The sequence below is a fragment of the Melospiza melodia genome, chromosome Z (genome assembly GCF_035770615.1).
Source record: "Melospiza melodia melodia isolate bMelMel2 chromosome Z, bMelMel2.pri, whole genome shotgun sequence".
NCBI classification, from domain to species: Eukaryota; Metazoa; Chordata; class Aves; order Passeriformes; family Passerellidae; genus Melospiza; species Melospiza melodia.
This window is the reverse complement of record NC_086226.1, coordinates 43,063,700-43,188,763: the sequence shown is the minus strand read 5'-3', so window position 1 is coordinate 43,188,763 and position 125,064 is coordinate 43,063,700. Positions and strand designations below refer to the sequence as shown.

At 37.1% G+C, this 125,064-nt stretch overlaps 2 protein-coding genes across 7 annotated transcripts; both read left to right on the top strand.

Annotated features, from left to right (window-relative positions):
* Window positions 1-13,494: 13,494 nt before the first annotated feature.
* FCHO2 (FCH and mu domain containing endocytic adaptor 2) lies at window positions 13,495-99,807 on the top strand. Of its 6 annotated transcripts, none has more exons than XM_063180066.1 (28): window positions 13,495-13,593; window positions 22,333-22,424; window positions 28,016-28,090; window positions 29,299-29,440; window positions 29,526-29,678; window positions 35,365-35,469; window positions 37,408-37,506; window positions 38,527-38,623; window positions 55,072-55,116; window positions 57,295-57,367; window positions 60,334-60,358; window positions 67,736-67,793; window positions 70,277-70,452; window positions 71,030-71,041; window positions 71,447-71,471; window positions 72,142-72,184; window positions 73,109-73,203; window positions 76,465-76,974; window positions 77,583-77,686; window positions 80,505-80,634; window positions 82,176-82,235; window positions 85,953-86,064; window positions 86,646-86,801; window positions 87,716-87,848; window positions 90,689-90,888; window positions 92,917-92,981; window positions 95,355-95,519; window positions 95,747-99,807. In XM_063180066.1, exons 1-28 carry the CDS (start codon window positions 13,567-13,569, stop codon window positions 95,767-95,769), a joined length of 3,000 nt encoding a protein of 999 aa, XP_063036136.1. In that variant the 5' UTR covers window positions 13,495-13,566; the 3' UTR covers window positions 95,770-99,807. The 6 variants fall into 6 exon arrangements, with proteins under 6 accessions (XP_063036136.1, XP_063036135.1, XP_063036137.1 ...); XM_063180065.1 differs by having other exon boundaries at window positions 71,027-71,041; XM_063180067.1 differs by lacking the exon at window positions 71,030-71,041.
* Window positions 99,808-112,484: 12,677 nt separating this feature from the next.
* On the top strand, window positions 112,485-124,215 carry TMEM171 (transmembrane protein 171). The gene is made up of 4 exons (XM_063179630.1): window positions 112,485-112,580; window positions 114,351-115,044; window positions 116,100-116,241; window positions 122,832-124,215. The coding sequence occupies exons 2-4, from the start codon at window positions 114,660-114,662 to the stop codon at window positions 123,058-123,060; spliced, it is 756 nt and encodes a 251-aa protein (XP_063035700.1). The 5' UTR covers window positions 112,485-112,580; window positions 114,351-114,659; the 3' UTR covers window positions 123,061-124,215.
* The last annotated feature ends 849 nt before the right edge of the window (window positions 124,216-125,064 follow it).

Genomic DNA, 125,064 nt, shown 5'->3' with positions numbered 1-125,064 from the left:
TTTTTTTGTTTGTTGGGGGGGGGTGTTTTTCTTTTTTCTTTGTTTTTCTTTTTTTAATTTTTGTTTTTTGTTTTCTTTTATTTTCTTTTGTTGGTTAGTTGTTTTTTTGCGGGTTTTTTGTGTATTTTTGGGGGGTCGTGGAGGAGGTTGTGGTTTTTTTTCTTTGGTTTGGTTTGGGATTTTGGGGTGGTTTTTTTGTTATTTTTGGTTTGGTTTGATTTTGATTTTGTTCGGTTTGAGGTTTTTTTGGTTGGGGCTTTTTTAAGAACTTGCTCTTCTTTGCATGGTTCTGTTCTTTGACTGTTGAATGATTTAGCTATTGCACTGAAGTTTGAGCTGTGTGAGTGTGAACTTTAAAATGCTGTTTAAAGAGTTTAGACTTTTTTTCTTTTTCAGTGCATGATCACATGCATGTTTTGTGTCCTGTCCCCATCCACCCCACCTGGTTTTTTTTGGCTTTGCAAATTTTAGTGGATTATGCCTGAAGCATAGTTTGGACATGTATTGTATGAAATATATTTGATAATGCCAGGATATAGTATTCATTCAATTTGATCAAAATTGCATGTGATGACTTGCTTTCAAGTTACATTACTTTGATAGCAAACCAAAAATACCTTCTGAACTAATAATTCTGATAAAAATTAGTAAAATTGAATTTAAAAAATTTAATTTGAAAGGGAACATCCCTGCCCAACATCTAGCAAGCTGGGATGTTATTTTAGACCCAAACTTGCTTTAATTTTAAGTGTGTTTGAACATTAAGGAAGAGTTTCAGAGAAATGACATTAAAAAGTTTTTAGAATAGAAAACCTACCCAAATTATATAGTAGCATAACAACTAAAATCTTGGTTTAACTAAACTTCTTAAATTTCAGAAAGCCCCTTTAACCAAATAAAACCACTCCACCTCACCTTGGATTAGCTTAGGATGCCACTTTTGTACATATTTGTTTTAATACATACTTGTACAGATGTGAACTAATCTGTTATGACAACAAGGAAAATAATTTAAAAGGGCAGGAATAACTAGTACAGGAATAAACAAAATAGTGTTTTGTATCAATAAGTTCTCTCATGGTATATTTTAAAGCAAGTAAACCATATTCCTAATGCATAATATAGTGCAGAGATTTGCAGAATCCTTTTAAGGTGTAATGTGAGGTAAGAGAAGTTCTGAAACAGCATTAATATTTAAAATTGAATTATTGCATCATGGGATATATTAAAAGCATATTAATTCTTGTGGTGTAGTCTTGACAGTTCTTGAATGTTGACTGGATGTTCTGGTAGAATTGTGAGTTTGTCTTTGTTACATTCCAGTGTTTCTGCCTCTTGGCATGCTAAAAGCACGGCTTACTTTATTTGCTCCTTACACACTGAAAAAGTGCTGTTAGTGTGCTAAACTACAGAAATAGCCGCTGCTATGTAATGGTGTAGATTTTTCTACTTGAATAATTTTGTTGTAGGAACCTCAGGAGGTCAGTGTTTACTGTTTTTATATATGCCTTTTTCCTGTTTTGAGTTTCCCTTTTTGAAGGATTCTGAGAGTGAAAAAAAGCTGCTGATCAACCTAAGTTGGTAACAGAAAGTGTATTTAAAATCCTTATAAATGCATCTTTTTGACAGTTCAAAATTGCTGTTAAATTAGTCTTAAGTGAAGTTCAATATTAAATTTTTTTCATAACACAGTCAGGAAACCACTCATTTCATTTTGGAAAACAGACTAGTTCATTATTTTAACCAGCGCAAGCAAAAGTAATCAGTTTTGTATTTTTTTCCAAAGTTTGATTATTTTCTTAATCAGTGAGTATGTATATATTTAAATTGTAAGAAACTAATTCTTATGCTTTAGTTCGTTGCTTCTTGAAGCTTGTACTCAGAAAATCACTTTTAGAAGAATAGGTTAAAATTTGTAATCATTATAATTTTTAAAAGTTATGAAGTAGCATAAATTTTGTGACTAATAATATTGATACACACTGTGATTTTTTTTTAGGACTTTCATGTTAGCATCAGTCTTAATTACTTATACTGCATATATTGTATAATAGTAAAATGTATATTTTAAAACTTCAAGTGGCTTTCCTCAAGCAAAACTCAATGCTACTTAGAAATATTCAAATACTAGCTTTATCTCAGGTGAATACTCTTGTACCCTTTTTGTTCAGAACACATGCTTATAAAAATGTGTTGTAATTTTGTCAGTTTATGTATTTCATTTAGGCAGCTCCTCTTGTCTTAAACTTACTCTAAATTAACCTTCTACTGTGGGACAATAATGACTTTTGCTTCACCTATATTATTCATATTGAATGTATTAACAGATAAGATGTAAAAAAAACGTTCTTCCCTTAAGGAGAATGCATCCATATTCTAACAACTGAATTATTTCTTTAAAAAATGCTTTAAATGCGACATTAAATTGGAAACCTTTTGCGTCAGATATTTTCAAGGAAAGAAGTTGTAACTTAACACTAACTACTTCCATACTATATCTTTCATAAGGGTGACAGAAAGCTTTTATATAGGGTCTAAAGTGTGACTTTTTATCTTAGATGAAGGTTAAACTCTACAGTGAAATGGCAAAACATCCTGCAGTTAATCTCAGATAGATTCTGATGTAGTTTGCACACATATTTGTTAAAATATTACGTAACCTCACCTTAAATAAATAAAGCTTGTTCAGTAGCTATGTATTTCACTCACCTATGCATTCTCCAGGATGATTTGTATCCATCAGTCTTCTATGTATTCTCCAGTAGAAACTACATTTTATCTGCCACTGATGCTTGCTCTTTGCACTTAATGGTTGGAGCAAACCAGTTTTAAATGGGGAACTGAGGCAAGTACTCTTCTTACTTGCCTTGTATATTCTGCTAAAATAGTGATATTCACTCGCATGAATGTACGTAAATGAGGGAAGTTTGAGATGACTCTATAGGATGAATCCCTGTGTGGTGTTACAGTATGTTTTAAGTAAGCCAAATCCACATCTCAAAGAATTCAGCACTTACAGTATAGTATCATTTTTCTATAAACTTGTTATGTTGTGCTACTTTCACTTCAGGTATCTACTTCCTTATTTCAAGTGAGCAACAAAATTAACCAGGTTTGGGTGTTTTTTGTGAGGACAGCAATGAGAATAAAACAATTGGTATAAGGAGGTTTATTTGGCTGTTGAAATCTGCAGTGTAGTATCTTTTTTCGTGGAAAGAGATAGTTAGGTTGTACATTGTCTGACTTAGTGATACTAGAGACTTCTAAAATTTTTAATTGGATGAATTACACAAAATAGTTTAAATGAAGGGAGACCAGATCTTTCTGCTGACAACTTAGGTTGTATAAGTTTTGCTTGAAAGCTTTAAATCTTATGTTTCTGTATCTGCCACAATGTCGGAATGTTTCCTTCAAACATATCCTCCTGCAACCTCTCAAACTGTACTAAATTGAGTGATATTTCTTGAAGTCTGCCTAGTGCTAACAGAACTTCATTTTAAATAGAATATGGTTTTAATTTTTGATAAGCTGCTGAATTTTAAAAGAGTTTTTGGGGCCACCAAATATTTTGGATCATGCAGAGAATATATATTGTACTGTAGTAATTTTGTATTTACATTTGTATGATGTGACATAATAGATGTGAATGTTAATCACTGCTTGACTATGTTAATAAAGTTGTTGAAATATAGACGTTGCATTCCAATTTTTGATGAATGATTGAAATTTATTGTTCAATTTATGTTTTTCCTGACCCAGTAGTACACTCTTCTAATTCACATGTGTAGATTCTCGTATCTCTGAATTAAGGATTTTTGTTTTATCTGAAGGAGAATGGTCTTTGGATAATTTAATGTTAACTTAGTTTAGATACTTCACGCTGCTTGAGGGTAGATCAATTTTTAAAAAGGAGGTTTAGGCGGATTGAAATTATAACCTGTTGGTTGATAACTATAACTGCTTTACTACTGAGAAATGTACATTAACTATGTTTCTTGAAACAGTTGATAATTGCTAAGTCTAACCAAATGGGAAAGGGGAGAAAAGTTTTGTGCTTATTTCCTGGGCTATCAATAATGTGAATAATTAAACAATGAGTAAACTAGAAATAAATTAAAATTATGCAAGACCTTGAACCAAAATTTGCAGTGGTCTTAGTCTAATTTTATCTAGCTTGCATGGGATCATGGTAATACAAACTATTTAAAGAGCTGTCCTTACAGAACTTCAGGAAGTTCTATAGATTAGAAGTCTCTAAAATACAAAACAACGGTTTCTTTCAATCCACACATGTAGCGTTGAACATTTTATGATGTTGAACATTTTATGATTTTATGAACTTCCAATATTTAACACTTGATCAATAGCATGTAGACAACTTAGACCATGACATGTGTCTAGCACAGATTATTTATCTATTCATAATTTTATTGAACTTAGTCATTACACTATATAAGCAACTGACTAATACAGCAATAAAGTGCATACATATAAATACTATAATTAAATTTATTACTAATATAACTAATTACTTGTACACTTGGCTGAAACTGTTTAAATGAAGGACTTTCATTTCCTGAAACAAGAGAAGGCCATGGAATAGCAGTGTAGAGACCAAGTTGCTTAGCAGAAATACCCGTTCCCGGTGGCTGAACATATCAGTGGCTGTGTAGGAGGGGAGTGGAAAACTTTAGCTTACTTTCAAACAGGAATTCCCACTCACCTTATGTTCAACGTACTGCTGTCAGTAGTTTGTTCAAGACTTCTACTATCAGCTCAACACCTGATTTTAAGCCTCTAATTTTGAGTGTGAGGTTAATTACTACCTGTGTTTAAAAACAATAAGAGGATGAAGTATGTTTTGAGTACAGGAAATTAGTGTTACAAAGCTTGTGGAAAGGTTCAAGAGATTGAACATAAGTTTATGTCATGGTATTTATTTAAAAAAAAAAGGCATTTAAAGTTGTATTCGAGTGAAGAGGCATTTCAATAGGCGTAGGGTGTGTAGAAAATAATTTATGTCTGTTGGGTGTTCACAGACTAGTTGTTGGTAACTTTTGTTTTCCCAGAATGATTCACAATGAAACAGACTGAATGATAAAGGACTGATCTCTCACAGGCATTTACCTTTGTTCTGCATAAAATGAGCAGTATAGACTATTAAAACCTCTCAGAAGACATCCAAATGTTAATCTGAATAATGACAGACTTAAAATTAAGTAGTTTCTTATAATCCATTCAATTCAAGCAAAGCAGATCTAATTATACTGCACATGTATTAATAAATAGATGTATAGGTGAAGCCATAAAAGGAATTGTTTCTGAGTCACAGTTTTTCGGAGGTTTTTTTGGTGACACAAACTCTTTGTCTACCAGACTTCATTTTGAATTGTAAAAATTAAAATGGAGGTATTTATAGATATATATTTATCTTTTTATATATATATAGGTGTCTTCAGGTATAAATACTACTTTTCAAATATTCATTTATAATTTTGAAATATATGGAAATATGTATTTCCATACTTCAAATTATATTAAAAATAGGAAAAATGTTATACTATATATATATACATTTTATATATGACAGTTTGACCTATTTTTTCCTTTTCTTCATGCCTCTTGGCAAAGTGAATGGTCATCAATTTCCTGTATTAAATATACAGGGGAATTCAAAATCTTCCTGTGTTTAAAGCATACTGGTTAATTTGGATGCATAACTACTGCAGTGTTACTGTAACTTATGCCAATAGTTTTAAAATTTCCATTATTTCTCTCTGCATTCTCTTTGTTTAATAGAAATACTAGATAGAATTTTATTTCTTTGATAAATTACACAAAGGGAAGTGAGATTTATTTACCTGTCCTTTTACCCTGGAATTATTGTTAAGTAATGTCTTACAGGTTAGTGTATATTTAATTTACAGTTTTCTCAAGCTATCTTTTAGTTTTACATTTATGTTGACTTACTGAGAAGTTTCTGTGACTTACAGGTATAAAAACTGAAGGGTTCTGTAGTTTGAAAACTCAAGACAGTGAAGGATACCATTCTAAGAAGGATTTTGCATATGAACTAAACCAAAAAATAGTGGAAAACTGTTTTACAACTAATGTATTTTTCTTCCTAGAAACACATCTTTCAGTGTCTTCTTTTAATAAAATCATATCTCAAATGGAGGTTTTGAGTCATTTTACATGGTAGGGTTTTTTCCTCCTTAATGTAATGATGGTCATTGTCTTGCATATATGTTTTTCATTCTGAAATGTACATGCTCAAATAAACATTTTGGAATCATATGTGTAAATATATGCACTTTTTCCTTGTAGCTGTGGAAAATCACATTACCACAGGACAAATTAAAAATTAAAGTGTTCATTTTTAAAAATTCTTTGCATATCTTAGCATAAGGCAGTAAGACAGTTGCATCACTTTCTCTAGTAGTACTCTGCCACAGGAGTATGTAGGCAATTTTAACTTTGTTTATCTCCATCTTCCTTATCCTTGAACACAAAACCCATTTTCATCATTGGGCCAAAACCAGATGGAAGCCAGCTGGAACCGTAGACCATGCTCTGAATTGTGTTGCTAGCATTCACTCAGTCAGGTAAATTTCTCATTCCATGAAAAAAGGCAGTGTTTAACACAGACAATTGCCTGATGTAATAACTCAGAGTTTAGTTATTCTGATTAAGACCCATATGCATCTTGACTACTTTTGTACCTTTAAAACAAACAAGCACAAAAAACCCACAGAAAAAATAAAAACAAATATAAAACCAACAAAAAATAAACCTCCACTGTCTTCTGTGTGAGCAGATAGGAGGCCTAAATTGTTACTACACATCTTCAGAAGGAGTTAGGTTTGAAGAGTTTTATTGAAGTGACAAGGACACTGAAGTTCACATTTTTTTTCTGTTTGCTAAAGCTGGTGGCTGCCAGTAGGTAGGCATCAGTGTGTCATGGATGTTAAGACTCAAAGGTAAGAATCATTTTCACATACCATTACTTTTGCCCAAATGCAAGTCATTCACTGACCATCCTGTCAATACTGACATTCTGATTTTTAATGTTAAGTCTTAGTTAAGGATTTGTATAGCCAAATCATTTCACTTTTTTCACAATATTTCATTGGCTACTTCCCACCTAGGCAGCTAAAATACCCGTCCAGACCAATATCTTTCATTTTTTCATTTACATGAATCCCAGTCAGTTGCTCTTCTGTTAGTATAGTAATACTTTTAAACTGTCTTTGGCTTATTAAGAACACAAGTACCATCTTTTCTTATATATGTTGTCCTAAGAGCACTTTCTAGAGATACCACATAATCTTATTAGCTTGGCTTCACACCCTTCCACCAATTACCTTTTCTGTTGTATATTATAACAAGAGTGGAGAAGATCTTTGTGATCAGAGCACCACAACAGTTGGTGGTGTACTGTGGAGCACTTTGGTGCTAAGTAATTACAGTCAGAGCTTGCTCTTCTAAACACTTCACTTTTCATTGAATTTCAGTGTATCAAATACATCAGTCCTCTTTTTCTCATTTAGGTTATTATTACTAGTTGACTGCAAATAATCTGCTGCTCCAAGTTAATTGATTCACATATTGGGAGGTAAGTAAGCATGTATATAATATTAAAAATATTAAGGTGTCAAGAATATGAGTTCAACTAACCACTGAATGTACTCCTTAGGTTACAGCTGCATAATAATTATCCTGTTAATTCCCCATCTTACATAGACTATAGATTTAAAACTTCAGTTACAGCTGCATAATAATTATCCTGTTAATTCCCTATCTTACATAGAATATAGATTTAAAATTTCACTGTGGTGTTACTGTAGTAATGCACCTCCTGAATATGTTAGTCTCAGAATATTTCATGCAGGACTGAAATGGGACAAGAATTCAAAATGGAATCTTCAAATACTTAGCTGTTCTGGTTTGTTGTTGCTAATGTTTACTAACACTTTCTGAGCCTTCCGTTTGATTGATGGTTGATTTAATGAGACATGCTTTTGGCAGAAGAGTTATAAAGGCAGACCATTAACACCAAGTGACTTATTGTGAAATAATGCTGTTGGCTTCATATCTTAAGTAATTTGAATTAATGAATGGGATAAGATCAAGCTTGGTGTCCAGATCAATAGAAGCATGCAGTTAACTATACAGTTAGAGTCAGATGATGCAGCCTAATGGAATACATAATTCCAGGGATGTAGGAAACTGTGTCATTAAAAGTTGCTGCAAATCTTCAACAGAACATGTATATTATTCCTTACTTTGAAATAATTTTGATGAAATATTGCACCAGGTTTAAAGAAATTCAGTTGATCTCTTACTGTAATAACATGTCTATGACTCTGTTGACAATTACTTTTGTTCGTCTAATACTTAGAAATAACATTAGAAACGCCCATCCTACCAAAAGGTGTGATGTGTGTTCTCTCCCAGCAGCATTCTCTCATCAGACTACATTTTCAGTTTATGCATGTATTTCAGAAAAGGACTTAGCCTGTATTAAGATTATGTGGGAGAATTCCCTTTGAATAAATTATTTCAAGTTAGCTGTATTTGCTGATAACTTTATAATCTCTTTTTCCAGATTTTTTTTCCTAAGTTTTACCAGCGCTAACATTTTGCCTATGGGATTTTGTTACACTTTCTGTACGAAAAGGCTGCAGTAAATATCTGGTAATGAAGGTGATGTGTAGGTCATAAGCAAGTGAATTATTAACTGAAACAACTCTTTAAAAGGACTTTGCTAACAATTCACTCTGTCTTCACTTCATCTTTTGTTCTCCACCACAGTGGTAAACAACTCTGGCTTTTTATATCCCCTTGTGCTGCTTGCAGTCTTCCAAATACAACTATAGACTTTTGAGAAGTTCTTTTAGCAGAGGCAATAAAGAAAGAAAATGTGTTTTCCAGGGTGTATTCTCAATGTAGTGTATGAAATAGGTATATGATCTATAAAATACCTCCATCTGCTTCTTCAGATCCTCTTTAAAGTAGTGTTAGAGTATACATTTTATTTGAATCTGTTTCTTAACTTTTCTAATTTATAAGGGTCTTTAAATGTCAACTAGCTCAGTGGCTACTCATTATGGCAATAAGTTACATAATAATCAGTTTTATTTTTGGCAATTGTTTGGATTTTTTTTTTAAGTCTTAAAATTAGTACATGCAATTCATGTATTAAGAATTTTACTGGTAATTGAATACGGTTATTTTACCTAGAGTTTATAATTTATTTTCAGATGGCTTAGACATAAAACAAATTAACTTAGTTGCTATAAATAAAACCAAAATACAATCTTTATTTCTGTTGAAAGTAAGTTAATATTAACACTTATAAAACTAGAAGCTGGAAATATGGGAGAATAGGTATGTGGAGATGCAGGTAACAAGCTGCACGATCAGGGATACTCTTTCTGGAAGAGGAACTGAGCTAAACGCCTCCTTTAACATGTATTCAATCTATATTAATGCCGAACGCTGTACTTTTTAAAAAATCCTAGCATTATTTTCTGCCATGGGTAACCCGGAATGTTACTGTATTCTAGATCTATCTGTGCCCAAATTTTGTTACTGTCTCTTTAAGACTCTGCAGCCGGAAATGGAATTGGGGAGGTGTGAGCATTTTTTAAATCGGTTTTTGCAGGCAGCTCAGCCTCTTTGACTGCCTGATTTTTGCCTTGCTGGGTTTTTCATTTTGCTGAGGCAGAGCTCTCTCTCTGGCTGCTTTTTTGGCCCTTGGCTTCTTGCTGTATAGCTGAGGCTGTGTGGACAGAGGCTTTTCAGGTTTGGGTTCTCTTTGGGATTTAGTTTTTTCTCATCTCAGAGAAGCTGCAGTTAGTGGTCTTGGTCTGCCTCGGGGCAAATTCTACCAGCAGCACGTAGCTGAGGAGAGAAGACCACAAGCCACCCTAGCCCAGCTGTCATTTCTTGCCTGCCCTACCATCTCCTGCAAGAGAAAAGTGAAGTCCTTACATGAGTTCTAGTCCCGTGATCCGAGAATGCCAGTAGGAGCTCCAGCTATCAGGGAGATACGCAGAGCAGTGAGCAGAGGGAGGACTGGCACTCTTTCCCTTTGTCCATGAGACGTGCTCGGCTGGGGGGGAGCCACCTTGGTGGGGAGGTACTCTGTGAGATGTAGCAATATTGTATCTAGCAATTGTTTACTGTTATTCCTTGCCTGTTGCTGTTCTGATTGTTAGTAAATTATAATTTTTTCGCTTACTTCTAGTTGTATTCGTTCCTCGTAGGTGGAAAAGAGTTGGTTAAGCCTATAAGGGGAAGCAACTCATTCCAGAGTGTTTCTTCTAAAATTCTGTAAAACCAAGACATAAAATATAACTAGTAAACTAGTCTAGCTAAGATGTGTCTTTAGTTCTTCGTACCCTTCCAGGGAGGTTTGTTGTGATGGTTCTTTAACCTTACGCTCATGTAGATGATGAGAAGAACTGCTTTTTTAAACTATTAAAAAATCAGCAATCCAGAAAACTATTTTGATCTTCCATGAGCCCTGTTGAAAATATGCAAGGAATTCTTGTTTTATTATACAGGACTCACTGTGTATTTATGGCTTTCAAAATAATGTCCCTTTCTCTCTGCCTCCATTACAGAAGGAGAACAAAAGAATGACTGTACTGGGACAAAAAGTCTTACCTAACCTAGTGTCCAGTCCTTGGCAGCCAATACCTAGGGAAGAGATAAGATTAGAGAACTGTAAATGACACTATTGCAAAGACACTATTTTCAAAGACTTCACTAACTGCAGATCAGAGACTTCCAGAAAAAAGGACATTGTCTCCACATTTAGTAGTCCATTATGGATTTCTCTGTGTAGAAAAATCTCGAAATGTAGTCTCAATCCTGATCATGGTACAGATCAAAGTGTTTTTCTGTATAACTGTACCTATGTTGGAGTGTGCCTTTACATTAAGATTGTGCATTTCACTCAAATTTATGTGGAAAGCGGTTGAAAACCTGAGGATGGGTTTGATATTTCTGTCATGGATTCAGATTGCTGAAGAACTGCAACAGTTGCTTCATATCTACTATAGCAGCACATAAGGGAGAACTATATAGCTTTGAAAATATGGAAGACAGGAACTTTTTTGTGAAACGTAGAAGTGAACCTGAGACTGCTTCTGTCATAGCTTAGTATCTGCCCCTGTGAAAGGTGTATGTCTATCTGCTATGGAATGAAAAGCTTCAGCTCTACTCATGTGGCATTTATCTGGTCTGTCCTGGTGTACATCCTTAAGATTGCAATACACACTGCAGAATGTACTGTAATCATGGCCCTGGTTTTTCTGTGGATTTTTTTTTTTTTAACAGATCATAATGCAGACTGCTTACTTATATTAAGTAAAAAGAGAACTAAAGAAGTGTTCTTCAAATGTAGTCCTATGGTGTCACAAGACAGAGCAATGCAGTGTCCCCAGGCAGGTGCAAAAGAGAACTCATTTATTGCAAAACCCGGGTATTTTTAAGCAGTTAGCCTTTTATCAGTTACATACTTTTAAAATACAACAAACATCATCCAACCAAACCACCATACACAACAATGTGAACGCACAATGGTTATACAACTTGTTTTTCTATCTCTTTATTCAGTTGAGTTGCTCCCAGTGGTCTTTTCTACTTAGCCAAAGTAACAGGAGTGAGCCATGATTTCATAAGGCTTCCTTCTGTAAAGTTTTACCTATCTGCATCACTACAGCATGTTATTAATGTTTAAAATGAAAGTACACATGCTCCTCTTATCAAAAGAATGAGATCCAGATCTAAGAGTCTTGGGACTTTTAAAGAAATTTGTCCTGTGAAAGATACAGGAGTTTTCTCTTTATTGACAACTTACCAACTTGGCATACACTGGAACTTTGGGAGAACATTGCTAGAAACAAAGGAACTTCTAAACTCACCATGGAGCTACAAAATGGATGGAATAAAGGTACAGCCATTTACCAATAATTGTAATACCATTTCAGAATGATACTGCTCATCCTCCATGAAAATATCTGTAGTAAAGCTAGATTAAATTCTGCAGCTTTGTAAACTTCTGAACAACATTTTTCCTAACCATTTTCTTTCATGGAAGTCTTTAATCAGCATAAGTTTTATACAAGTTGGTGAATTCATCAGGTTCTGAGGGATAACTTGGAAGTTCTGCTCTATGCCTTACCCAATAACACACAGAACAAAGTGCAAAACCCGTTAGTGTCAATGTGAAAGAAGGCAAGGTTTTTCACACCAGAACTAACAGAGTTTCCATAAGGGAGGGGAGCTCCTTGAACACTCATCTGACAATATCACCATCTTACCTTTTCTGGTTTGGATAAAACTTTGTGCTGACAAAACCACAGGTCAGGTTGGGATAGAGCACTTACCACATGTTTGCATTGGGAAATGAGCTGCAGCCCCTCACATTGCTGCTTAGACCTGGCCCTCTAGTTTTAGTTGATAATGAAAACATAACTGCTGTCTTGGGCAAGGAATTACCCTATTAAGGTAGAACAGGAACTCTGGAGAGTTCGACAAAGAGTTCAGTGGTGCTGACACTGCAACAGAGATTATCCATCTATCTATCTAATCTAATCTATCTATCTATCTATCTGTCTGTCTATCCATATATATGTATATACACACACGGAAAACGAGCCAGGTACAGATTGGCCACAGGTGGCACTTGAGTGGCCCTGTGTTCTGGACCAATAATTGGCATCACCCCTGCTGGCTAATACTCCGTATTGAGTCAAGGAATGGCCTACAGATTGAACCATCACTGAAGAAGGTGAAGACCTGAATTAATCAGTTTCTCCAGACACTTTGGCTTTAGGTAAGACACATCTTTGTTAGGAGTATGCCACTGGAACTGTAAAATCCTGTGGGACAATGCTGTTAGGAGGGCAGACTATGGTTTATCAGCAAAATTCCCTGCGGGACTAGTCATCATCAAGGACCTTGCTTTCAAGGACCTTACTCTACTTGGCTGGAATAAGACTTGGTTGTGAAGCCACTTCACAGAATCACAGAATATTCTGAGTTGTAAGGGACAGAAGGATCGTCGAGTCCAACTCTTAGGCCTGTAAAGGACATCCTCAAGAATCGCATTGCGTCCTCGTGACACGCGTTGTTCAAACGCTTCTTTGGTCAGGCTTGGTGCTGTGAGGGATTCCCTGGGGAGCCTCTACCAGTGCCCGGACCCGCAGGGTGAGGACCCTTCTAGCAGCAGGCCTCTCGTCGCCGCGGTGCGCGGTGCCGCTCCGCGCGGCCGTTCCCGCCCCTCACGGGGCGAGCCCGAGCTTGCCGCGCGCGCCTCCCGCCGCCCCTGCTAGAGGGCGCCCTCCGCCCCCAGCGCTGCCGGGCCTGCGCAGCAGCGGCGTCGGCCGAGCGCAGGCGCGGGGCCGGGCGGGGCGAGAGCGGCGGCGGTGGCGGCGGCTGCTCCGTCACGGGAAGGGCGGAACGCGGCGGCGGCGCCCGTTTCCTCCGTCGCGTCTCGGCGGCTGCGGCGGACGCGGCTGGGCTCGCCGGTGGCCGGGCGGCGGAGGAAGGATGGCGTACTTCGTGGAGAGCTTCTGGGTAGGGCAGCGCCGCGGGGTCGGTGACGCCGCGCCGCGGGCGGAACGGGCAGGGCGCGGCGCAGGGCAGCCGCAGTCCCCGCTGCGAGAGCAGCCTCGGCTCTTACGCCACCCCCGGGACTGAGCCGGGGCCTTGCGGCCGGGGTTTCGTGCCCGCTGCGCCCGCCTCGGCGGGGCTGGGCCGCGGTGAGCGGAGTACCTGCAACCTGCGGCATGGCAAGGGGACCTCCGGCCCTGCCCGCGCCGCCGTGCTCGGGCTCCGCTGCGGAGAGACGGCGGGAAGAGGGATGGGATGGTATGGGACAGGATAGGATGGGGTGGGTATTGCCATGAGGCGCTGGGCCGAGGGATCCGCGGACGCCAGTCTGTGCGCAGGGGTCCGACGCTCGCAGTCAGCACGGTGCCGGGGCTGATTTGGGCTGCCGTGAGTCGTGGTGCTGTGCGAGGAACAGCACGGGCAGAGGGAAAACCGCGCCTCGCGCTCCGCGCTTTTGTACCGGTAGCTCGTCTCTATGTGCCCGTGAGGAGGTACAGACGAGCAGCGGCCGGCTTAGGGAAACAACAGGCTTTCCAGCCTCCTTTGGACGTGCGATCTTATAAGTCATCTCTGCGCAGTTATCTGCTTTTTGAAGTGGGTAAATAAATATGGATAAAAAAATTAAATGGATTGAGTTTCGTGTGACATGCAACTAGTTTTCATTGTGACCTTTGCTGGTTTGAAACATTAAAATAAGTGTTCCCATAGTCACCAGACTGTTTACAAAGTTGCTTCTTATTTAATTTTTTTTGTGCCTCTCTACCAAGATGTAGCAGAAACGTAAAAATTGTTTTTGTTTGAGCCTGAAGTGAAAATATCTTTAGATGCATGCGTTTCTAGTTGTAAGCAACAGTTATGCTTAAAGTTCAGGAAAAAACTAATTTCACAATTACACTGTTCCGGAATATAGGGCATAGCTCAAGTTTATGTTTTATTTGCAGTCTTATGTTTAGTTTTGACTCCTTTGCTTTCAACATACTATTAAAATTTAATGACCAGAGATACTAGATTTGCTCTCTTGGCATACAAATCTGCTTAATTTGAAGTCTCAGTGTGGGAGATCAGTATTAAACTAACGTGGAAGAATTTTATCTTTCATTAAAATAAGATTAAAATTAATATAAAAAGATGCATTTTGGTTAGAAAAGCTTCTATCTTCTCCTAACATTAAAGCAAAACAGAAGTTGTTTATTCAGCTATCACAACTGAAATTGAGTTTAAGCTTCATTATACTTCATTATGTACTGTATTAAGCTTCATTATGTACTGTAGTATGTTCATTTAACTGTCTGATCAGTTGCTTTGTTTTGTTAGTAAGTTAAATTGGTGAAGGCAGTGGTCCATTCCCGTATGTTCTGTTTCCACGTTTGTGTCTTCACAAACGCTTCCAGCAAGTATGAGGTGGAAGATATCTACCTCAGGTTCTCATTTCTCTCTTTCTGCTTTAAAGAGTCTCTACCTATAGCTTTGTCAGCAAAACCCCTAGTGTGGTTTGCCAATGAGTGCCAAGACATGGGTGATTTCTTCTGTTAGTACAGGTTTTTCACATATGTCAGAAATTACACAAGGTAGGACAAGAAGTTTGTTTGTGTTTGTCTTGCCGTGATTATAAAGACATTAGACAGGGTCTTAACTTGCAAAATTTAACCAAGAAATTTTTGTGATACCATACACAGAGTTTTATTTTGTATAGAAGTAAAATTAAAAGGCGTAGGGAATGTTCTGTGTTTCCTGCTGTGGATGAATATTTTCCAAGATTAACTGTGATGATGGATTTGTAAAATCTGAAAGTATTGAATTTTTGTATATCCTCAGAACTAGGCATAAATTATAGGTTTATGCATTTTTAATCATTAGTCGTCTTCATTTGCACTAACATTTCAGAATAGGTTATTGTTCAGAATTGCTACTGCTTTGGAAGACTTGGGAAGCAATCCATGTAGGCTCTCAATTGTGGTGGTAAAGTTAAGATGGGAATTAGAAGATACATGAAAATGCACTGAATGCATAATGGCTAAAAATAATGAATAGAAACTTGTAAGGAGAAAGGAAGGTGATAGTATGTAAAACTTCATGAGGATTGTCTTGTCATTTCTTCCTTACCCTTCTAGGTAACTCCAGACAAAATATTTTTGGAAATATGGAATAGGATTGATATGCTTTTTAAAGCACTGATTTAAAAATGTATCCAAAACATAATTAATATTCAATTATTTTACATAGATGCTGTCATAAATTTGAAATTGTGCATTGGAAACGAAAGTCTGGATCTTAAGCTGTATGATGCTCTCCCTTGATTTCGTAATTTGCTGTAATAGGAAAAGAGATCAGAAACTGAAGGGACTTTATTGAAAAGGGGAGTGACATCTGTATGAGTGTATCAATTTCTTACACATATTTAAGCTGCTGTCTTCCTAAATGTGCTCATGTAAGCAAAACAAATCTTACCTTCTTTGTTGTAAGTCTTGAAAATTATCCTGAGGCTTTCCTCTTGCACTGCTTTTGAAAGTGTTTAAATAATTGCACACTTTGGTTTTGTTGTTCTGAGAGGATGTAAGAAAATTGGATGAGCCTGCTGTGTCTTCAATGTTCTGTAAGAGGTCAATGAGAGATAAATAAGACTGTTTTCAGGATGTGGAAACCTGGAGTGCAGACTCCTCTACTGTCACTTTAAAAATTTACTATTGCCTCAAAAATGTAAGGGTCTGCTAATGCATTCTAGAGCTATTTTCCAAGCCAGGAGGATATTTTTGAGTATCAAAAGTTATGAACAAGTAGTACAGGCTGTAAGTGGCTTGGATTCTTATGACTTGAGTTTTATGCATTCAAGTCACGTGTCCAAGTATTCCGAACTCCTAATTAGTATTGTCATAAAACACCGCATGCTTACTGCTGTGTATGTGCTACATCACAACAATGTCGTAATTTAAAGGCAACACTATCACAAACCATTTCTGTTAAACATAGCTACATTTTGTCCCTTCGAGTACACTGTTACTGGTATAGGAGTATAGAAAGTGTTGTTTATCATTGATTTACAGTTTTCTTAACAGTGCAGGTGATTCTTATGACAGTTTAAAGACAAGTCAAGAAAAATAAGCACCTTCCAAACCTGTCAGTGATTGTTTATGAATTGTTTAAAATTAACCAAATTAATTAAACTATTGGAAGTTCTGTGAATAGCTGAAGCTGGTTTCTGTGTAACTCTGTACTTGATAACTTTGGAAGTTCTGGCATATAAAAACGTATGTATAAATTTGCTTTGACAATTTTTAAAATTTCTTTAATTGATCGCTTTACTGGTAGCTATTGAGAATGGCTGTGTTGAAGATTTGGGTTTGTTTTTCCCAAATACTTTTTGTGGAGCATAAAGGTTGGCAGTATCCCGGTTTAATAATTATAGCTTTGTGAAGAAGCTTGCTCTATTAAGGGTAAGAATGCATTGTCTTACAAACTTGTGAGTATATGAGTGGCACAAAGACTTGCCATGTTGACATCTGGAGATACATTCATATGTCTTTGCAGCACTACTCTTCTGCTGGGCATACAGCTGGATGCTCTTTTTCAGGAGAGCTGTTGTGCAATATTTACTTAGTATCCTCTCTGTATGTGTGCATGTAGCGAGAGTTGGCTGCCTTCCATCTGTTAGTTAAAAAATATTTAAATATTTTTAGTTACCTATATGTGGTGGGAAATCTCTGTCCTTTCTCATATGCATAGAGCTTCTCTGGAGTTGATCTTTATTTGATAGGTTGAAACAGGAAGGTGGAAATTGAAGTTGACAGTCTTCTCAAAACTTTCAGAACAGAAGAAGATGCATTGCCTGTGTAAGCAGATAATGACTGCTTTTCTTTCACATTTCAGTGCTCTCAGTTTTCTACAGTTCTTTCAGACACTCACAAATTGAAACTTACAGATATGTAACTTTCAAAAATGTAAGACCATAATATTAATCACATGGGTATTTTTAGGTATTCAGGGCCCATTAAATTAAATAATTTTCTAGGTAGAAAGCTTGGAAGATATGTTGTTTATTTGAAACTGCAGCAAGGATTAACACTTTAAAGAACAGGACAACAGTGTTTGTCAGAGCATCTAAAATAAGTTTGCCTAGTCCTGAATTTAGTATCTGACCAGTCAGAGAAAGCTTAATGTAACCAGTTATTTGGACTGGGTAAATTGAAAATGGTGTAACAGAGTACAACTTCTTTACACTAAGAGATATTACTATTGAATGGTTTTAATCCAAAGGAGACAGAGCTTGCACTGAAACAATTTGATTTGAAATACAGAAAATAAATGCTGCTTCAGATTGCCTAGAAATTTCTGGGTATTTTACTGAATGTGCATTTTAAATTCAGAATTATTTTTATTGCAACAAACAAACTTATTCTTAAAAACGTGAAGTATTTTAAGTAGTTCAGTCACGCAGAGTTCCTGTAATGTGTTTCCTGTTATGCAGAAGTCAACGAAATACTGATTTCTGACTACACATTTGCTGACAGGGCTACTTTCATTTCCATGAGGAAATCTTTGCAACTAGTTCTTGATGAAGGGAAATGGAAGGACTGATTGCTCTTGCTTTCCGTGACTTAAATTTGTTTTGAGTATGAAGTTGGTCACTAATGCTTCGTTGTAGGCTTATTTAAGTGTTTACTCGTATTTAAAGTCTTGCTTTCTCTAGTGACTTGCTCTCAGGGGACATCTATGCTGTAGATATGGAAGTGGTTTCTTACACTAGTATAGAATAGGAAGTCTCACAACAAGCACCATCTTCTGAAGAGAGTTTTGTTAGCTCTGAGTAAGAAGGAGAAAACTGCTAATGAATTTCAGAGTAATCAAATGGTGCCTATATGGAGAGAGGACCCATTACATTTTCCACTCTTATACACAGTTTTACATTTGTTTTTTTATTGATTAATGACAGGTTCACCCTCAACAGATCATGATTTACCTAAAAAATTACATTCGGAATGGTCTTTTAAACTGATCTGGAAGTCGGTTACCCAGAGCTTGATGTTATACATGACGACAGAAGGTTGTCTTTCTCCACTATGCAACTTGTGGAAGAAGAATCTGCATCTGACTTAACTGTCTGTTATACTAGTGAATGGTATTTGCTTATTAATGGGAGTGGAAGGTTTCATCAGTTCCCTCTGCTATGTGCTGCATTAGTTTATTTTTAAGTAGGCCAGTAATGGTCTTCCAGTGATCACAACTATTACTGCTGCTACTAGAAAGGAGCAAGTAATAACACCCACTGAAGAAAAAGTGTCTAAGACACAAAATTTCCATGTACAGAATTCTATACAGTATGTATGGGAAGGAGAAATGTTGAGAAAATACAGCCAAAACACACACAGTGTTGCTGGTGTATGTGCATGTAGGAGGATAAATACTTAGCTTTTCGAAATTAAGCAAGTTCTCCTTTCCCCACCACATACATCTGTCTCATTATGCTAAATACAGAGCCTTAACTGATTGCCGCTCTTTATGAATATAACTATCAAATGGAGAAGTTGTGGAAGGGCTGTATGGCTTTCTGCATTGACCCAGTGTACTTAATTTGGTTTGGCTACATACATGTCTCCAAACACGAGCAGAATCGTCATCAGGTTAGTCTTTGGAACTGTTGGTCATGTGAAGAGTTTTGAAGACTGGATGTTTGTGCTTTTAGATAGAGCCTGATACAGGTAATATACCTTGTACTTCACATTATATTTACAAGTGAAGACATGTCTTTTAGGTGTGCCAGACTTAAATCGAATAGGCCCTCAAATCTGTGAGCCTGCTTTTGACTTACTGCTTTGTTTAAACTTTAATGTCTTTTGCACATAGGTTCTTAACCTCCGATAACCGTTGATAGTGTATAAGAGATGAGGCTTTCAGGGGACTCAGTTGAGAAAAGTATCTGTTCTGTTTCTCTGTTGTGCTTTCTACTGTTCATTGTGAAGTCAGGAAAAATAATAGTACTTATTAGAAAACGTAATTTAAGTGGAAAAATTATTTCCTTTGCAGTAACCTTCAGTTACAGTTAGAGAACAAGATAATGATGGCAGTTGGTTGTTCAGGCTCATTTCATTATCTAAAGATTTGTGTGGTTACATTTCTGACGGTTTATCAGGAAGGCTGCAGCCAGAGGCTGGGTCATGGCTGTGCTATCCTTCCCGCATTTCTAAATTGGCAGGAAATTTAAGGAACTCCAGTGTAGAAAAGGCCCATTTAAAAGCTTCTATTATGAAAAGTTTATAAGCGGCCTATATTCAGCACATTTTGGTAACATGTTGGTTTAGCTGGAAAAAACACCTTAAAGCAAAGAACATTTCACAAAGGAGAATTTTACTAGTTTTTCAGGAAGAAATGCCTAACGTTTATCTGTAAATGTTTATCTATAAATTAGGGTACAGTAACAACTTTGGAGAAGTTAAATAAGAATTATATTCTGTATTCTAATTGAAAATACCAGTGTAGTCTTAATTATAATGCAGTGGCATTCCAGGTTTATATTAAGTAACTACCTAAAGTTAATAAGTTAGTGCACCAGTATTCAGAGTTATTGGGCTTTAAACTACAAAGAAAAATGTTTAAATAGGGGTGAAAGGGGAAAGAAACTATTTAGACTGGTATTTGAGTAGGACAGCATTTGAATAAAGTTGAATTTTCTACTAATTGGTGTTCTTATCTTTCTTTTACTTTTCAAGTTTGTAAAAACCTTGCTCTGTGGAGAGTCCTTTTAGAGTTTGCTATATTTTCATGTGTTCTGTTTAGTTTTGTTTGTACTTTTTATAGACTGTAATTGCACTTGTACCAAACTAATCTGAATTTTGGTGCAGCTTTTCAGGTTACAGTTTACTGCAGCCATGGAAACTATGTTTTTTTTAAGGTGTTTTTTTTCCTTTGGTTTTGCTTTTCCCAATGCTTGAAAGAAGTAAAGCAAATAATCCTGACCAGTAATCTGTATCAAATTGCCTTCAGTTCTCTCTTATTTGTAAATTTATGTGTCTCCCTAGGGTGTCCTTTAAGGCAACTTGAAACTTAGTGGAAGTGGTCTTAATACCATGGCTACTGTGAAGTTTTTCCATCCACCATGACTACTTCTCCTTACTAAGATGGCAGATCCCTGAATGCCTTCTCCTCCTAGCCCCCCCCTCCTCTGCTGAGCAATACAGCTTGTTTGTTTCCTTGCAGTGATCTGGATCAGTGGTTCTTGGTTTTATTTGCCAGCTTTATTTTTCAGCTGCATAATTTCCCTGATAAGGTTTGCACTATGGCTGCATAAACAAATTTTTGCAGAACTGAACAGGCAGAAATGTGTGGAAGAGTATAAGACCAAATTCTCAGGCTTTTCTCACTGACATTATAGACCTGCCTTTGTTAAAAATTCAGGATTTTAAGAATGATGTGGGACTATTTGAATGCATCCAAAAGGAGACTACAAGGTTGGTGAGAGTGCTGGAAGACATGTCCTGTGAGGAGCCACTAAGGACCTTGGGCTTTTCTAGTTTGGAGAAAAGGGGACTGAGGTGTGATTGAGGTATAATTGCTCTCTATAGCTTTCTGAGCATGGGAAATTGGCAGCGTGATGCCCATCTCCTCTCCCTGGGAGGTAAGGATAGGACATGTAGAAATGGTTGAAAACTGTATGGAGGAAGATTCAGATTGGACACTAGGAGGAATTTCTTCATTCTGGGAGGATGGTCAAACACTGGAATGGGGTAACTAGATATGGTGATCAGTGGCCTGAGCCTGTCAGTATTTAAGGGAAATTTGGACAATGCCATCAAGACCATGATTAAACTTCTGGTCATTCCTGAAATGCTCAATCAGTTGGGCTAAATGATTGCTGTAGAGCCTTTCCAGCTGAAATAGTCTATTCCATTCTATGCTATACATCCTGCTCTTTCCCTTCCACTCTGAACATGCATGCAGTTTTCCTGAGGGCCCACTTTGCACCTTATAGCGAAGCATCATTATGGATCTGAAGCTTTTGTGAGAGAGAAGGGGAACAGATTGGTCTGACAGGAAAACTTTAATGGTAGCGGTGCTACGATGCTGTGCCTTGCCTTTCTTTCATTTCTGTTGTTGCTTTTTGCTGTAGGGAGGAAGTTCATCATAGTGCCAGAGGTCATAAGATGGCTGAATTTATTAGTCAGTGCTTAGAGCAGTGTCTTACTTTTAATAGTGAGGTGTGCCTCACTCACTGGAAAATATCTTAAAACTTAAGACTAGATAGAGAAGCTACGAGTGAGAAGGAAAATATTCAATTATTTTTTAACCAGTGTTACGAAAAGCAGGAGAAGAGAAATGAAGTGTGAAGGATTGGGGAAGTAGGATATCAAGTAATCCTAACTGAATTGTAGTTCATGTAAAATAGTGAAAGTGATAAGAGGATAAATGGAGAGTATGGTATTTAGGATGTGTTTAATTTGATGGGAAGTGAAACAATACAAGACCCCTAGAAATCTACAACAGAAATGTCTTTGATTATAACCTAGAAATATATAGATAGAATGGTAGTAGTAGCAGCTGAGGTGATCTTAGTTTAGTTTACATATATGGGATTCATGGAAAATAACAGCAATTGCTAAAAAGCTGAAGCATAAGAAACAACTTCTGATGAAGTGATTAAAATGAAAAGCAGTTATGAAAATGCATAGGTTCAGCATGTTGTGTTTCAGAGTTTTATTTTCTGTTTATCTTTAGGGAGAAAGGAACAATGGCTTTGATGTCCTCTATCACAATATGAAACATGGACATTTGTCAACAAAGGACTTAGCAGATTTTATTAGAGAAAGGTAAGTATTCATCCTATATTTTAAATATAGTAATTGTAGGTTTTATTGTTTGTCATTGTGTTTAACAGTAGTGTGCAAAATATGTAAACAAAATTCAATTATCAAAACTCAGTTATTTTAATATACCTCTCACATTCTACAGGAATATCTATACTTATTTCATTAGTTTAGAACTGAATAGGAATGCTTAAGCATCAGTTAATAATAAGCTTCTAATTTTTCAGGTTTCATTTTAAAGATGAGAATAACAATCCAGAAGTGTCATATTAGGTGTCTGGCAGTTTATTTAAATTAATCCAAATTTTTCATTTGGAAGAAAAAGGAAGAAAAATGATAAGTTAAAGTTGCAAAAATTATTAGGCTTACAAAGTTGTTACTATAGATTTGGAATTAGGTTATTAGCAACTTCTGGTATAAACTTTAAAAAATTATACTTTCAGAAGCTGAGACAGCTTTGTTAAAGAAAGAGGGTAATACATAGGGACAAGAAAATAATATGCAGAAAATAACACAAGTTCTTCTATATTGGATGAAAGAAGCAGGACTGAAATCTGAAAATATGACAGCTTTCAAAACAGGTGATCTAGTGCTGCATTTAGTTCTTTGTGAAAGAAGATTGCTGCATTGAACATAAGGATTTCCCTTCTGAACAAAATCACTTATATGCCTACTTTGGAATTTTGCCTTTCCTTAGTTACTGACACTAGATAACACATGGAAAATAGTTGCAAGGAATTGAATGAGGACGTGTTTCACTGCTGGCTTCTTGCAGTAGAAGCTATCAAACTGGAATTCTTCAAAATTTAAGTTTTGGCTTCAAATAGATCTCAGTTTAAAAAGTACTTTCAAATTTCCACAAAATATAACCACCACAGATACTCCATTGCACTAACATTAGTGTCATTTCAAAGTGAGTTGGAGAAAATGACAAAAAAAAACATTTCACTAAGTAGAAACGGGTGAGGTCCAGAGTCCAAAGGTGATGTCTCCTTTTGTAAAGACTGCACAACCAAGGAATCTTCTGTTTTTCAAGTCCCCAGTATCAGAGAATGAATTATGAGGCCACAAAGGGTTCTAGTGAAAACCTGAGTTCGAATAAGCAGAAGGATATCACACTGTTCACATTCAGTATAAATGCTTAATGCTTCACAAACTTGCACTTTTAATATTTGCTTTTTATCGTCTGAGTTCTTGAATCTTTCCTTTGATAGCTTCTTTAATTTTGTAATCATTCAGTTTTTATACCATCACATCATGGACCTAAGCTGTACCTTACCTGGAGACATTTAAGTTTATTGGTTTTACAACCTTTGTGTTTAGATTTACCCCCATATTTAGATGAGAAACCGTCTCACTCTCTCTGCTTCTTGTCTCCTGTATGTTGTATTTTTTGGGCATGCTCCATTTTATTCATATTGGTGCTAAGGTGAAAGTAAACGGGTAAAACGAGTAAAAACAGGTAAAAAATAACTTGTTACTGTATCTGACTTGGTTTCTTCGCTTTATAATACTGACATAAGTAAAATTTGACAGTTCTTCCAGCACAAAATCCCTAGTAAAAAGAATATGGCATTCTGGTTTTTTTCTATCTGTATAAAGCTTCTGCAAATTAAATTTTTAATTTCAATATTTTTGAAATTAAATAATTATTTTAAAATAACTTTTAAGTTTTGAGCCTTTGCAGTCAGTAAAGAAAATCTTTGAACCTTTTTCCGCATGTTAAAATGTTTCAGCTCAGGTTTCTGCCAATTATTTCTAGTGTGTTAAATAACATTTAAAGATTAATGACCCTGTATGAATACATGAGGATCCCCATGGGTACTTCATCCTCAGTGAGAGTTCAAGAAATGCTTTTTTGTGTGCATGGATCAGTATGTGCCAAAGAGAAATGCAGTCATCTTACAGCATCTTTTGTAAGATCTATGAAAAAAATTCAGTTCTCATTAACTCACTAAGATAGAATCTGAGTGCTATGTTGCAATTTACTTGACAGAGCTGCACTATTTTTCCTTAAGGGTAAGTTACCTATGTCAATGATGCAGATCAGCTGCACTAAATTCAGTCCTTTCTAGTGACTTGTTTCCATTGGGATATTAAACCTGCCTTGTGTATTCTTCAGCCCTGTTTTTCTGCTGCCTCTTGATAAGCCAGGCTGCAATTAACAAAAAGCAGTTGAGGAACAAATTGATACTTCTTTTCCATAAGGGATGCATGATCAATCACAGCCTAAGCTAGCAGTAGTTTGTGACGTATAGTTTAGATTCAAAGAAATAGAGAGACTTCAAATATTTGGTATCCTTTAATAAAAATATTTGAGAGTCCAAATGTGTGCAGTGAAGCCCTTTGCTGTTGTTATGAAGCTACTGTGGGATGTCATTCAATTTCCTGGGAAATAAAAATGGCTCAGTAGAACACATTTTTTCACATGGGCCAAATTCTTGGTCTCAAAAAGAAATTGGATTAGACAGTACTTGAGCAGTATTTTACAATGGTTCAGTTCTCTTGTCCATGATCTCTTTTGCATATTCGTTAATTGCAAAGAAGTTAAGAGATGATGCACACAGTTATCTGTTCTCCTCCTTCTGTAGATTATAGTCTGAATACTGTTTTACTGAATACAGTACTGTCTTCTGCTGGGAATATGTTAAGTGGATGGGCAACATGTATTAGGAGCCATCGAGATCTAGTGTTTTTATGCTTTGGCTTTTGTGTACCTGATTTCTGAGCTCTTCCCTATGAAAACTAAATTTACATGGATTTGAATTTCGAATCTGTTTTTCCATCCTTTTTACACAATTGGCTGTTTTCTGTCTTTTTTTTTCAGAAGTGGATACATAAGAGGGTGAAAACTGTTGAATAGGCAGAGACGGATCTGAGTTGGTGGTAATACTTTTAACAAATTGGAGTACTTACCCTTTCTAGGTAGAGCAGTCATCTAGTAAGCTGGGTTTGTTGGAGTCTCCAGACTAGTCAGAAAATATACTTTTTATGAAGTGATTTTGCATGGAAAGAAGAGATGGGTCACTATGTTTGGATGTACAGACTGCTTAGGGCACAAAAACGTGTGTGAAGCCCATCTCTGTTACTTGTGCTGTTCAAAACGGTGTTTTAGTTGTGTGTAGCCTAATTGGGGAAGAGTATTGTTTCCTTTTCTCCAGCCTTAGAAATGGTAATGAAAAAATGTGTAAGATATGGAATAACTTTTAAAATTATTGTAATCTTAACCGTTTCTTTAAAAAATATTTCAAAATTTCTGTTAAGAACATTCTGAGATTGTGAACTTATTTTGCTGAGAAAAACAAGCATTTGAAACATATTAATTTGTAATAATATTTCTATGCTGTATGTGCCATTCCTGCCTGATGTCCTAGAAGGACCAGTAGTTTTGTTCCTTGTCTGTGTTCGGTGACACAGTATTGTTACTGGTCATGTATTAAAAGAACCAAAAGCCAGTTGGATCTGTGGTTTAGAAGTTTGTCATCTGAAGGAGTGAGTTTTCTGCCAGGCAGTTTGCTTAATGTTGGTAAATCATGAATGCGACAGGTTATCTATCTGCTGAAAGGTTAGACACCCGTTCTGAAAATCATCAAGTCATAGAATGGTTTGGATTAGAAAGGATGTTCAACATGATCAAGTTCCAACCTCCCCTGTTGTGATCAGGGACATCTTTCACTAGACCAGATTGTCCAATGCCCCTTCAACCTGGCCTTGACTAAAGGCCATGCTTCACTTATAAAGCATGTAGAAATTTTTGTTTGTTAAAGAAGTCAAAATAAGAAGGTTGAGCTGCCTGCATAGTTGGTTTTTTTTTTTCTTTATATTTGTGGAAGATTTTGTAGGTGAACTGTCATGTGTTTGCATGCATTTAAAGTCTAAACTTTTTATATCTAAGAAATCACGCTGCTTTTCTAGGAGAGATGTAGGTACAGAAATGTATTGTTTTTTCTCCAGGAATCTTTCTAATGTTTTTCTGCAATAATTGCCTGTAAGCATCATAGAAAAAATCTTCTAGATCAGATGAAACTAACAATGCAGATGTTTCCATTTAACTTTTAAATGTCTGGCAGATCCCAGGCAAAGACACACATTCAAATGGGTGAAAATTAATTTACTAAGAAAATCATAGTCTGTTACCTGTACAACAGAGTGCTCTGCGAAGTCAGTTGATAGGACAAATGTACTAATTAGTCATCTTTCAGTTCTTAGTCTTTTTTACTGATGTGTGTTTAATACTCTGTAGTGAACTTCAGTTTTGTGGAGATAGTTCAGGGAAGTATGCTGTAAATTGGTTCAAAAAAGAGGCTTATGGATTTTGGTCAAAATTCTTGTGTTTAAACAGAAAAAATAAGTCACTGAGTTATAAAATCTGGAAAACTTGGGTAGACTATACAGATGATCAGTCAAAATATATTGTTCATCATGGCAATTAAAAAAAAAATCATTGTCTATGCTTGGTGCATGTGTGCTTGCTGTTATGGAGTGTGCAAGATTTCCAAGCCTTGGAAAGTTAACTTTTTCTTATCATCTAAAATATGATCATATGTGGAACAAGGATAAAGTGAATTGGCTTTCTTTTATGGTGAATAACTTTGCAGTAGATAATATTCAAAATTAAATTTATCTGTTGCATGTTGCAGTTTAATCACCTTCTCCAGATAGATTTCCAACTAACAAACTGGATAGTTATTTTGGAAGTTCAGTAAGTTTTAACACATGCTCCTCTCTTTCAGGTGAATACCCCTACTTTTGTTTTCATATTTTCACAAGACAATTCTTTTTGCTTGTAAACTGTTGTTGTGCAGGAGAAAAGAAAGCTTCTGTCTCAGGTTATAGTCATGGTATCACTTGAGAGAGGGATGAATTTTTCATCTGCCTTTTTTTCTTCTCTTGTGTTCTGTGTAAACGTATTACACAGCTCAAAGAAATTGCTCCAAGTTTTTCAAGAAAAAACAATTACAGTATTTACTCATATCTAGGATGCTTCCTAATCTAAGTTGACACTATATAGTAAATATTGTTTAAGGTGAAAAATTAAAATACTCTGTATTTTTAATAAAAGGAGGGTGAGGAAGATTAGTAGGGAAGGACTTGCAGGGAGTCACTGCTGTAATAGATGATTCCGTGCCAATTGCCCTGCCGAGGCTCTGAGGAGGGAATCTGTGCCAACCCTTGGATTTCGCCTCTCTAAAAGACAAGGGAAATTGTGTGTTCAAGTAAAAGAAAATATTAGAACACTTTGTGTAGTTTCTAAACTCAGATAATACTGTGTGAAGAACCTAAAGGAAAGAACAGCCTACCCCCAACAATAAGACTAAACAAGACCTCGTTTTATGTGATTGTTCTGTAGATATTTTTGGTTTCTGCATTTGACTTGTTCTTCTCCCTATAATGTTTTGTCACAGGGTTCTTAGATTATTTTTTAAAATATACTAATGTATATTTTAAAATGTATGTACAGCTTTTGAGAGATCATGTAAATGGAATAATTTTTAGCTCATGTAAAAAGTCTTCTGTATTTAACCTTTAGAACACGTATTCAGTCTTCTTACCTTCAAATTTTTCATTGTACTTTTGATGGCTTTTTTTGGCAGGGCAACAATAGAGGAGACATATTCAAGGTCGATGACAAAACTAGCCAAATCAGCAAGCAATTACACACAACTTGGGTAAGTAAGTGTACATAAGAGAGAAATAAGTCACTGTATACATGGTAAGAATCAAGTCTGATTCTGAATATTTTATTGATGATGTTGAAGGTTAGTGTAACTTTACCTTTAAAAATGGTTGTTAGGTCTTTAGTAGCCATGCAAAAATTCCTGCAGACAAAGACAGCACAGTTCTTTGAACTGAAGAAAAAAACCAAAGCCTAAATACAGATAAACTGTCTTCTGTGTTTAAAGCAGGGTTCTTTTCAGACATAGTTACTTCTATTATGTCCTCTCAAGCCTATGGAAATTATTTTGAAGAGAGAACATATGGCCTGCAAATATGGCAGTGAATTTATTTATTTCTTTTATTTCTGGTTTTTGGGGTGTTACCTGTTCTCAGAGATGTTCAGAATGAAATTTTTCCATAGATTTATTCCACAGTTAAATGGAAGTTTTATACTCCTGGTATGTTTTTAAAAACTAGAATGATTAATGGATACTTTTCCATTAGATAGATTAGGCCAATGAAAACTCAGACTTCTGAGAAAAACTAGATTTTTTTTTATAGTAATGTAATCTAGAAATGTGGGGAGCTTTCATCAGTGAATAATTTGGTAATAGTTGTTTTTGCTCTTTAAATTAACAGGCAGATACAGAACCTTTGAACATAAGAGCTTTAAAGCCTATGGTTAGTATTGATTTTTAGCAGCACTAACCAGAATAGCAAGGCAGAAGTATGTCTTTGGAACGCTTGGAGAAAGTCTGTTCAGCACAGAAATCTGAATCTGAGAAATGATCCCACCTCTTTGTTCATATTCGTTAATCAGTAAATCCTTTTAGGTGGCAGACCATCCAATATTTTTTCTCCGTCTTGTGGCTGCAATGATATGAGACAACTAGAGATGTCACTAGCCAGGGAATTCTTGATTTGTTCACACTGATCAAGTATACACATAATAGTATTTACTACATGTTAAATTATTTTAAGCTGTTCTTGCACTGTCTTGATGCTTGGCATTGTTGTGTGCTCATCATAGTGTTAAATGAAATTTGTGGTGTTTTACTTATTATAGCCAATACAAGTAAAACACTGGAAGTTTTGTTTATTCAATTTTAGGAGGAGAAGTGAACTGTAAACTTACTGATTATTCTGTAGCACTAATAAAAAAAATTGCCAACTGAAAGAAAAAAACCAAAACAGATTAACATTATTTTCCTCAATCCAGGACATTTGCACCAGTTTGGGATGTTTTCAAAATCTCAACAGAAAAACTAGCAAGTTGTCATTTGGATCTTGTGCGGAGATTGCAAGAGCTAATAAAAGAAGTTCACAAGTATGGAGATGAACAGATCAAAGCTTACAAAAAGGTTATTAATTCTTTTTCTTATGTATGCCAAATGACTTGTAAACATTAAAATGGTTTGGTTTTGACAACCATATGATATTTGGCAGACTAAAGAAGATGTTTCAGGAACTTTGGAAGCAGTGCAAAATATTCAAAGTATCACTCAGGCCTTGCAGAAATCAAAAGAAAACTACAATGCAAAGTGTGTGGAACAAGAACGCTTGAAAAAGGAAGGAGCAACACAGAGAGAAATTGAAAAGGTAGCTGTCACATCTTTCTTTAATTGTGCTATGTTATAATCACTGCTTTTAATGAAGGAGTGGGACCACCATTGGGCTAAGAAACAACTTATTGCTCAGATAAACATCAGTCTCAGATGTCATGAGGTTTTAAAGGAGCAAGCTGTTTGCCAAAGCTCAAAGTAGTCACAAGTTCTTTGTTACAAGACAATATATAACTTTCTAAACCAATGGACAGTCGCCACAAGGTTTATTTTGCTTTTCTAACCTGTCACCTTTACTCACTTCTACTGCACTGCAGATAGTTTTACCCAGGGGAGTATTATGACACATATACACATATACTTCCATTATAACTTTTAAACTCTTAACTTACTCTATTACATTACTCTCCTTCAGACCCTTCACCATCTTACCCAATGCAGTTTCTTACTTAAGGTCTATTCTTACAACTATAGAGACATAGGTTCATGACTTTTCTACTTAATGTCTATGTACTTTATTTTTACATTAATCCAAGCTCCTTCCAAGGCTGCTGATCAAACTCCCCTGTATCTGTGGAAGTTTCTATCTTTCCATTTCCCACAGTGCTACTAACTGTCATACATGTTCACCTTGTATTAGTAAGTGGAATGTTCAGAAAGGATTAAACATAGTTGAAAGTTGTGACTACTTGGCAATATGCATGATATTGTGAATATCTAGATATGTATTGTTTACACTTACTTCCTTGTCTGTTCTTACTATACTGTAGTTCTAATTTTTCACTTTATAAATACCTGCATCAAATGATAGTTTTGTGTAGTGTCTTTAACAGAAACTGTGCCAAATTGTTTTAAAATCTATTGCATTTTTGAATATATTTTCTTATGTAAATGCTCAATGCCCTTGAGTAACAGAACTCAGGAATAATTGTGTTATCCCTGCAAAGAGATAAAGTAGCTGCGTACATGAGTATTTGAAGTCTGTTCAGTAAAGAAAATGTTATCAGCGCTTTCACTGCTGTTTTAAAAGGTTCCAATCCCATGGACCAGAGACTGAAGGGATCTTCACGATGAGTCAATACAATTAGTATCTTGAGGTGTATTTAGTACTGTCCTTGGGTTATAATGGGGGATTGATCCATTCACAGAATCACTCAATGTCTAGGGTTGACAGGGACCTCTGAAAGTCATCCTCTCTATTCCTCATGCTCAGGCAGGGCCATCTAAAGCCAGTTACTCATGACCTTGTCTAGACAGCTTTCTAGTGTCTTCAAGGATGGAGATCCCATGGTGTCTCTGGGCAACCTGTGCCAGGGCTCAATCACCTTCACAGGAAAAAGGTGTTCCCTGCTGTTTTCAGAGGGAGGAAACCTTTTGTGTTTTCAGTGGTGCTCAGTGATGAAACCATTGTCTCTAGTTTGATCACTGAGCACCACTGAAAAAAGCCTGACTTTGTCTTCTATGTAGTCTCCCTTCAGGCATTTGTATCTCTTGGTAAGATTTGCCCTCAGGCTTCCCTGCCTCAGGCTGAACAGTTCGAGCAGTCTCAGCTTTTTCTTATGGGTCAGATGCTTCAGTCCCTTCATCATCTTCATGCCGCTTCACCAGACTCTCTTCAGTATGTCTGTCTCACTTACAATGAAAATTCCGGAACTAGACACTACTCCAGGGGGGGCCTCCCCAGTGCTGAGTAGAAGAGAAAGATGCCCTTCCTTGACCTGCTGAGAAAATAGTAACTTTTTCCTATTTTCAGGAGTCTAACTAGTAGAGGAAAGAAGTCACCTTTCCTTGCCTCTAGTTACAACTTCTCGTATTAAATCACAAATTCTCTGCCTATTGCTGTTTCAATTAACTGGTCTGCGTGGGACTTTGTTCTTGATAGAATGGTGTTTTTAGTCCTGCTATCTTGATGGAGAAGATAGCATTGGTTCTTATCTTTTCACTGATGACAAAAGTTATTTTGTTGACTGTTTCAGTTGTTTTATCTTGGTATAAATCTAGCTTGTTTCCCCCAGCTTCTGTCTCAAATGGGAGTTCATGCTGGATTCTAGACATGAATCAGATGTGTGTTGGCAGATGTTTTCCTGCTAGTCTGTTCAAAGTATAATTTTTCTAAATTCTTATAAATAGGGTTTCAGTAGGAAAGGTTGACTTGAGGGAAGGCTTTTTAAGATGTAGCATTATCCTTCATTTGGAAACAAAAAAATATTCAACGTGACAGATGTCTGCATGAGAAGGGGGAAAGAGGAAGCACTTTAGGAGGAGGGTAATTTTTTTACTGTTTTATGCATCTTCCTTAGATACAATTATGTCATTGAATAGTACTTGAATGCAAGTACTTAAAATATGTTTCTAGTGGGAGTAGGTAACTGACATTGTCACATTCTCTTCTGTCATGCCTCTATTCAAATTTACACTTGCAGTTTTGTAAACAGAGTGACCAAAAATGTGTTAATTATTAGACAAGCTGGCAGCCCATGGCTTGGACGGGAGCACTCTTTGCTGGGTTCAGAACTGGCTGCACGGCTGGGCCCAGAGAGTGGTGGTGAATGGTGCTGCATCCAGCTGGCAACCAGTCCAGTGGTGTCCCTCAGGGGTCTGTGCTGGGCCAGTTCTGTTTAATATTTTTATTGATGACATGGATGAGGGTTTAGAGTCTTTCATTAGCAAATTTGCAGATGACCCTAAGCTGAGAGCGTGTATCAATCTGTTAGAGGGACGGAGGGCTTTGCAGAGGGACTTGGAACAGTTGCATGGATGGGCAGAATCTAATGGGATGAGATTTAGTAAGTCCAAGTGCTGAGTCCTGCACTTTGGCCACAGTAACCCCCTGCAACGTTAGAGACTAGGGGCGGTGTGGCTGGACAGTGTTCAGGTGGAAAAGGACCTGGGGGTGCTGGTTGACAGTCGGCTGAACATGAGCCAGCAGTGTGCCCTGGGGGCCAAGAAGGCCAAAGGCATCCTGGCCTGTGTCAGGAACAGTGTGGCCAGCAGGAGCAGGGAGGTCATTCTCCCCTGTACTCAGCACTGGTGAGGCCACACCTCGAGTGCTGTGTCCAGCTCTGGGCCCTCAGTTTGGGAAGGACCTTGAGACGCTTGAGCGCATCCAGAGGAGGCAGCGAGGCTGGAGAGGGGCTGGGAACACAAACCCTGTGAGGAACGGCTGAGGGAGCTGGGGGTGTTTAGCCTGGAGAAAAGGAGACTCAGAGGTCTCTTCAGAGGTCTCTTATCACCCTCTTCAATTTCCTGAAGGGCGGCTGTGGTGAGCTGGGGGTCGGTCTCTTTCTCCGGGCAACAGCAGACAGAACAAGAGGACACAGTCTCAAGCTGCACCAAGGGAGATACAGGCTAGAATTAAGGAGAAAGTTTTTCACAGAAAGAGTGGTCAAATACTGGAATCATCTACCCAGGGAGGTGGTAGAGTCACCATCCCTCGATGTGTTTAAAAAAAAGACTGGATGTGGCACTTGGTGCCATGAGCTAGTTGAGGTGTTAGAACATGGGTTGGACTCGATGATCTTAAAGGTCTCTTCCAGCCTAGAAATTCTGTGACTCTGTAATTTATTCTTCCTTTCGTAGAAAATAGATGTATTACTTTCAGTGCAACATGATAACTATTTGCGTGCAAAATCACAGATTCACTGCTTTCTCAGAAAACAAGGGATCTGCACCAGTATACTAAGAGTTTATCACAAAGTGAAATATTTGGAGAGATACTTTGTTGAAGAATCTAAGGGAGTATCTGAGACCTTGCAAGTCTCATTGCAGCTGGAAGTTAATACTGACTTGCATAATAATTTCCTGTTTTTCTCTGACATGTAAACTTCTCTATTTTTAGTGACTTAACAAAAAATCAGTTGACTGATCCTTATTCTTTCACATACTGTAAATCTGGTCACATACTGTAAGTACAGTTCTAGCAATTGCTGTACCTGAGAATAGTCATATCCTATTTTCAGAAGAGATTACTAGTTAATCATACAGTGTCCATGTGTTTTGTCATTTTTTCTGTCCTTCTGAGTACTTAGTTTTTTAATTGCTCTTCAACATGTAATACTGGCATTCTGCTCAACATTAAACATGATGGGAAATGGAGAATGTTCTTGTTTTGCCAAACTCCATTCCACACAGAGTTCAATTAAAAATACTTTACCAAATAAAACCTCCCATTTTTACATCTTTTAGCTTGACATTACTTTCCTTTTTAGTGATTAAATTTGGAATCAACTTCAAAGCAGTCATACTTTTAAAAGCAAGATTTCAGGGAGCATGTTGTATTTTCAGCATAGTAAATGGCAGTTGAGAAATATGATAGCACTCTGTGCTTCTCAGTGATTTTCCTCTGTAAATGTTTATGAGTGAGAATCATGAAGTAAAATTCAGGATAATAAACTGATAGGTTTGATACAACTTTTCTGAATAATCCATATTTTTATTATTTTAAGTATTTTCACATTCTGTTATGCTGAGTTTAGAAGAGTTTGTTACTAAGGTATGATTAGGCTTTCTTTGTAACTGGACAACTACTTTTGATTTCTATTCCTTTGAAGTGCTAATGGTATACTGTTACTCATGATTATCAATTATTTTTCTCTTGGAAATTGCAGAATCTCTTTCTCTTGCCAGCGGGCATCTTTCTATTAACTCATTTGAAATTATAGATAGCAATCAGCTTTACAAATCATTGTGAATAAAAAATAGTTTCTGTTAGGCAGATGAAACTGATTTGCAAGGGGGAGGGGGGCTATAACCAGAACAAATAGAAAATATACAATTCTCTTTACTGATCTTATTAACAATTCAGGAATACTTTTGTGTTACAAATTTCTGAGAGATAGTAAGCATGTTGAATAAAGAAGCTTGGAAGGAAAATGGTGCTCAAGATGATTTTCATTGACATTTAATTTGGAAATGTATTATCAATGGTTTGAAAGACTTCATCTCATGCATCATGCTGTAAACTTTGAAAATAACTTCTTCTCTACCACAATCAGTCACTTCATTTAGTTTTGTTCTCCATGTAATACTGAGATTTTCCTGTATTTTGTTTTATGTTCTACTTAACTCCCAGAAAGTTCATTTTGGTTTATTAGCAACAAATAATGAAAAGTATAAATCTCCAAAGTACTATTAATAATAATACTGACCTGCCTAAATATGATCTTCACTATACTCTGCACTAGCTTCACTTTCAAATATCTGTTAATTCATTGATGTAACTCCCATATACTTCTGAGTTTCTTTCTTCATTTCTAAGAGAACCTCAGCATCATGGGGTTTTGCCATTGATCCTTTCAGAATTGCACTTGTAACTGTTTGCTCTATATTCTAACCCTTCTTTTTTTCTTATTTTGCTGTTGCAAATATAACTTTGTTGTTCCCATTTGACAAGAGCTAATGAGTTGTCTTCAGCAATAAAAATTTGATATCAAAGTTAGTATTGTTATAAATATTTTAATAAAATTTTCATTGCTTATAAGGGCAAGTGATTTAGTTGACTTAATTTGTTACACTTGTATGTGATTTATATATAGTAAACTCCCCAGTTGCTCTTATCTGAGATGTTTGGTGTTGAAATTTTGTTATGACGCGTCTCTGTTTTGGTGCCTGGTGCCTCTGTTTCATGCCCCTGATAATTTTTAGAGATCATCCTGGGCTGTCTTTTAATATTAACTTTAAAAACCTGTATATGACATTTGTCTCATTTTTGTATTGATCTATAGGCAGCAGTTAAATCTAAAAAAGCAACAGATACCTATAAACTGTATGTGGAGAAGTATGCTGCATTTAAATCTGATTTTGAACTGAAAATGACAGAAACAGCACAGGTAAGTGTTGAATTAACTTTTGAAGTTGGTTAATGTATTCTATTTAATTTCTAGAGCAATCTGAAATTAAAGATTTAAAAAACTAGTCCCTTTGGAAATTTATTTGCTTGAACAGCAGACACTGACTATGTATGTTGTGATAGCACTGTCCTTCCATGACACTGTGCTGGCACTCTAGAAGGTGTTTTGAAGAAATTTTTGGCAGAAAGCAAAATGAACTTCTGCAAGTATTGTATGTGCATTGTGTTTATGTGGAAAAACGTCTGAATTGCTGGGTACCCTGGACTCATTGACAGGAATTTTAATATTGGGATCCATTGTGGATTTTCATTATTATTCCACTGAAACACTAAAGTTAGAGTTTGTTAAAATGCCTACCCAGGATTTACCTGAGGTTATGAAAAGCCATTACAGCTGTTCAAGTTTCTGGGTTTTTTTAAAAGACTATATTCTAGAAGATTTCAGGTGCTTTGTATCAATGCATATGCCATTTCTTGCTACATTTTAAACCACATTTGCCTAAGTGTCCTTAGCTCCTTAACTATAGCTCTCCTTTTACTTAAAATTGAAAGTAATTTTCACCTAATGTTATTATGGACACTTGTAAACTTTCCACATTTGTCCATATTGGAAATAAAATTGTCATTCTGCCAATTAAAGATATATGCCTGGAATTCCCTTTAAGTATAATGGTGTAGCTGCGTTCACAGTTTGGTTGCACAATGGCTACTTTAAAGATGATGTGATAGGAAAAATTACACCCATGAATATATGGAAGCCCACTTCTGTGTGAAGCACATCCTGTATCGTCTTAATTCAGCATACATTTCATTTGAAAAGATGCTGATTAATTCTCAAAACTAAATCAGTGAGAAGTGTGAGTATTTTAATTTCTTTCAGTGCAAAATCTTTCTTTCAGTTGGTTTAGGTTAAATCTGTCTTACAATGTCCAGTAAAAGTAAAATCATAGAGTAGGCTACAGAGGATGTCTGTGTCTTCTGTAATTAAGATGAAGGCTGCTGAAGAAAAAGAAAATAATTTTAATCTCCCTAAGTGATGACTACAGAGGTACATAAGTATGGCAGAAGATTGAGGGTCTAAGAAGCTAGAGATATGTGTCTTGTATGCAGGGAGTCATAGTTTGTGAATCAGAGTAGCAGCATGTTGAAGATGGGGATCTTCACAGAACCCTGTGCTAATTGGAGACAGGATTAAGTGGTGCACCGAAGTTTGGACACACTTGAAAGGGTAGTTACAGAAATAGGCAGAGAACTAGGGAAGAGCAGAAGTAAACAAAGATTTCAAGACTGTTATGGTTGACTGTTGGAGAGGATGAGAACATTTTTAGTTCTGATTTTTGGCCCGGAAGAGGCCATTGAAAACTTTGGAAGTGATTTTAAAATGGCTGTCAGCTGACAGCCTGGGTAAAAAGGAACAAACTGTAAAAATTATGCATGATGAGTTTAAAGATCAAACAAATCATATTTAAAGAACATAGATTTAACTAGAGAAAGAGTGTGTATGTTTACAGTTGTTCTAAAAAGGAAGTGCAAAATAGATCCAGACGTAAGATTTCTTGGTTTAGGTGAAAAAACAAGACTCTTCAGTTATGGAGAAAAGAGGAAACTTGAACACCTTCTAAACATCTTTTGGTAGAAATAGATCAGATTTTTTTGAAGGGCTAGATGAAAGTTCACACAGTAAGTAAAAATGTTCAGTAATAATTCTGAAATGATCGCTTGCTTTCTAAAGTGCATTATTTCATAACTGAATTCTGCACCTTACTTTCCTAAATGTGACTATTAGGTTTAAGATGTGGAGGAAAAAAAGGGCTTATTTGTTATTTTTTTCATTTTAGTGTATTTAATTATTGAAATTTAAGATTTATTGTTTCAGGAAATATTTTCATTATTATTAATTGCTTATATTTGTTTGCAGAAATTTCAAGACATCGAAGAAATGCACCTTCTTCGAATGAAAGAGATTATACAGTCATTGTCAAATACCATAAAAGAAATTCATTTACAAATAGGAGAGGTATTTTTATACTATATTTGGATCATGCTTTGTTTTTCCTTAATTGTTAAATGGAATATTTCTTATTTTGTGAAATTCAACATAAGGTCAAATTTCCATGGCTTCCTGTTGCATTTTTAAGTTCAGGACCACAAAGTTTACCAAATAAGACTGGATAAATTTTGTCATCAAGAAAAAAAATATTAGAACAATTTGAAGAATTTAAAAGTTGAAGAATTTTTAGTTTATTTCTAAATTCTGCTTCCTGGATATTAATTTAGCATTCATTTCACACAGATTGAGGATACTGCTTTTTAAATTAGAACCAGAGATTATATCAGTCTGGGAAGTTTCCAAGTATGTTATACTCTTGGATTTTATGAGCAAAAGATACTTAGTAACAGAAGCTTTTATAATATCTTTTGTTTTGATGGAAGTTGAATTAATTAATAATCTTTATAAGCAGTCCTTTTTTATTTTTTTGAAGTGTCACTTTATTTGCTTACACTTTAGTATTGAGGTTCTCTGCTAATAAATGATCATCACAAGGGTGATGCTGTTTATTTCTAAAGTATATACACATCCTTCCTTGTTGAAAAAACCTATTAACAGCATGTTGTTAGAGCAAAACAACGTGTTGCTAGACCAGAAGTATTACAAGAGTAAGGCTTTTTACTCAAGCAGGTGGGAGTTGTGATAATACATTAATAACAGTTCACGCCCTAAACTGGTGCTGGCTGAAAAAACTGCCTGTCTTCCCGACATTATAGTGGGATATGTTGCCAACAAATGTAGAAAAATATATATACACAAGTTTTTTAACATGGAAGAAATAGAAGTAAAAGCTAGATCTGTCATTTCATTTTTTGTGTATAGTGTACCCACACTTGCTAATACTACAGAAAGGAGTAGTTTTTCCTAGATAAATTATCTTTTGATTTTTCTAAGTCCTAATTTTTCTAACGTGTTTTAGGGGAAGAATTATGAATTTTAACTACTACAAAAGCTACTTCTTAAAGTTAATAACTTTTTTTTTTGAAGGTGCATGAAGAGTTTATTAATAACATGACAAATACAACAGTTGAGAGTTTAATACAGAAATTTGCTGAGTCAAAAGGAACTGGCAAGGAAAGACCTGGTAAGAAATTAAAACTCACAGAATAGGAAATGTTAGCTTTAAAACTGGAAATTTCCTTTCCTAATGAAATGTCAAACCTGTATTTGTTAATATGCTGTATTTTTAACATATGTTCAAATTCTTAGTATTCATTATTAACTTTGATATGAAATGGTTTGTGGAAATTGGTAATGCAGAATTCATTATGTGCATGTAGTATTTGTGTTCATGATGCTTGGTAGTTTATTGGTCTGTGCAACTAAACTGTGCAGTTTCCTGGAACATCAGGGAAATTTGTCAAGAAGCTGTAGTTCCTTATACAAACTATGTGTTTCTTGTACAAACTGTGAAATCTGCATAAATTGTATTTCAGGACTTTGTTGAATATAAATGTATTAAGAGCAGATGTCTATAAAGCTGCTTATTCAACTCTTGGAACGGTTGCATAAATTTGTTCAGCTTACCAAATTATCATTTTAATAGATACACAATATCTATTTTTTTATAAAATGTATTTTAATATACAATAATGTGTATTGCTTCTTTAGTAAGAAGCAAATTGAATAGTACTTTCTGAAGCTACTGTTGATTGGGTGTGGTAAGACTTTCCTGGACCTGCATAAAAAGTTGTTCTCACAGTACTGCCTATATAGTGTCACTTTAATATTGGCATGAATATACAGTCACTAGATGTGTAAACAAGGAATTAGTAGTACTGTTTCCTTCAGTGCTGAGAGTCCTCACAAGCATCTCTGTCTTCTAATAGAGGCGCACAAAGATGTTTTTTTTCCTAGAGCAAGAATGTACATACCAGAGTAGGTAATGAAAATTTATAATGAATTGTGAAATATTATTAGGTGTCTTGCAATGTGTGTGGGAGGTGTTTAAAACATAACAGTGTTTCATATTCTTTCTGTGATCCTGTAATGCTGATATCCAAGTGGGCTGAGGTAAGATTACATATGGAATGATTTTTGGAAGTTTCCTGTGTATGTATCAATTTCTCAGTAAAGCTTAAAAAAGAAAATGTGTGAACTTTAGGGTATCAAGTTCAGTTGGTCTGAAACAGGACAAAGACATGTTACAATTTGGTGTTCAGACCTCTTGGATTAGCTGTTGCCAAGATGTCATGGGAGGGATCTCCATCTTGCATTTAAGGTTCTGACTGCCTGGGTTACAAAGACCCTTGCTAATTTGTCCTAGAACATTGCACACTTCAAGTCATGCTATCCAGCATGGGTTTTGCCAGACAACATTGTAATTTTTAGAGAAATAACACTTCACCATTTAATTTAATGGAAAAATTGCACACATTTATTCTTGCTGCTTTACAGTTCTTCAGATCCCATCTGTGCTCTCTGAGGACGAATAAAAACTTCTCCAAATATATTCTAAGAATGTTAAGCCAAGTATTTTAAGAAACAATAGCACATTTAGTATGTAAATATATGCACCTTCAATTTTCTATTAAATTATTTTATTGATACAAGCTTTGTCAAGCAGTCATAGTGCAGGGAGAAAGCATAGTCAAATTCAGCAGCAAAAAATATAAATTCACAAGAAGTTTTGGAGTGTTCAAGAGTAACAGAACAGGCTTCTAATGATGTTAATTATGCTTATTGCTTCTCATATATTTGTTTTATAAACTTAGAATCATAAAACTTTTATAATTCCAAAGATTTGGAAGGCAAAGTGAGGTGTCAGTCTTCTGAGAATGAAAAGGACACAACCACTCTTAAGGACTACTTTTTCTTGATTATACTCCCACTTTTTTGCATCTGAGAACAGTTCACAGTGAAAAGATAATTCATGGAACAAATGCTGAAAAGTCTGTGGGATGTATTTATTAATTAGGTTGAAGAAGGAGATGGCTCCTCAGAAAAACTAAATATTCAATGTAAAAAGTGATACTGACTTGGCTTACAAAACAAATGCAGAAAAACTGCATTTGTTGTTTGTCACTGTTGGTTTTAACTGTCACTGTAGGTTGTAACTTAAATATGTTTAAAAGCAATATTTTCAAATTCCCCAGGACTATGTAAGCATTTTTTCATCATTTTCATATTATTTGTGGATTATTATGATAAGTGAGATGGTGGATACTTTCAGATAAAATAAACTAAAAAGGCCGTGCATAACAAAGGTTTTTAGTTTATTTCAGTATATTCTAGCTGTTTGTAGTTATTCACAGCAGAGTTCACTTGCTTTTATTTATATCTGTAAAAATAAGAATGAATCAGAAGTGAAGAACTGATGAGAATTACAAACCATTTACAGTAAAGTTAACTGCATATCTGAAATGTATCTGTACAGTGATGTCCGTTTTACCAGATTGTATGGGCTCCCTCTGGTGGCTAATTTCTGTCACCTGGAGTCAGAATGTAGATGGATATGTAGAATTCAAGTCTGTCTTGTCCAAATAACAGGTTTTCTTTCAAACAGTAATGCTTTGTGAGAGTTTAATTCACTCAGGAACTTCTTTACAATGGCTCTTTTTGCACTGCTACTTAAATAACTTATCTAGTCAGCTTTTTAACCTGCTTCTCACTGAATTTGCTTTAATTTTTTCTTTATCAATTCAGTTTAGAATTAGAGTTTTTAGTAATACAGCATTTGGAGAAGTAATAATTTTTGTTTTCTGATTTCCATTCAGTGAAAAAAAACCAAAAGACCAAACCACTTAGATCCAGTTGTGAATCTTTAGTTCTAACTGAAAAGAAGGTTAGTGTAAAACATCAAAAAACAAAGCTGTCAGGACCAGTAAGACTTTAGATGAGAATTTAATGTGTTCCCTGAACTGCCTCTAACACCCCGAGGAGCCAGGATGAGGTCAAAGAATGGGCCCATGTGAACCTCATGAGGTTTAACATGACCAAGTGCAAGGTGCTGCCCGTGGGTCAGAGCAGGCCTGGTACCAGCACAGGCTGGGCATGAACAGATCCCAGCAGCCCTGCCCAGAAGGAATTGGGGGTGCTGGTGGCTGAGAGGCTGGACATGCCCCAGCCACGGGCACTGCCAGCCCAGAGAGCCACACGTGTCCTGGGCTGCATCCAGAGCAGGGTGGGCAGCAGGGCAGGGAGGGGATTCTGCCCCTCTGCTCTGCTCTGCTCTGCTGAGACCCCACCTGCAGGGCTGCATCAGCTCTGGGCTCCCAGCACAGCAAGGACAGGGAGATGTTGGGGTGGTCAGAAGAGAGAATGATACAGAGTAGAGATCCATTCTGAATGGACAAGACACCAAGTTTATTAAAACACCTCTCGTATGAGGACAGGCTGAGGGAGTTGAGGCTGTACCGCCTGGAGAACAGTACACTCCAGCAATAATAGCTGATTGTGGCCTTCCAGTACTTAAAATAGGCTTATGGGAAAGATGGGGATAAGAAATTAGAGCCTGTAGTGGTATGGCAAGGAGTAATATTTTTAAACTAAAAGAGAGTCAATTCAGACTAGATATAATTAAGGTGTTTTTTATCATGAAGGTGGTAAAACACTGGAACAGGTTGCTCAAAGTAGTAATTTTTCCATCCATGGAACCATTCATCTTCATGTTTGACAGGACTCTGAGCAGCCTGATCTTGTCAAAGATGTCTCTGCTTATTGCAGGGGGGATTGGAAAAGATGACCTGTAAAGATCCCTTCCAACCCAAAATATTCTAGGATTCTATGATGTTCCTGGTGTTAGGTTTAATACCAGATTTGATACCATGAGTTGGAAGATACTTTAGTCACTCATATGGTTCTGCAGTGTTCATCAAAACTTATCTGTGACTGTGGTCACAGGGATTTTCAGGTGAAAGGAGAGACAAGAATGTTGACTCTATGGTCAGAAGGCTTGATTTATTATTTTATGATATATATATTACATTATAGCTATACTAAAAAGAAAAGGAAGGGAAAAAGTTTCTTGAGAAGCTAGCTAAGCTAAGAATAGAAAAGAAAAGAATGAAAACAAAAGGCAGCTCTCTTGGACTCTGTCTGAGATAGCTCTGTCTTGATTGGCCATTAATTATAAACATCTAAGAAGGACCAATCACAGGTGGACCTGTTGCATTCCACAGCAGCAGATAATACTTGTTTACATTCTGTCTCTGAGGCTTCTTAGCTTCTCAGAAGGAAAAATCCTAAAGAAAGGATTTTTAGTGAAAAGTTGTCTGTGGCACTTAACCACTTGTGATTGATTGGTTTCCTGCTTGTTGTAGTCTGTTGCTTCATATTCCTTGGAAATCTAATTTATTGTATGGCAGAAGATATCTGCTTTTCTTCCAAAATATATTTAAAGCAATAATAGAAGTGTTACCAGAGTAATCTTCTTTCAGATTAATGAGATACCAATGAGCTCTAGCTCTAGATACCTAATCTATTAATCTGTTAAAAAATTGGTTTGTTCTAATGTGCAGTGTTGGTGCGCAAGACATAGAAGCTGCTAAGAAGTTTAAGCTCATATTCTTTTTAGATTTTATATCTGAAATTTTCCGATTAATATCAAATGTCTTTTCAGAGGTTAGTGAATGCCTATATATCTGTAGTTGATAATGAGTAATTTTAAATTTTAGTTACTGAATTACCATGTCCACTTCTCGTCTATGGGGAACTAGATCTGTGTGTTTGTTCTTGTATTAGTTTTTGCCCACTACATGGTTCACTTAGAAGGTTTCATCCAGCCCAGCCTTGAATACTTTCAGAGATGAGGGATCCACAGCCTCTCTGGGCAACCACTACCTGTACCCTCACCGTAAAGAATTTCAGCACCCTCACAGTGAAGATTTTCATTCTAGTATTTAATCTAAACCTGTCCTTCTGCATGTTAAGGTCATTCCCTCCTTCCTATCACTACATGCCTTTGTGAAAAGGCCCTTTCCACATTTCGTGTAGGCCCACTGTAAGTACTGGAAGGTACTCTAAAGATACAATTGACTTTTTGGGTTGTGAGTGCCTCTGGCTGGGTCACAGTAGGCTGCTTGTCCACAAAAACCACCACATCTTTTTTTCACAAGGCTGCTCTCAACCCATTCTCTGCCCAGCGTGTATTGGTGCTTGGGATTGCTCTGACCCAGAATCCTGCTGTTGGCCTTTTTGAATTTCCAGAGGTTTGCTCACGCCCACGTTTTGGGCCTGTTCTAGGTCTCTCTGGATGGCATTCCTTCTCTTTAGTGGGTCCACCATGCCACATAGCTTAGTGTCACTGGCAAACTTGCTATAGGTGCTCTCAACTGTCCATATCACTGACACAGATGTTAAACAGTACCAATCCCAATACTATCCCCTGGGGAACACCACTTGTCACCGCTTTCCACTTGGACATGGAGTTTTTGATCGCAACTCTTAGAGTGCAACCATCCAGCCAATTCCTTATTCACCAAGTGGTCCGTCTGTCAGTTATGTTTCTCTCCAGTTTACAGACCAAGATATAATGCAAAACAGTGTCAAATGCTTTGCAGAACTCCAGGTAGATGATATCAGTTGCTCTTCCCTGATCCACCAGTGATGTAATCCCATTGTAGAAGGCCTTTGTCTTCATTAATTTGTTGTGGTATCGTTTTTAGTGGTTGTTGGTCATTTGTTCCTTTATTTTTTCCCTTTTTTCTTAAAAAAATTTGAAGATGAAATCAAAACTTCAGCTGTAATGTGGATTGAAAAATGGAAAGCCATAATCTTGTTTGCTCCCTTGCTCTGCAGTAAAACAATGATGTGCAGATGACAATTACTACATATGCTGTGCTGTTATTTAGTGTGAGGGAGAGAGGCATTGGGTCATTTTCAGCTGTAGTAATTTTTTTTTAATTATTGGTTTTGTGCTAGCTTAATCCATGTTTCAGTAGCTGAGAGCCCATAGAAATACTTCTTGTCTTTTTTCATTATCCATTCAATAAATTTGAGCTTTTTACTGGGTCTGAAAGAGATTTGCATTTTTAAAAATATTGAAAATTTGTGTCTGCAATTAATCTACTCTTTGGATTAAATTATAGCAGTAGTTTACAATGTATATTACCAACAGTTGCTGTTGGTCAGCCATCACTGGCTCTTGTACATATAGTAAAGTGTTTGACTTTTGTTTCTCTTATCATTTTAGGTACCTGAAATATAGCATGAATATTTTTAATAAAATGGTGGTTCCACAGAGAACAAGATTCAGAAAGGACAGATGTAATGTTCCCATTCTGTTTCTTCCCGCACCAAATGCAAAAATTGACAATTTGGTTAGTAATCTATAATGGGGATTTAAAAAAAAGTTTGGCTTGTTGATTTTTGAAGCTATTGAAGACCTATTTCACTTTATTTGCCCATGCAGAAGAAATGGTCTCAAGGCTCCTAGTAACTCCAGTCATGGAATGGAGTAAGGTCATGCATGTCAAGTGGAGACATAATTTCAAAATGACAAAAAAAAAATCCTGAATTGCTTTCTGGAAATGGTATAAAGTAGATTAAGTTGATACAATTTTTAGTGAGTTAGGACTGCTATAATGTCAGGATCACTACTTTTTCACAAGGTAGCACATACTAGAAGAAAATACCCTGACATCTTTCTTAGTGTGCTGGTGATCCTTTTCTGTTATGAGAGAACATATTTGGGAGCTCTGCTTGTTAGCAGAGATCATGAAGCATTAAAGCTTCATAAATATAAACATCTAACCCCCAAATTTTTTGGGGGGTTAAAAAATTTTTACCTAGCCTTTGATTCTGTGAACTTAACTGAATTGTTGCTTATTTTATTAGAATGAGTTTTTATGTGGCTATCTGTTGGTGGTAGCATTGCAAAGTTTGGTGTGAGTTTATCACATGTGTTCAGGCCTTTTGTAGTTGCCTATTGTGAATATTTTAGTCCTAAATGTCCATGAAAAGTACTGCTCATGTGTTTTTTCCAAAACAAATACAAGAGTGTCAGAGTGAGCTGCACCACAGCTGAAAAGTAGTGCTAGTAGTGTTAATGCACAGTTGTGCTCACTCCATGTTAATGGTTCTGTTAAGTTAGAGTGTTGTGTTAAACAGCCTGTTTTGTATCTAATGAAGAAATGTACCAAATGAACAAGGTTAAGCAGTGGGGAAAAAAGAGGGTTAAGAATAAATGTATTACTCCTAAAAATTTTTAGAAACAAGTTAATCCTTTCCCAGACTTTAAGAGTCAATTCCACTGAATATGGAAGTTTGCTTTGATTAGCACTTAGTAGCATTTTATGTGGTTAAATAATGAACTCTGTTTTGAAAGAAGGACTTTAAACAGTGCTGGGTGTGGCATTTATTTTTTTCCGTGGGTTAGTTTGATAACATAGTAGTTTACAGCACATATAAAAATACTGTTCTAGGACACTAAACAAGTTACAAAGTAGATGTAAATAAACACTGCAAATGGTTAATACTGACTTTTGAACAGCTCTGCAGGACATCTTTGAGTTTCTTTTCCACAGGGAAGGGTAACAAAGCAAGTATTTATTTTATGTTCTTGTAAATTATTTTCTTTGTATTTTCTTTAAATACTGTGAATACTTTAGTGCTGCTGATGTTTGTGGTTAAATGCACAAATAGCTTGGAATGTCACAATTTCTCAAAGATTGTGCCCACATATAGTTCTACACAGAAGACTGACTGAGGAATGAGCTTAGTTTATCAACACCGACAGTGTCCATGGGATTCAGCAAAGTATTCTTTGTAAAAGAGGGCAGACTACTGCTGTATTTCAGAAGTTAATTAAAGAAATTAAGTATGAATATTTTTAAGGATTTGACGAGAAGCTGGGCTTGAGGCAGGTTGAAAAATCTTTAAGGGTCTTACGCTGTAGAACTGATTTTGAGAAGGAGATACAAGCTGAAAAGCTGTACCAACAAATGTATCTTAACTGCTGTCCTTAGATGTCTGTTTTATTTTGCCTAAAAAATTTGGTCCTTTCAAGAAACTGCCAAAGTGTCTGTGGGCTTCTAGTCTGAAGATCTACCAGCACAAATTTTTAATAATTACATATATCTAAGTTGTAAACTTGCTTTAGAATGCAATTTATTGATTTTTAATGGTCTGGAGAGTTGTAAAGGAGAATGTTTTATTGAGAGAAATATTTGAATGCAAGTGGAAGAATCATAGCATTGATAAAAATATCTTGGACAACATCAGTAGACATAATAGGGCAAGAGCTAGATTGTGGATGATCTGGAACACGCAGTAAGATAAAGTACTGTTGGGCACACTCAATATTTTTTCCTACAGGCAAACAATTCCGTTATAGCCTGCTATTTAAAAGAGTTTTTTGCGATTGCAGGAGCAAAGCAACGTCCATTTCAGTAATTTAAATAGGAGGAATATTTTAACTAGGAGGTAGTCATCACAAAATGCAGTAGGATATATGATGGATTTTACTATGTCCAGAAAAATTTCATAGCTTTAAAACAACTGAAAACAGAAAAAACACGGAGATGTATTTTATGTTGATAAAGTAAATAAGACCTGGACTTTACTTATATAAAAACATAACTTTATATATAATTAACATTTAGGAAAGATTTGATATTTTGAACTTAGTTATTTGGGGTATATTTTTCTTTTAAGTTGGGAAATGTTCTTTGTTTTCTAATGGAAAAAAGATCTTTTTGCCTGAAAGTTCTGAATGCTGTAAAATATATTACCCTATTTTTGCTCCATAGGGTCATATTAAACATCTTAACTTTTGATAATTTCATGGGCTTAAGTTCAGAACTTCAGTAAGGAACCATACCTCTCTTCATTTACAGAATGTGTGACTTCTAAAAAAGATGTGATTCTTTGAAACTGTCTTTGAATATGTGAGCTATAACTTGACATATTTACAGTGTCTAGTGTTCCAGAATCTTAGCTGAATCTCCTTGAAAGTAAAAGTATCTGTGCAGTTCGTTCATCACTGCATACTTGCATGGTCGTCTTCAGCAGGTGCATCATGCACCATGTAGATGGGCAGAGCCTTTTGTTACAGATACTTATAGACTAGAGTTATGCTGTTGTTTAGTACTTTTTCCACACCTCTCCTTTAGTTTTCACAAGACTGCTACTTTCTACACAATTTGCTGGAAGAGTGTAGAAATGAGGAGGTTGCTAGAGGAAGAAGAAGCTTCCCAAGTACTACTCATTTAGAGAGTCAGCAGACAGCTGAGTATGTATTTGTACATATAGTGTATGTTGGCCTGCCACTTAGCTTATGAGTACTTAAAACCAGACATATTTCACATCCTGTTGTTTATGCAGAGAAAAATATGGAGTGAAGCTGAAGCAAAAGCAGGAGTAGAAAAGGATGAGAAAAGGGGTTGTAATGCTCTGCAGATTGGTGTATTAGCTGACATTATTTTGCTGCTAACAGACCTCACACTTCCATAGATCATTGCTTTCGTAGATCACAGCAGTGTTTGTTGTCATACTCAGATGTTGCAGCCTTGACAGATCTCTACCTTGAATCATTGCTTTTGATACCTTTCCTGCCTCTTTTGAAAACTCTTGTGTTATCAGAACAGGGAAAAATACTTTTTAACTGATGTTTGCCACCTTTTATTTTAGAGAAAAAAAATATGGTCTTTCCTTCTGATGATAAACATCTTAATTGATAATGATTATTTTAAGGCTACTCAGATTATGATCCTTTTCTGCTTTGTTTTTGGTCTGTAAGCCACATAGAAATAGGCCCTTGAGTATAATAATGATATAATGGTATCCCCTTGAGTACTTGCTGTATTCACATAGTTTACAGCCCAAGGACCAGAAAAGCCTGAGCTGGATAATGTTGCCTTTGATTTGGTTAACTGAGTGCAGGGTTGGAGGTCTAATAACAGAATCAGAGGTAAAATTTTTCATCTGAAAAAATTCTTCCCAAGGAAGTGCTACATGTTGCTACTGATAATTGTCATTATTTCTGGTGCCAGTATCACCTCTACCTTTCACTTTTTTTTTTCTTTAATTGAATACTATTACTGTGCTATAGTTTTCTTTTTTTAATTTTTTTTTAAAGGAAGATTTGGTGAGACATTCAGCATCTCTAGAGACTGTGTATCAGCTAGGCTGATATATCATTCTGAGGATATAACAGCGAGTAGTCAGAAGTTCAATGATTGGTGTGATAATTGGTATATTTATCCAATTAGATTAAAGGATAAGGTTTTGCCAGTACTATTTCAGTGTTTTCCCTCAGACTGACCTGTTAGCATGCCAGTTTTATTTGTTTGTCCCTTATGCTCTTTTTTTGGCAAAGAAGAGCTGACCAAATCCATAAATAAAGATTTGCTTGTAGCAGTTTGGTACTAGCATGATCGCTGTATCACATGTATGAAATTTAGTTCAAAGAAAACAGCTGCTCATCTTTACTCTATATTCCTCCAAAGATCTACTTTTATTTGGTTTTATCCTTCTTTTTTTTTCATGTAGAATAAAAGGTCCTTTTCTAGGAAAAAAACATTCTTATTGTTTTATAAAATCACTTCTTATGTATGGACAGGCAATAAAAATGGTGAGTTAGTGTTAGAAACACTGATGTTGACAGAATATATTTAGGCTTCCTGGCATCTGAATTTGAAATTTTTTCCTAAACATGTCACAGGATCAGATGATAGCAAGAAAAAGATTGCTTATATGTTTGTGTACATACAAAATTGACCTTTGTGATGCAGCTTGACATCTAAACACTAAAAGCAGTCATTTGTTTTGACAGCAGAATTAATTGAGGCTAAAACAGTCGAAATTCCACTTGTATCAAGCTGTTCATTAGGAACTGCTGTCTGGCTTTAGTGCTGTCAGAAAAATAACCTGTTCTGCTATGATTAAATAGCAGAATGATGGTCGGTCCACTGAGTTTGAGAGAGAGGTTGAATAAACTTTCTACTGCGGAAACAATTCAGAAGTGACACGCTGCAAGGGGGGTCAGAATGTGCATTGATATCCAGCTGAGCTGTCAACTGGCGCTGAGCCAGGCACGCAAAGCTTTGCCATTTGAAGCAGCATGTGAAGCATATGCAGTTTAAAAAAATTGTCCTCCTTTCATGCATGATTTACACTCAGAGAAAAACTTTTGTTTTTGTTGAAAACAAGAATATGGTGTGTTACTGCATTTGTAACTACAGGTACAGATTTATGGAGTAGTTTTAGAAGATTTTGCTTGAAACAGATATGTTAATGTTTATGTGTGTGCATGCATGTGTGTAAACTGAATCCTCAGGCTGCTGGGAAAGGCAGTTTTGGGGGTAGTTCTGAGGGTCTGATTGTTTCTAGTTACTGAAAATTTATGTGGAGTTGATACCAGTATAATGTTTCTTTCTGTCATACATGCTCCCCTTAAGATGGAAAGGACACAGTTTCAAAAGCAAATGCAAATGTAAGGCAGTTCTTATTTGATTTGTTGACTTCTTGATTTGTTTAACTTTTTAGCTCTGTGGGATTTTCCAGTTCATTGATATACGTACTGGGGGCACTTTTTCATGGTATGACATAATGTTATGTTTTCCTTACTAGCAATATTGGTTGACTTTTGCATTTGACTTGTTTATTTAAGAATCCAAACAGTAAAATATTTTTTTCCTCTCAATTGAGGAAAGCGGGAGTTATTTTATTGTTTTGACACTAGCAAAACGTTCTCCCTCACAGAGGTTTTGTGTAAAAATTATACAGACAGGCTAGAAAACCTGTATCTAAGATTTTGTGGAGAGAGGTTTTGTTTTTGTTTATTTTTTTAAGTAGCAGGTATAAGATAGTGGTTATAAAGATAGTTTCTGTTTAGTTACCTTAAATATACTCTGAAAGTACTGCTGCCATAGATGTGAGCTAAATACATAGGAGATTCCATTAGATAATGTACAGTGCAATTACATCTTCTTCATTTGTCTGTTAAAAAAATATTATCTCCTTATTGCTAGCCATATAATGAATCTTTAGAGGCATGAAAGCTCACATACTCACATGCCACTTGCAGCAAGAGAAATGTTTCATGTAGTTACTGAGCAGTCTAGGAGATGCATCCTGAGATGCACCCTTACTTGCTGGTGCTTGATTTATGCAAGTGTCACTTCTTAAATTATGAAATTATGAATTCAGTAAATTATGAAATTAACTAAAATTTGAATTACACTGTGTTGTATTATTGTATAAATTATATTTGTACAAATTACTTTTTTCTGTTCCAGCAGACAAAAGCTGTGTTATTTACAAGAGCCTAACTGATCCAATCCTGGTGTATTTGCTTTAGTCTCTTGTCATTTAGCAGCTGTCTGCCTCCATGTGTTTGTGAAACCATACTCCATTTGCTTTCTCTTCTTGTCCTTATTTTGTCCCTGCTGGTAGAATACTGTGAGCATTCAAAAACTCAGTGCAGCTTGCAGTGATGCTTGCTAGGAATTTGTATGTACAATTAGAGGAGCTTACTGATTTTTAATGTCTGCTTTCTTTGTAGAATACTACTATTTCTCATTAGCATCCAGATAGCTAGGTATATATACTTAAGTGACGAAAATCCCACTAGATACTCATGTCTCTTTCTATTACAAACGGTAACCTTCATTTATGCACTGTATTTATTAACTTTTTTCTGTGTGTCTACACTATCAAATACATGCAAGTGTATATTGAGGTATTTGAGGTGTTAAAGCCAGTGTTAGCAAAGTTTGGATTAATATAGCAGCAGGGAGAGTAGAGACTTTTGAAAATTGTGGTCTCCTTGCAACAGAACATTAAATCAGAGACCTTTGCAAGGATTGAACTAGATCTCAGCTATAACTTTTTATTTACTCTGAAAAAAGTCTTGAAATGTCTTTTTGTTTTTTACACTTTTTGTTTTTTACTGCCATAGTTTTAGAATTTGGTTTTGTGTTCATATGAATGGTTGAGAATGGGCTTCCTTCTCAGCTCATGTTATTGTCTTGTTATGAGAAAAAGAACAAAGGAAATTTTAGTGCTTTGATTGCAGTACTGCCAAATAGCAGTGTTACCAGTATTATCACCTGCACTAGATGGTTCTTTCAGTGCCTTAGGCTATCATGTGGCATGAACTCTAGTGACAGCTTTAGGGAACGACTTCAGTCCCCAACATCAATACTACTTCTTAAATGTGAAGCAACTGCTTTTCTTTTTTTTTAATGCTGCAATGGACAGTGAATTTGTTTACTTGCATCAAAAATTGTAGCCATTGTAATCATTCACATTTTGAGCTGACACCTTGTCGGTGTTAAGCCTTCATCTACAGTACAATCGTTGGGCACAAGCCTGTTCTGAAAACTTTTTTGTATCCTAGAGGTAATGCATCCACCTTCAAAACTTAATGTAGTTGTTACAGAAGTTATTGAGATACCAGGACATCAGTTTGCATGCTTTGACTTCCATTGGTATATCTGTCTGGCAATCTCCATTAATGCCAAACCGCTGATAGTTCTTGACTATAGCAACTTCTGACTTCGTGACTTCTGATTAAGGAATCAGAAAGATATGCATTATGGTGTCACAGAGGAGAAATCTTTCTGAGTTGGGATTTTTTTAGACGTTTGGGGAATTTTTTTTTCTGTGCTAGTGCGGCTGCTTTTGTTTCCATGTTCTACACAGTCAGTGGGCAGTGCTGGAAAACTTTCTAAGAAACTGTCTGAATTCCTTATTGATGCTATGCTGTTACAACAGCCTGTGTGCCTAAGGCCTTCTGGGTGACTAGGAGACTGCAGCTAGTTCTAGCAGAGGACAGTGTGGTGACAACACACAGTTCTGGCTGGACAGCAGTGTTATCACCTCTTTGGACTCAAGCATCTGTCCTAAGGAGACTCCAGCTGTTATGCAGGCTGTTGAAAGCTTCTCACAGCTATCCTGTTTTCTAAGTTAGTAGACTATAGAATGCCACACTAGACAGGAAATGTCTGTTTCTGAAATGTTACTTTGATTAAAAATATTATGCCCAAGTCAAAATATGGTACTCTTTAGGCAGACATATAGGAAGCAGAACTGTTGGAGGTCTGAAGTTACAGAACAAAACTTGTGAGAAAATTTAAAACTGTTAAAATTTCACTACATTCAAAAGGGCAAGCTGGATTCACAGAATATTCCTTAGTCGGAAGAGTCGGATCCTCAAGTCCAACTCTTCAGTGAATAGCCCACATAGGGATTGAACCCACAACCTTGGTGTTAATAGCACCATGCCCTAACCAACTGAGCTAATTAGAGACAACCATTGACATGAATTTCTGAAATTCTGAAGGAAGAAGGGCCCTATACAAATTTGAGTAGGAAAGGTAAGTTTCTACCAAAGTAGGTTTTTGTATTGTAACTCGTTCACATGATATCTGTGTGTTTCTGTAGTAAGGAAGAATATATCTTCAAATATAAATTCTTACTAGGTGTAAAAACCTCACCTTTAAAGACAAGTGTTTTAAGCAAGCATATTGGAAAAAAATAGAGTAACTTGGATGTGTTTTTGAAGAAAATCTTTCCTTTCTGATTATGTTAAAGTGGAAGTTAAGATACTGATCTGAAATATGGATAAACTGTATTTAAGCCTTCATTATTTTTTTTAATCATTAGTGTAAAAGTTTTAAAATTAAGGGGATCACTCTTAGTAGAAGGGGTAAAGAAATGGTGGAATTCTGAAAAAGCCTGAGTATTTTATTCCTCTGAAAATATATTTAAGTCTCAGTGTTTACAGGTTCCTTTCTTTTGCTTTAGGGACGAATGTCATTGTTTTGGCTTCTTAAAGATTTTTCCTAGCAAAATAAGAATATGTATAGAAGCAAGAAATAGAAGTAGTTGAATCATTAGCAAAGTGATGAAAAATATGTCGTCTGAAGTGTAGTTCTGAAGAAGTAAAAGTTGAGTTCTTCAGCTTCTACATTTTATGGCATTTTTATGAATGTCTTGCTTAATATCCTGTGAACAATAGTTTAATTTTGTAAAATAAAATGTTGATTAAATCAATATGGAGATGTGGACATGTACTGTTCTAAAAATCAGTTTTCCTGGTCTTTTTTTTCTGTTATTTTGTTTTACAAGATAGTCAAGTTTGCTTCATTTTGGAGCATGATGACTTTGTTTTACTGTAGATTTAGGGAAGAGCAAAGGAAAAAGTATTGGAAGACCAGTGTAAAATGTGCATATATTTATGAGAGAACTGTAAGGAATTTGCATCTTGTCTTTCTGTATTGAATAATTAGACTTGCATTTGAAGTCATTTGCTAATTGAAATTAAAAGATCTGTTAAGACTGCTATTTGAGATTTGTCTTTTAATATTCTGCTTGCAGGAGCATCATTTGGAGGCCAAACAATTACATTATGATAAGTGAGATATTGATGGGTTCTAGTCCAAAATTCTGATCCTGCTGTTTACAAACATTTAAATTTGTTTTTACTGATTAGGAAAATTTTGCAAACTCAGTCTTAATTACAGTAAATATAAATTAATACTTAGAGCATGCCATAATTAAAAAAAGAAAATAAGTCATTAGAAGTATTTTTTCCCCCCTCTCTCTTATCTGTCACGTTTCTGTACATAAACTTGTGTGCATGCTATCAAAGAGTTTGTAGAAAGGTAAGGAATAACCCCTGTGGCACAGTGATAGCATGCTAAACTTTTTTTTTCTTCTGTGGATACGGATACAAGGTAATCCAGCATGGGCTGGAAGAAAAGGTGCCGGCCTGCATGTGCTCTTTGTTTTCATTGCACTTCCACAAGTATGATGGTATGATTCTATCATTCCCTGAACAAGATCCTATAGAAACTCATGCTGTTTTCTGTACACATGCTTCCTAAAATGTCTCAGAGTGGGATTAAATAAATTCTAGGTTTAGGAATATATAGGAATAAATAAGGCTTAGGACATCAATTTGCAATGGCAACTGACTGTTGTTATTGGCAAGTGACTGCTGTTGGACTGTTAATTTGTGGCAAATATAATGTGAGGAATTTCTTTAGATCTAGGGCTTAGCTAGTGTTCTCTTTTGGTTTGGTCCTGTTGGGTCTTAATGATTTTTTGGAAAAAAAATTATTTATTGCTGTGTTTTTTACATGGCACTTCTGATTGTGTAGGCTATTGGCTGTGGAGAGGAAGCACTAGAACTAGCAATGCAGGGTTAGAAAAAGTGTGACTTCCAAAATTAGGGCTAAAGCTTTTCCTTTTTCATTTTTACTTATACAGTTCTTGTTTATTAAAAGAAGGTAAATTTAAAACCTTACACTGATGCTATATTATAAATGCAATTTTGAATGAAGACACCAATTAGATATAGGCAATTGAATTGTAGTTAGATGATGACTAGTATTTTAATTTTTCAATATGAATTGAATTGTAGTTAGATGATGACTAGTATTTTAATTTTTCAATATGAAGGAGTGAAAAAACTGCTTCACATGTGTGATTTTGCAGTATCTTTGGCCATTGGCAGAGTAATTGTGCCTTTCATTTGCTACCAACATTTCTGATTTGATTATCTCATATTTTCAGGAAATATTGCTTGTCATTAAAAAAGATGAAATTTGACCTAATGTTTATCTTCATTGTCATTTTTTTAAGGCCCTATTGAGTTTGAAGAATGTAACACATCCAGTGTAGCTGAAGGTGAGTTGCCATAGCATAGTTATTTACACAAGAATTCTGTGGATTAGTACTTGAACTGTGAAGCAAAGTACTTGAACACATTCATCAGTGTGTGAGTCTATATAAATGTAAAGTGCTCCAGTAGACTAAAATGCAGTTTTCCTTTTGAGAAACAAACTTCAATGACAATAACACTGATGCCTTGGGTTTTAGCTTTTAAATTTTTCAGATTCTCTGCTGCCTGGTATGCAACTCTGAAATTTCATATTAGATATTAGTAGATTTTCTTCACCAGGTAGCTAGACAAAACAATCCTTTCCCAAGTAGAGAATCACAGACAACCATTACCCAGAAACTATAAACAGCGGCAAAGAGAAGGGGGCAAGCCATGAGACTTCATGACCTGGAGCTGTAATTGCACAATTGAACCCAATATATAGTTGAACCAAAACTTACAAAAGTATAAAACTCATGACCGGAATCCATCTTGGATTCATCCTGGGTGTAGCCCTAACTAGGCTCTTGTAGTGTCCAAGGTGTATCCTTTTAAGGCCTTTCAGTAAATACCTATTTTGTTCATTTAGCTAAGTCTAGTCTCTGTTCCAGATCAGCCTTTCTAGGCATCAAATCCTATAAAAGCTTTAAAAGAGTAATGCATAAAAGTCAGATAATTTGAGTGTTTCTCACGTGTACTTTGGCTACTTTGTCTTTGCAGAGGTTTGGATTTCATTCAGTTATGAATGTGTTGTAGCTTAATTTGCAAGTGTCAAAACAATGGACTCTTCCCATTGTTACTGTGTCAGTTAAACTAAGCCTAATGTAGTGTTATGGTTGCAAATTCTTTCTTTGTTGGTGCAGCCTTTTTTACTTAGGGGATTGTTTAGAGTGGTTAAGAACTGCTTTCTGTCCATAAGCTATGTCTTTACTTGTGGGACTGAGGAGTCAGCAGTATAACTTATAGCATCCAAAAGCTTTTTTAAGTTGCCAAGATTTTGGCTGAGACATAAAATCTCTTCTAACTGAAGCAGAGAAGATCCATATTCAGAAATTAGTCTCATACTCCATTTGCCATTATTTTGGTCTGCATAAGACACAGAGGAAAAACAAAGCCCAGACAATTAAAAATAATCTTGGAAAAAATTATGTTCCTCAGTATATATTACTGACTCTACAGCTACCTGATTTGAGAAGTTTAGAGTTACTGAAAATTTCTAGGAGTGGAGAGGTTTCTTATGCACTGTGTAATATATTTTTGTAAAGGTAAATACAATAAAGTGCTTGGATTAACAGTGGTTTAATTTTGGAAACCAAATTATTTCTACCACTCTCCTCAAAAGCACGCTGCCAGTAGTATCATGCATCAAAACCAAATTGTAGACTAGTTGGATCAGATGCTTGCACTTAGTCATTTTGCTTGGCAGTCTGCTTTGCCTCTGCAAACATTGTAAAGAAGCAGTTGTGGCAGTAAGTCTGAGGGAATATTTAAGTGTATTTTAGTTTTAGTACATTAAGTGGGAATGAAAGCAATATGAAAGCAATGAAAGTACTTTTTTCAGTACCGTAGCTGTATGTATCCAGTCCTAAAAGCAGGGAAGAAACAAAAGGGGAGAAGTGTAATTCCAAACTCGGTGAGAAGCTGTATTGGAGCTGGATGCAGCACTGGGAAATCATGAACTCACATCAGCTGGAAAGCCAAGAAACACTCTTATTTTTAATGGGACCAAGATACTACTTTTGAGGAAAGACAGGAGCTTGCAGCTTCTGGGAGCACACAGGGCAAAAGAAATAACAACAGGGTAACTGTTGAACTGCCGTAGCTGGGGAAGGCAATGTTCAGTTTCTCATCCATGACTATTCAGTATCACCTGGAGCAGCATCCTATTGAGTGTTTGTGAGCAGAATCTTCTTCCTCAAAACTGTTTATTAAAGAAAACAGAGTCTTTATACCCAACTTGGATATCCAAGTCAGTTTTTTAAGAATTTTGTAACTAATGTGTTGAACCCTATTTTGATTTTTTTTAAATTTGTATTTCGCTTAAAGCAAATTGGAATAATGTTCCCTTAGTTTGGCTCCATACCTGTCTCCACTGCATACCTGTGGCAGCATTTAAAACATTGGATTCGTATGCATCTGTGTTTGACATTGCTAAATATGCCTTTATCTCTTTGGTCTATGAATGAAAAGTGTTTGTTCCTTAGGAATAAAACCACGGAAAAGGAAGCCTTTTGGTTTATCAGGAATAATGAAAAAAGAAAAAGATACTGAATCTGTGTAAGTATATTTCCACCCTGAAGCCTTGTTTTGTATGAAAACTAGTAATGGGGATAAAAAAATAGCCAATATTTAACCAAAAAAAAAGGTTTATAACAGCCGTTTGAAGGAACACAATGAATACAAAAACATCACAGTTATTTACAATTTTTGTGACCAAGGATTTTAACATAAATAACAACAAATAACAAGCGTATTCATAGTAGTCAGCTCATGTTTCATTCTTTCCTGTGCATAGGTAAGTAGTTTTCCATTCTTCTGCATGTCAGCTTTGTAGATAATGTAATTCACATTAATCCTAGTAAAATATATCTGTATGTGGTAAAAGTACTTGATGGCTGTGTTTGCAGAATTGAAGCTTCAGGTATTCTTCTGTTAGAGGAACTTCTACATATACCGTCGAAGGACAGAAAAATGCAGTATATCATGAGCACATTCCCTTCTCAAACACCATCATTCTAGATCAGGACTGATGTCCCAGATATACCCTATGCCATATTCTTTACATGTACTCAGTCTTTGAGGAGTTAATCTGTGCAAAAAGTGAGTTTGAATAACAGTCCTGAGGGGGATTATTCACAGTATCTATATTAGTATTTATGGTCAGTGTATTTTTTTTCATATTTCTACATGTATTTTCTCAAGAAGACAGCTTCCAATTTGACAACTTTGACAATACAGAAATATTCCCAGAGGCAACATCTGCATATATACTTTTTAAAAATAATTTTTAAACTATTCTACCAGTGTTAGTTTTTTTAACATACTGCTGAAAAATTCGCGACCTAAGGACAGCAGGTGCTAATAGTATTTTGTTTCTATATTCACACACTCTATGAAAGTGCCATAGGCATTTACAGAGATTCTTGCATTAAACCATAACTACTAAATGAACTAGAACATCACAAATAAATAACAGGCTTCATTATGTGTTTACATAATATATTTTAATACTTCTTTTATGATCTCTTTAGAGATATAGATTGCTAGTCTGTATTTTGTCTGATTTAATCTTCAGCTGATGATCCTGTTACAGACTGGAAATGATGAAATTGTCATCAGAAACTTCTCTGCACAGAGAAATCAAGTCCTCCCTTGGACTTGTGTATATTAGTCTGTGAGCTTGTTTCATTTGTTTAGGGCAAGCTTTCTAAATCTAGAAAAACTCTCATGGTTAGTAGGCTTTTCAGTTTGTCAAGATAGTTTTTAAACTGTTGATGCCTGAACCAGTGTGTCTAGTAATGGTTTTAATTCAGGGAAATACCACACAGGGTGCATTCTCTTATATATTGCTGTAGTTTAGCCAGGGATCACACTTCTAACCACTGCTTTGCATTATTTGGTTGTTTCAGTTTTTATCTAGAATCCTTAAATTCCCTTATAAAATCTCTGTTTTCTGAAACACTACCTTATAGCAGAAGCATGACCCAGTTCTTTAATTTAAAAGGAATGATCTAGTGAATCTAGTGATTTAAAAGAACTTTTATCTACAGCTTGATGTCCTTGTTCTCCACCTCACCAGCATTTATAAACTGCTGTGTTTTCCTTGCATCTATAGAACAGATCCTGGGAGATGTCGGTAGTACTCTTCTGAGTCTAGATCTGCCATTTCTGTTTAAGATATCTTAGCTCACTAATTTTGGAAATCTTCATTGTGGGCTGAAATATATTCATTCATTTGCCTTATATTTCACATTTCTCAACTGTTACGTACCTCAGGCTATCTTGTTTGCATACAGACACTTTTTGAAACCATATCTCTCAAGAGAAGAATATGCTTTGTCTTTTCAAGCAGTAAAATATCTTTCAGAACAGCTCTGTTGCTATGAAAGATGTAAACCAAATAGAAATTTGATCACATATGTCTTCTTTTGTGTCAGGCCTTTCAGAGAAGATGAAGTCCTTCATCTCACTGTCATTTCCTTAACAAGCTGTACTGAATTTTGTATTAATGCTTCCATGTTAGCAAGTTTTTTGCACCTTTTTTTAACACACTGTAGTAAAAGCTACATTTTTGCTTTTAGCCTATTTATTTTTTCAGAGAAGATGTTTTAGATTGCAATGCATTTTTTTTTCCATGTTCTTTTCTCTATACATGCATGTGTAGGATGTTCAGACTAATGATATAAAAGCATTCTTGCTCAGTTGCACCATCATGATTTTTCAGGGTGCAAATTAGAGAGGACTTGTACGCTACTCAAGTATTCCCATGTTGTGTAAATGTAATTGCTTCTGGTTTTTGAAGACATCAGAGAGAATAGTGTCATTCATTATTTTAAGTACTTCTACTCAAATTGAAGTTGCAGTGGAAAAGCATAGCACTTGTGAAAAATGTGCTTGCAACCACTGCCTTCCTGCAGACAACTTACTTTTCTTTCCTAGAAGTGCTTTCTAGGAGGATACTCAGTTATTTTGTTCAGCATCTTCTAGTACTTGACTGCAACTATGCTTGACAAACATGAACTAAGAATGAAACTCTAAAAGAGAAAGCTCTGAATTCCTCTGAAGAAAATCTTAATTTCTTTGTGAATTGGGTTTTGTCCAAAACATTTTGCACTTGCAGGTAGACTATTTTATTAGGATTGGTGACTTCTACTTATTGCACCCATCACCCATGAAGACCTGAAACTTAAAGTATATTCATCCAGAACACAGTGTGGTAGTCCTCACTTTCCTTGATTTTTTTTGTTATTATTTCTAACTCTTTTCAGTAATATGTGAGTTTGATTTTTCATAATTTTTTCTGATTTTTTTTTCTGCAGTGTTTTGAGCATAAGCTGTCAGCTATTATTTAAATCTCATTCAGTTGAATGTGGATTATTTAAAGTAAAAATTTCAAGAGTATGAGAGGCAGAAGGGTCAAATGCACTGTCTTAAATTATTTGAAAATATTGGAGGAGATTTTGTGTGAATAAAATAAGTTGTGCATTCTATAATTGTAAATTTTCTATTTTTTTTTTTAATAGGGAGTGTCCAGATGCAGACTCAGTCGTAAGTAGACTTATTTCCAAAATAAATACATATGCTTATACTATCAAACCCCACAATCTGATGAAACTCAACTTACATACAGTCCCTGCAATACATAATTTATCTGGTAAAAGATTTAATATTTTTATTGCATACTCCAAGTGTTAATTTTGTGCAGTACATGATCTTCAGCGGTATGTACAAACAAGTGTCAGTAATACATTTTTGTTTCCTAATAATAGTAGGTTTTAAGCAAGGTGTTTTCACTGCAAGTATATGTTACTTTATTTTTCAGCTAATAGTCTGAATTCCTTGGCTAATAGATTCTAAGAAAGAAAAAAGATGTAGTTTATTGTGGACTCAACTTTGTGTTGTCATATTCCTCTGCTTACCACTGTTTCTTTTGAGAAGTCTTTCTAATATTGACTGGTTTCTGCTTTACCACTGGCAATAGAGTGTAGGAATATACTGTTCAAAATATGACTATAAATGCAGCATTTCTAGATGCACTTTATTAATGGTCCAGTTTTCGTTACTGTTAGATCTGTGATATGCCTTACAATTTTTTTTAGTCAATTCAGGTAAGTGGCTGTTTAAAATTAAATTAAAGATGTTAATGATTTTCATTTCCTTAATTTAGTCTTTTCTTTTTATGCAAACACATATGTTCTCTTGAATTAACATATAACAAAGATTGTAACTCCCTGTAGCTATGTTTGGGAAAAATTTACAGAGCAATCTAAGTGATTTTCTGTAGGCTTATGTATTTTTCATTCATTCATTTAGGTGCAAATTATATTACACAATTTAAGTTTTCAAGTTCTCTTATTTTGTGAATTTTCTGATTTTTATTTGGTAACTAGGAGGTTTTAGTACCTAATATTAAAATTTGTTTTGAGAAACTTGATTTAAAACATCTAGTAAAACTATCCTTCTAAATGGGGAAAATAAAGTTTTGCCACATAACAGAACTGTATGTGTAAGAGCAGATGTGTAGTTCTTGCCAAGACAGTTACTTTATATTGTGCAGCCATCTTGAATTACAGTAAGTTTCTTTCCTTGGGTGCATTTAAAAGAAACTAACAATAGAAGTATCCTTATAATTTTCAGGCTTCTCATGGAAATAAAATCATTTGACAGTTCAGGTTGAGTCATTGGAGTGAACCACAACTGGATTTGACTTGCAGTGTTTATTTTCTATGCTTATTTTGTCTCCATGTTTTTGGAAGACAATTAGTTCAAAAAATTCAAGTATAAATTGGTTTGGCATTCTATCTGGCTACATGAGGCATACCATATGATCATCTAGGTTAATTGTTGATACTTCTTTTTTGTCTGCTCAATATTTTATGACTGCATTTGGAATTTAAAATTTGGTCTGTGATTTCTTCTTGCTTTTTTCAAGCCACAGTAGTATTCTGTATAGTGATTGAATGCTTTAAAAGCAGAAGTCAATATTGTAATTGTAGTGAAAAAATTACAGAGATTAATTTCAGCCCTAACAAACAAGCAGTCCAAAATGCTTTTATGTTTTAAGTTTGGAGTCCTCTTCTGAAAGGTCTCATTTCAAATGCTTTTAATTTTTCTTGGCTTTTACTTATGGGTTTCCTTTCTGTTTAATTTTTCAAACCTAATGTAAATGCTTTGAGCAGTCTCTATCATCTCTAGGAAGATTTGTTTTATATGGATATTTGCAACAAATAATGCATTTCAAGAAAATGAACTTGGAAAATTATTATTAAACAAAAAAGATTAAAACAATATTAATTTGTGTTTGATTGCTAAGAAATACTGAGGAATAGACCTCAGAAAATTCAGCTTAAGATGTCCTAGTTATTTTTTGTCAATTTTGTTCACTCACAGAAAGCCTCTCTGGCATATATATGATTAATGTGGTCATTTTTTAAAACGTTGCTTTTGTTTATTTGTCAAGAATTTTAATTGTGTGAAAGGAATGTAAGAGATGACCAGTCTTCAATTGTATATAAAGACCAAGGTAAAAATACTGCAAATTTTCAAGTTAAGGATGTAGCAAGAACTGATTTCTGTATATTATCTACCAGTTCTGTGTGCTACTGTGGATCTTTGAACCTACTATGTAGTCAATACCGTGAAGGCCTTCTCACTAGTGCAAAATGTGTAACACAGTCTATCAAGCTTCTATTCTGTTTCCAAAAGCAAAATGGTGAGATGGGTCAAAAATGTCTTTTGTCCCAAAATCCTGTCACATTTATATGTGGTGAGACAGATACGCTTATGCTCATCCTTTTTGTAGCTGCCAGATTATATATACTGGAAAATAAATTATTAAGACATTAATTCCAGTAAGTATTTTTTTGTAATGGCTGTAAGAGGTTTTCGTGTGCTCACAGTAGGCAGCTGGGGACTGAGAACTGGTATTTGTTGAAAAAGTTGACCACTTCAATAAGCAGTCTCTGTTTAAATATAGGTGACAGTATCTCATGAGATTTAAAATTCCTGAGTTTTTTATATGTCAGTCTATAGTGTAACTTCCATTAAGCTAAACCTTGATAATTGAGAAAAGTGGAAAGTCTATAGTAGAAAGTGTCACTTGAAAGAGATAGAAGACTGACTTTGTATGGGGGTTTTGCCTTAGAAATTTTTCTAAAGGCTGAAATGTCTTGTTTCCCATGAGTTTGCCATGTCTCTAGAGATGTTCTCTAGGAAGATATGAGCTCTGTTTTTATTTCAGGAAAACATTTACAAGGTTCCACTTGTGTCCAGTAAGATCTGAATTGGGATTGCAACCCTTCCCTTGGTTAGGATGCTTGCTGATCTCCTTCTTCTACTTCACTGCCTATTTTCATAAAGACTGTAGTAATGTAATTATCTTTGAGTTCTCTATTCTTTCTGTCAAATCCATTTGAAATTGTCCAGTAAGTTCAAAAGTAATTAAGAAGGGAGTCACAGATGTACAGAACATAATGCTGAAAGGTTTTTTTTTCCATGGGAAACTGAAATGCAAGCACATATCAAGGCATCCAAAACTTTTCATTAACCTCTTAATATATGAGATTATATAGAATTATAAACCATTTTTTTATTTTTGGGGACTGGTTGAATTTGGAACCATCAATTTCTGAAAAGTGGAACACAAGTGTAATCTAATATTTATTGAAATTCACGTATTTTTCTTTATTAGCATTTTACAGCGTTTTGTTCTGGCATTTTTCAAATAGTTGCTATTGAGGAAAAGGCTTTCTGTCACAGCACAAGAAAGGGGCACTTTGAATTCCCATTTTTCTTTCTTTCTGCATTTCTAACAATAGGAGAAACTGACTGTCTGCTCTCTTCCTCTGTGTCTTTTGGGTTAATAGGCACCCTAAGGAGAGGAGGCCAATATTATGCCTCTGTCTTAACCTAAGTATATGTCAGAGTCAAATTTACACCTCAAATATGTCAGAAGCGGAGAGCCTTTTTGTTCTCTTGTTCCAGCCTATGTGCTTCAGCTGCTTACTTTGAGTCCTCATCCGGATTACAGGAAGCCAATTGAGTTCTTCCAGAAGAAAATAGAGTGAGCTGTTCAGCTGCATTGCATCTTGAAGCATACCCTCAGGAAAACTTAATAAAGAGTTCTCATAACCACTGTAGTTATCCCAGGAGAAGAGAAAATATAAAGAAATCAAACTGGGGCATGGTGAAGGTTCTTTGCTTCTGGACTGACGACCAGCCTGTCAGCAGCGCTAGTGTTGCAAAGGGCTAAGTGATGTAGCTAGACCACAGTGCTCTGTAGTCTAGCTGCATCGTTTAGCCCTTTAAGTCCCCTGTCCTCTGTATGTAGCCCAGAGACACTAATGACATGGTAATGGTGTGGCTTCTTCAATCACTTTAAATGACAGATGGGACAGAGCAAGGAAACTGAAATAAATTATTCACCAAAGCTGAAAAATGTGTTTCGTTAATAGAATGCTTGGTCCTCAAGCTTCTTATGCAGGAAATTTAATTTTATTTATCAAGGCCTGATGTTTTATTTCTTTGAAAATTTATTAACCCCATAAAGGTTGTAGAATATGCCACAGCAAAGACAAAGGTATATGACCTAAGTTTCTGGTGTATGTTTACAGCTATATAAGATCACAATTAATGCATTACATCTGCAAACACAGTGAAAACTGGCTTTTACAGCTACATGTTTAGTTGCTTAACAGAACCTCAGAAAGGCTTCCTGGAAGTCCGCCAGGTGCAGTTGCTTTTGCAGTTGCTTTCTTTCTAGTTGCTTTGCAGAGTTCAGTTCACATGCATAATGAGGTAGTTGGGAGCTTTTTGACTGTAAAGAACACTGCATATATTTGTGTAGGAGGCTAAAGCAGAACTCCATCCCCATTTTATTAATAATAACTTTTCCCAAAGGCTGAAGTTTGCAAAGATCATCATCTTTGTGTGTTGAAGTTCAAAAATTATATATGTAGGTTGTGAACTTAAACTCTGATCAGCATGGTAGCAAATCAGGTTTTACCTGTGTTGTGTGCCTGATATTTAAGATACACTGTTATTCATGACATAATACGTAGTTCTGTAATTGTAGGAGTGTGGAAAAGGGAGTAAACATTAGACAAATAAATGTATATGCCTCATTAACATCAGATTCATGAGTATGTGTCTCTCTCAGGTTGCTGTGTTATCTATTCCTGTTAGTAAATTGTAAATTTGCAAATGAAATGTTGGTATTTCAGAAAGCATATTCATCAGTTCAACCATTCAAAATATTAAGAACAGTGTTTTGAAATACTAGTCAACTTGTAAGATTGTGAAGTATCATTTTACTTGTGTAATTTGTAATCAGACACAATCTGCCTTTGTCTATGCAAAGGTGTATCAAGTATCTATTCCACCCATTTTTTATGTTGGTTTATACAAAAATATAAATTCAGCATCTAGTTAATTAAAGCAAGTGTTAATGATCATAAATTGGCACAAGATCCAATCAATCTGAATTGCTGACAAGGCTGGAAATACAAGGCATATTATTTATGTGTGTATATGCTGTTTCATGTGAGATGTTTGAAATTATTTAAATCCATGTATTTAAATTTCAAATATAGGAAAAAACTACAAATTAAGTTTTCTGGTTTTCTGCACAGAGTTTGAAAAGAAGTGGTAGCATAGACTAGCTGAAAGAGAAGGAAGGAATTTTCTTCTCCTGTGTTCTGAACTTAAGCTGTACGGTGTTCATCTCTGTTATACATGAAGTTGTGAAAACAGACTGCATGCTGAAGGGCTATTTCTCAGGAATAGATGATTCAAGTACATTATCAAGATCAGAAATAATTGTCATGAAAGTATTAAGAAAGAAAGTTAAATATTTTAAGATTTTGGTTCTTTCTTAATCCTAGAGATTATTCAGTAAATTAAAAATAATACAATGAAAATAACTTCTACAAACTTAAGTTCTCTCATAGTTTAATATCAAAACAGTGAGTTTTGCCAGCTACATTGTGCATGCTGTGTCAGCCCAGTAATCATATCCTGTACATATATGGCCCAGTTTTAAGAAAAATTAATTGTTGTGTATTTAAAGATTTTTATTGATTTTCAATTCATCTTGACCATGAATGTCCCTGATCTATGGAAAATCACCTGGTGTGACAACTAAATTAATTTCAGAATTCAGAATTTGTAGTCTTACAAGAAAATAAACTTACTCTGTAGCTATAGGTTTTTATTCTGTTTACTTTGATGTCAAGTTTCATTAGTGGTTTTTGGTATATAAACAAGGTCAGCTTGAGGTCAAGCGTAGCTAGGAACCTTGATTTGAGCAAGTAGAGCTAAAGTATTGGACCATGTGATTGTACTGTTATTACTTTTTTTGTTGGTGTATTTATTTATTTATTTATTTTGATGTGGTATTTAATTTGGTGTGTCTTACATCTGTACAGGACTGTATTTCTTATACTTTTCTTAGCAGAAAGTTTGAGCTATGTGTAATTTCCATTTATTTTAGAAGTGCTAAATTTAGGGAACTGTATAGAAGAGACTTTCTCTTAGTGAATTATCAGACATCCCATTTGTGATACCTGTAAAAGATACAGAAGGATAACTACATTTGAATCATTTTAATGTTCATGTTCTATACTTCCAAAGCTGTTCAGAGACATTCTCTTTAAACTTGGCTTCAAATTTTATCTGAAGTCATGAGGTTCCTTTCTTGTCCACTTGAAATCACCAGCATAAGTCATTTTGTTGTATCTCTTGACTTCTAATGGATTGTGTTTTGGCCATACTGTGTATACGTATCTGTTGGTCAAATTGGTTCCCAGTACCTGTTTTCTGATAGAATATACTGATGCTACGCTAGAATAAATTACTTTTATATGTATACATATTCTAATTTTTATAGCATATTAGTAACTACTGAAATCACTGCATTTTGAAGACACCTTGTTTGTGGTTTTTGTGATAAACTTACTGAGACATTAAGCAGTTCACATACACTGCCTATGCATACAAAGTTGTGAGTGGATTATTTTGGTTCTGAGTGGGGAAAGTATCTACATATCCATGTTTTTCCTGTATATGTAACACATGATGCAGGGATTTTGTGCATTTTTAAAATTTAGATTAACTTGGAGACTTGTTTCTCTCTGTCCCAAAGTTATTTTAATGAAACTATATGCTTAGCTGAGCATTCTAAGTTATTTTAACATCATTCTTGTCAATTTATGTTTAATTGCCCGCAAGAGCAGACATACAGAACTTAAGTTCCCAGATGCTTATTGGCTGTGAAGATTCAGGATAGTGTTGGAGATTTGTAAAGGAAAACTTGGGAATAAAATTTTGAGCGCCTGTGATGTGGATATTCTTTTCTGAAGTAACAGTGCAGGCATGCTGCCCTTGCTAGGGGAAGTGGAATTGCAAGCAGCGCTTTGGCTAGCACACTTAAATATTGACTAGTACTTAGGAAAGGTTTTGCCTCTGCACCATCAGAACACCTTGTGTCTTAGCTGAAAGCAGTAAAAATTGGGAAATTTTTCTGGAGCCAAGAGGATTATAACCTAATTTAACTCAATACTAAAGCTAAAATAATATTGATTTCTGTCCTTTTTGATAAAGTAATTGATTAATAATTAATGAGTAATTAGTAATTACAATTAGTAATTAAGTAGTGATTGATTATTTAAAGCAGATGCCCTTCAAACTTGCCAGTTTTCTCAGGAAATTTAGAGCTTGTTTTGTTACATTTTGTGGTGAGATACCTTGTCACACAGCTTCTGAATGACAGATCATAACTTCAGATAATTGTAATAATGTTGAATAAAAATCACTTTCATGAGTTGTTGCAACTTTAATTTGTCAATGATGTAAAATTTGGTCTAATGTAAGAATGACTTGGTTTTTTTAATTATTTATCAATAGCATAATTTTTGTTGTTGTTTTTAGAACTTTCCTGATGTAGATGATGAAGGATACAGCATTAAACCAGAAACAACACAAGATATCCTTTTTACCATTATTGCGCCAAGTTATTTGATGCTATTACAATTCTTTGGAAAGAGGAAGTACTGACTAAAAAGTTAAGGAAGATGAATGACATTTATGCCTATGTTGCAACCTTGTATTCTTACACTCATAGTTTTTGTAAAATGAACCCAATTTTTTCTTGGATGTGTGTGTGCAAATGTTAAAGATTAGATTAGATCTGATCTGATCTGATCTGATCTCTTGGGAACTTTAGGACAGTAAAAATAAAAAGCAAAAAAATTGCCAGATCCATTGCAGATCCAAAATTCCACGCAGATCTCTCTCCATGAAAAGCTCTCAGAGAGTTTATAAAGTTTCCAAATTTTTTAAAGCAAATTGAATGGTTATCTGTTCTATACCTGCACCCTCACGTTTTTTTTTGTAGCACTAGAGCAGTGTAGAAATAGAATTTCTGTTACTTAATGAAGTCATTACACTACATGCTGTTTCCAATTGGTGCTTTTAGCTTTTACAGTCTTTTTAATAACTTCATATTGAAAGCTTTATTGCTTTCATGTACAGAGCAGATTTTGTTCTGAGTCACCTTTATTGAGGCTCAAGATTTTTCTCTGCCATTCCCCTGTTGCTTTGGAGAAAAATTCTTGTCCCATTTTTCCTACCACCACAGAGGAAAGTTCTACTTAAGAGCTGGGAATAGTTACCATAGATCTAAGCAAGCTTAGTAGGTTGGCAAGATAGCTAATTTTTGGAAATGTATTCACTGAATTTTCTGAGTACTTCAGATAAAAGGTGAATTTGGGCTGTACCATTACCTTAAATTGCAAAAATGTTTAAGTAGTTACCAGCTCATTACAGTGGCCAGGTCATCATCATAATTTCTTTGTTTTCATCAGCTTTGCAGAATATTCCTCTAATATCCACATGGAAGAGTTCTGTAAGAATAAAAGCCATTGATGTAATCTTCTGTTTAAAAAATTGATATAAAAGTGGCAGACTTTTATCTAGTTCTGAGAGGATTGTTTCATGTTTTGCATGTATTTCTGAAAGTGAGAGATAAGTTAACAGCATTCATGCTTCTCGTGATAAGTGAACAACATTCATGCTTATTCATTTGGACATCTTATTTTTTATTATATCTTCTTGTGAAACAAAAGAAAAGGCATACATTCTATGAAAAATATTCATGATTTGCAATCCCTCATAAGGTAGTACTTCTGCTGCTGAAAATCTTGACCAGCTTCAGGAATTTATCAGCTCACTTTCTCTTTTCCTCCCTTAGCCTCTAGAAATTTATTTTGTTACTGGGATCTCATGAGATAATTTGTTGGAGGACATTGTTTTATTATAATGACAGTCAATCATAATAAGTGTGACTTAAATCTCTGTAGGCCAAACACTTTACGAGAACTGTCTTATTCGTAGGAAATTAATCGTGAAGGTCAGTGATAATGTTCAAGACAAGAAATATGTTGATGAAATTAGAATTACATTTCTTTGAAACTTTTTCTATAAATGCTTCATTTTGAAGCAAGAGAAGTGTAAAATAAAAATACTTGGCTTTTTCCTCACCACAATTTTCAGATCCTTTCAGCTGAAAGGGATTTGGAATGTTAGGTTTAAAACTTTGTTATGGAATAGTTTGAAGGAATTTAATGCAAAAGTCTGTCGTATTTTCAGGTGAAAATAACAGAAGTGACCTAGAGAATATGTACACTTCTTCCAGGTGGTACAAAACTTTGTGTTTCTGTAGATGAAAATTTTCAAATTTTTCTTGTCAAAACAAATGCAGGTTTTAAGACTTAGCTTGGGCCTTTCAGAGCTTTTCTTCAGTGCAGCTCCTGTGCAAATAAAGTGCTGTTTATTTTCCTTATTTTGAGGTCTGAGATGTCATTATGATTTCTTTCTATCCAAAGATGACAGTACTTTAAGCAGCTGACATTGTTCAGTTTACTGTGCAGTCTTCTGTTTAACTGGCATCCTTACTAAAAACATTTTTAGTGTCACACTGTAAGAAGAGCAAGTAACGGTGGCTCCTGCTCTTTCCTTCACTGTTTATGTTAGGTACAGCTACCATGGGCATTTCACTGCTTATTAAAAAACGTAGGCTTTTCTTCATTTGATTTAAAAGACTTCTAGATTTTTCATACATCCCTTAGAAACCCTGTTGGAGTCTTGCAAACTACAATTTTACATGTAGAAGTGTTGCTGCTGTAGAATCTTAAATTTAACCTTATGTCTTCAAATATGCAGTTATTCATTTATATGACAGATACTGCCATTCTTCAGTTATATGACACCATGGTTTTTTGAACAGAATCATCATTCTGAAGTTAAATGGAATAAACCCCTAAATTTTAACTCTGAATTGTGCATTTTGGACTGTGGATATATGTAAATGCGCTAAGAGATCACTTAATATGAGCATTTCATGGATCAGAATTATAAAGTAGATTAAGCGGATGACTTTGAGGTATTTTTACCTTAACTGAGACAAACATACCAAAGAGAACCATTTCTATTCATCCAGTGAGTCTGACTCTGAAGATGATGAACCTAGGAGGTTCCATGTAGAAATAAAACCTGTCCAGCCAAATAACAGCTCTCAATACACTATGCCTTCTTTGGATGAATTAAAAGTATCCATAGGGAACATCACTCTTTCTCCAGCAATATCTGTAAGTATTTTGTTCCTTGTATTTTTATCTATAGAAAAGTGGCAAAGAAACAGTAGTGTAAACATATATTATAATGTTCAGAATTTTTCTAGGTTCAGTAATTCTTTTTTCTTGTGCACTAGGTCATTTTTGGTACATTCCATATTCCAATATATATAGATTGCACTTTTATGTTGCAATATAACATTAAGTACTTTTCTCATATTTAAAGTCTCCTTTGAGACTTTAGAGTGCTCAGTTCTTGTGTTTGTGCTTGTGCCACTATGAGACATTCAATTACATCTTAGTGTTAGCTGAGCATGGCTTTTAACGTAATTTGAAAATTAGTTTTCAATAACATACAAGTCTTTTAAAACAGGTCATATAATGAGGATACATGTAACATTTGCAGTGCAGCTTTACTGATTTATCCTGCCAGTTCATGGAATAATCCTTTATACCAAATGATAATATTAGGGTATGCTAGTACAGTATTCAGATCAGAGTGAGACTGGTTCTGATTTTAAGGAAAATAGTGTGCATAACATATTAAAGTAATAATTTTTCTCTTTTTTCCCTCACCATATTTTGAAAGCAGAGGCACAGTCCTGTAAGTAGAGAATGGCTTTTTATTTGTATTTGTAGTTAAAACTAAGTAAGTGTAGTGTGTGAGGGGACTTGTTGGGAAAACACGAGGTGTGTTTCATTTCATCTGTACCATGTGATAGATACATTGACTGTTTAATTCTCTGTCCCAAACACTAAAGAGATTTAAAAATGCTGCTCCTTTTGTCAGCTCTACAATATTTATTCCTGCATTTTCAAACTGGAATGCTGCCTGGTTGCTCTGTCCAGGCTCATGTTCCATGGTCTTCCGCAAGCTCATGATATTTTTACCTGGCACTGAAAATAAAATATCACATAAGAAGTTGAGTCGAAATAAGAACTCTTCAACTGTTAAGTGGTTTATTTCACAGTAGAAGAACTTATTCCTATTTTTTTTTTCCTGTTTCAGGCACAAATGAATCAAAATTCATCCAGTAAGTGTGAATCTTTTAGTCTGTTAGTTTTTTAACATAGAATGAAAACAAAACTTTTTTTTTAATTGTTGGAGACATAAACTTCTTAAATATCTATATTTTAAATTGAACAAAATGCTTCTCTTGTTAGTTTTATATAACTGTTCCTTATCTATGTACTTGGCTGTTCCCTGTTGTGAGGACCTGTCTGACAGTAATGAGGAACACATCCAGATGCCAAAGGGGTTGCCCCATAAGAAAAACTCCTGTGCAAGTTCCTGAAACCCTTCCACCTGTTCAAGTTTAGGGTGATCCACAAACCAGCAAAGCACACCATGTTTATGATATAAAATACTGACATAGAGGATAGGGCATTAGCTTCTATTACTCAGGGTTGGGGGTTTTTGGGTTTTTTTTTGTCAATGGGGAACCAGACCAGATTTGCTGAAAAACATTGTTGTAAACTGTATAATTCAAGGAAGAAGTTTCAAGCAAACAACATTGCCTTATGAAGTGCAGTGGTCTATGTAGTCTTCTCATAGTTAAGTTATGAGAAATCATACATTTTCTTTTTTCCATTTTGATAGTAATTTGTTTGAACTGCCAACATGAATGTTAAATATCTTTTTATAATGAAAATGAAATTTTTATGTTTCATGCTTTTAGTGATAATATGGTATCCTTTTCTTAGGTGAAGAGTTAACAAAATCAAAATTTTCTGCTCCAACTACTGAGTAAGTTAAAATTTTAAATTCTATCAAGTGCTGTTTTGCAGGAATTTTTTCTTATTTTTCTAAACTCAGAAACTCATTGGAAATGACAGCTGAGTCCTATCTTAAGTTGTACATCTATTGCATTATAAGCCTGTGTGTATCAATGGATATTTCCATTCATTTGTTTACCCCTTCTAATACATTTGATTTATTGTGATCAATCTCAATTGGTATTTATAATTACATAGCTACACAATGTTTTTAAATAAGACAGACTTAGTCTTCCATGGTACAGTCTTTAAGATTGCAAAACACAAATTTACACTGATGTGCATACATTGCTTATGTGTATATATGCTGAAATGAATGAATTTGAAGATGTAAGTCTCAAAAATTACAGTTATTTAACTGACATTATGGAGTATGTCCACACACAAATTTTCACCAAAGTTTTGGCTAAGACAGTCTCCTTATGTGTAAATCAGTTCTTTGACCTGCAAATTTTGACTACTTCTTTTCTTTTTAGATGCAAAGACTAATACAGACTAATTTGTCAGAAGTTTTTATCATATTATTGAGGGACTGTTTACAAGAACTATGTAGTGATAGGACTAGGAGGAGTAGCTTTAAACTGAGAGTAGTATTATATTAAATATATGGAGGAAGTTCTTTAGTGTGAAATCTGGTGATATGTGGAAACAGGTTGCCCAGAGAAGTTCTGGATGCCCTGTCTCTGGAAATGTTCAAGGCCAGTATGGAAGAGACTTTAAACAACCTGATCTAGGGATGTCAGCATGGTTGGAACAGAATTTTTAAAGATCCCTTTGAAGCCAAAATGTTCTGTAATTATTGTAATTATTATATTATCAAACTACTAGTGAAGTTGGTGATTTTTATGAAAGCATAAATCTTTAATTTCTATTCCAATTTTAACTCTTAATATAGAAAGGGGAACAGTGACTTCCTGGCATGGGATCCACTCTTCAGCACTTCTCTTGAATCTTCCTCTTCGGCTTCTTTGGCATCCTCATCTTCCTCAGGTAAAATGTTCATGGTAGAGATGGTGTTCACTCTATTTCTGGATGTTGTGGTTTTTCAGTTACTGCAAAGGGGTGTGCTTTGATGCATAAATTATAGAGTTTTATAAAGCAGTATACTGTCTTACAAGTATTACATGACTGAGAAGGCAGCATATAAGGCTTTCAAACTAGAGAGCAAGAAGGAAGAGGGAGTACTAGACACTTCAAGAAAATTCTGGTTTGCTCCTGCCTTTTTTATTGCCTTCTAATACTTACTGAATAATTGCTCACCATCTAGAATGTAATCAATTTTTTTTCAGCTGGCAAGGCTGGGAGATTAAAAGGTGGTTGTTGCAGCAACTGTGAGACAAGCTGAGCTTGCACAATGAATTGGGATGCATTTCTTCTTTCCAGGAAAGTTGGCTGGGCTATGTAGTACAAAGGCATTGCAGAGCTTTGCTGTGAGGAACTTGTTTCCTGTAGGAAGGCATGATTATGTTAGGAGTTGTGAAAGCATAATCCAAGGGGAGATGGATAAAAATGGCAGGACTGAGACATGAATTAAGCTGAGATCCTGAAAGCAGGGATATTGCAAGGAAAATGATGGTGTGTGGCATATGGGAGGTGGAGGGAGAGAGCTCATGTTGCTTGGGAATTTTGGGTTGCAGGATATTCGTCTTGGTATGAAAAGTTGGCAAGCTTTCCTGAAACCTGGTCTTTGCAAAAAATAGTTCCATACGTCTTTTCAGTCTGCCTGCTGTGTATCTTTACTCAAACATGTTAATTTTTTCTTAATGTAGACACTTTCCTCCTCCCACACACCTGAGAAAGGCAGTGTGATCCATGATTTTTTTTAACTAAGTACTTGTATTCCAAAAATAGTCCTCACTTCCTTGTTCATTATGGCTTTCTAGTAGTTTTCTTCTGTGCATAATCATGCCGATTGAAGAACAATAAGGAAGATTACATGTATCAGTAGGAGAATTCTGAAAAACTGGTGTTTTTCGGCTTAAGTAATGTTCTTTTAGCAGCAATCAACATTGCTTTGTAACACTTCATATTTTAAGAACTTAGTCTTTAACAACAAATTGATGTTTCTTAAAGGTTACAGTTTTAATAAATCTGGCTTACAGAATTCGTTATAACACTCTCATCCTGACTTACATAATCAGTCAGTAGTATTGGCAAGTGAATCCACCATGTGTGTGGTGGATTCACATGTAAGAATAAATTTTAGAGAGAGATACATTACTGGAATTCTCTGAAAAAATTTGATGCTTTCTTAAAATACTCTGTTTTGATAACTTTGGTCTTGTGTTGGAGTCTGCAGAGAAAGGCAGAAGATACTGAACTTGTTGTACTGGTGGTTGTAGCTGTATTCAGGTGTTTATTGCTGTGCCTGGATGAGAAGTGAAAGCAGGTCAGGAAGTCATCATACAGTTCCTCCTGACAGCAGAATTGTGGAGAAGTAGTCTCTGGCTGATGTGTAATGACAGAGATCCATAGTATCCTCTGTACCTCTATCTGACAGGGAGTCATCTACCCTAGTCATACCCATTAGGGTTATACACAGAGCCCTGCAGTTCATTGAAATTGGTGCAATAGAGGGTCTTGTGGGCATAAATCGAGTTTAGATACATCTGTGCCTTGGCAAACTTTATCTGATAAATAATTCTTTCAAGCACTGTTGTTCTAGAAGTTAACTAAGATATTTACATTTGTGAAATAATCTGTAGAATTAAATAGAAAGTAAGTGTGCCAAAGTATAACAAATTTCTAGTACATTTGGGGTTAAAAAAAATTGGAGCAATGTAAGTCATGCTGTTTAAATTGAGTTCTAATGCTTGCTAACTTGCAAGTAAGTTTTTAAAGTTTTTTAAAAAATATTTATCGGATGGCATTTTCCTCAAAATCAATGTTTTATCTTCAGCTTGAAGGTTAGTAGTAAGCTGGTGCTTTAAGTTTCTGAAAATCTCAGTCCCAAACTTAAATTACATACATTAGTTGTGTGGAATACAGTATATGTCTCTTATGGTTTAAACATTTGTTTAACTATTGTTTTATAACCATGTTAATCATTGAACTCTTAAACTACCTTGGTATTTGAGCAGACAGTGGTTTATGCAACACAGAAGTAATCTTGGTCATCCATGAATAATCCCACTTTATTATAAGTTTAAGGTAACTTTGTTATCTTGAACAAACAAAACAGACATTTTTTAGCTAGTTCTTGATATTTAAAAAATGCTTCTATTAGTTATCCTCCTTATTTTCATCCATATATATTTTTAAATAGTTCTTAACATGTCCACATTGGTTTTAAATAGGATTTTTAGTAGTATTTTAAAGCTTTTGAATGATAGTTAAAATATCTGCTTGAAAGGGAAAGGTGTGTTAAAATTCCTAATGTTAGGTGGACTTGAAGAATGTATTTTTTTATGGCGAAAGGACCACTGTAGTAAGGAAAACTGTACTTTTGATCTGAACTTTCAAATATGTTTCTTTTTTTTATTTTGGTTATCACTTCTGTTGCTCCTAGCTCTGCCAATCTGCAAGATGATGAGAATTGACTAACCTTGCATTTTCTGCTTCTATGGTCATCTAGAGCAACAGGCAACAGCAAATGCAGGGAATACTTGTGGGAAACTCCTTTTTCCAGCAGTCATAATATTATGAGAGAGGGGAAGAAAACTGAAGTGGATGATGCCTCATCCATATTGTTACTCACAGATTGATAGACAGATTAACTATCAGACTGAATCTTGTGGCTCCATTGTCTTCATTCATTCACATGAAAGCCAAATCCATTGGACCTTCTATGACAAATATTAGGACTAAGAGGATCAAAGGCTTTGGAATGAGCAGGATAGGTTTGATTAAATAAGGAAGGAAATTAAAAGCAGAAAGCTGTGGAGAGGAACCAAAAGTGGAGTAGGATGCAAGAAAGAAAAGACAAAGATGAGAAAAATTAAATCACAACAGGTAGGAAGTCAAAAGAATAAGGAAAGTTGTGAGAAATAGAGCCTTAAGTGGAGACATACACAATTTTTTTTCATGTACTAAAAAATGGAAAGGGACATGGTTGGCAGTATGAATTAAGTACATATGATATGTGACTGGCTTTTTTCTTTATTCTATTTGTGAGTTGTTACTTTAGTAGAGCAGTTATTTTTCATGATGGCTGGTAGTCCTTGTGTAGTGGATATTGAATACTTTTTTGAATATTGAAAATTTTATCTTTTCATTGTTGGTCCTAGTTTCAATTCTTCCCTTTTCCTTCAGCTACCCTAACAGAGCACAATAGAAGCTCCTCATCATCTACCACTGATTTGCCTGGGTGTAGAATATCTCAGTCTTTGCTTGGACACCAGACAGATTCTGGGTCTACAAGCCCATCCTCACCAGGCTTTACCATTAGCACTTTGTGCAAATCTGGTGTTACAGCAGCGCCATCAGGGAGTACCAGTACTTTATCCTGTTTTTCACGGTCTCAGAGTCAGTGGATTTCCTTTGCTGATGAACTTCTTACAATTACACACACAAGCACAGACAAGAAGGAGCCCCAAAGATTGCATTTTAAAACTGAAAATGCCTGCCTTGCCTCTTCTGCTTTGCTTGGGAGTTCTTCCAACAGCTGTGCTTCTGAGGATCAAAGCGACCTTTTCAATAACTCTATATGCCATGAACAGTTATTCATTGAAGAAACTGGCACTGCTACTGAAATATCTTCTGCATCATCTTCAGCACTACTGGACTATAGTTTAGTGTCTTCTTGTGCTCATACAAATAAGGGTATGCAAAGCATGCATTCTGTACTGCTCTTTGCTAATAACTGACTCCAAAAAGCAAGCTTTGGATTCATTTTTTCTTTTTTTTATTACTGCTCAACTGATGCTAAAATTAACTCATCTTCTTACTTAGAATGTACTAAACTGCTTGTTAATACCAGTTGGGACAGTGAAGTAAATATTCAGCTTGAAATCAGAAGAAAATTCAAATTATTCATTTAAAAGCATTGCTTTTTCTTAACTATGCAGTGTTGCTTTTCTGGAAATGGGAATGTATTTTTGTGGGATGTCAGACAGTAATGAGATCTCAAAGATTAAGCAACTGCGTTTGCAAAAACAATTCTTTTTACATACAAGCTTCCAAGAGTGGTTGGTATAAAATCACTTGAGAGAATTGAGAAAGCCCATGATGCTTTTTTTAGATGCAATTTTCAGGGTATCACATGGCACTATTTTAAAAGCACTTATGATTTGTGGTAACTGTTTAAACATGGCACTTCTACAATAGGAACCTCTAGTACAAACATCACTTCTAGATATTCTACTCCAGTACATAACTATTTATGTTCAGTGTGATATTTCTAATATTTTCTTAACTTTGCTTTATTTCAGCAAGGCCCACCACTCCTCTTTCTGTGGGCACCATTGTACCCCCACCAAGGCCTGCTTCAAGACCAAAGCTGTCTACCGGGAAACTTAGTGGGATTAATGAAATAGTACGTATTGATTATTATTTTTTTATTTGCCATTTTGACTTGATTTCAGATACACTATTCATTTACTCTGTTACTGTGGAATTACTTTATAGCCAATGTTCAAGGAATCACATAAGCAGGTTTTCAACATTGCCAAATAGGCATGGTAATAGTTTATGATAACTATCTCAGTACAACAGATAATTATTAACACAAGTACTTAGGTCCAAACCATAATTTTTGCATCAGCTGAATGTTTTTAATTGAGCAAATAGGTAATTTGATAATGAAAAACAAAATACTATTGAAGTTATTAACAAACCTCCCTTGATTTAGGGATATCACCAAAGCTCTGGGAAATGAGTGGGGTTTTTTCAATTGTATATTGACAGAAGTAGTCCTGTTGTGACTTCTCCTTGCACTTGGTGCTGGTTTGTGGAGAAGGGAGGTGGTAGATCACAGCAGTTGCCCGTAAGGATAGTGAGAGGTTGCACACTGTCTGCATGTACCTGCAATGTGGGTTCTCCTGCCTATAAGGAATGTGCTAAAGAATGCAAATAACCAAACAGCTATCAGACTAGGCCATGTCTTATTTCCTCTGTAAATATTAGTATTCTGCAGGTTTCACTTGACTTCCTGACTAGGAAAAATGTTCCTGTGGTAAAATCCTCTTATTGTCTTTCAAGGTCGGAAGATATTTTCACCCTATTCTTGATACAAACAAAATTCTCATCTTGTGCTTTGACAAAACTGAGAGAATATTTTAAAACTGTTTCCCTTTTCTGTAAGATCAGAACAGAGTTCATTTTGAAATTCTTTTCTCTTTCCAATGCAGAATTGTAGTAATTGCTCTTAGCCCAAGGAATCTGTTCTTCATGTCATTTATCTGTTCTACTATAAAGTATGATCCTGAACAAAGCTACATTCATTTTATACTGTTGCTTTTGAAATTTACTATTATCTGGATACAAGTAGAAGGTTGTCAGTTGTCTTCATTGTATGTTAACTCCCTTTACAATTCTCATAGTCTCTATCAAAGCCAAGAAGTGCAATAAAATGGGGGAAAAAAATTACTGTGACATCCTGCCCTTAGGGGAAAGGAAACACCCAAGATTCACAAATGCTAGGGGTCAAAAGGAATGACTAAAGTCAGAGGGTCCATAAAACTCACAAAGCTTTATTATTAAATTATGCACTTGACATGGAAATTGGTATGTTAGTCCCTGACCTACTATATATGTGCATGACAGTGGCTGCTGGATAAAGAGGTAGAATAAAAAAGGAAGAGAAAGGAACATATGAAATAAACAGGAAGAGAAAGGGAGAGAGATCACCAGTCCTGGTTCTAGTGTCAGTTCAGCTGATGGAGTATCCTGAATGGATCACCTAAGCTTGTTGGGAGTACCAGTTTTCTGTACCCTGGAGCTACGTTTCTTGTTTTCTATGCAATTTAGTCATCATGCACAGTCCATTCTTTCAGACCTTTCTGGAATTCAGTCAGAGGGCTTTGGGGGTCCCGGGTAGTCTTGTCCCCCCCAGTCCATACCCGTTTCTCTGCCTCATTCCTGCACTTGTACTTATCTGCAGGAGCTAGAGCAAGATGTCACAGAAAAGTGCTGCCTACTGCTGCATTGCGCCCTCTCCCTCCACATTTTGTTCTTTTTCACTTTGTTTTTACCAACAATCTTTGGTTATTATCAGCAGACATCATCAGTTGGTGCCAACAGTCCTTGCTTATTAACAATGATCTGTGGTTATTACCAGCCGGCCTTGTCTATTAGTACCAGCAATCCTTGGTTATTACCAACAGTCCTTGATCAGTATCAACAGCCCTTGGTCATTATCAACAGTTTATCTGTTATTACCAACAATCCTTGGTTGGTTCCATAGTCATGCAGCTATCAGTGTTTCAGACATACACATTAGCCCCTTTTCATCTGTTATTCTACAGTTATCCTGCAAAATGATGCTTCAGTTCCTTTCAGATAGGTTAACCCCAGTGTGATCACTAGTTAAATACCTTAACAGTTAAGTGTATCCTAAAACCATCTAGAGATTTAGAATGGAAGAGACTTTTAAGTTCTCTAGGCCAGCCTGCTCAAAAAAGTGCTGACTTCAAAGTTGTATCAGGTTGCTCAGGACCATGCTCAGTTTTGAAAATTTCCAGAGTGGGAGATTTTACAGTCTGCCAATCTGGCAGCCTGTCTCACATTTTACCAAAAGGTTGCAAGAAGGACTTTTTCCCAAAGTCCTTTCCTGGCTGTCATTTCTTTGCTGTAGCTCTTGCATCTCTTGGAAGAGCCTGATGACTTCTTTGTGTGCCCCTTTTTACCTAGTAGGAGCCTGCTAATAAATCTTCTTAAGCTTCTGTTCTCAGGGCTGAAAAAACCCTGATCCTACAGCCTGTTCCTTTCTTGGTCCTGTACTCCAGTCCCAACTATTTAAATTGCCCTCTGCTGCTCTCACTTCCAATTTATTAGTAGCTCTGCTTTAGCTCTCCAAATCTATGTTTCCACACACACAGCTCTGTAGTCTTAGTTTCTGATACTGTGTTCTGTTATTATTATTGACAGGCTGTTGCATAATCCAATAGATTAGACTTGACTACTCTATCAAAAAAAAAACCTATAATATATGAAATAATGGTATTTACTCCAATGGAAAATGCAGGTTCTCTGTTTTACATGAAAAACTAGTGTAGATAAAACATTAAAGAAACTATGTTGAGAAACATTATAAAATTGATTGGAGCATGAAATAAAAACTTTTCTGTTTACATTATTTTGTTCATGTCTTTAAAACCACTTTGCATTATATTCTTGTGATCTCTTCTGTTCAGCCTAGGCCATTCAGCCCTCCACTGATTGCTAACTCAAGTCCACCTCCAGCAGCTCCTTTGGCACGTGCAGAGAGCATTTCTTCTATATCTTCTTCTGCTTCCCTCAGTGCAGGAAACACACCTACAGTTGGTAAGTTTAATTAACCGTTTTATCTTACTGGAGAAATAGGACAACTCAGCCACTAGGCTGCACCTGCTGCAAGAAACATTTATTGGCATTAGTTCTTTCATATGCGAGTCCAGGGCTTCAGGCATTCTTTGCAATATCTGCTTCGAAATGACACTGAGACACAGGAAAGTAGATTAAATGAGATTAGACCATAGACCCAGTTATGGCATGTTCTTTAGGGAAATATTATTCACAATTAACATTCCATGAATTCTTATTTGGTATGCTTGTATAGCCATTAAGTACAACACGTTATCATATATTTGTTCAGAAGATGTTATTTTATAGGTGCAGAAATACTTAGGGATACTGAAAAATCTGAATGAATACAAATGTTCACAGAACTGAGTTCTTTTATGTTCTAATGCTTATTTTTCTGCAAGTTAGTTAAGAATATAAGCTAAGCAGTAAAAGCAAAACAAACAATTAAACAAAGATCAAGACGGAAAGTCTTCATGTGTTGTCCCTAATTTCAGAAGGTTTTCTCTTGTTTTTAAAGGAAAAGTTCAGTTTGATATTTGATTATCATAGATCAAAAGGAGACATTGGGGCTTTTTTAGTTAGTTGGGGGGTTTTGTTAGTTTGGGAAGGGCAGGGCTTAAGACATTTTAACGTGTTTATTTAGCAGTATTGAACTATTTAACTTCTGAACACAGTTACACCTTTAGACACAAGTTAAATCAAGTTGTCAGCTTATCATTTAGTTATCTGCAAATGTTATTGATGCCAAGAATTCCTCACTCAGGCTCAGCAGCTGTGAAAAGCATCTGTGCAGCATCTAGTGGGAGTTCTGCAGTGGAGTCATTTCCACCCTGTGCAGAAGCAAGGCTACTAAGGTCTGCCCAACCTTAGCTCTTACAGTTCAGTATCCACCAATTTCACAAATGCTGAGAAGCATTGCAGAAACACAACTAATATTTTGGTTGCCAGAGTCTATCCAGGCTCACATCCTCAGGTCTGAGCTCTGGTGTCGAGGAACCAAAAGTTGGTGGCAAGAGCATCAATATCCCCCAGCTCTGGGGAGATATGTATGTGTGTTGTTGGAAACAGTGGCAGAGTGAAATCATGAAGTGAGGCAGGAGGTAAGGAGGTGTGTGCTGACAGTGAAGCTTGATCTGGTTATTATTCTGGCCTAAGAAAAATAGATAAGGCCAGTTCCATCTGCACTGACTGTATGAATTAAATAGTCCTGGGAAAATGGGAAGGGCAGTACATAAAGCTGAAATACTTTGGGGCATGAGAATATAGCTTGCAATACATTCTGTATTCTTTTAACTTTTGCACAATTCAGTGTTCCCCTTACCCAATTTGTTCTGAATAATGGAGAATTGACTGATTATCTTCTTCCGAGTGAACTTTAAGGCATGCGTAATTTAGTGCTTCTTTTATGCTTTTGCCTAAAGTTAATTTGCAAAATATTTTTTAATGTTTATTTTTAGCATCTATTTTTGCTTGAAATATTTTGTTTTCTTGCAATGTTTTGTTTCATTTAACTGTAATAGACGATGATCTTTTGATTCGAAATCTTCCTGCAATTGAAAAGCTTTGTGAGACACTGCCAGGTATTGTACTCAAAGCACATTTATGTCTTAACTAATCATCCTAATATACTACATCTAATAAAATTGTATTTCTTTTGAAACAAGTCTCTCCAGATATTTCTGGTATCTGGCACATACAAGTTGCTTGATATCTCAAGTACATAACAAGTTCTGTGTTGCTAAAATGACCAAAATATGATGTAAACACTTTTATATAATGCTATCTTCTGTCTATCCAGTTCCCTGTCCCATAAACAAGCTGAAATTTGGCCTCGGTTCTTCAGTTTGTCATTACTACTTCCTTTCAAGTAAAGTGAATATAATTTTACTTTGACAATCCTAATTCTCCTAACACATGTTAAGAGAATGTTTCTATATTTACATATAATATGGATCTTAGAAGTCAGACATAATAAAGACTGTACTTTTCCAATAAATTTTATTTTCATGACAGCTCTTTTGCCACTATTAAAACTGTCTGGATCTTTGTTCCTAAACTGAACTAAAACCATTTTATCAGCTTTATTTAGCTGTCCTTTTAATGACCAGTGATGGAGTCTTTTGTTCTGCAGTTTTGGTCTGCACTTTGAAAGTGTCAGTGCAACTGTTTGCGTGGTTATATTGCTAGTTCTTGTGTCAGCGCAGCTCAGGAGCTAGCAGTGAGCTAGACTGAGCTCATTTAGCTGAGACAGGTAGCAGGGCATTTCAGCCAGGCTTGCCATCAATACCAAAGATGATAGAATGATAGACCTGGAGCCTTGATCTGGGCTGCAGTCTGAGATGAAGTTAGGATATCTTCATGCATCTCTGTCACTTCCCTTCTGTTTGAGATCTCACAACAGGTGTAGAAAACACTGAAGCTGAATGTTGCTGCAATGAATTGTACTCTCAGCAGCAAGGCAACAAAACTGTTGACTTTCAGAACTGCTGACTTTCAGCATCAGGACAAGCAGTTATGTTTGTTTCATATGATAAAATGACAGAATCATGAAGGATGGGAAAAGACTGCCAAGATCATCAAGTACAGTCATTGAATGATCACCACCTTGTCATTTAAACAAAGGCACTAATTACTCCAGTCATTTCTTGAACACCTCCAGGGATCATGACTCCACCACCTCCCTGGTAGCCTATGCTAAGTGAATAAATTCTTGCTGTTGTCCAGCCTGGATTTCCCCTGGCACAGCTTGAGGCCATTTTGACTTCTCCAGTTGCTGATTGCCTGGGAGAAGAGACTGTCCCCTACCTTGTTACACCCTTTTTCAGGCAATTGTAGAGAGTGATAAGGCTCCTCCTTATCACTCCTTTTGTCCAGGCAAAACATACTGAGCTCATTTAGCTGTTTCTCATATGACTTACTCTCTAGATACTTGCCTTGCTCCATTCCCCTTCTCTGGATACACTCCAGCACCTCAATGCTTTGCTTGTACTGAGTGGCCAAAAACTGAACACAGGATTCCAGCTGTGGCCTCACCAGCACTGAGCACAGGGGGTCAGTCCCTGCCCTGCTCCTGCTGGCCACACCACTGCTGGCACAGGCCAGGATGCCATTGCCCTTCTTGGCCCCCTGGGCACTGCTGGCTCACGCTCAGCTGCTGTCACCAGCACCCCCAGGGCCTTTTCCTGTGGCAGCTTTGCAGCCACTCTGCCCCAGCCTGTGGCACTGCCTGGGGTTGCTGTGACCCAAGGGCAGGACCAGCACTGGGCCTTGTTGAATGAATAGTAATTTATTTATTTTTCAGTTTATTGGTTTCTAGGAGAATGCATACATTTTTGAGTCAAAAGGTGATGAACAGTGGGAGCAGAGTAGGGAAGAGAGAAGTGATCTCATTTGAGGTTCCCCAAATAGGTCTTCCCCAAATATATATATATATGTATATATACATATATATTTGCTTTGGTGTTCCCTGAAAAAAAGTTAAAAGCATTTTATTTATTCTAATAAATTTCACTTTTCAGTCAAGCAAACAGTGTTTGTCTTTTACCAATATGAATATAAAGAATATGTTTGCATTATTCTGCATAATTTTTGAAATATTGCTATAAAAATGTATGTAAGGATTAAGTAAAAGATTTTAAAATAATTGATGTACCTGTATACAAGGTAGTCCTTTTGCTCTACAATTGTTTGTTGTTCCTTAGTGAATTGGCAGAAAAAGACATTAAAACAGCTCAGCAACTGTAGTGACACATTCATTCAAGGTACACTTTGGTTTTAGTGAAGAATAATTCTGGAGTTCAGTATTTCACCAAACAGAATTTCAAGTAATTGACAGTTCATAATTTTATCATATATTTGCCTCTTGAAATAATGGTTTCTGGATTCCTGAGACTATTGAGAATCACAGCTTTTTATTGGTAGTTTTCAGGGACAGAAAAAACTTCAGAATCTTGATCCATGTATTGTCTGAAAGTATAAAGAAAAACAACCTACTGAAAAAAAAAGGAATAAATCAGTGGTTTTTAGCCAGAATCATACTAATTAGTTCGTTTAAGAATTTCTGATTTTCAACATTTTTGACTAGATCTTTTGGATCTAAGGAGGCCTAAGTGGTGCACAACTGTTTTTATGGCACTGAGAAGCACTCTGAACATTTTACTACCTTATGTGAGAAATTGTAATGAAGAGAGAGGTATGAGGTAGCAGAATTAGACTAGCTCCTATCTTTTGTTGTCTTTCTGTCACTACTTCATTCACTTGTCTCTTAATTTAAGGTCTAATATGAGATATTAGGTGCTCTGTGAAGAGCAAGGTCCCAACTTTCTTTTTACTTCTGAAAGAGCTCAAAAAGGACAGCTACTTAGACTAAGTAGGTTTAATTTGCCATGGGCAATATTATACAGAAGCATTTTGTCTCTCCTTTATGGTATGAAAGAGAAATTTTTCAATTTGCTTATGAAAAGATAAAGACTGTGCCTCCTTTGTGATAGGTAATATTATGTGATACAGACCATTTTTTCATGGTACAAAAACCATAAGATGCTATCTACTACACTACTGCACTAAGAAAAAAAGAAGAAACTTCCAATATTGTCTTTCATATTCTATACACATGTAGAAAATTTGTGAAAAATGAAATCCCATGAAAACCTGTTTCATCAACTGTATATGCACATTTCAAAAAGCCTTCAAATGAGGTCTTGATTGATATAGCTCTATATTGGAATTGTGTTGTGTTGGCACAAGCAACAAGTGAAGACTTCTCCAACAATTTCTGCTTGGGAATTGCAATGTTTGTTGGCTGAAAATGTTAAAAGAATGTTAAACCGTTCACTTATGTGGGGTAATATTGATGAATTTGCATTTAAGTTCATTTTCACTGTAAGAGAATTCTTTGTATTTCTGTCACCATTTTATCATGCATTTTTCCATATAAAAAAGCATACAGTAGGGATCTTTTTTTAAAAGCATTCTGGTCAATTTGCTTTGGGTCTGTTGACTTCACCCCCACCAGTAGCCATTTTAATGCTGTGTTCCTCTATCTCATGTATTTCCTTCTGTCTGTTTACATAATGTCATACCAATAGTCATGCCTATGTTCTTATGCTGCTGAGCAGCATTTTGGTGGTGCTATTGTACTGTACTATGTTTATCTATTTCTACACACTTTACAAGTGATACCTCCATTGAGACTGTGATGTTGGTGTAAACTCTTGTGAAAATTACAGATGTAGTCAACCATTCTGAAATCTACTAAGCTTTTTGAAAATTAAATTTATACACTGTATGTATTCTAGGTGTTTCACGTGGTCCCAGCCCTGTCAGCCTTGGAAACCAGGACACCTTGCCTGTTGCAGTAGCTCTTACTGAATCTGTTAACGCCTACTTTAAAGGAGCAGATCCCACAAAGTTAGTTAAATAGTGAATTGTGTTGAATGTATTGAGTTACAATGAGAAAAGACAATTGGTCTGTTTTCGTGCTGGGGGAGGGGAATGAGTATGCATTAGAAGGGGAATTAAAAGGGGTATTTTTCCCTGGGTATGAATGGGGCTTATTGCTCTGTAATGGCCTGGGTCCTGCCAGGAGTTCATATATACCTGCTTTACACAAATGTGTTCAGTGACAGCACAGAGAATGACAAGGATTTTTATCATTGTCAGGTAGGTATTACATGTAATTTTGTGCAGCTGAAAGCACTTCCTTCAATGTGACATCCATTGCTATGCTACTTAGGCCTTGCCTAGGCAGAGCCATATTGTCATGTTTTCAAAGCTTGAAAAATATCCAAGACTACTGTATGCTTAAGCAGTTAAATCTTTTTATTTCTTTTTTCATCTTACTTCCAAGCTGAAAGTGGCAGTACTAGTACATTGGCCTCATTTGATTTTCTGTTTTAAATTTGGTTCATAAGATCATGAAATTACAGTGGTTGCTTTAAAATTAGGCAGTAAATGAGTTGCAATGAAGCTGATTTTTTATTCTTTTCTAGATGTATTGTGAAGATTACTGGTGATATGACAATATCATTCCCAAGTGGGATTATTAAAGTATTCACCAGCAACCCATCTCCTGCTGTGCTCTGCTTCAGGGTGAAAAACACGAGCAAACTAGAGCAGATTCTTCCAAATGCACAACTTGTATACAGGTTTCCTATTTTTTTAACATAATTGTAAGCTACATAATTTGTGGAATTGTTGTGTATGTAAATCAGAATTCTTTGCAGTCTGGTTGATTGAATTACATGTAATTCAATTTTCTGAATTAATATTGTTCAGCTTAGTTCTCTCTCTCCACTGCCACTATTAAAAATATCAATGACTACCGGAATTAAAATTTGTGCTGAGTATAACAGAAGCCATAAGAAATAATTTGTAAATGTGTCTGTGTTTTCATATGCATTTAATAAATAATTTCTTTACACAGTAGTAATAATGGTAAAACTTAATTATGAAATAGTAGGCTTAAATGGAAAACAAGTAGTAGGAAATTCGTGTAATCTCATTTGCCATCTACTAGTGTATTTTAAAGCTGAATCATTACATTAATCAGATCCTTTACATAACTGTCTCTCAGATGTGTAGCAGCATGCTTGGAAGAATTTGTAGGAAAAAAGGTTGCTGATCAAGTAGGATAATTGTTGAAATTGCACTTGGAGATATTGATTCCTAAAAAAATAGAAAAGCTGGAATTTTTTTAGCAGAAAACCACTTAAATTCAGTAGCTTCTATTTCATTTATTGGAGAAATGACTTCAACACTAAGCTAAATGTTTTTTAATGCTGTACTTTTTTAATTACTAAAATAATAAACCATATGCACGTATTCTTTTCTATTTAATTTCCTTTTGTTAGTTCATACTTAATGTAATGAATAATTAATACAAAATTAAGTTTAATCACTGTTTGACATGACAGTTTATAATTGAAATGTTAGCAGACATGCATCTGACAAAGTGAATTATACTGAAAAAAGCATATTTTGCCAAAAAAGGTTAAAATGTCTGGTATTCTTGAATGACTGGTGTAATATTTCACCCCTAATTAGTGATCTTTCTTTGTAGTGATCAGTCACAAAGTGACTCCAGTACTAAAGACTTTTGGATGAACATGCAAGCTATAACGGTCTACCTCAAGAAATTATCAGAGCAGAATCCATCTGCATCCTATTACAACGTGGATGTTCTAAAGTATCAGGTAAACACTTTTATCCTTTTGAAGATTTTAATATATATATAGTATGTATAGTATACATAGTATACATAGTATATATACTATATATACTATATATACTATATAAATATATATATATATTAATATATTTATATACTATATATATACTCAGAAATTAAAAGAATTATTCTTTATCTGCCAGCATGGAGGTGAACTGTCATCCCTCATCTCTACTTAAAATGCATAGACTCTGCCCAGGCTTAGCACATTATGTTTCTTGTCATTGCCTAAGATACAGGGCTTGTTTCGGCTTACTAATGCTTCAGGTCAATCCTACAGGCAAGCTTCAAACACTACTTTCTTTGATATTTGTCAGCAAAGTCAAATTCTCCTTTAAGAAGTTTGATGGGAACTTCTTGTCATTTGTACTCAGACTGTCTTTGATTTTGCAATTGCCTACACTTTGGATGCTGTCACTGAAAAATTTTAATACATGGTTTGCAGTTGTAAGAGAGTCAGTTTAGATTAGATATTAAGAAAAAAGTCTTTCCTCAGTGGGTGGTGAGTCACTGGCACAAGTTTCCCAGAGACATTTTGTTTTCCCCATCTATCCCTGACAGTATTCAAGGCCAGACTGGGTACGCCTATGAGCAGCCTTATCTGGTGAAAGTTGTCTGTGCCCATGATGAGGGTGGGTTGGAACTATATGATCTTTAAGGTCTCTCCCAACCCAAACCATTCTGTGATTCTATCTGAGAACGTATGACATTCTGATTTCCCACAATGAGAAATAGAACAGTAGTCAGAATGGATTTACTGAGTGTGAGTCAGGCTTGACCAAGCTGACAAACAGCTGTGGTGACATGACTTCCCCTGTGGATGAGGGCAGAGCAGTAGATAGATATTGTCTGCTCAGCCTTCAGGATGCCCTTCCACACCACCTACCACAGAATCCATATAGAGAAGCTGATGAAGAACAGGCTGGATGAGCAGATGCTGAGGTGAACTGACACCCAGGGGGTATATTGATTTTACAGTTTAATAACTTAATTAATGAATGATGGGACAGAGCGTATGAATCTTGGCAAGTTTGCTGATGATACCAAATGGGGATGGCCCTCGGGATAAACCAGAGGATTATTTTGCCCTCCCAGGGGGGTTCAACAGGCTGCAGAAATGGGCTGAGTGGAACCTCATGAAGTTCAATAAGAGGCACACTTGGGGAAACCAAGTGGAAATTATCATGGCAGAAAAGGACCGGAGGGTTCTGTGGCTGACCATGTTGAACATGAGCCAAAACAATTTGCTGCTCATGTGCAAAGGCAGCTGATGAGCAGATGTTCTCCTGGATGGTCTCCTGAGCTGCATTAGGCTAGGTGTTGCTAGTAAGGGAAGGGAGGGGATCCTTCCACTCAGCACTGGTAACACCACACCTGGGGGGCTCTGTTCATTTCTGGGTTCATAGCTAATGAGACTAGATAGAGTTCAGCAAAGGGCCATGAAGGTCATGGTGGGACTGGAGTATCTGCCCCATGAAGAAAACCTAAGAGTGTTGGGACTCCTGAGAAAAGGGAAAATACAGGGAAATCTCATCAATATGTATAAATACTTGAGAGAGGGCACAGAGAGGACAGAGTTAGGCTGTTTTCACTGGTGCCCAGTGTCAGAATCAGAGACAGTGGATACATGCTGAATCACAGGAAATTCCCTCTGAATGGCCAAAACCGCTATTTTTCTTGTGACAGTGGCTGAGCACTGGGCACAGGTTGCCTAGAGGGGTAGTGGAGTCTCCATTCTTAGAAGTGTTCAGAAGTTGTCTGGAGCTTAGGCAGCCTGCTGGAGGTGGCCCTGCGTGAGCTGGACCAGACAGCCTCCAGGAGGTCTCTGTCAACTTCAGCCATTTGGCGCATCAGTGAGATGATGTTCTGGCTGTTAATAAAATATATTCAAGACATACTCACCTCAAACAGAAAACAGAGATTTTCTAGGCCTGCCTTGAAATGTTTGAACATCTGAGACAACTGTCTGCACAACAAAAATACCCTGAAAATTACCCTGAAAACTACTCTGAAAAACGCTGAAAATAGTCCAGCTGTTCATACCTGTAGTTTCCACATCTGCCTAGTGTGGTTTAAAATCCTGGCATACTGAACCTGCAAAAAGCATGTTAGGCACACACATTTCTTGAGAAAGGTGAGAGTAAAAACATTTGGTTTGCTGAAATGAGTACTATGTATTCTTGTAAAAATGAGGCATTGGCATGTGGAAACCCAGTCAAATAAAAATGGTTTTGGGCAGACAAAAAAAGGCCAGACGCATCAGGACATAGGAGGTTGCTCCAACAGATGGAGAAGGTGGTTGAGATGCATCAGCACAATAGAATGAGCTCAGCTACAGAAGCAGCATTCAGCCCTCCTGCAGCAGGAAAATAATGCTTTGAAGAGGTTAGAACTATTCTGTTGGCGGCCTGTCCCACAATGACAGGTATTGTTCTCTGGTGCTGCCTGGTTGGGAAGCTGAATTGGCACAGCACACAACTGCTAAGGATGAAGTCATTTTGCTGTAAGCATGCATCTTGCCTAAGGCAGAACACAACAAAAACAAACCTTACAAAAAGTTATAAAAAAAGCAGGAAGGAGCCTCATAGGCCAGAGGGAGTTCAAACCTTTTCTTCAAGTATTTTAATTTAAAATTAAAATAACAGGAATTCCTTTAGGCAACAGTCTTCCAAATTCTGTGATTAAAAGGTCAATTGTTATCTTGATATTTTGTCAGCACTGAGACTTACCTTAATTACCATCATCCCCTAATTCTGCCCAAAAGGTGGATATCTTAATTGTTTTCAATGGTTTATTCTTTTACAGGTATCTTCAAATGGCATACAGTCCACTCCATTGAATCTTGCAACTTACTGGAAATGTGATGCTAGCACTACTGATGTGAGAGTGGATTATAAATACAATCCAGAGTCTATGAATGTGCCTAGTATGCTGTCTAATGTCCAGATTGTGGTACCTGTAGATGGAGGAGTAATAAACATGCAGTCACTTCCACCTGCAAAATGGTAATATTAATTCTTTTCAATATGTTTTCAGATGCATGTCAGTGCATTCTTTAGTGTCATAGCCTGAAAAATTTCACAGGAAGAAATAGCAAAATGTGTAGTATCAAATGTCTAGATATTTTGTAGTCTAAATCAGAGATCACGTGCCTCCAGTTCACAAACTGAGTGAGTACCCATCCCAACTGTGTAGTAATACAAGCCTTTATGAGTTTTCCAATGTTTGCTTTCTTTAGTCTGATAGAATAGACAATTTTAATACAGTATTTGAAGAGGTTAAAAAGTATTTTCTCTCCGTGTGTAACAATGTATTCTTATAAGGGGATTATATAGAAAAAGTAGCAGAAAGGCGTTTTTTTCCTGATAGTTCTAACATAAAAATTAACTTATAATGGAAATAGTTTTAAAACAAATCTGAGTAACTGAGGAGCTCTCCATGAGCCGGGTAGCACTATCTTGCAATTTAAGTGTCATGCAGATTATTAGACTACCTGCCACCACCTTCTGAGCCTGTATTTACAGTAGCACTTCAAAGTGTAACATAAGTAGTAGGAAATTATGTTACAAGTTCGTGGAAACAAGTGGATGGTAGTGAGACTAGACAGAGTAGTACAGCCCTGGAGCAAATGTGAGCAGAATTCAATCACTGTGCCTGTACAGCATGTACATACTTGTCCAGCTGTAACATAAATCCTGGACTGTTTATTCCCAAAATGGTCTTTTTAATGTGAAGAGGGCAAAAAACACCAAGTTGAAGCAAGTTAGGCTTTGTTAACCTTATTTCTTATAGATCAGTTTACCTTACAGAGCAAGGCTTAAAAGAAAAATAAACATGATGCATTTATTTGGGTGGATTCTGATGTTTCTGGAGGCAATACAGTTACAGGTGTTTATTGGACAATGTAGTAATAGAGTATAGTTTTAAATGGAAAAAATTCTTTACAGGATTGAATCCTTCTTGACTTGGTATTTTAAGGAAACAGTTCTTTTAACCAAATTGTAAGCTTGTTTCGAACAAGAACATGTTTAGTATCCTATCTGAACAACACTACTACACTATGGTGAAGCTGGTCTCCCAGCCTAAGCTTCTTCCACAAACCCACTGTAACGAAGCTGGAGTGAAAGCAGGAGCACCCATCCAGAACACGCAGTTTTAGCTGGGAAGGCTTAGGGACAGTTGCATTAGTGAATTCATGTAGGCAACTTTCAAGACCCAGAATTTTGAGTCTGGCGAGCTGACCCAAAGGTAAAAAATTCAGTTATGTCCCAGGCAGGTATAGTATTTGTTCCATCTAGTGGATTGGGTGGTGGGGTTTTGGTCTTTTTTTAGGAAAAAAGGTCTCTATAGCTTGACTTCCTGTACCATATGTGCTACTTATGTGAGCATTTCAGTCCTGCTACATCAGTGGCAAGAGGAATTTCAAACCTTTCAGCACTTCATGCTGCTCACAGCTGAAAGTTGTTGACTTTCCTTTAATGCAACTGCTAGAAACTCCTCCAGAAGTTAAAATGCCCTGTCAGCTCTTGGTACCCTTTCTGCCCTTTACAGTGTCTGAAGTTAGCTTGAACAGAATGTTACTAATGCCAGTGAGTTTTACTAGAATGGAAATGGAATAAAATTCATGCTCTCAGGACTCTCACTTAGGAGAGAACAGTCAACATTGCTCCCCATTCTATCTTCATCATGAAGCATCAAGGCATAGCTTCCAGAATAACTTACTCTTTAAGACTGCAGAGGGGTTTGAATTTTGGACCCATAGGTGAGGACACAGGACAGTGTTAAATGTGTAAAAAATTACTATGTAAAATGTGTAATGGAGCATGTTCTTCTGAGCTCACTGCTCTGGAGTGATGCAGACACACCCTTCTCTTTTCCTCTTTTCCTCCTGTAGTTTTCCACAGACTTACCTTAAAATATGCAAATATTTTTATGGGCTTCCATTTAGAGATGTTTGTAATATACCGGTGTAAATCAAAGGAAATAAAGTTCTAAACCCAGTAGTTTGTAACTAGCCTACCATTCTCTTACAGGAATGCAGACCAGATGAAAGCATGTTGGAAAATATCTAGCATTTCAGAGAAGTCTGAGAATGGAGGCAAGTTGAACTCTTTTGTTTTGCTTTCTTGTACAGACAATTTTTATTAGTAAACAGGTGATTATTTTAGCCTCTACGCCCTCCTCATTCTTTTTTACACATTTTCTTATGCCATAACCTGTTTACTAGCTCACATTCTTTTCAATTAATTGCCTCATGAGAGATTCCATTATGAGTGAGATGTCAAAATATAAATTTAATTATTAGCTATATAAGGGACAATAATGAAGTACCCTGAAAACAGTTAGTAGTTCTAAAATACAGTTTAGATAGGATAGGAAATTTTTGCGTTCATGCAGTTTGGGAGTGAGCAGCTACTCAAATGAAAATAGGTTTAATATCTGTGTCTTTCCACACATAGATAATATAAATACATTAGAAGGAGGTAAGTGGAAGAACTGGGGGTAAAAACAAAAAATCCAAAAGTCCTGAGTTTAGATATATTATTCTTGACCAACATTTTGAGTCTTGGTTTTGACCATAATGACTCCAGGAAAAACTTAATCTATGCACATCTGCTCAGAGTGGTAATTTATACAATATTGCATAAGGTACCAATAGTTGTCCTCTGCCCAGTGCCATTCTCTGAGCTGTAGTTGATGTCACAACCCCTGCAGTCTCTGCAGGTGCAGTATTTTTGTGAAGTAGTAGTGCAGCTAAAACATCTTGTCCTCAAAGCCCCTATGGAGAAATTAACTGCTAATGTAAAGGAAAGGCCTTTAATCCTGTTAAGAATTTAGTGAAGAGGATTGTGAAATCAGAGATTTGCCTGTAAATGTGACTGGTTTCATATAGAAACCACAACCATAGAAAGAGAAGACAACTTCTATTCCTGCAAAGGCTCCAAAGTTGTGGTTATCATTGAAAGAAGATCAGAGAGAATTTTTTTGAACACAGGTGATTAGTCTAGTGTAGTTTGTCTTTCACTAATCTCACAGTTCTTTGCCATTTGTCTTCACTACATTGGATTAGCCCTCTTCCATTTTTTTTCCCTCTCTTTTCTGAACTTTGTGACTTTTTTTAAAAGGAAAAATCATACTGAAACACAAATGCAGCCAGATGAAGAGGAATTTTACACCTGCAGTACAGCACAGAATTGACTGCTAGTGATCTGCTAGTGATCCAGTTTGCATCTTGTATGTTGACAGCATAGTTGCACATATCTCACTGCCTCTGCTGTATTGCTTCTTTTCCCACCATCTTTTCCTCCCCCTTTCTTTGAGTATAAACATGTATAGTACTCCCAGTTCAGGAGAAAGCAATAATGTGCTGATCTTGCACTTACAGAAGCAAAGGGAGAAGTTGCACAAACACTGTCAATGTCAGCACAAGTATCTTCAAGTCTTCTCCTGGTGGACAGCATGATAAAATTTAAGGAGGCTTTTTATGGTCCAACACATTATGTGATCTGTCAGCTGGAGAGAGATAAAACACAGAACAAGCTTTCAAAGCACTTGAATATATGAGTTTCCATAGTTAGAGTGGAAAGAATCTCCAGTTTACTGAATAAGGCAGACCTACTGAAGAAATTAAATTGATCTTAAGCTAAATTTATGAAGAACAAGCTACTGTGTGAAACAATATCTTTTAGTTCCTGCTTTTAGCTCAGTACCATTTCTGTTACTTGTAATTTAGCAGTTCTTATTGATAGGAATAGCAAGCTGTTTTAAAGTAAAATTATTCCATTAATTTTAATTTAAATCTCATTTTCCCAGCACACTTTGCAAGAGCAAGAAAAGACCTGTTTTAAAACTAAAAAGTAGTAGCAATGAGGGGATTTTAAAAATGCCTTTCATTGCCTACAGAAATCTATTTAAATCTATTGCTTTATAATACTATCAAAGTGATACCACTTCACCACTGTCTCCAAAAAAAATCAACTGAAATTTGTGAGAAGTATTTAATCAGACCTTGTCTTTATTGGAAACATAGTAATTTCTGTCCTCTGGGTGCATTACTGTAGAACCTTATTTCTTCCAATGTTTTTGTTCATGTACTTTCATCCAGATTGATCATGACAAGTCTTAAATGTTCTGCTAGTGAAAGACAGATAGTTTCTCCTCTCTATCAATCAGATACTATATACCACAAGATAGATGGTAGTAAGCACTTAGAGACCAGCAAGTATAAATTATTATACGGACCAATCAGATTAGTAAGTGATTACCAGGCTAATACCCACCTTTTGGATAATCTTGCAGACTATTGGATAAAACAGACTTGTACTCTTACTGCTTTTGAAAGTGTATATAGGACTGCCCCTGGGAATAGATGTCAGAGGTCACCATATTAGTTTCACTTCTTACTACTAAAAATTTGGAGAGATCCTTTTGTTTTTGCAAAACAATCAGCTTCTCAGTTTTGTTTTTATAGGTTCTGGATCCCTCAGGGCAAAATTTGAGCTTTCAGGAGGACCCAGTAAACCAGCAACACTTGCAGTGCAATTCATCAGTGAAGGAAGCACCCTTTCAGGAGCAGATGTGGAACTTGTAGGCACTGGCTATCGGCTTTCCCTTCTTAAGAAGAGATTTGCCACTGGTAAGACACTGACATGCTTATATATTCAAATTAATGTTGTATATTCTCTAGTGTTAAATTCTAAAATATGAAACTGTTAAATGAGTGATGAGTTAAATAGTTACTCTTTATTGAAACACTTTTGACAAGTCAGTTTGTTTTTCCACAGTATGCAGACTGCTCCAAGGAAAATATTGACAAAATCTGGTTTATCTATTGACTGCAAAAAATTTACCTTTGTTTTTCAGGACGGTATATGGCAGACTGTTGATGTACCTGTGAAAGTCGTTGGATCAGGAATGCAAGAAACACTTGTGATGATAGGAACTCTGCCCTCTCTATTTTTCAAACACTATTTTAACATGCATTAATTTTTAAAAATATTGACTTACTTTGAGGCTAAACTACAGAAAGTAAATGCACTTTTAAAGTCATTTTTAAAACCTTTATTACTTTACAATAGCACTGAAGTTAATTTCAACACTGTCTGTAAATGATCAACTGCAATACTTGGGAAAATTTGTTGAAAAATTAGTAACTTTGTATAGATGAAGTCAAAATAGTAATCCACAGTTGTAATGGAAGTATGAAATTTTATGTTGTACTGTAAACATTAAACCTAAAATATAGGGGATCTAGTAAGAAATATTTGAGCTTTTCATAAGTAATACTCATTTTTCAGATTCTTTAATTGCCAGCTTTTAATTGACAGTTTATAAAGATAGAGGCTATGTCTTGTGTAGTTCTTCTTTCCATTCATAACACAAGAACAGCTGAGTTAGAGATGTATAAAAATAACTTGATGCCCATGTATCATATATTATTAAAATGTAAGTTGTTTCATATAGGATTTTTTTTAACTAAGTGCAATGTGTTACAAATTGCAAAACACAGCAGAGATTTACTTCTGCAGTTAGTAAAAATTTTTGGGCCTTGTTATTGTTTGAGTTAATGCAGTAGATTTAATTTATTTTTATATTAATTGCATAACTTTTGTGCCTTTTAAAAATGCCTGTGCCTATCTAATTTGATACTCATGTGCCTCACTTCCTTTTTCAAAGTGTGGCTCTTCATCAAGAAAGCATGGCGTTTGTATAATGCACAGAACTTTATAAAAATTCTTTTTACTGCAATTTATTTAGAAGGCAGGTTTTGCAAAAACCGTAGTTTGTTTTAAAAGAAATTTAAAACACTGAATTATTTCCTCAATGAATAATTGCAAGTAAATGTGGTTTTGGTAAAGGGAGCTGCATCATGCAGTACTCGGAAACTTTTTAATTAACTAATTTTAATATCACCAAAGAGAAGAATCTGAAAAATCAGTGAGGATAGGAAAAACAAACTTCTGAAAGCGAACAGCATTACTCTTTGCTTTGCCTATAAGTCTTCAGACTTCGAGTGGTTTTGGGGATGTGCGATGTGAATGTACACATAGTACTTCAGGAGACATTGTAAAGAATATTTTATGGCTGCAGGACGACAAATCCTGTCATGTGTTCGTTTTTTTTGTAGCTACCAGTTTTAATATTTGTATTGTAATCTAATCTGCTTGCTACAGCCTAAGCACAGGGAATTGACACATCAGTAACAATTTTTTTAAGCAAGTCACTAATTTAGAAAATTTTCTATGTATTTGTATTACCAAGCTTTTTTGTAATGTTGAAATGATAAGCATTGGGGCAAAATAATTCAATAACCTGCATTTGGCAATTTCAAATGAACATTTAGCATACCAGTATGTATTTCAAATTCTCTATTAAAACAGTAAAATATGCTTGAGTTAATTCATGCAAAGCCAGTAATGAATTGGTCTGCTTTACAAGAAATTATGCCTTCGTAGAAGCTGCATAAATTGTCGTGTACTCTGGACACTTTTGCCGGTGAGAGTTTCATTGTTAGTGCTAAGAACATTGTGTACTGTAGATTTGATTGGAAGAGTATATTTGGCTCCTATATTTTGCTAATCTTATTGATGATAAATTTACAACTCATAAAATGGTGGTCTTTTTATTGGAATTTTAATTGTAACCTGTTTTGCAATCAAACTGATTAACACAACGATATTTTATTAATGAAAACCCAAATCTATTATTGCTATTTTTAATCAAGTATTACATTAATTTCTAAGAAAAATGAAGTAGTTAATGTTTCAGCACTTTTAAGCTAGCCTTCATTCTGGTGTTTTTCATACATTTGCTTTGGGTGCAGGTTACAATTTTGAAGCCATACAAGTTTATATAGACATTTTGTAAAGAAACTCAAAAACAATGTAAAAAATATGTGTAGCTATCTGATTTAAAATAAAAAAAAAAACTTATGTAGCAAGCTGGTTCTTGCTTGTGTATACAGCAATGTCCCTTGTAGCTGCCTCCTAAGAAAATTAATTTGTGAAGACAACTCTAAAGGACCTGAATTTTTATGAATTGTTACTACATTAGACTGTAAATTAGAACATGCAAGTTTATCTTTCAAAAATTGTAAATACTCTGAATTTTCATTAAATGTAAATTTTAAAAATTTACACCCATAATAAACATGTAATATATAATTTAAATACTGATTTATATTGCCTGTACTTTTGCAGTGAAGTTCTTCTAAGCAATAAGGTAATAGAGAAAAACCATGCCTGCATTGAACATTTGAAAATACTCATTTTTAAGTGATAAAGGGTAGAGATCATTATGAACTCTTTTATATATATTTAAAATCATCACAGAGAAGGTGAATGGAAAGATGACTTTTTCTAGAACATTTCATCTTTACTAAACCGTAATGTCTGAGATGTCTGTAGTGTCCTACGCCTTTACTAAATTGATTCACTTCACTAATAAATTAGATTAGGCAAAACTGGATATGTTTATGAGAAAAATCTTGACTCGTGGACATGAGTTGCTGTCTGTAAATAGTGCTGTCAAATGCTGTACATTATCTTTGTTTATGAACCTATATCTTGTTGTGTGTGCAGGAGAAGAATTAGTGACAAGATTGAAGTAATTCCTTCTGATTTCTAATGTTCACCAGTCAAAAAGAGTAGACAATTTAGAACTTCTCCAGCAGTCTGTATGGTTTAGTCCTTCTAAGCTTTGAGCACAGAACAGAAGCTGAAACTGAACAAATGTTTTTGCATCTGTTTGGTTCCTACTAATCCCAAGGTCTGCAGAGGCTTAGTAAGTAATAACTTATTAAATTCACTTTCTCAGCTGGTTGGATATCACTGCAATAGAGGTACCATTTTTGTCATGCAGGAAAGCAATAGTCCAAGGGCTTGATTCTTATCTTCTGGCAGGCAGGAATGAAGAACACAAGTACTTAGTGGTCAGACTGGTCCATGTAACACAGTAGTCTGGTCTTCAACACCGGCCAAAGAACAGGCTAAACCTTGGAGAGCTAATGTGTCATTTGCTTTCTGATCCCCCAGCACCTCATTTGTTGGTTAGAAATGTAAAAAGGTGCTGCTCAGTTCTTCTAGTATTCATTGAACTTAAAGTGTAACAGATCTGACTGAGGCTGCTCTGGCACTTCTTTTAACACTTGACTTGCACCCACATACTGCTCATAACTGCTGCAAACTGGATCTCTACTGTCCAAGCAGGTTTGTGATTATCTAACTACACAATCACGTAGTTTTTCAGGGAAACCTATCTCTAGCACTGCCAGATAACATTTCTGTAGGGTATTTGAAGGAGCTAAAGTATTTAATTATGAACTGGAACAGCATGAGAGTTACAACTGTGGCAAGTTTTGCTATCTAACATAAAAACAAGATCTTGCATCATGGCAAAAAGTATTACATTTCAAGTCTTATATGTTTGCAAAGCTTAAGATACACAGATGTTAAGATGCCTATCTTAAGTTTTGCAATTCATACATAATTGGTTTCCATTTCAGTTGTTGTGAAAGGGAAATTATACTTAAGAGCGTGCAAGAAAAAAAGTCAGGAATTCCTCCAAGCATAGCATAAGCTAAAAACAGTTCAAAGTACTAAAGCATCAGATAACACATCTACTGTTGAGTTAGCATTGATTGGACTGATTAAAAAGTCTCTCAAGTGAAAACATGATTTTTATCTTTAATTCTACATATTATTACACCAGTAAGTATTCTGCTCAGCTTACTTTGACCTCCATGTTTACTGATACGTTGATTTTTGGATTCTCAATTACTTCGTTCAATAACCAATATAAGGCATACAGTCTTAAAAGAAGAAGCCTCTTCTGGTTTACTTACTGAACATTTAGAGCTCTAATTCTGCATTTTCTGTAACTGCTTTTTTTCACTTCCTTTGGAATAAATTCTTTTTGTTTTTCAATCTGCGATGGCTACTGTAATTACTGTAACCTAAAATATCTTTGTTTGTCATTGTTCTAGCTGAATTTATTTCTAAGAATCTTGTTCTGTAACTTAGTTACTATTACTCAGGAGGTTTTTCAAAAAAGTTAATAATCATAAGCTGTAAATCATGCCAATTTCACTACTCTGATTATTCAACTTTTCCTTTTATCATGTCGCAACTTTTCTTCAAGTTCTCAGCTCTTAAGTCATGTTTTCTACTCCAGAAAGTTAGCAGTGGTAATGTGTTCAGCAATGACTCAAATAATATTATATTTATATAATAAATTACTCCATCCTGGTTAAGGAAGCAGCCCATTTTTATAGTAATTGTTGATTCTCCCCTCCAGATGTCCTCTCCTGTTTTGCTATTTGATAAACTTCTTATAATATCCACGGCTTTATAAGGCTTCCCTTCTGTTTCCCATTCTTGTCATTGGTAGGTTATATGAACAGTCATCACTGAAATGAAACAGTCATAACAGAAATGTTAAGGCTGCTCCAATCTTAGTACCAATGAATTGCATCCAGGTTAAGATGCGCTAATACAAGGGTGGAAGAAAACCAAAGCCCAACTCAAAAGCTCAAAAACTGTTGTTCACCTTCAATCTCTGTTGAACTCTTTTTCTCTGACACCTTACAGGACCATGCATTTAGACAGAGAAACAAAGACAGAGAACAGACAGAAGGTTAAGCCCCTAAGTACATGACTTCATTCTTCAATGCAAGTTTCTCTCTCTCAGGTGAGGATTCCTTGGCCTTTGTGCATGAGTCCCTTCTCACTTTTGAGCAGTTCCTAGGTTGACAGCACATTCCAAGCGCTCGGGTATGTGAATGCAGGAGCACTGTTGCAGTCTGTGATCTCCCATCTCTGCAGCTGACATCCCTCTGTATTCTCACCAGTCTGTTCCCATGGGTGGGCCAAGTGCAGCCACACCTTTTGCCCTGCTGAAATCACAGTTCCATGCTCTGAGTCACCTGATTGAAAACAGTAGATTGGATCCCTGCTTCTAGTGAGATTACAGAATAAATTTAATTTTATTTGGGGACTAAAATGCAGAAGATTTCTCAATGTAAAAACTGCATCTTGTACATCTAGCACAAGAAACTCGGTCCTCAGACAACCGCTATTAGTCTGGCATAATTTCTTTAGCTAGAATAGAGTAGCAAACACTACACTCACAGGAGAGAGAACAGGGAAATTACAGGGGAAAATTAATGTGGGCACAAGTGTTCCCTGCAGATTAAGGGAAGAATATGTATTTGCCACAATTTTCCAACAGAGGAGTTGAAAATTAAATTCATGATGATGGGCCATTAGAGTTACTTTATTGGCATTTTTGCAAGATACTTGAGAATACTACAAACTTCTCAAAACAGAAGTGTTGTCTTTAATATGATGGCAAAACATGGAGGATATGCTCTCTGTTCACCTAGCTATGAGCTAGAACTTGTCACTACTGCACTCACCTAAGTACCAGCCTTTGCTTACAGGAAACAAAAAGTTTCCCAGTGAGAGAAATATGGAACCTGTCCTCCCATTTTCCTCAGCTATGACCTTTCCACACTGTTTAAGGTGACTGCTTTTGCCAGCTGCTCCCCAAGGGATGCCACAAAAACATTCTTTAGAATTCAAGAGGTTTTTGGCAAATACCATTTTGTAGTCATTCCTCCAAGTGATTCTCCGGCTCAAAAGAGTCCTACAGTAACATGGTTTTGATAAAGAAGTGTGAAACCGTTGAATAATGTTTCTCAGGAAGGAGTTCATCCCTCATGTAGGCAGCAACAGTGCAGTCTATGGCTTTTCATGGTACTTATGATTAGGAAAAAACAGCTGTTGTCACAAATTGTAAAAGAAGTGTTTGTAAGGAACAATATCTTACTCATCTGTTCAGACAAAGACTGGTTATACAATTGTTTTAAAATTCTTGTTAAGTCTCTTTGGACACTTGCCTTTAGTTAAAGGATCTCCTATTCTCTTCAACATTTAAAAGTGTTCCACACTTGTTCTGTATCTCCATGAAAGTTTAGGAAGCCCTTCTTTGCCTCTCTCCTAGCAAGGCAGGTGTTTTAATGGTTATTGCTGCCACTATCTATATGTAAAGACATGTGAATTGTATGTTTACAACAGATACACAATCATATCTAACCAGATGTTTGCAAGTAATTATTCAAATGAGTATTAGATCACATCACGTGTATCTTTCATTGTTCTCCATATGTGTAACTGGCTCTACAGAGAATAGTGTTGGCATATACTCCACTGTCATCTCTGTAACCAACGATGATAGTAGTAGCAATCTTACCAAGGTGCGGAACATGTTAAAAATATGTGGGATTATTTCTATGGTGAAGAAACTGATGTAAGCCTCAAGAAATAAGGCACACTGCATCAGACCTCCTTTCTATAGTCAGTATTTTTTAAATCAGAAAAACACACAGCTGCTGGTAAGGATCATATTGGAGTGACTTACAGTCTGCTTACAACTTGATTTACACAGCTACTGTTAGCTTTCAAGTGGTCTTCTGTCATCCGTGTCTAATCTTGGAGAACTCCTTTGGAACACCTGCCTGGGTTAAGGAATTCAGTGCTCTTGTACAGCAAGCTGTTTTCTTCTAGGAAGGTCCTGGACTCTGTAGAAACTGCCAAACTTGCAGGCTGTTAGCAGGTTATGGGCAATTCATTTGTAGTGCCAGAATGAGCTCAAAAGTGGGGGTGGGAGCATAGCAGTTGTGGAAAGAAACAAGCATAAATGAAACTCTCTCTGATGCAGTTGACCAAGAATCATAAATAACACCTCATTTTAAGTTGCCTACCTGAACTGCACAACCAAACATTAGTGACAACCAAGTCAGAATTACTTGATTGCATTTGTTGTTAGTAATCAGATTCAAGTAGTATGGCCAGGTGCTGCTACAAATGGTCAACTTTTATATTTTTGGATATGCTCATAATTCAATAATCCTTCGAGTGAGATGCCTACCATAAATGAACGCAACCCAATTAGTTTCCACTACAGCTTCATGATGAGCAGTTTCCTCAATAGTTCAACATTGTCAAGAGGCATGGGCCAAGCTGTCCATCTTCACTCAACACCCCTTGTATCAGCTCTGTACCACCTCTGTACATATCTGCTTACTAACCAAACATAAGTCAAAGTCAGAAAGCAAGAAAATTCTGTTCTAAGTTAAGCCAACTGAACCATCTTGCAGGAGGATCTGGCAAATAGGGATTCCTGACCTAGGAGTAGAGATGCAATAGGGAATGAGTTCTCCCAGTATAGACAACAACACATCACCAGCCTGGGCCTACTAAATCACAGTCAGAGATGGGAACTAAAAGCAGCTGGCTCCAATGACATAAGGGAAGACTTCTTTTAATAGTGGCTTTAAATCCTGAAATTATAAACTATACAAGATTGATAAGAAAAGAAAATTAAATACAGGGGTAGGAAAGTCCACGGAGATAGTTTCACTGAGGGTGAAAAACAGATGTTTGCTCTAACAAACAACAAAAATGTTTCCCTTCCACTGTGTTATGGGATCCATACTAGCTGGATATGCTAGAATTGGTAAAAATAAAGAGAGTGAGAAAGAAAAGTATTCTGTAAATATTTTGCTATGTGTCTTTCAGGCTATCTAGATCATGTAGTCACATGGTGAAAATACTTGGCAATCCAAGAGTATCTAAAGAGAGATATTAATACATCATCTACTAAAATAAATATTTTTAAACCAGCATATCTGATAAACAACATCCAAGAATTTAGGAAGTTGAATAAGCCATACTATGGATCGTTAATTTTTATTTCAGCGATTCTCAAATACTGGAAAGGATTAGAAGATTAAAAGAAAGATAACACCATTACAGAAAAAAAAAAAAAAGGAAAAAAAAAAAAAGGGTGTCAATCCAAATAACTATAATATAGAACTTGGTAAGAAAATTTTAAAAAGCATTTAAGATAATTAGTGTCAATCATGGATGTACCAAATAAAGGTCTACTAATTTAGGATTAGGTTGAAAATCTGGTTCATAAGAATAATAGGGTCAAAGGAAAAAAGGATTTATGTAAGATGCCTGATTTAGAAGTACACAACATTTGGTTTATAACTAGAGCAATGCAAGAACATCATTAAAAAATTAGTCATAAGATGTAACTGAAGAGGGAATCAAATTTAAACACCATTCTGGTGGATTCCTGCAGACTTCATAATATCTAATATTTTTCCAATTACTGATGTTTAAAAAAGCTGAAACTTTGCAGATGAGGTTGGAGGACAAAAAAATATGCTAGGTTTCAAGTGCAGTTTTTAACCACTTCATGTCATCCAAAATGGCAGGAGGATGCTATAGAATCAAATAAGTAGGGACAAAAAACCATCCCTTTGGGATTACTAAGGATATTCCTGAACTATTCTTAAAAAGTCACCCAGCACTAGATCTTGTGAAAAGTCTGCAGATCTTCATGGGATCACAGAAGATCTGAGGCTAGAAGAAACTCTGAACATCACCTAGTCACTTCCCAAGCTCAAAGCAGGGACAAAGACCCAAAGTTTTACCAAACTTCTTGCAATCTCCACCCATGTTTTCCTATATCCATGATAGATCATATGAATCCCTTAAAGACAATTAAGATGTTTGATATGATTCAGGCACATATTATGGACCAAGTCAAATGTTCTTATCCCTCCAATAAAAGCTCTACCATGAAGATGAATTCTATACACTATAATATAGTTGTGTACTTGCAGAGAAGATACAAACCTTGGTGGAGGGCACCTAGGCACCTTTTTCTTATGTTTCTGAAATCTTTCCTCAGAAAATGCAAGATGTATCAGTGATTCCCTGTTTGGAGTATAGTATAAAAAAGGAAAGGGACCATTTGTCAGAAAAAAAGATAAGATCAATATTCAGAAATTTTTCATGGTACATAGATGAATCCTCTCCCTTTGTCTCAAGGCTTTCAGAAATTACTTCTGGCTTCAAGTCTCCTGAATAATTAAGAGAAATCTGAGTTTGAGAGAATTCAACAACCTGTAGTGCTGGTCACCACACAGACTTTTAATATCTTTTAACATTGGACAGCAAGTAGCTTAGGTGTGTTGCAGTAGCATCCCATAAGTACTATTAGTTAAAGAAAGGCTTTCAGCTCTAGTGCCTGGATACATCCATGCACAGACATGCACCTGCAACACTTCAAAGAAACAATAACCTGCCTTACTCTTGTGATGATGAATTACTCAATATGGGAAAACAAACTGAGATTGCATGGAAATTAATTATCATCATCTATAACAGCAAAATAAATAGATAAATCAAGCAAAATATCAGCAAAAAATCAGCTTAGACAAGGCCCCCATAAAAAACTCAAAAAACCAAACCAAAACAAAACAAAACAAAAAAAACCCCAAAACAACTTACACTGCATTTATAATGATGTGTGAAAGTACTGGTCATGAATGAGATAAAAATCCTTGTTTCCTTTTTCAATTTTTAAACAAAATTCACTAACATGTTAAATGCAGAGGGTGACACATTGATCTAAATATTATTAATTTACCTTCCTTTAAAATCAATATGGAGGCTATTGGAAAAAAAAAAAAAGCTGTGGGACTTGCAAAACCAGTGGAATAGAACACCAGTGATTTGAGTCTATTTTATACTATCAAACCCTAAGGAGTTACTTCATCTCAACTGATAAGAACCTAGGTAGCAAAATAGTATTCCACGTACGGCAAAAGCACTGTTGTCAGAAAAAACGTCATCAGAAGCTTTCCCCATGTCCTATAGAGCCAATGCCAGCCAGCTCTGAGATGGACCTGCTACTGGACAAGGCCAAGGCCATCAGTGACTGTGGCAGAACCTCTAGGGTAACATATTTAAGAAGCAAAGAAAAGTTATTGCACAGATAAAGTTGCAGCCACAGAAGAATGGAGGATCTTGAGATCCATAGTCCTGGAAGGACTTGTCACCCTGCGGAGAACTCACACTGGGGCAGTCTGTCCTTGAAGAACTGCACCCTGTGGAAGAGGGACCATATTGCACCAGTCCTGGAGAGCTGTTGCCTGTGGGATGGATTCACATTGGATAAGTTCATGGAGAACTGTCTCCTGTGGAAGGGACCCCATGTTGGCGTGGGAGAAGGACTCCTCTGCCTGAATGGCAGGAACAAAGTATGACTGTAACCCTCGTCCCCCATCTCTCTGCACTGCTGTGAGGAGGAGGTAGAGCCCAAGGGGAAAATGGTTTTAAGATTTACTTCTCATTTCTGTGCTCTGAATTTGAGTGGTAATAAATTCAGTTAACTCCCCCAAGTCAAGTGTGTTTTGCTCATGACATTAATAAATGAATGATCTCTCCCTGTCCTTATCTCAATCCATGAGACTTGTTATATCCTCTCTTCCCTGTCAAGCTGAGGAGGAGAATTACAGAGCAGCTTTGGTGGGTGTATGGCTTCCAGCCAGGAAGCGAACAAAATATTTATCCAGCCAATAATGTCTGGCACACAACCTCGTGAAGTTCTGCCCTATACTTTAATAGAGACACTATTTTCTATTCAATGTGTCAATCCAAGAGGGCCAAGTACAGCATCTTTAGCTCTGATGGATGCTCTTAGCACACTGATGGTAGTGGGTAACCGTGTCTCTTGTATAAACATTGATTCTTTCACTAAGATAGATGAAAACCAGCACATTTTGACGACTCAACTCAATAATTTTTGTCAGTGCAAATATCAAAATGACAGATCTCATTGTATACTTCCAAACAAATCCTCACCTCACTCACACTTGGGACTTGATCTTAGTCTGAGAATTCAAGGTCTTGCTTTTATTTAAACTATGCTGTAATTTGGTCAAGAATAAAACCAGCATCTACAGCTCTGTAAAACAGATTTGAGTGGGAGCACAAAAACATCTGGATGCAGATCTCTAGCAAACCAAAATACAAATGTCCCAGGTCACACAAAGTAAGCAGTGACCTTGTAACCTAGGAATGAACAATAACTCCCTGGGGTCACAGAATCAAAGGACTGTTTAGACTGGAAAAGACTTAAGGTCATTGAGTCCAACCACTAACCCAGCCCTGGCAAGTCCACCATTAAACCATGTTCCAAGTGCCATGTCTGCATATCTTTAAATTTCCTACAGGGATGGTTTCTTGACCATTTCTCTAAGCAGATCGTTCCAATGCTTGCAACCCTTTTGGTGAAAAAATATTTCTTGATATCTAAACTAAATTTCTCTTGTAACAATTCAAGTCTTTTTTCTCTTGTCCTATTGCTTATCACTTTGGAGAAGAGACTGACCCCCAGCTCCTCACTCCTTTCAGGCAGCTGTAGAGGGTGATAAAGTCTCCTCTGAGCCTCCTTCTCTCCTGTCTAAACAACCCCAGCACCCTGCTTCTCATAGGAGTCATGGTCCAGACCTTTCATTAGTTTTGGTGTCTTTCTTTGGATATGCTCCAGCACCTCAATGTCTTTCTTGTACTTTCTCCTGACCTGGTGCCACTTCCTCATTTACATTTAAAAGCTAAGGGAACTCAGTCAATGTCATACAATCAGTGCACATTTTTTTCCTGGTTAAATGTATATCCAACCTACCAGTCTTGTAATCTTTTTAAATAAGGGCACCTATGGTAAAATCTTGAAGAGAAAATTACATGTGTTTTAGGATTTCAAAAATGCCTTTCTAACACATAGAAATATTTCCTCAAGTCCAGACTAGGTCTCTACCTACACTGATAAGAATAGAAGATATCTGCATTCCTCTTTCCTTTCTTCCTCTGCATGACTAAGGTGCCCTTCTACAGGATTCAGGTCCTGACTGTGAGAAGCAGCATAGCCTTCAGCCAGGGAAGGTTGTCTTGCCCCAGACCCCTGTTCTGATGGGTGCAACACGTTGTCTTGGGCTCACTTCCTCATTCCAGTGTCATCACAGCACAGTGCAAGATGGCTTTCCAGTGCCACCAACTGAAACAACTACCATGCCATTCTTTTAAAAATCAAATCCAAGCAGAATAAGCAAACCCAACAACGTAAGATACAGATTTGAGATATGGATCTACCTCTCCTGGCCAAAACAAAGCTGTTTGATTTTTTGAGGGTTAATGCATAATCTCTCTGAATTTCATTAATTATAAATCACTTCTCTCTCACTTCCTTTCAATACTTAGAGGGGGCTTATAAGAAAAATGGGTATAGACCTTTCAGCAGGGCCTGTTGCAACAGGATGAAGGGTAATGGTTTTAAATTGAACTAAGGGTAGATGAAGAGTAGGTATAAGGAAGAGATATTTTATGACGATGGTGGTGCAGCACTGAAACAGGTCACCCAGAGTGGTGGTAGCTACCCCACACCTGGAACCATTCACAGTCAGAAGTGACAAGGCTCTGAGCAACCTGATCTAGCTGGAGATGCCCCTGCTCATTGTAGGGAGGCTAGAATAGATGACCTTTAAAGGTCCCTTCCAATCCAAACCATTCTGATTCTGTGATTCTATGATTGACTAACAGAAATACTGTTGCATTGACACACCTTTTAGATGGATGGAGCAGAGAGGTTTGGAAAGATTATTTATTAAGAGAAAATGGTGACCATCAGCCAAGTCATGGACACCCCTGGCATGCCCAGGCTCTGAAGAGAGCAGTCAGCTTGGTCTTCCTATTGTGTATTTCTCTGTTGCTCCTGAGAAGGGATCATCACAGGTCACAAAGATGCACTGCCTGAGCGTTCAAATGCCACAGATCCAGGCTGCTGCTCTTTTGTGAGGAGGGTGTCAGTCCCCCATTTATCCTCCCTTATAGTATAGCCAGCAACATACTCTTTCCTGTGGTTCTTTTGTAGTTATCTGCTGAAGAACACAGAATAACTATTTCAGGATTAATTAAGTTTGGTTCCAAAGCTTACTGAATGTTGGCAGCAATGCTTTTGTCATTTCTAAGCCTAAAATTGGACAATTTTAATAAAATAAATGTTCTATATACTTGTATTTCTAAGTGTAGATCTTTTGAGTCTACCTGACTGTGTTTTGGTTAAATAAACCAAAATGATCTGGATGAGTCTTGGCTTCTGCATCATCATCTCATTTGTACCATACCATCACAGCAAGCAAATAGCAATTATAAAGTGAAATTTACCATGTATTTCCTCCATGCACTCTTCAGCAGCTCCTGCTTCAGAGTATACTAACAAAAGGTCAGCTGTCATTGAAACAAAGCGAGTAGCATCAGCCTCGCTGATTCAAGGATCTACTGCAAAGCTTCAAAGTGTGCTGTGAATTATGAACACTAGATATTTTTATGATGGTTACATTTTCACCAAGACAGTTTAGGACAGTCTGGATTCCCTCTCCTTAAGTGTTCAAACATCTGAAAACGTTCTGTAGATCACACTTAATGTTTTGAGCTGTAGCACTGTCTCAGCACATCCAGTATTTCACATGTCTAATTGCAACAGTTGTGGTTTTATTGACCCATCTTACATTACACACAACATTTTAACATCTCTTCCATGCAGTAGAATTTTAATCTAGAAGTGACCAGCATTTAGTCTTACTTGCTGCATTTGTGCCCTTGTTTCTAGAGACCATCATCTTTAGGCAAACAATTCAAACCAGCTGTTTGACATTTATAAACATGTTTGCTAAATTAAAAAAAAAAAAAAGAGGAATGCAAAGTTAGTAATTTCATTTATATTTGACCACATTATTGCTATAAGTAGTGGCTTCCATCAAAATAGCCTCAACTAATTCCCAATAAATAAATCATGAGCAGTTATATTTCTCTGCTCACCATCCCAAATGGTAACCTTCTTGTCAATGTCTTCATGAGTGTTACTGACTGTAACCCCAGAAATAATGTCAAAAGCAGTGACTTTCTGGTAGCTCTGGGTTCTCTGTCATACTCTAGCTGTGAATGCACTGCATTTTTTCATAGCTCTAGCACTGCTTTCCATACCAGGCAAAAATACTTTCTCTACTAGCACTAACATCCAAAAACTACTGTCATACAGCTATGTTCAGTCTCAACATAAAAAACTCAGTACCTTTCTGTATGGTAAAAACCAATATGGCTCTGTTTTTGCCAAATACTATCACAGTGTGGACTTAAAATATGCATTATTTGTAGCTCAAGAGTTACTATTTTAAAAGTTTAAAAAATATGGTTAAAAAAAAAATTCTTATCTTAAATCACAGCATATGGCTCAAGATTACAGTTTTATGATTGCAGTCCCATGGCAGGAATCAACAGCAACTTAATGCACTGAAAACTTATACCAGGCTGAGTCAGAATCTAAAGAACTGAAGAATTATATTCTTTCAAATGCTTCTGTCATTATGGAGGTCAAGTCCTTAAGCTCAAGACTATGAGAAATCCAAGTGGTGGATGTAGGGGAAAAGCTGATGACAGTCTTTGTAGACAGAAATAATTTTTAGGTAGATGCTAGCAAACAAGTTTGTTAACTGTTACAACTGACTTTTTTTTAAGTGAAATTCTTGACATTTTAAGTTTGGTATAAGAAGTATTTACATAAAATAAAAAACTATTTATGTAATAGGAAAAGAGAACATATATATCACATCAGTGGTCCAATAATTTACTAGTATCAGAGAACTGAAGAAAGCTTAGCCTGACAAAATACTTCATCCAGAAATGTGCTCCACATAAGTGTTTTTATTAATTATTTAAGCTCTGTGTTGAAAAAACATTGGAACCAGAATCAGGTGTTGGAACACTGACATATAAACATAACTAAATCTCTTTATGTCACTGCTGTCTGACTTCATAAAACAGTCTGATTCTACCTTTGATGCTCTGTCACTCTTGGCAAGAATTAATCTTCAGCTTGTGTTTTTAAACAAGCACAGCTCATTTTCTTTTGTTGTCTTCAGACTTCTTAAAAACTCTTTACTGGAATATTTCCCTCATCATAGAACATAGAAATTTATTATTATTATTATTTTGTTACTTCCCAATCTCCTTACCATGAGACCCTTCATAGCAGTACTGTGAGTGATATACAACTGAAGCAACTGCAGTCAATGGAGTCAGGACGTAAAGCAGTTGAGATGGCAAAGGGTCACTAACACTCTGGAGCTTACAGTTCTGGAAACCTCAAAACCTTCTACCCCCTGACAAGCTCCTTCCTACACCCAACATAAAATTTCATACACTCTTTGGTTATCAATTCAATTCCAAGTTTTCCTTGCTCTCTACCCAAATGCAGATTTCCTGTGAAAAGCTACAAAGAATTTTCACCCAATCATACTGTCTAACCAAAATATCTCTCTGTCAAGCAGGACTATAATCACTCTTTTCCTCCTGCCATTTATTTTCCCAGCATCACTCCATCCCTGTTCTGGCTCATCCTGTTTAGACTCACATAAACCCAAACGGATTCACCCACACCTCACTGGTTACCAGGCTGATGCTAACTACCTGGGCAAACTTCAGTCACTTTGTCTTGGTCCTGCCACTGCTACAGCACTCACAAATGGCCCATCTTGATCTTCCTTCCCTGGCTCCTTGTCTACTCACACAGCTGCTTCTTGCACGTCACAACTCTCTCATCTCAGCTACCAAAGCCAGCTTCTTCCTCCTTCCGCTGCCTGTACCTGGCAAGAAAGCCTTTTCTTTCATTTCCACCAGCTAAAGTGGCTCACCACTGAAGCAGATCTGTCATATCTAGGCTCAGCCTGTCTCTAGCTTGCCTAACAAGTGCCCAAGTGTGTGGAGTAAGGCAGATGTTGTTAAGGCACTACTACAGGCTCCTGAAGCAGAGCCTGGTTCTAGCCAAGGCTGCGGGTTCTATCCATGTATGGCCCATTCACTGGAGAGGTGCACCCGAGGATTCTTACGGGTCCCTTTCAACTCAGAATATTCTGTGATTCTGTGAAATGGGAAACGTGACACCAGCACCGTGAGGGGAGCTGCTTGCCTGCCTCACCTCGAAGCCGCGGCTATTTCAGGGGCACACTTGACTTTGGCCACGTAAACCCGACTCCAGAGCTGCGTGCCACAGCCGTGCCCTGCGAGCTGCACCGACACCGACACGGACACCGACACTGCGGGCGGTCTCCGAGCCGGGCAGCACGCAGCCGCCCCGGGCCGGGCCTGGCCGGGCCGCCGGGAGCCGCGGGCCCTCGGCCGGGCGGGGCGCCGGGCACGGTGGGGGCGGTGCCGCCGCGCCCGCGCTCCCCGGGGCGGCTCGGCTGGGCCTGGCCCGGCCCTGTCCTGCGCCGCCGGCCGCAGGTGCTTAAATAGCGGCGCCTGCCGCGCTGCTCTGTCCTTTGCTCCGCTGCGAGGTAAGGGCCGGGCGCCTGGAGCCCTTCGCCGAACGCGCTTTCTCTACCGCGGGTCCCTGCGGCTGTGCTGCCGTGCCGTGGCGGGGCGGGGCGGGAGGGAGGCAGGCAGGGAGAGGGAGAACGAGCGGCCCCGGGCCGGTCCCGCGGGGGTCGGGAGCGGCCCGGGCGGGAGGCTCGTCCTCCGGCCGCCGCCGCGAGGGGGGCGGGATCGCGGCGCGTCTTCCCGCGGCCGTCGCCATTCCGTGTTTTCACTGTTACCGGTGTGTGTGAGAATTATCCGGGGTGTGTGTCCTGACTTCTCTCTGGAGAGCCCACCGCTCCCCACACTGCTTCCCCTCTGCGGCTTCAGCCATCCCTGAGGGAGGATGGAATATCTCTGAAGGGGTCTGCAGTTATTCTGGCGTGCAGTACTCCGGTGGCTGATGCTGGCGTGCAGCTGGGACGGCACAGGTGAGGAGGTTCAGGTGCTCCTCCATCACGGAGAGGTGATGGAGAGGTTGCCCTGCATCGCGCCTCTCTCTGACAAGATGCATGGCAGCTTTTGGGGCATAGCTCATCTTCCTGAAGATCTTACTGTGACTAAGACTAAGTGAGTTAGAATAGACTCTGCCTGATGGGCTGGTGCCTGAGGAGGGGTGTGCCATGGAATGCTGCTTTTCCTAAATGGAGTAGAGCTTAATTGCTTGTCCGTTAAATTGTCTGGCTTAATGCCCTAGGCTAGCCTCGGGAAACTGGGACAGGATGGCTTTAGGTAGCTTTTGGAGCCCTGCATCTCCCTGATGGTCTCCATAGACTGTCCTATGGTCAAAGATCTGTAAATCTTTTTGTCTTGTGTCTTTTGCTGCTTTGAGCTATATCAGCCCCCTGGGATAGACCTTCCTGTGAATATCCAGAAACTGGTCTGTGATGTGTTACCTGTTTGAAAAACATCAGCTCTGTTTTTAACAGTATCTGTCTGCTTTCTGCCTGTCTGTCATTGTCCTCCCCTTATCAGCAGTCATCAGCAACTGCCGATGAGGGGAAGAGGGCAGTGTCAGAACACTGCAGCCTAAGCTTAGTGCCTAAGTACTTCCTACACTTGATAGGGAAGAGCTTTCTTGTGGTCCATGAGACTTGTTATTTTCCATAGTCTGAACTTCTCCTGCATTTCAGGTTGGCTTTTGATGGACGCTAGCCAAGATTCCCACGGTGGCTAGTCACCATCTGGTGGCTAGTGTCCCTCTGGCTCCGTAGGCCAGTGTGTCAAAGTAGCAGAAATTTCCTTGAAAGTAACAGCGGAGTTTGGTGGGTTTTTGTACTAGAGCTCGCTGACTGGAACTCTGTCTTAACTTTCAGTCAGGCTTCCCTTGCCCCAGTAAATCCACATCCAGCTGATTGGGTATCCATGTGACCATATGGGCTTTATTGGCCTCAAAACTGTTTTCTTCTATTTTACTGCTGAATCTAGAGTCTTGTGGGCTCAGAAGTCTTCTGGGAGTCACCTTTATTAATTTATTTTCAAGATCTTTTGAGCAAAGACAAAATTCTCAGAAGTAGGGGGAGTTGAAGGGAAATGTAGGAGCACTATGCTTACCAACTCTAACTGTGAAATCAGTGAGACTTGAACTGGTCTTTAGAATGTTTTTTGTTTTGTTATTTCAGAACGGAGCCAAAAATCATCTCAGTATTTGCTTTTGCAGTAGTGTAGGACAGGAAGCTCATTTAAAGAGAGAAGCAGAAAGGTCTTTACTGCCTGTGGAAAGAGAAGAAAGATTTATATGCTCTGAGAAAGTATGTAATAGAAGATTTACTTGGTTAAAAAGTCCATTTGCATTAACATAGTATCTCTCACAAGCTGTCACTTTCTGCAGTTCCGCACAAAAATTTTCTGTAGCTTTCTCTTTTTACAGGGAAAGCTAACTTGTCCTTGTTCCAAATATTCAACCTTTCAAAGTAAGGTCCTATTAATCATAAGACTGTTTCTCTAAAGAAACAATTTAGCTGTGCAATAGCAGTTACAAGATGTTTAAGTTGAATTGTAAAGCAAGTTCTGTTTTTCCATTGGCATTTAACAGCAAACTTGAGTAGGCCCTGTAATACATAGTGGAGGTACTGCAAAACAGAAATTACAGGAACATACGCAATAAAGGCTGAGTAGCAAATTTGAAAGTAAGAAATATAATGTAGTTAATCTTGCTGGGTTGTTTTCTTCTTTCAGTTTGTTTATTTTCATGTTCACAGATCTGCTGTAGTTTGCTGCCATTTATTTCTAACAACTCATCTGCTTGAAGAGATTCCGTTGTAATGTATCCAGTGGCTGTTCCTGCACCAGGATGTGAAGGAAGTAATGGACAACACGGGAAATTTATTTTTTTCCTTTTTGTTTTTGGAGCTCTGTTGCTCTGTGCTGGATTCCTTCTTTCAGTCTTTGTTCTCCAGTCATGTCCATCTGGAAGCTTCAGACACTGTAATGAGGTCCTAAAGGCTGCTGGGCCAGGGCTGCCTATAACTGGACTGGTTTGTGTTGTACTGGCATGATCAAGGGCCAGGATGTATATAAGTCAAAGACAACTGCAAAATGAGCAGGTGTGCAGCCTTGTTTTTTGTTGTGGGAACTGTCAGTTTGCCCAGTTTCTCATATTTGGATTCCTGTTTTTAACTAGTGGAATGTTAATTAGCATCCTGGGCATTTGGGTTCCTGGTTGCAGCCCTGGCTGGCATATGATACAGCTCAACCACACTGGCACTTCTGACACAGACCTCCAGGGCTGTGGATTCCTGCCACTTCAAATCTTGGGACCTTTGATTGTGCTCATTGGGTTGTCTTTCTTCGTGATAGCTCATGTTAAAAAGAAGCAAAACTTATATCTCAACCAAGAATCCTGTGAAAGTGAACAACATCCTCACAGCCCTGAATCTTTTCAGGTTACATTAGGTGAGTAAAAAACTGAGTTGGAACTTTACACTGGGAATTAGGTGGGGTTTTTTTTCCACTAATAATTTATGGCTAGATATTATTTATTATTATTGCTTACTTAGTATGAGCTCTCAGCATGTCAGTTCTGCCCTGTCAGGACAGACAAAATAGAATAATGTTACTTTGTCTCATATGCTTTCTGTATGGTCAGTTCAGTTACCTTTCTCAAAAAGGCAGAAAATTTCTCTTTGGCATAAAAAGTAAGGTCTGACTGTGTAAAGCAACATAACCTGACACAAATGAGAACCCAAATTCTCTTCTCAAACTGTGTAATTGACACTGCAGATCAGACTTCTGTGACTATATTTAAGATCTATTTTAGCCTTCAACTCTGCCCCCTTAAACAGAAGATTCTGATTCGTAACCAATGTCCTGTATTTTTTAAGTTGTGGCCACATCCTCAGTCAGTAAGAGATATAATCATGAGTTTAAACTCTTCAATTACGGAGTGGAAATTTTTTTGCTGTAAAATATATTGATGTAGTGAACTGTGTATCAATAGTTGTGGTTAGCATGCCTTGAGCTACAAGTAACTTAGTAAGAAAACTGTCACAGCACACAAAATCAGTTCTCAGAGCCATTAATGACTTCTGTTACAGCATTGCAGTACTTATGGAGAAATTTAGAATTACTTATTTTATTTTTGGGAGGGAAACAAAATACTTTCCAATCCTTAAAATGTTTCAACGGTAACTGTGTGCTTTGCACTTTGGCTTCTTGTAGACAGCCAACCATATTTGTGTTTTTTAGCTAGATAATTTGTCAGCTATGTTGTCTAAATTAAATCCTTCAGTTATAAGTATGCTGCATCTTTATTTTTACATTTAGAATGTATCTTATTTTGGGATTATTTAGAATGTACCTCCAACCTACTCCAACAGACTAAAATGTATCAATTCTGTATGTGGGATAATTTGTCTTAAAAGCTAGGCAAGTAAAAATTATAGGATGCTGTTAATATAACCAGAGGTGCTCAGTTCTTCAGAGGTAGTAAATGGTGTTCTTTCCCCTAGGTGATGCTGTGATGGTATTCCCATCCCCACCACCTCCTTATTTTGCTGACCCTATGTCACCAACTCTGACTCATTGTCTTATGCCGAGTGTTCTGCCTACAAGTGTAGATCCACCACCATACCACTCTCTCTTCCCTGATGGGTAAGACTATTCATCCCTGACTTTAGGAATTTGAGGTATCCAAGACCCTGTTCTTATATAACCACTGTGAATTAACTACTAGGCATGACAGAGTTTTCTAGTGCATAACTCAACTTACTTCAGATACTTTACTTGAATTGGCATTTAAATACTGTTGTATACTAGGGGAGCTACAAACTGCAGAGTGTCCTTTATGAGGATTAAATTATTATTATTAAGACTGGAAAGAACTTCTGAAGTTCTTAAATCAATGCCCTGCAGTAGATTTCTTCCACAGATTGTCCAAGAGGGGATGCCATTGACAGCAGTGTGGTAATGACGTGATATGCATATTGCCAGATTTTAGGAGCCTCTGTGGAAACAGAGCTGCAAGTATTTTATGACACATACCCACAGACCCTGGGGACATTGCTTTGTCTGCCAATGTGTTCAGTTCTCCCATGTCCCTTATCTCTGCCTTGAGGAAGTGAGGCCTTGGGGTGCTGATTACCTTCTTCCTGCTGTGGCCATGTGTTGAGATTAAGGGATTCCTTGATATCACAGAAGGCTCCAGCATGCTGATAAGGGAGGCTGCAAAGCTAGTTTCATTTAAAGATGTTGTACCTTACCCTTGCAGGCATTCCTTACATATGTGGATTATAACAGAATTGCCTGATATTGACACCACCAGACTCGAGGAACAGGAGCTGCCAACTTATCAAAGACTTGTCTGTGCCACAGGAACTTGCAGGGTTATTTTTCCCCTCTGGGTTGCCACCACTACACTGGTAACTTGAGGGTAAAAGATGTCACTGCAAGGGTCACATACTAGAAGTCAGAGCCAGGTGCCACATGTCTAGAGTCCCTAACTTATTTTCACGCCGTTAATGATTCAGAAATGACTTGAATTAATATCTTTAGAATGGTCTTACATCAGCCTGGGTTTCAGCTGTAAATTATGTGGGACTGTCATTTAATGACTTTAATTCACAAGACTGTGTGTGCAACATTGTGTCACTGGAAACTGGGAAATAAACTCTCCGACCAATTTGTTAGGTTACAAAGCCAGCATTAGTTTATTAGCAGTGCTGGAGGCATGGGTAGTTCTCTGCACATCATGTTTGCTCAGTAACCTAACAGACCTAGTTATATTCCTGAAACTAATACATTTCCTGAATATATATATATATATATATATATATATATATATATATGCTAATTATTTCCATGGACTTATTTGGATATGCTTCCAGATCTTCTGATGAATCTTTTCTCCTTGAGGGTGTCTCAAACCAGTCATCAGGTCATAATGTACTTCTCTTACTGTTCTTTGCTCTGACATACAATCCTTCTTCTCAAAACTAAGATATCAGCTACTACATATTAGTCACCATTAACTGGAATAAGACTTACTAGTCAGAGATGTAGGGAAATAACACAAGAGCCACAATAGTGTCTGTATTTGTACTAAGCACTGTATGGGACAAAACTAAGCATTAACCATGAACATAGGGATAGTACACTTAACATATTAAAAGAATTTTCCAACCTCTTACAGAAATATAACTGGTTTGGTAATAGTTGGAAGCACCACCACTGCTCTTGGTGATGAGTGTGGGGAGAGTTGGCAGAGAAGGACTTGGGAATGGTGGTCAGCAGCACCTAAGCATGAGCCATCAGTGTGCCCAAGTGGTCAAGGCAGCCAATTTCATCCATATCAACAGTAGTGTGGCCAGTGGGACCAGGGCATCTAAATCCTCTGTTCAAGGGCAGGGGGACAGTTTGCTTGTTCCTGGCAAACTGTGGGATAGGAGGCAAAGATTAGAAGAACAAGATGCTTGCAGTGGTCCTCTGCTTCTGAATCTGGAGTGTGCTGGCCACACTGAAGCATGCTTGCAGTCTTATGCAGTTGAGGCAAGGGCTTCTAAGGTAACAGAAGCCAGGAGGAAAACACTGAGAGCTGTCTCAAAGGAACTAAGGGATGTTCCTCTAGGAAGGCAACATGGCCAGCATCTCAGCTAAAGTGCCTTTACACCAATGCATACAGTATGGGCAGCAAACTGAAGCAATTGTAAACCACCATGCTGCTGGAAGACTATGACTTTGTTGTCATTCCTGAAACTTTGTGGGATGAATCCTATTTCTGGCGTGTGACTTTTAATAGCTGCGAGGCTGTTCAGAAGAGAGAGGAAAAGAAGTAGAGGCAGAGGGATTGCTCTTTACAGCAAGAGGTGGATTGAATGTGAAGAGCTGTCCCTGACGAATACTCATGAGCAGGTGCAAAGCTGTGGGTAGGAGTCAGAGACGGAGGCAGCAAAGGGAGCCTTTGGCTGGGCTCTGCTACAGCCACCTGACCAAGGGGAGCCCATGGACCACACCTTCCTGCTCCAGCACGGGAGGCCTTGTGCCCGAGGGTGGTGGCCTGCAGGGGAACTCAGCCACCCCAGCAGCTGTTGGGAAAGTAGCTTGGAGGGCTGTGGCAATCCAGGAGACTCCTGGAATGCGTGGAGGACACCTTCCTGGGGCAGGTGACAGCCAGAGGGAATGTGGTACGGGATCTGTTGGTCACCAGTGCAAGTGAGCTAACTGGACACCAGGACTGGAGGCAGCCTGGGCTGCAGGGATCACGTGCTGGTGGAGTGTGCAGCCCTGAAGGATAGGGCTTGGCTAAGGAGTAAAAGTTCAGCTCCTGAACTTTAGGAAAGCAGACTTCCAGTCCTTTGGGAACCTAGTCAGTGGGATCCCCTGACAGACTGCCCTTAGGAGCAAGGGAGTAGAAAAGAGCTGGCAGATCTTTAAGGAACTCTTGCACACAGCATGAGAGCTGGCAATCCTCAGGAGCAAGAAATCAGCCAAGGGGGGCAAGAGAGCGGCATGGCTCAGTAGGAATTTGCTGGTCAAAGTTAAGGGAAACAAACCAGGACAGGTGACCTAGGAAGAGTTTAGAGATGAAGCACAGCTGTGTAGGGAGGCCATGAGAAAGGCCAAGGCAACAAAAGTGGAATTGAACCTGGCAAGTGACACAAAGAATAATGGGAAGGGCTTCTACAGGTACACTACATTAACCAGAAAAAGAAGGTCAAAGAAAGGATGTCTCCCAATTAAACAATGCTGGAAAAGTGATGAAAGTGGATGAGAAGGCCAATGTACTCAACAACTTTTTTACCTCTGTCTTGAATGGCAACCTCTCCTCCCATTCAGGGGTGGATGGACAGCAGGATAGGGACTGAGGGGACAAAGTCTCTCCTACTGTAAGAGAAGATCAGGATCATGGCTATCTGAGGAATTGGAATGTACATAAGTCTGTGGGACCCGATTATCTACATCCCAGAGTCCTGAGGGAATTGTCAGTAGATGTCAGTCATATGTAGTTGCCAAGCCACTCTCCCTGATATTTGAAAAGTCGCTGCAGTCAGGACAAGTCCCAGGTGACTGGAAAAAGGGAAAAATATTGTACCCACCCTTAAGAAGGGTAGAAAGGAGGAGTACTGAGAAACACTGACCCGCCAGCCCCACCCCTGCCTGGGAATATCACAGAACAGATGCCCCTAGAGCTGTGCACATGCAGGACAGGGAGGTGATTCAGGACAGACAACACAACTGCACCAAGGGCAGATCCTGCCTGATCAAGCCAGTGGCCCTCTACAATGGGGTGATGGCATCAGTGGACAAGAGAAGAGTTACAGGTGTCATTTATCTTTATTTTAGTGTAAAGCCTTTGGCACAGTCCCCCACAACATCCTTCTCTCTTGACTGGAGAGAGATGGACTCAGTGGGTGGACTGTTCAGTGGAATTGGTTTGACAGTCACATCCAGAGGCAGGTGGTCAATGGCTCAGAGTCCCAATGGACTTGAGTGAAAAGTGGTGTACCTTGGGGGTCCATAATGGGACTAGTGTTATTAGATATCGTATTAATGACATATACAAATAGATTTGCAAATGACACCAAGCTGAGTGGTGTAGTTGTCAGATTTGAAGTATGGGATGCTATCCAGGGGGACCTGGACAAGACGGAGAGCTAGATCCATGGTGATCTATGTGTTTTAACAAGACCAAGTGCAGGGTACTGCCTGTGGGTCAGAGCAGGCCCAGTACCAGCACAGGCTGGGCATGAACAGATCCCAGCAGCCCTGCCCAGAAGGAATTGGGGGTGCTGGTGGCTGAGAGGCTGGACATGCCCCAGCCACGGGCACTGCCAGCCCAGAGAGCCACACGTGTCCTGGGCTGCATCCAGAGCAGGGTGGGCAGCAGGGCAGGGAGGGGATTCTGCCCCTCTGCTCTGCTCTGCTCTGCTGAGACCCCACCTGCAGGGCTGCATCAGCTCTGGGGGCACAGCACAGCAAGGACAGGGAGATGTTGCAGTGAGTCCAGAAGAGGTCACCAAGATGACAGAGGTCTGCAGCACTTCTCCTGTGAGGAAAGGCTAGGAGAATCAGGTTTGTTCAGCCTATAAAAGGGAAGGCTTCAGGGTGAACTAATTGCAACCTTCCACTACCTGAAGGGAGCCTACAAGAAGGAGAAGGGTGTATTTTTTTAAAAGAGCGTATAGTGATGGGACAAGGGGGATTGATTTCAAACTGAAAGAAATTTTAGAGTAGATACTAGGAAGAATTTCAGTACTGTAACAGTGGTTAGACACTGGAACAAGTTGCCCAGGGAAGTTGTGGATGTCCCATCTTAGAAGTATTTAATGCCAGATTAGATGGAGTTCTGAGCAACCTGGTCCAGTGAAAGATGTCCCTGCCCAAGGCATGGGAGGTTGGAAATAGATGATCTACAACATCCCTTCTAACCTATAGGCTATTTTGTGATTCTGTGGTTCAGTTTTGGGTCTTTCTTAGTGAGAAAGAGTTCTGGAATATGACAGAAGAAGATCAGCACAGCTGGTGAAGGATCTGAAGCACTAGTCGTGAGGAGTTGCTGTGGGAGCTGGAGTTTTTCAGTCTGGAGAAAAGGAGGCTTGACCTTATTATTCTCTTCTGTTGCTGGAAAGTGGGTTGTGGCAAGATGGGGATTGGCCTCTTTTGCTAGATAACAAGTGGCTGGACAAGAGGAAATGCCCTTACGATGTGCCAGGAAAGGTTTATCTTAGCTATTAGGAAAGGGGTTTTTTGCAGAAAGGCTTGTAAAGCATTGGAACAGGCTGCTCAGGAGAAGTGGTGGAGTCACCATCTTGTTGGAACATCATGTGGATGTGGTTTAATGCTAGTGTGGATTTCATTGTCTTGTGAACATATGTACACAAAGAAGCAGTTTTTTGGGATAGTATCTAGCGGAATGGATAAAACACCTCAGGCTTGGGTACCGAGCCCAGAATGTCTGACCTTGCCCTGTGGTGTTTTCTGATGGAGATGCTCTAGCTGGTGCCCTTCCATGCTTACTAGCATCCTCACAGAGACCTGCTGAGCTGATACCACCTCTGAGTGTGATACTGCCTCAGTCCTGCTCTCTCATGGCTCAGCACTTGTTGGCAGCTAGGGCATCTTGACTCATGCAATTTGCTTCCTGAGCACTTTCATGGAAGAGGGACAATGGCCTCATTGTTCATAACAATGCCATGGTTGAAGATCCCAGATACGGCAGTGGATACACATTTCACATGTTGGTGACTAGTGGACAAAGGTGATTTGCCTCTTCAATCCATTGCTCAGTGTTCTGTCAGCAAACACAGTGCTGCAGCCGGTGCTGGATGAGAGCTGTTAGTAAGCTGAGTCATGGTCTCATCCCAGAACTGCTTGCATTTTTCCTGCAATCTGTTGCGTAGCACCTCAGCACTTGTCTTGTACTATTTCCCTCTCCTATGAAAACCCTCACAGACCAGTAACAGCATTGAAGATGAGGTGACTGTGCTCTGTATTTGTGCTCCTCACTCAGTGTTTATATGGATACAGATGTATGAGTCAGCTCTGGAAGTGAATCATGAGGAGCAAGCAGGTCTTCCCTTTCCTTGGCAAGCAGCTGAAGCAATATGCTGAGGGCCAGCTCCAGGGTGAGATGAGCAAAGTACCAAGAACAATGTGGGTTCAACCAATTTTGATACAGTTATGATTGTTAGAGGAGGACAGAGTACTTGGCTGTTCGCCTTGAATGTCACTGGGAACTTTGCAATATGGTCATGTTCAGTCTGCCATGGATTGCTGGAATTCCTAGTAAAAGTTTGATTGCCTTTCGTGTGAGATCTCAAAAGGCTAGGGATGGTGATTTTTTTTTTTTTTTTGGATGCAGTTCTGAGACTAGCAACTGTCTTTCATAAAGGAAGGGGACTGTGTATGTGATACACTACAAAAGGGAAGATACATTAAGAGCTAGGGATCAGAAGATTTAGTAAGATTGTGAAACAGCACAGCCAAAAGCAGCTAATACCCATAAGCCTGGCTGTGACTGGTGATCTGAAAGGTTAAAAGGGAGCTGTTTTGCCCTTCCCCTCTGAAATTATAGACTTTTCATATGAAGAGTCATAATGTAGCCCATAGAATGAAATCTTAATGCTTATGCAAGTTCTTTGCTTCAGGGGTTTTTAGGAAGTGTGTGCATGTTTATATAAATCAAGTCAAATTTCACTCACTGTAGATAAATGAATTATGCTAACACATAGTTTTGTGTTTTATAGAGCACAGCTTGGTGATGATGAAAGAACAGTTGCTGTTAGAGACTATGAATCCGTATATACAATTTCTGGAAGCAGCTCACCTTCAGATATTTTACCAATGCCATGCCTTTCTTCTGAACCACCACCAAAATATGAAGAGAAAGCATCAATAACAAATAATGAATATTCACCATCTTCTTCCTTATCTTTTTCATCTGTTTCCTTAGCCACATCTGACACCAGCTTCTAAAGGACTGACAGTTCACTTAATTTTTAATAAAATGTACACAGAGATTTACAATTTTTGAATTTATTTACATTTTGTAATAAAAGCAATAATGTTGTCTGTGTCTAATTTTTCATCAGGAAGAATAAACAATGAACTTGGATTTCAAGAAATACTAGAGAAGCCTGGGCCTCTGCTAAAGTAGTCTGAAGGGAGTTCACTGCAAGAACATTAAATTCTCATCTTGTTCTGTTACAGCTTCAGTTTCTATTTATAGCTGTTCTTTTTATAATGAAGCCACTAAGTAGAAACCAACTTTTTTTTTTATTATTTTAATTAAATCTGTTTGGAGCTTCAAAGAAAGAAATAATTAGGAAGTGTTTTTATTTCTATTTTTGCATGACTTGTTTGCAGAGTTATGGCCTTTACAAGTACTCGAGGAGCATTCACATGTAGGGGTGTTAAGGTTGCTATGAAGATGCCATGATGCTATGAAGAGCTTCAATGGTTACCTTTTGGTCTGCCTGGTAACAAACACTCCATATTTAGGCTATCTCTGGTCCTTATGTAAGTATAATCCCTCGGAAAATCAGTTTTAGCTGCAGTTAAGAGCCCAAAGGCAGCCCTGAGGATAAATAATAGGCTAACAGTTTAACTGTGGTAACCACTGGTTTCAGGGGGATTATTCTGCTGTTTTATATCATTATTCATTGATTATACAAGGAGTGCTTATTGTGTGAGAGTGAGTGCCACAAAGCAATGCTATCTTTGAGGTGCAGACATTGCTTACCAGCAGATGCGGGAGAGGCAGTTTCATGGAAACCCATGCAACAAATGTTTTTAACTGACATAACACTTGACAGACCCTTCAGAAGTACAACCCTCTTAGCTCTTCCATCCTGCTGCCACCCTAGGGTAGTAGTAGTGGCCTGCCTTCAGGGTGGAGGTTCTAATGTTATTTTGTGTTTGTTTGCGCCTGTTCCCAAACTGAAGGATTAGCTTGTAGTAGGTAAAGATGAGTAGGAAGAACTGAGTTGCTGCTATCTTTGACATCTTACAACTTGCTATGAATGCTGTTTGAGAAAAAGAAATTGGATTCTGTGCTCAGAAAAGTGGGAGGGCTTTGGGCTTGGTTTAGCCTGGTGTATTTGCCAGCATTAAAACTTTTTGTAAGAGTGATCTCTGAATTGTTCAGCTGAGTCTCTGAACAGCTGTGTGCCCTGGGACCCCAGTTACATCTCCACTTGTCATATACTATGCTGAATTTCAGAGAACTTGAGTGTAACAAGATGCCAGACTATGAATTAAGAACTTAAATTCCCTCCTGTGCCTAGGGAAAGGTGATCACCTTTTTGTCATCTTGCTATGAACATGCCTCTCACCTGCTGACTGCTTTAGAGAGATGTTCAGGAGCTCCTGCATTTGCCATTTATTTCCAGTTCTGTGTCATTCCCTCAGTTATGCCAGGACAGCTCTTTGTGCAGCCACACAAAAACAAACCAGCCAGTGAGGGAAGTATATTTAGCCAGCAGTAGAGCTGAGGGGCTTATGCATGCAGAGTAATGAGCAAACACGGCACAGAGGGGGATTTAGTATGTAGGAGCTGATTAAACTGGCATGACTCAGCCATTAGAAATGTCTGTATGAAGAAAGGGAATCCACAAAAGCCAATCGGCATTTTGTCCTCTCTTCTCTCAAACATTTTTTACCTAGTGAGTTTTTCAAGGATGTTTGTCCTTATATGAATCTGCAATACAAGATGTAGTTTGCCATCTTTGTGATTATTTTTTAAGCTTTTGCTCCTGTTGTTTAAACAGTGGGGCCCACTGCTGTGTATGATTCATGCCTACATAGCTTTGCATGTGTCTAAGGAGCCTGTTTCTCTCTCAGATTATCCTTCTATCATATAACAAGAACAGAAGCTGGGATATTTTACTGGAAAAATCCCATGCAACAAAGCCCATGTTAGCTTTATCCTGTTCTTTATCCAGAACACTCATTTTCTGAAAAGGCTAAGTATCAAAACAT

Excerpts from the sequence above, each read along its gene's own strand:
- FCHO2 (XM_063180065.1), top strand. The coding sequence starts at position 13,567 with ATGGCGTACTTCGTGGAGAGCTTCTGG. Across the intron at positions 29,679-35,364 it reads CACAGAGAGAAATTGAAAAG|GCAGCAGTTAAATCTAAAAA; the intron begins GTAGCTGTCACA and ends ATTGATCTATAG. Across the intron at positions 37,507-38,526 it reads TTCATTTACAAATAGGAGAG|GTGCATGAAGAGTTTATTAA; the intron begins GTATTTTTATAC and ends TTTTTTTTGAAG.
- TMEM171 (XM_063179630.1), top strand. The coding sequence starts at position 114,660 with ATGTATATAAGTCAAAGACAACTGCAAAATGAGCAGGTGTGCAGCCTT. Across the intron at positions 115,045-116,099 it reads ATCTTTTCAGGTTACATTAG|GTGATGCTGTGATGGTATTC; the intron begins GTGAGTAAAAAA and ends TCTTTCCCCTAG. Across the intron at positions 116,242-122,831 it reads CACTCTCTCTTCCCTGATGG|AGCACAGCTTGGTGATGATG; the intron begins GTAAGACTATTC and ends TGTGTTTTATAG.